The sequence below is a fragment of the Ornithorhynchus anatinus genome, chromosome 11, assembly GCF_004115215.2.
Source record: "Ornithorhynchus anatinus isolate Pmale09 chromosome 11, mOrnAna1.pri.v4, whole genome shotgun sequence".
NCBI lineage: Eukaryota > Metazoa > Chordata > Mammalia > Monotremata > Ornithorhynchidae > Ornithorhynchus > Ornithorhynchus anatinus.
Genome location: NC_041738.1, coordinates 40,222,665 through 40,331,257, shown reverse-complemented (window position 1 = coordinate 40,331,257; position 108,593 = coordinate 40,222,665). Strand labels below are relative to the sequence as shown.

General features: G+C 45.7%; 4 protein-coding genes across 6 annotated transcripts; 2 read left to right on the top strand and 2 right to left on the bottom strand.

Annotated features, from left to right (window-relative positions):
* The first annotated feature begins 9,737 nt into the window (after nt 1-9,737).
* Nucleotides 9,738-64,176, top strand: SNTB2 (syntrophin beta 2). Its single transcript, XM_029076139.1, has 7 exons — nt 9,738-10,307; nt 39,272-39,485; nt 45,767-45,977; nt 51,214-51,356; nt 56,076-56,272; nt 62,076-62,260; nt 63,255-64,176. The coding sequence occupies exons 1-7, from the start codon at nt 9,770-9,772 to the stop codon at nt 63,345-63,347; spliced, it is 1,581 nt and encodes a 526-aa protein (XP_028931972.1). The 5' UTR covers nt 9,738-9,769; the 3' UTR covers nt 63,348-64,176.
* A 9,710-nt stretch (nt 64,177-73,886) lies between these two features.
* On the top strand, nt 73,887-91,554 carry VPS4A (vacuolar protein sorting 4 homolog A). 2 transcript variants are annotated; one of them, XM_029075152.2, is made up of 11 exons: nt 73,887-74,067; nt 81,078-81,189; nt 81,284-81,431; nt 83,455-83,516; nt 83,605-83,724; nt 84,400-84,433; nt 85,001-85,149; nt 85,897-85,978; nt 86,568-86,787; nt 87,953-88,093; nt 88,646-91,554. In XM_029075152.2, exons 1-11 carry the CDS (start codon nt 74,047-74,049, stop codon nt 88,745-88,747), a joined length of 1,191 nt encoding a protein of 396 aa, XP_028930985.1. In that variant the 5' UTR covers nt 73,887-74,046; the 3' UTR covers nt 88,748-91,554. The 2 variants fall into 2 exon arrangements, with proteins under 2 accessions (XP_028930985.1, XP_028930984.1); XM_029075151.2 differs by having other exon boundaries at nt 73,888-74,067; nt 84,277-84,433.
* A 1,805-nt stretch (nt 91,555-93,359) lies between these two features.
* PDF (peptide deformylase, mitochondrial) lies at nt 93,360-97,214 on the bottom strand. The gene is made up of 2 exons (XM_029076091.1): nt 96,623-97,214; nt 93,360-93,778 (listed from the first exon to the last, which is right to left on the bottom strand). Exons 1-2 carry the CDS (start codon nt 97,212-97,214, stop codon nt 93,621-93,623), a joined length of 750 nt encoding a protein of 249 aa, XP_028931924.1. The 3' UTR covers nt 93,360-93,620.
* Nucleotides 97,215-98,186: 972 nt separating this feature from the next.
* Nucleotides 98,187-106,328, bottom strand: COG8 (component of oligomeric golgi complex 8). 2 transcript variants are annotated; one of them, XM_029075887.2, is made up of 5 exons: nt 105,905-106,328; nt 103,592-103,799; nt 101,596-102,420; nt 100,549-100,717; nt 98,187-98,831 (listed from the first exon to the last, which is right to left on the bottom strand). In XM_029075887.2, the coding sequence occupies exons 1-5, from the start codon at nt 106,288-106,290 to the stop codon at nt 98,545-98,547; spliced, it is 1,875 nt and encodes a 624-aa protein (XP_028931720.1). In that variant the 5' UTR covers nt 106,291-106,328; the 3' UTR covers nt 98,187-98,544. The 2 variants fall into 2 exon arrangements, with proteins under 2 accessions (XP_028931720.1, XP_028931718.1); XM_029075885.2 differs by having other exon boundaries at nt 100,549-100,688.
* Between the last annotated feature and the right edge of the window lie 2,265 nt (nt 106,329-108,593).

Below are 108,593 nucleotides of genomic sequence, written 5' to 3'. Positions count from 1 at the left end.
AAGCAGAATTAGGGCAAATTCTTCCGACGGTGCGTTATCGGTCCGTGACCTGGTGTCAGAAGAAGGAGTTGTACAGTGTCGAGCACATGGTGAGTGTTACAACACAGCTTTCATTACCGCAGGGTTCTGCAAGAATACAACGCCTGTGTTAGGAGAGCATTGGATGTACTTAACTCCGTTCAAGCCGACCTTCAATCGATTTGCTTCATAAGAGAGAGAGAGAGATCAGCAGACTCTGGCATAGTCAGAAAATCTCTGGCTAGATTCATGCCAAGTCCGACCCAAGTAAAATCAAAGAATATTTCACCCAAAGCTGGGCGAGGGCCAAACAGACCTGGAAATGAGGTCAGCTGGACTGGATTTGGCTCAGGCCTCCCTTCTAGAACTGAGCGTTTAGGGTTGTAATATCATTATCCCAGAGGATACCCGTGTGCCTGGAAAAAATCACATGCATTGGCTCTTTCCATTTCTGTTTAGACTCATGCTAAGTTGCCCTTGTCTCCAAGGTGTGCCACCTTTCTACTTTCACAGTCCTCCCAACCTGAAGCTGAGGGGAAGGTGGGAGGAGCACTTTTGAGGAAGACTGCCCTGAAGCAGCAGCATTTGAACCAGGACCAAACGGACTGGTTCAAAGCAGGACCGGTGTGATCCAGCCCCGTTGGCTTAGGATTTGTAGGTCGGGCTTGGCCTGTGAAAGGCTCTTGGCGGAGTAGATTCTTTCTTGATCCCTCATTGTTTCAGTGAGAGGAGGAGGAGAAATATGTGCTTACTTTTGACAGGCCAATCTCTCTGTGTAAGGGGTGCTGGTTCCGAAAATTAATGTTTCATTTAAAAGCTCTGAAGACACTGTGGGTAAAACATCAGCAAATGTTACTAATCGATTTCCACCAACCCCCATGTCTCTTTTTTTTTCCTTAGCAGAAAGTTCGATGCTTTGTGCTAGATAATATGGGGAGAGGAAAGAGGAATCCTGGGGAGAAAGCAAGGGGAATGAGGAGTAAACCATTTATTACTGCTGCTCTTTCTTGCCTTAACTGCTTTGACTTTGCACTCTCAGAGCTGCAAACCGAAAAATTTACTCTCTTAGCTGGAGAGTGAGTAACCACAGTTACTCGAACTGAACAGATAGACTTCTCCGTCATCCCTTAGCTTGTGGTTGAATTCTATTGACACTTGGTTTCCCAGATTCTTTCAACTGTGGAAGTTGTTAATGACATCACGTGTGGAGCCGTAATTGAAAAAAAATTATTTCATGATTTTATCTTTGTGAAGTTTCCCCTTGGGTTCTTGTCTAGGGCAGGAAAGCCCTTAAATGCAGCAGACCGAGGTTTCTGCAGCACCTAGAATAGGTAATTCAGTGCGAGAGTAGAAAGGGAAAAGATAGGCTGTGAAGGTGTGAGGAGAGATGACAGATGCCAAAGAGGATCTGGACTTCAGGTCGATTAGATATGCTTGTCTCTTTTTATGATCTTGCCCTGGCAGAGGTTTGTGGGTTGGGATTTTTGGCAGTAACTTTCCAAGTCGGGTTTTTTAACAAACAGCTCTCTTTTCTTCAACCCCCCGGCAACTATGGTTACAGTCAGCGGGGAAGTATACCAACCTGTTGTGAATAGGAAAGGAGATCGAGCCTTTGATAATAAAGCTCAGGTATCTCACCACAATTCGAAATGCTGTCTTTTAGTTGCTTCGAATGGTAAAAGCCGAAATTCAGAACTGTTAATTTGCTTTTGCTGATTTTTGTCCCAGGAAAGTTGTGGAGACTAACACCCCTAAAGCATTTAATGTGTGCTTCCTGAAGCACCACTTCTCTCTCAGTTTAAGGGAACCCCTTTGCTAAATTAGAATCTGGTTGGTTGTTTAGCTCTGATCTTACCTCCATCCACACCCATCTGTATATACTGCTGGCTTGGGAGTTGTAAAATGAAGCAGTATAAAAATACTTTTCGTCCATTTGGGGTGACCAGTTGCCAGCCAATGGAGAGTTACTTGAAGCATTGAGTCAGAGGGAAAGAAGCAGTGGGCAGTGCAGTATTTTAAGATGTGCAAACTTAATTTAGAGTTGTTGGACTCTAAGTCTCCGTTTAACACTGGAGTCTTATTTTCAGGTGGTGGTAAATTGGTGGTTTCTCGTGGAAAGAAGCATTTCTCTGCCCCTCTCAAATACGAGACTTCTTTCAAAGGAGAGAACAGGGGCCCTTCATCTTTGCAATTCCTACAGATTCATTCTGAGAACAAAGAGGGTTATCAGAAAGGACTTAGGAGAGGAAACTAAGCAAACCAGTTTTAAACCAGCACCACAGATCAGTCTTTCTTTCTGTGTCTTGGGGAAGTTGAATCTGTATGAGGCATGTGGCTTAGAATTGAAAGTGGGTTCTTGATAAGGGGCAGGCAGTCTGCAGACTTCTATCACACCTGGTTACTAAAAACTGCATTTGAAGTTGAAGCTTTGTAAGTCAGAACCCATATTCTCAGATGAATGATCTTATGAATGGGTTTTGGTCCCCGGACCGAGGTTGGATACCCTAATGTGTTTCCCCAAATTACCCGGAATTGTGTATCGAATCAATTATAGAAGAGCAATATAGCAAGATTAAAGGTATCAATATTGAGTCAGGGATGTTCCATGTAAAGTGACTCTGGTGATGAAGAATAATAATAATAATGTTGGCATCTGTTAAGCGCTTACTCTGTGCCAAGCACTGTTCTACGTGCTGGGGAGGATACAAGGTGATCAGGTTGTCCCACGTGGGGCTCACAGTCTCAATCCCCATTTTACAGATGAGAAAACTGAGGCACAGAGAAGTTAAGTGACTTGTCCAAAGTCACACAGCTGACAAGCAGCGGATCCGGAATTTGAACCCATGATCTCTGCCTCCCCAGCCTGTGCTCTTTCCACTGAGCCACGCCCTCACCCCACCTCAGTCCCCAGCCTCTCCTACTTCTCTTTTCTTCTCCGCTCTCTCTAGGCTTTTTCTACATCAAGACTTTTCAAACTGTTTCTCCATTTCTCCACCATTCTCACACCTCCTGGGCCCCTGGGCCTACTGCCAAATGCAGGCTAGAGTTGTGAAAGTCGAAAGCAATCTGTGGTAAAACGGAAACGGAACGTAAAATCTATCAACACCGTAGGTGCCATCTGCCTTCACTTGAAAAGTTTTAAATTGGGAAGGCCCGTATTGCCTTCCAACCTGTGAATTTCCGGTTGGAAGACAGTAGAGGCATTCCCAATTGAAAACCAAAGTTATATGGCACTAGAGATGGACTTCTGAAACCGCAGGAAAATTCTGTGTGGGCATTGGGCCTTCTCTGGACAAATCTTTACTGCACATCTTTCCTCTTGAAATGGAAGTCCTTTCCTCTTGTGTTCCTCTATATTCTAGGGTAGGCACATCAGTTTTGCATGATCGGTCATCTACTGTCTTCACGGGGCAAGTTTTATGAAAGGACTCTTTCACTGGAAAAGTCCATTTTTGACCTATGTTTACTTGGAGCAAAGTTAATCTTCAGCAAAGAACTGGAGCAGAAAGTACCTTCCTGACAAAGGTAATAGTTTGAGAACCAGATGCATATCCTTCCTGGGAGTCCTCCCAAGAAGCATAATGTCAGTGCAGTCACCTGATGACCATGTCAGAGTTAGCTCTCAGCAGGGTGAGCCCCCTCTGCCAGCCTCGGGGTAGTCATCAGAGCTTGTGGGTGGGGCACAGGGCAGAGCCTCCTGCCCCCTTGGCGGAACTGATAATCACACAGGCCCCCCCCCAAGCCTGTTGGGAGGCATGAAGGAGTACACAAATCACACGGCCAAAAAATTGGCCCCAATGGGCTCTCCGTTGCTGTAAATAAATTGCAACAGAAACACGTTTCCCGCTTATTTGGTTGAAAAGTGCCCTTAAGAAACATTAGAGTTTGAGGTTTATTTTTGTTTAAAGGAAGATTGATTTTCGCCTCCTGGAGCTGGTGCAGGAAGGAAGCCAATTACAAATAAATCAACCCAGAGCAAGTTCCTTAACTCATCGTAGGTAACCGGGAGTAATTGTGAGTGTCGAGGTATGAATTACACCGAAAGGATGCTCAGTTTAAAGGGCCAAGGAGGTGTTACCGTTGTTGTGAGAGCTTAATTGGAGAAGTGGGAAGGGTAAAGGGAAGGGGAGGCGGTAGAGGAGTTGTAAGAGGAGTGCTAAAGAAAGCTGGTTGAAAGATTTCAGCAGAGTTTGGAGGGAGGGGAATTTTGGCAGAGAAGACAACAAAAAACATTCAGAGCCAAGGAAACTGAGATGATAAAAGAGCAATTGCAAAACTCTGGGGGAAGGGCGAGCCGGTGGGTCAGTTGGCCCTGCTGCAGCAGAACGAAGTAGAAAGGGCGTGGGGTCTTCCCTCCACTTGGCCTTGCCTTACGCCCACTGGGCTGTGGCTTGCTCTGCCCCCAACTCCGCAACTTGCCTGAGCCTGGATCAAGTCCCTGGAGGATGGTGGTGATCCCCCCAACTCTGATACCTTTCTGAACCTGGATCAAGACCCCAAAAGATGGTGGTGATCCCAGGGCAGCTCAGTGGGTCCCTGCCTGGCCCCTGCCTCCTCCCCCACCCCACGTGCCCCACTGACTGCTTCCTATTGCCTTGCAGGAGCCATCGGGCACCCAGAACCTTAGCGCAGGGCCGGTCACCAGATCCCTGTCTGCCCAGAGAGATTTTCTGAAGCCCGGAATCGAGGTGGGTTTATGGGGAGCATGCAGACTGTTTCGGTCAACCAAATCAAGCTCATTATTAATCTTTGTTGGACCTGATCTCTGTTCGTGGAAAAAGAGAGGGAGAGGGCGTATTTAAATTGTTATATAACTAAGTTCTGGGGATGCCTGGCGTGACAGTACAGTTGCTAGACACATTCCCTGCCCCCCAGGAGCATTCTCGCAGTCTAAGAATGCAGGGCAGACTAAGAGGAAAGAAAAATTTATGTTACAAGAAGACTTGGGAAGATTAATGTAAGGGTAGAAATTGACAGTGACCTCCAAATTCCACAGGAAACAGTGTGGCCCAGTGGAAAGAGCACCAGCCTGCGAGTCAGAGGACCCAGGTCCTCATCGCAGCTATGTCACTTGTCTGTTGTTGACCTTGGGCAAGTCTGTGCTTGTTACCTCATCTGTAAAAGGGATTGAGACTGTGAGCCCCATGTGGGACATGGACTGTGTCCAATCTGATTATCTTGTTTCTACCCCAGAGCTTAGTACAGTACCTGGCACATAGTAAGTGCTTTAAGAAATACCATAAAATATATATATAAGCCATTATCTGGGAAGGGGGAAAACTTTCTGCAGTTAAAACTGTTCCCTGAAGCAAACTTCTTGGCCAAGTGTTCCATCCTAAAAATGTCACATCCTGCAGAGCTGACTAACTCTCTGCTTTGTGTTGGAATGAATTGGTGGTGCGGGGCCTTTGGGAATGAGATGTATTAATCTGTTCTTTATAGACAATGGAGAGCGATTAAAAAATGATCGATTTGTAGTAAAGATAAAGGAGATTCTTCTGACCACCAATGGAAGGAAGGTTTTAATTCTCGAGGAAGGTTTTATTTCAGGTAGCTTCCCTCCCAGAACTAGCACCATGTAAAAGGGTCAGCATTTCTCATTCTGGCTAGTTGGTAGGTCGTGATCAGCTTCATTTCGGGTCTTATTTTCCAGGGTCTGAGATTACCCTAGTTTATATCAAAGGTCACACTCTCCTCTTTTGTCTTTCCTCTTTGGCCCTTCCTGTTTTTAATTCGTCACTGGAGGAGAAAGAACAGTAGAGAGGGTATTTCTTGGGGCGGGGGCGCGGGAGTCGGAAGTATCCCATTTATTTTGTCCCTCTTTTGCCTCAGACTTCCTCCATACCAGTGACCTTCAGACTTGCTAAGGGTTGCTATGGAGTCTTCCTTAGAGATTGTGCAAGACTCAAATCCTTGGAGCCCATCCCAAAAGCCAGAAACTCCCTCCCTTGACACATTTTTGGCTATTTAAAATCCCTTCCAGCCACACTGTAGCTTTATTCAAGATTGACTCGTTACTGAAATGAAACTTGTAGAATTTTGACCTTCTATCCTGTGAAGGTGTACGCATCATTCCCAAATAAGGTACTGACTCGGACATTTTGCTGTTGGGGAAGAAAACATCACCTTTCTTTTTTAGGGAAAGCGGAAAGAGCAATTTATACGCTATTAATATGGGAAACTGTAAAGTAACACTTTAGGCAAAAGGCAGATTTGTTCAGAGAAGACTAAGGTTGTAGGATGCCACTGACATTCTCGGTGTATTTCCAGTGGGGTAAAAAAAGAATAAAATATTGAAGCTAGTGTCTTTTTAGCCCTGAGAAAAACCGTAATAGCAAGTAAGTATTGTCATTTACTATTTCTGGAGTAATTAATAAATAATATCCTAGAATTTTTCAACAATCAGTAGCAACATTTATCGAGCAAGTTACTTGAGGAGCAAAAAACAGAGAGAGGTACAAAATACAATCCCTGTTTTTGAGGCACTTTAGAATCTAAGAGGAGGAAGATCTAATGGGGAAGGGTATAAAGGAGGAACATTTCATGTGGGGAAGGAAGATGCGGAGGGGGCTATGAATCAGAGACTGTCCCCTGGAGGAGATAACTTTTAAGGAGAGAGGGGATTTGGTTTGGCAAAAATAAGGGATGAATTTTACCCCTTCCTTCCTAGTTTGTTTAACTAGTCCATTTGACCCTGCACGTCCCCGAACCATTGCTTAAAATATTTTATAGTATTGTAGATATCCTCAATGCTAGGTGGGGCCATTGGATAACTTTAAAAATGAATCTTTATGTCCAGTTTAAGATTTTTGCTTAAAAATAAGTGGTGGTGTTTAGAATGGTCACACGGAGATGTCTGGCTTCCTAAGCACCCATTGGATAATGGTGTTTGGGGAATTCACAGCATTTTCTACCGTTAAGTGATGTGCTCGAGAATTTGGGCTCCAGGATTATTCAGTAGGCCAGCGTCAAAAATAGTGTTGGCCTCAAGAGTGATAGTGGGTAAAAAATACTAAGTGGAAATTTAAGATTCCTTATATCTCTGAAGGCTATACTAAGATGGCAGAGAGCCAAACGAGTAGGAAAGACCGCAGGTGCACCGGAGATATTTCCCAGAGACCAAGCCAGCCTTGTTGGAGATACTTTGAGGGAGGCCCAGGGAGAAAGGGGGTAGGGAGGAGGCTTGTTTGATCGGATCTTTGGTAGTTCTCAGGTTGGAAAAAATCGTAGCATCTACCAAAATAATTATTTTCTAATAACTTTTAAGTAGACACTTAAAAATTAAGACTGCACATATAAAATCAATCACTAAATGGTACTGAGTGCTCACTGTATGTAGGGCACTGTATTAGGCACTTGAGAGACTGCACTACAACAGAATTGGCAGGTGCGATGGGGCATGTCTCTGCCCCTCAGAAGCCCCCCCACCAAAACCCTTGGCTTAATTGGGCCGTGGTGGAATTTCCTCTTTCATATTTTTAATTTTCTTGCTCCTTGGAATTTATGGATTTTAAAACTACCCCGCCCACTTTCAGTAGCCCATGCGGCGGGTGGAGTTTACAGGTCTCGGCATGCACTTTATAAATCTGAAGCACACAAAGCTCCATTTTGATCCCCGCTCCCTTTCATAAAAAATTAAGGCCGCCTGAGGCGCCCTGAAAAGTTAGGACTCCTCCTCTTTTATAGCGAAGGAAAAGGCTGAAGAAACTCTTAACTATGGCGAAGAAGAAATGATCCCGCCTAGGCCCGCCTCGTGTTTGTGCGCTGGGGGTTGTCGTCAAAGAGCCGCGGATTTTTTTCATTAATTAGCAACGCAGAGCCAACCCCCGGGGGCCCAAACTCTTAACCCAGGTGACTTGAATGATCAAGAGAGCAATGATTGCCCAGACTTGCTGTGCCTGCCTGGGAGACCCCAGCCATCTTCTTGAGGTTCAAAAGGGGCAAATGAAAATCAAACAAAACTCTAGAAATGTCTCCTTCCTCTTGAAGAGCAACCTTAGGCGCTAAACTCAGCACACTCAGGTCCTTGTGAACCCGTCGTTGGGCAGGGGTGGTCTCCACCTGTTGCCCAATTGTCTATTCCAAGCGCTTAGTCCAGTGTTCCGCATATAGTAAGCGCTCAATAAATACTATCGAATGAATGGGCAGGGACGGTCTCTATCTGTTGCCCAATTGGCCGTTCCAAGCGCTTAGTCCAGTGCTCTGCACACAGTAAGCGCTCAATGAATACGATTGAATGAATGAATGGGTGAATAAATTACCCCCTTCGACTTCCCAGGCCCCGCCCCTCGCGGGGTAGGCGATGGGTGGAGCGTCTCATGAATAATTAATTAAAGTCAAGAGGGGAGGGGGCTTAAGGAGGCAACCGGCCCTTGCCCGGCGGCCGAAGAACGGGGTGTGTCGTGAATGATTAAGTAGGTGGAGGGGGGGCTTAGGGAGGTCCGGCGGTCGGAAAGTGGAGCGTCTCATGAATAATGAATTAGGCGAGGGGGCGGGGATTGGGGGGAACCGCTACTAGGCCGGAGGGCGGAGCGTGTCATGAATGAGCTCGTCCTTGGGCAGGGATGGTCTCTTATCTGTCGCCGAAGTGTACATTCCAAGAGCTTAGTACAGTGCTCTGCACATAGTAAGCGCTCAATAAATACTATTGAACGAATGAATGAATGAACTGCTCCTTGCCCAGTGGTCGGAGGGTGTCCTGAATAATGAATAGGGCGGAGGGGGCGGAACTGGGGGAGGCAACTACTCCTCGCCCAGTGGTCGGAGGGCGTCATGAATAATGAATGCCGAGGAGGGGCGGGGCTTAGGAGGCAACTGCTCCTTACCCAGTGGTTGGAGGGGGTCAGGAATAATGAATGCAGAGGGGCGTGGCTCAGTGGAAAGCGCCCGGGCTTGGGAGTCAGAGGTCATGGGTTCGAATCTCAGCTCTGCCACTTGTCAGCTGTGTGACTGTGGGCCAGTCACTTCACTTCTCTGTGCCTCAGTGACCTCATCTGTAAAATGGGGATTGACTGTGAGCCTCACGTGGAACAACCTGATGACCCTGTATCTACCCCAGCGCCCAGCGCTTAGAACAGTGCTCGGCACCTAGTAAGCGCTTAACAAATACCCAACAGTATGATTGTTATTAACAAATACAAAAAAAAAGGAGGGGGCGGGACTGAGGGAGGCAAGTGGTCCTCGCCCAGTGGTAGGAGGGGTGATGAATAATGAATGAGGCAGAGGGGGCGGAGCCGAGGGAGATAACTGGTCCTTGCCCAGTGGTGGGAGGGCGGGGCGTGTCATGAATAATGTATGAGGCGGAGGGGGCGGGGTTTAGGAAGGCTACAGCTCCTCGTCCAGTGGGGGGGAGGGGGTCATGAATAATGTACGTCGCGGAGGGGGCGGGGTTTAGGAAGGCAGCTGCTCCTCGCCCAGTAGCCGGAGGGGGTCGTGAATAATGTATATCGAGGAGGGGGCGGGGTTTAGGAAGGCAACAGCTCCTCATCCAATGGGGGGGAGGGGGTCGTGAATAATGTATATCTAGGAGGGGGCGGGGTTTAGGAAGGCAACAGCACCTCGTCCAGCGGGGGGAGGGGGTCGTGAATAATGTAGGCCGAGGAGGGGGCGGGGCTTAGGGAGGCAACAGTTCCTCGTCCAGTGGGGGGAGGGGGGTGATGAATAATGAATGAGGCGGAGGGGGCGGGTCTGAGGGGCAGGGAGAGGGGGAAGTGCGTCCCGTCCCGTCCCGGCCCGGCCCGTCCCGTCGGGAATGAGGGCGTCGGGCGGAGCGGCGATGGCGGTGTGGACGCGGGCGGGCAAAGCGGGGCTGGTGGAGCTGCTGCTGCGGGAGCGCTGGGTGCGGGTGGTGGCCGAGCTGAGCGGCGACAGGCTCAGCCTCACGGGCGACGCGGCGGCCTCCTGCTCCTCCTGCTCCTCCTGCCCCTCCTCCAACGGGCTCCCCAACGGCACCGGCCGCGGGGAGCCCGGGGAGCCCGGGGAGCCCGGGGAGCCCGACGAGGCCGGGGAGGCCGAGGCGGCGGGGCCCCCTCCGGGCTCGCCGCCCGTGCGGCGGGTGCGGGTGGTGAAGCAGGAGGCGGGCGGGCTGGGCATCAGCATCAAGGGCGGGCGGGAGAACGGGATGCCCATCCTCATCTCCAAGATCTTCCCGGGGCTGGCGGCCGAGCGCAGCCGGGCCCTGCGGCTGGGGGACGCCATCCTGGCCGTCAACGGCACCGACCTGCGCCAGGCCACCCACGACCAGGCCGTGCAGGCGCTCAAGAGGGCCGGCAAGGACGTGCTCCTCGACGGTGAGTCCGCCCGCTGCTCCCAACGCTGCCTGGAGGGAGGGAGGGAAGGAGGGAGGAAGGGAGGGAGCGAGGGAGGACGGGCCTGGAAAGACCCCGGCCCGGGGAGCCGGAGGTCGTGGGTTCCAATCCCGCTCCGCCGCTTGTCTGCTGGGGGGCCGGGAGCCAGTCCTTTCACTCCTCTGGGCCTCAGTTCCCGAGAAAATGCAGCCCGGGAGCCTCACGCGGGGCAGTCTGATTCCCCTGGTTCGCCCCCAGCGCTTAGAACAGTGTTTTGCACATAGCGCTTAACAAATACCAACATTATTATTGTCGCCCCCCCTTTTGAGAAGCAGCGTGGCTCAGTGGCAAGAGCCCGGGCTGGGGAGTCAGGTCAAGGGTTCCAATCCCGCTCCGCCGCTTGTCTGCTGGGAGGCCGGGAGCCAGTCCTTTCACTTCTCTGGGCCTCAGTTCCCTCCTCTGGAAAATGCAGACCGGGAGCCTCACGTGGAGCAATCTGATTCCCCTGGATCTCCCCCAGCGCTTAGAACAGTGCTCTGCACATAGTCAGCGCTTAACAAATACCAACATTATTATCCCGCCTCCAGGTGTGTGAGTCGCTTCTCTTCAGTGACCTCCTCTGTAAAATAGAGATGAAGACTGTGAGCCCCACGGGGGACAACCTCATTAATAATAATAATAACTATAATAATATTTCTTAAGCTCTTTCTAAGTGCAAAACACTGTTCTAAGCGCTGGGGGAGACACAAGGTGATCAGGGTGTCCCACGTGGGGCTCACAGTCTTCATCCCCATTTTACAGAGGAGGTCACTGAGGCCCAGAGAAGTGAAGTGACTTGCCCAGGGTCACCCAGCTGACAAGGGGCGGTGGCGGGATTAGAACCCATGACCCCTGACTCCCCAGCCCAGGCTCTTTCCGCTGAGCCACGCTGCTTCTCTCAACCCCAGCTCTGAGAACAGTGCTTTGCCCAGAGGAAGCGCTTAACAAATACCATCATGATTATTTTCCAGCGCTTAGGACAGTGCTTGGCACATAGTAAGCGCTTAACAAATACTACCCCCTTCCCCCCTGCTGGACCGGGTGACCCTGGCCGAGTCGCCTCACTTCTCCTCTGGGCCTCTCCCATTCTTTCAGTCTGACTGATTGAGCGCTCACTATGTGTGGGGCGCTGGACTGAGCGCTCGAAATGGGGGAGGCCCCGGGGGGGGGGGTCAACCCGATGACCTCGCATGCATCGCTTAGAACAGTGCTTGGCGCACAGGCTTGGCTTAACAACTACCAGAGTTATTAGTGAAGTCTCTTCTCCGGGCCTCAGTTCCCTCATCCGTAAATTGGGGATGGAGAGGGCGAGCCCCACCCGGGACAACCTGATGACCTCCTCTCTCCCCCAGCGCTTAGAACAGTGCTTGGCACACAGTAAGCGCTTAACAAATACCAATGGTATTATTATTATAATTAGTGAGAAGCAGCCCATGGCTTTAGTGGAAAGAGCCCGGGCTCGGGAGTCAGAGGTCGTGGGTTCTAATCCCGGCTCCGCCCCTCGCCTGCTGGGTGGCCTTGGGCAAGTCACTTCCCGGACCTCAGTGACCTCATCTGGAAAATGAGGATTAAAGGTTCGAGCCCCACGTGGGGCAGCCCTGATTAGCCCGTATAATAATAATAGTTATGGTATTTGTTAAGCACTTATTATGTGCCAAGCACTGTTCTAAGCGGTGGGGGGACGGGGGGGATACAAGGTAAAGAGGTTGTCCCCTGTGGGGCCCACAGCCTTCATCCCCATTTTATAATGTTTGTATTTGTTAAGCGCTTACTATGTGCAGAGCACTGTTCTAAGCGCTGGGGGAGATACAGGGTAATCAGGTTGTCCCACGTGAGGCTCACAGTTAATCCCCAGTTTACAGATGAGGTAACTGAGGCACAGAGAAGTGAAGTGACTTGCCCACAGTGACTTGCCCACAGTGCCCACAGTGGCAGAGCTGGGACCTCTGACTCCCAAGGCCGGGCTCTTCTCACTGAGCCACTCTGCTTCTTATTCTTAAACAAATGAGGTCACTGAGGCCCAGAGAAGTGAAGTGACTTGCCCAAAGTCACCCCCTACTGAGCGCTCACCTCCACCAGGAGGCCTTCCCACGCTGAGCCCCCCTTTCCCTCTGCTCCTCCTCCCCTCCCTGCTGCCCTGACTCCTTCCCTCTGTTCTACCCCCTCCCCTCCCCTCAGCACCTGTGTACATATGTACATATCTATTATTCTATTTATTTTGTTAATGATGTGTAGATATCTATAATTCCATTTATTTATATTGATCTTATTGATGCTTGTCTACTTGTTTTGTTGTGCGTCTCCCCTTTCCAGAGTGTGAGCCCGTTGTTGCGCAGGGATTGTCTCTATTTGTTGCCGAACGGTACCTTCCAAGCATTTAGTACAGCCCTTTGCACACAATAAGCACTCAATAAATATGATTGAATGAATGAATGAAAGTGGCGGAGACAGGATTAGAACCCGTAACTTTCTGACTCAGACCCATGCTCAATCCACGACGCCATGCTGCTTCTCCATCATCATTGTATTTATTGAACCCCTGTGCTGTGCAAAGCACTGCCCTAAGCGCTTGGGAAAGCACGCTATACGGGCCAGGGAGTCGGAAGGCCGTGGGTTCTAATCCCGTCTCCACCACGCGTCTGCTGAGTGACGTTGGGCGAGTCACTTCCCTTCTCTGGGCCTCAGTTCCCTCATCTGGAAAATGGGGATTGAGACTATGAGCCCCATCGGGGACGGGGACAGTGTCCAACCCAATTTTCTTGTTAATAATGATGGTGGTATTTGTTAAGCTCGTACTATGTGCCAAGCACTGTTTCTCCCCCAGCGCTTAGTCCAGTGCCTGGCACATAGTAAGTGCTTAACAAATACCATCATTATTATTATGAGAAGCAGCGTGGCTTAGTTTGAAAGAGCACCCAGGGGTCGTGGGTTCTAATCCCGGCTCCGCCACTTGTCAGCTCTGGGACTTCGGGCAAGTCACTTCACTTCTCTGGGCATCAGTGACCTCATCTGTAAAATGGGGATAAAGACTGTGAGCCCCATGTGGGACAACCTAAATACCTTGTATCTCCCCCACTGCTTAGAACAGTGCTTGGCACATAGAAAGCACTTAAATACCAACATTATTATTATCAATATGTCTGACCCCACCTACCCCAGACTGTGAGCTCGTTGTAAGCAGGGAATATCAATTTTTATTGTTGTATTGTCTTCTCCCAAGTGCTTAGTACAGTGTTCTGCATATAGTAAGTGCCCAAGAAATGCGATCGAATGAATGATTTGCAGGGAATGGATTGAATGATTGAGCATCAGACCTTCTTTCGCTTCTCACTTCCTCAATGCTCGCTTGGTCTCATCAGTTTCCTCCCCCAAACTTTCAGGATTTTTTTTCTTTTTTGGACTTTGTAAGTGTCAGTTTCCCGAGAGCTCTCACCTCTAACCTTTAGTTTCCCCCTCATTCCTGGGTCTTCGTTTCCCCTTCGGTTCCTCTTCAGCCTGTAGAGTCCCGGCCTACAGGGACCGTGTCCAACACGATTTGCTGGTATCCACCCCAGCGCTTAGTACAGTGCCTGGCACATAGTTAAGTGCTTTAACAAATACCATTATTGTTACTATTATTATTCAGTCAGCGGTGGAACTGTTGAGCGTTTGCTGTGGGCCGAGATCTTGTTGGGAAAAGCCGATCCTACTCGCTAGGAAGTTGAGCAAGAGAGATGAGTCTGGAAGGAGTATGGAGGGATCTGTCAGTTGTTGGAAAAGGGAGGTTTGGAATTGCAAAAACAGATGCCTCTTAGGCTTCCTCCTAGAGACAGCAGAGAAGGAGCATGGCGTAGTGGATAGAGCACGGCCCTGGAAGTCAGTAGGCCCTGGGTTCTAATTCCGGCTCCACCACTTCTCTGCTGGGTGACTTTGGGCAGGTAACTTCACATCTCTGGGCCTCAGTTCCCTCATCTGTAAAATGGGGATTGAGATGGTGAGGCCCATGTGGGACAGAGACTGGGTCCAACCTGATTTTCCTGAATCCAGCCCCCCCAGCGCTGAGTACAGTGCTTGGCACACAGTAAGCGCTTAACAGATACCTCAGTTATTATTATCTCCTTGCCTCTCCCCACCACATCACCCTGCCTCTCCCCACCGCTCGGTAAGAGGGTCTGAGGCCTCTGGGAGGCAGGAGAGCAAAGAGGTGACCGAGGGCCGCAGCATCCTTCAGACATCCAGTCGCCGTGGTGAACTTTGGAGATTGTATCGTCTTCCCTCCTCGCCCCTGTCCTCACTATGAAAATTGATACTGGCCCAAAAAAACACCGTAATGGAACAGACCACCGAAATGCTCGTTCATTAAAGGGAGTTTAACCCGTTACTGGTTCCCAGCGACGGCAAGAGGTCACAGCACTTCGCTGTAGCTAGAAACTGAAATAGCAAATGTGGGCTCTTAAGCGTTATTTTAAAACGGAGAGCGGAATTTTAAATATTTACTCTCGGTTAGGAGTTTACCCCCTTCGGTGGACTGTGGAAAAACTGCCGGACTCAGAACACTCACGTGACTACTCCATGGGAGACTTTAACCTTAGCAGAAGCTACTCATTCATTCATTCATTCAACGGTATTTGTAAATACTGTGTGCAGAGCACTGTGCTAAGTGCTTGGAGAGTCCAATACAGCAGTAAAGAGAGACGATCCCTGCCCATGACGGGCTTACAGGCTAGAGGGAATAATAATTACGGTATTTCTTAAGCACTTACTGTGTGCCAGGCACTGTGCTAAGTGCTGGGGTGGGTACAAGCCAGTTGGGTTGGAGACAGTCCCTGTCCCAGGTGGGGCTCACCGTCTCAATCTCCATTTTACAGATGAGGTAACTGAGGCCCAGAGAAGTGAAGTGACCTGCCCGAGGTCACGCAGCAGACGAGGTGGCGGAGCAGGAATTAGAACCCATGACCTTCTTAATTCCGGGCCCAGGCTCTATCCGCTACACCATGCTGCTTCTCAGCAGCGTGGCTCAGTGGAAAGAGCACGGGCTTTGGAGTCAGAGGTCATGTGTTCAAATCCCGGCTCGGCCACTCGTGAGCTGTGTGACTTTGGGCAAGTCACTTCACTTCTTGGTGCCTCAGTTACCTCATCTGTAAAATGGGGATTAAGACTGTGAGCCCCACGTGGAACAGCCTGATTCCCCTGTGACTACCCCAGCGCTTAGAACAGTGCTCGGCACATAGTAAGCGCTTAACAAATACCAACATTATTATTATTATATAGTAGAACTAAAAAGTAATAAGGCAATGGGCTCAAAACCTTATATTCACTGTTTTACTTGTATATACCAGGTATCTAGATCTGAGGGAGTTTAGCTCTAAAGCCTCACCTTGGACAAATAAGGTATCAAAAAGGAATGGTGAATGGTAAGAGTGCAGAGATGGTCAGAGGTCATTCATTCATTCAATGGTATTTGTAAATACTGTGTGCGGAGCACTGTACTGAGTGCTTGGAAAGTACAAGACTATAGAGATGGTCAGTAGGAGGGAGGGGAGAAAGTAGAATTTCAAGTAATTTCTTTCGAAACAGCTCTTATCCAGAAATAGCTGAACTATGATAGAGTATTTAATTGACTGATGACAGGGCTTCTTACCCAAATCTAGTTGGGGTTCTTGGGAAAAATGCCAAAAAGCATCAGTACATGCAAAAGAGTAGGTATGGTGGGTTTTTTTTTTTCCTGAACTCTGACTGAGAGTTAACTGATGAGATTATGGGTTTCATTAGGCAAGTAGTTCTCCAGAGTGGGGAAAACTTTTGGCAGGGCGACAAGAACGTTAAAGGGTAGGAATTCAGTGCTGCCTTACCTGATCACTTCTGAAGTTATTTATTTCAACCAAAAGGGAAAACAAGACTACAGTCTCCGTGCTGGAGTTTTGGTTTGTTCAATTAAGGGCTTTTGGTTTGTTTTTTTTTCATCAATCGATGAATGGCATTTAGTGGGAGCCTACTGTCTGCAGAACACTGAATTAAGTTTTGGGATAGTACAGTGCAACAGACAGAGCTGGAAGGCGAAATCCCTGCCCACAAGGCGCTTACAGTCTACAGCGGGAGACAGATATTAAAATTGGGGAAATAGTGTTATTATTCTTCTTCATATAGTAATAATATATAAAGCACTCACTCTGTGTCAAGCACCAGGGTAGGGAGAAGTTAATCAGGCCAGACACAGTCCTTATCCCACCTGGGACTCAAAGTTGGGAGGGAGAGCAGATATCGAGTCTCCATTTTACAGATGAGGAAACTGGCCGAGGTCACACGGCAGGCAGCTGGGAGAGCCAGGATTAGAACCCAGGTTCTCTGACTCCCAGGCCCATGCTCTCTCTTTTCACTAGGCCACACGGTAGAACATAGGTTCTTTGACTCCCAGGCCCAGGCTATTTTTATTGGGCCACGCTGATAATAGTATAGGCATTCCTCCCAAAAAATGTAGAGGCAAAACCCAACTAATTAGAAACCTATTGTGAATATCCTATTTATTAATGTCTACCCGCATCTCAGACATCTTTAGGGGTTACTCATTACTCTCTACGTCAGGCCGAAACTCCTCACTATTGGCTTTAAAGGTCTCTCCCTCTGGCTTATCCGCTCTCTTCTCTCGCTACATCCCAGCTCACTCTTCGTTCCTCTCAAGCTGAACTACTCAGTGTGCCCATTTCTCACCTCTTCTTCAACTTGTCCACATCGCTTCTCCTACCTGAAACTCCCTCTGTGATGCAGGATGTCCCTAGGTCATTAATGATAACACTCAGTTCTGGCAGTGTTGGGTCCAAACTGTGGATAGAACATGATGGCAGAATGAGAAAATGGTCTAATTTAGAAATGTTCTAATTAGAAAATGAGACACCTGTGTGACTGGACACAGAGGTGTTGGAAGAGTCATTTGTGCTCTTGCTGGTGGCATGGGACCCGTGGCGACTTCAACAGTGGAGTGATCCGGATTCTACAAGAACGGAACCCTTGCATTATAGGAGAACTAGGTTCCATATTGCTTTGAAAAAATAATTTGCTACTCTACTTCAAAATGATATCTAAATTGAATAAAAGCCTTCCAGGAAAAACTATTAATAGTAGAAAGTGGAGACAAGCCGAATAGACAGAAAATATGGCTCAGTCTGGAAGGATGAAGTCTGAGTGGGAACATGATGAAGTTTATAGAAACATGAAGGGTGCAGAAAGCTGAAAAAAAAGAATCGTTCACCGAATCACACCACTTTGAGATTTTGGGGACAGGCACCTACTGAAGCTTGAAGTTGACAGGTCTGAGAACTCCTTCTTTAGGTAGGGAATGTTAAGTGTATTGAATTTGCTACCAGTGTTAACTGTGAAAGCAGAAAATATGATGGATTTAAATGGGTTTGAATGAATTCACAATGAGCAGTTCGTAATGGATTGAGAAAGAAGTTAGTTTAGAGAAGCCGGCATGCCTAGTGTAAGGAACACAGGACTGGGAATCAAGAGACCTGGATTTTAATTCCGGTTCCACCATTTGCCTGTTGGAAAACATCGGGCAAATGACTTAACTTCTCTAGGCCTCAGTTTCCTCATCTGTAAATAGGGATTAAAAATCTGTTCTACCTTTCTTTAGCCCAAGAGCCCATGTGGGACTGTCTGATACTGTGTTTTCTTCAGCACTTAATACAGTTTTTAGCACAAAGGAAATGCTGAATCAATATTATTATTATTATTATTATTATTAAAAGTGAAGAGTTAAATCCATCATGAGTCAGTAGGGAATTGAGTTTTAGACTTCGACCCAATTTAACCCAATTTCTATTCTCAAACGTTCCTTTTTTTGGATTAACATTAAACCCAATAATCAATTTTGCTAAAATTCTCTAAGCATTTTCACTGCCAAAATGCATAAAAGTTGATTTACAAAGCTGTCTTAATTTAACCGGGATTAACAAAGAACAAGCATACCTGTGAGATGAATTGTCAGAATCTCTCCTATTGTCAATATAATTTACATGTTCTTTGGGAAGGGTCATTTGGAAGTTTCGTTCATTTAAAAATGCAGGCAGTTCTCTAATAATGGGAGGGTTGCAATCTTGATCTTCCTACAATCATATTCAGGACAATTTTGTGTTATGATATACCCTGACCAGAGTCGTGGGCAGACTCAGAACCATTTCTGCCAAATTTCATCTATTCAGATCTACCCAGATGGACGGATGTTTTTAGAAGAATGTTCTGTAGTTCTCCAACAGTGTTCTATCCAAAATGCATAGTGAAAACATGTGTTATGGAAGAAATGACTGTGTACATCATAAATACTTTTTTCCCAGGAGATGTTGAACGTTGGACCATTTATTTCTCTTCCAACAGAAAGAAATTACCCATTAATTTCTAGTCTCCCCACTTTTTATCCCCCGCTACTGCCCCTTTACTTCTATACTGCCTAAGGCCTGGAGTACTTTTGTGCTTCTCTTTACACTCTTTTACGTCCTCATAGCTGTAATTTAGTATTTGTCTCCCCTGCCAGCTAGATAGGCAACTCTTCGAGGACAGGGATCATGTCTATTAATTTGCATCGTCCTTTCCCAGGCACTTAAGTGACTGCACACAGGCACTCTGTAAATACTGTTGATTAATTCTTTCATTTGCAAACATCTGAAGCAAGTGGTATTACTAAAGAAACATATGCTCCGGAGGTGTGGTTTTGTGTGTGTGTGTGTTAAAAATAATAAAACCCCCAATTTTGGAAAATGAAACCAAATTTTTACTTGAAAACTCTAAGAAAGTCCTTGATAATTCCATCCCAGTTTTTATAAACATTCAAACTATCCATTGCCTAGTTATTAAAGGAAACATTTGTTGGAAAGTACATCCTAAACCATGAGGAGAGTTATAAGGAAAACAACTAGGTACAGGATTTCTCCAGTTGTGTTGCACGGCCTGTATGTAGCCTAATGGATAGAACACGGGCCTGGGAGTCAGAAGGACCTGGGTCCTAATCCTGGCTCCACCACTTGTCTGCTGAGAGACCCTGGGCAAGTCACTTAACTTCCCCATGCCTCAGTTCCCTCATCAGTAAAATGGGGATTAAGACTTGGAACCCCATGTGGGGCAGGGATTGAGTCCAACCCGATTATCTTGTATCTACCCCAGCGCTTAAGTGCAGTGCTTGGAACATAGTAAGCACTTAACAAATACCATGATTATTATTATTATTATTGTTATGTGTCAGACAGAATAATGAGCTGGACAGACACAGTAGGACATTTCCTAGTTTCTCTGTATTAATGCCAATTAAAAAGATAGAATTTCTGATTTGGAGACCGAGCACATTATGAACAGAAATTTAATTTTAAATGTAGGCTTAGTGGGTATACTATAGTTAGTGTCTCCTTTTAAAGCTAGAATACTTTTTTCTGTAGTGTGCTTTCCAAAAACTCACACTATTTTTTTTTTTTTTTTACTGCACAGATTTCATGTAGTTTGAAGGTGGCTTTCAAACAGTTGATATCTAAAAATGACAGCCCGCCCGATAAAGACTATAAAATACACATAGCCTAAAATAAACCATCTATATAGTCATGGAAAAGAATGCTATATTTAAATCTGCAGAAGACAACAACGCCTTACCTTGGAGTGGTGGGGGTATAGGATTGTACTACTCAACCTTCTGGCAACTGCGTGAAATGATTTATTCGGTCATGTTTATTAAGTGCTTACTGTGTATTAAGCGCTGTGTTGAAATGATGCAACATACAGCATGTCTACATGTTGTTTGGAGGTGGTACGTGGTACAGTGGCAGCACATTCCTGGTAATTCTGCTATGGTAGAGCCCTGCCCGGGCCTGGCCTGGTTTTCAGCCTCTGACTGAGTAGGTCTGGGGGCTCTGACTCAGACTAGACTGTGACTGGGCAACCCGGGCTTGACTAGGCTTGGGTTTGGTTAGGGTGACTCACTGCCTTCCTTTGTTAGGCCTCTTTCGATAAATTGCTGGAAATTCTGGGGCTTGCCCATGCGCAGTAGCTACCACGTGCCTGAAGAGAAATCGTGCATTTAATAAGTGATGCACATTAGACAGACTGTTGGGTTTAAATGAGGTTGCCACTATACACTTCTTCCATCCATTCCCTACCGCAGAAATTAGACTGGCGTGGCCGAAAGAGAGATTAGGGGGTGGAGTGAGTGCGGGCCCCAGCCATCAGATTTGGTTTGTGTCAAAGCCCCACAGTTTCGACCTATGCAGCATTCTCTCCTCAATTCCGGAGGGTGTGTACCACTTGCAGCTTTAATGGGGGAGAAATTTGAATTCAATTTTCACCTTTCAACAGACTTTGCCCAGCTAGAAAGTTTTTTTTCTCCTCTCTTTTTAGGGGTGACAAGGCTGAGTTTCCAGAGGTTTAATGCATTAAATTGGTAAAACTGTAAGCCAGAGGTAAAATAAAGTGTCATTAATCAAATGTGTAGAACAGGTGGCAGCAATAATCAGATTTAAAAATAAAATAAAGAGTAGTGTGAAAACCTTATCAGTCTAGATTTTTAAAGAGAAGTTTTAGGTCAGGCCCATTATCCGGAGCTCTTTCGGACAAGGGAAAAAACGGGAAAATCTAGAGACCCTTGGTGCAAAATACACTCTCTCCATTAACCCTTAGATTCAGTTGAGGAACTGTTCTCCGAGGTGCGTTGACTGATCTCATCTCTTGTGAGTAAACATAGAGAATTGTAAAATACGTGAGCAAGACACTGTCAGTGGGAGTGGTGAGGAAAGATGAAAGTTGTTAATCATAATTTAGAGCTCATTATTCCCACACATATAAAATAACTGCTGTGGATTTGGTAGAAAATAGAGCGTTCTGGAGATGCGGAAACAGGCTCTCTGACTCTGTGGTACTGCAGACCGTTTGTCCTTAGGTGCCTATATTTCTCTCAGTGTGCCCTCTCCCTGATTTCAAATTGCCCTGTTCCCAAGTGATTGGGTATGCCATAATGAGGGGGACGCTCAGACGATTTCCGGTTCCATCCCATCACCTGAAAAGCTTCAAGATAGGTCTTCCCTCCACTTGCGACTCAGAAGGCAACCACAAGTTCTCAGCTGTGGGGGCAGGGGCCCTGCCATCGCTGTGGCATGACAAATCCATTTTGGAACCGAAGATGATAGAAGTTTTGAGTGCATCTGAAACTGTGTGTTTCTGGCTGTGCAGGGAACTCCCTTTCATACAGTTAGTCAGTCAGTCAGTCATGCATCATCTTGAGGAGAACAACGAGAGCTGCGGTGGATGAGAGGCGAGAGAGTTGCTGCTTCTGGCCAGATAATGGTGGCAGCCTTGTGGTAGCTCTGACTCAACCGGCTCCATCTTTCTGAGAATAAGGATTGTAAATGAAGAAAACAGTGCTTTTGTGTATGGCTCTAGCCTTCTGCTTGCTGCCTTTATTTGAGAGATTTTGTTCCCTAGTTAGCCAGTGAGAACTAGGGCCAAAGGGATAGAAATACTTCTCTTACTGATAGTGCCTGGCACATAGTAAGCATTTAACAAATACTATAATAATAATTATTATTATTATAGGGCTAGTCCTTTGAAAGGGACTAAATTATACTCTTGTTTGTGCCTCTATAGGCCCAAGAGGTCAAAAGGTCCATTGTATCTTATTTAGTTGAGGATTTTTTGCTGGAGCAAAAATCAGTTCTTTGTGGTGACTTTCACTGCAAAATCAACTCTCTTTGAAATTCTCTGAAAATCCTAGGATCTGCACTGAATATGAATTGGGATTTATAAAATTACTGTTAATCAGAAGTAAAGGAAGGAAGAAGGCTTAATGATTAAAGCAAGTGAATCAGTTTTAATTCTTGGCTTTGTACTTGGGCATGCCACCTAATCTCAAAATGAGAAATACAGTGATAATTTTCATGTACTAAGCCCTCTGGATGTCGAGGAGAGTTCAGTTCAAGGATGTTTCAGGTGACATCTTAGTGTCAAAGGAGTCTAGCTTCTAATGAGACTCTATCATTATCAAGAGCATTTGCTGAGCACCTACTCATTTTACATAAGGGAAACCAAGGCTCCGTCAAGCTAGGTGTGTTCTTCAGAGGCTTGGTAACGTATTTGGTTATTCTGAGCACTCATTATAGTGAGTGTTTTTTGAGGAAGAGTCACCTCTTTCTATAACAAAAGTTTTACTTACACAAGTATAAAGCAATTTTGTTATAGTTCCTGTTAAAGTGTGCAGTGAACAGTGCTGTGGAACTTTTTGCACTATAAAATTTCTAGGCTGCCTCATAGAAGGCTTTAAAGAGATGGAAGGAGGATTTTTCTGATGAGTCCTGGTTTTGATTGATAGATAATGTTGGTATTTATTAAGTGCTTACTATGTGCAGAGCACTGTTCTAAGCGCTGGGGGAGATGCAGGGTAATCAGGTTGTCCCACATAAGGCTCACAGTTAATCTCCATTTTACAGATGAGGTCACTGAGGCACAGAGAAGTTAAGTGACTTGTTCACAGTCACACAGCTGACAAGTGGCAGAGGTGGGAGTCGAACCCATGACCTCTGACTCTGAAGCCCAGGCTCTTTCCACTGAGCCACGCTGCTTCCCAAGTGAACCTAATCCCTAGGTATTTGATTTTGACATAGGCCTATCAGACCTGAAAGGAGATCTGGGCCACATTTCCAGGGTGTATGCAGTGAGGGAGTGAGTGAGGGAGTGAAGGACTACACATTATGTGATTTTGATAGACTTCTTGTACATATAAGCAGTCTCCCAGATACCATGGTTACCTGCACGTCCTCAGCCTGCCCAAACCCTGCTGGACTTTGGAGGGGCCCTGCATAACCCATTGACTGTTTTGATTCTGGGTCCTTAGGGCCCCGTTTTGGACTCCACTTGGCTTTGCAGCTGAACCTGATGATAATGGCATAAATCTCCCTGGTCTTGATGTTGTAATAAATGTACCAAAAACGAATCTGAGCTCATAAACTCATTTCATCCACACCTTGGCTTTTGGTAATGATTTCAGCCATTGCTGAACTAAAATTAGTGGACATGAGTTCACAGCTGCTACTTATCCCTTTACTCCTTTTTTCCCCTCAGGGGCTAATTAAATAAGCACTTAATAATGTCATAAGCACCGCAAACCATGCTCCTCTCTGTTCTAACACGCTCACCACCTTGTAGCACTTGATCCTCCTGCTTCCACTTCCATGTCTTGGCCCAAGCTCCTCCTCGTGCATCGGGATATCCTCCAATTCACCACTGCACATTCCTCTTTTAAAGCATAGTTGTAGGTCCAACTCTCCAACAAACTCTCTCTGATTAATCCCATTCCCCAATTTACCGACCCAGTCCCTGTCCCTTTTCCCCTTCGATTCCTGCTTGGAATTTCTGTACCCTATATTTTCGTATACATATTTAGGTGGACTTCCTCCTTATTCTTCCTCCTCTGCTTATTCTCAACTTCTCGAGGGCCAGAACGGTAACCTGCATCTCTAGTACAATGCTATGTATCACAAAGAGAGGCAAGAAAAACTGGCCGTCGCATTCTAACCTCCTGGATTTGGATGCTGAGCGGTTGTCTTCTGAATTCCGGTGGATCCATAGGGTAATGAAGATTTATAGCTTACTGAGCTATTTCAAACTTGCTGAAGGATTGAGTTCGGGCAAATCACCTTAACTGCTCTGTGCCTCAGTTTCCCCTTTTGTAAAAGTGGAGTAAACTGCCTCCTCTCTCCTTAAGTGGTAAGCCCCACGTGGGAGAGAGACTGCATCTGATCTGCTTATATCGTATCTGCCCCAGCATTTAGTGCCCTCCTTGACACCTGGTGCTTAACAAATGCCCCAATAATAATAATTATTATGTGTCTTTGAAGAAGGAGTTGAGCGCTGATCTGCTTTGACAAGAGTTTTCTAATTGCTATAGTGCTTACCATTTAAATAGTTTGGAGGGCTTTACACAGACTGCTAGTCATCCAGCTGGGGAGTGGAAAAATTTCCATGCCGTTATAGCTGCCACGTTTAATATTTCATGCTCGCTTCATCCGTTTTACTCCTACCTCCTCCTGAAAGGTTTCCCTGTGATCATCTGTGCATTAAAGCTTACTGGAGATGTCAGAGAGGAGTGGAGCAGGGAATGAAGAGTGTACCTTGCAAAACTTTCATCTTCATTAGAGGGTATTTTGAACCAAGTCCTCTTGCTGTGTAATTCTCTAACAATTCAAATGGAGCAATAGCTTTTAGTTATTACCTTAACTCTAGCTCCCCAGTTTACAAACCAATGCATTGTGGCCTAGAGAAGCAGTGTGGCCCAGTGGATAGAGCATGGGCCTGGGAATCAGAAGGACCTGGCTTCTAATCCTCACTCTGCCACTTGTCTGCTGTGTGACCTTGGGCAAATCACTTATGTTCTTTGTGCTTCAGTTACCTCATCTGTAAAGTGGCTCTTACGACTGTGAGCCCCATTTGAGCAGGGGCTGTGTCCAACCTGATTGGCTTGCAGATGGTGTCTTTACCTTATGGTATTTGTTTGTTGAAGTGCTTACTATGTGCCAGTCACTCTACTAAGTACTGGGGGAGGTACAAATAAATTGGTTAACTTGGGTTGGAAGCAAATTCAGTAGTGTAGTCTAGTTTATGATTTGGTGATGGAAAGTGAATACATAAACCCAATATTGTTTGCTTAAAATATATTGGGACGCAGGCACACCAAAGAAGTCAGTGGTCATAGTAATCTTTAGAAACGGTGATTTATTTCAATGCCTTTCTTTGGTTGTGTTAATATAGTTTTCTTCTTCCTCTTCACCAATTCCCCATACAATGTGTGACAAACTGTCCAAACATTGTCAGTTTCTCCTCCCCCATGCTCTCCCAAGGAGGAAAAGGAGGATTTGAAGAGCAGATAGATGAATGTAATCTCAGGATAAGCATGCTTACCAAATGCAGGAAGCTAATATTAACTTCAGTTCGATTACGAATAGCAAGGGCAACCATTCTGTTATCCTAGAGTTATAGTGCCCTGTCATGTTACTTAAAATCTTCTTGAAATGTGTAGTTGAGGAGTTTGGATGTATTCTTTTATATTTGCCTCGGTTTTTTGTTGTATTTTAATACAGGAATCCACTGTGTTTACATAGACTATTTTGCTCATGATTCAGTGAATGGGGCCAAAGAAGACTGAAGACAAGAATCTAACGTTTTACAAAGGGAGTAAAAATGGGAATACTGCAAGTGGCAGAACAACTCTCAGCTGCGAATCTGTTTTCCTTTCAAACCAAAAAAATTAAAAATTGGACTAATATATAGGTAGTTTTTAATGTGTTTATAAAAAACTAAAGCTACTTAAATATTAGCCTTGCAGAAGTAAATATTTGCGTACATCACAGCCTTGTTTTAATTGTCTATCTCTCCCTTCATGTAAAGTAACTATTTTTCATCTAGCATGAAATAAGAATGCTAATTTCATTAAATTACTACTTGTATATTCTGATGAGGATATCAGCTGCAGAAAAAGGGATGGTAAATTTTTGGTACTTTTTAGTCCTCATACATCTTTTCCCTTCATATTTTGGATCGAACACTCTTAGGGAAATTAGGGGAGGTTCTTCAAACAACACATGTAGGGAAGGTCCTTCAAACAATACATGTCCATCCGGCCAGTACACGGTGTGATGTCTGAGGAAAGAGTTTTACCCACATTTGCCACATTAGTGCATACTATATGGGCTGGGGTGTCAGAGCACCTGGATTATAATCCCAGTTCTGCCAGTAAATTTCTCTGTACCCCAGTTTCCTCATCTGTAAACTGGGGATTCGGTCCACACTATTTAGACTGTGAGCCCCACTTGGGACGGGGACTGGGTCCGACCTGATTAACTTGTATCATCCCCAGTGCTTAGTCTGTTTACCTATTGATGCCTGTTTACTTGTTTTGATGCGTATCTCCCCCTTTCTAGACCGGGAGCCTGTTGTAGGCAGGGATTGTCTCTATTTGTTGCTGAATTGTACAAGCACTTAGTACAGTGCTCTGCACACATTAAGAGCTCAATAAATAAGACTGAATGAATGCTTAACAAATATAATAATAGCATGAGGTTCTTTAAGAACCTAATCCTTGCATTCTAGGGGAAGTAACTCTACATATGGAGGCTAGATCAGTGGATGAACTTTTATGGATATTTTCACTACTTGTTTAAGCAGTAACACATTGGACAGGATCTTTATAGAATTTGGGATGAGCTTCATCTCAGCCAGGGGTTGGATTCTCTCCAGACTCTCAGCTGGCCAGGGGCTAGTGTAACAGGAAACTTGAGGCTCTCCTCCCCCCATTTCCTCCTCTCAGCCTACCAAGTTAAGGTTTTAAAGAAAAATACCTTGTTAAGTTGACAAATATATTATTGTTATTTCCTAATTTTCTCATTGATAACCAGGACAGAGAGAATTTCAACAACTCAGTTTGTTAGAGACTAGACTGTCCTTCAAAATAAAAAAAAAACAACCAAAAAAAAAGCGTTCCTAAAGCATCACTACTTTGAAGCTTCACACTGTGCATTAAAATATCAGTTACTAGGAAAGTATGCCTGCTTCTTGTTGAAAATGATTGAACTTAGCCTTTACAACGAAATTGATTTCCTCCTTTAATGAAAAAGACAAGCTCAGTTTCTCAGGAAACTGGAAAACGTTGTTGAGGAAAGTTTTATTTTTTTCTTTTTTTAAGGTCATGTTGGTAATCACTGTAGTTTAAACTTTCATTTTTCAAAATGCCAAAGAACCCAGTAATTGTACTCTTATTATTGTTCTGAAGCAATTAAAATGCATGGGCATTAGGATCCTGAAAATAAAAATCTGAATCCTATGAATCATGGAGCAGAAAGGTGTTTCTGCTACGAGTGGCTAAATGGGTGAGGTGCCATGAACTCTGACTAGTGACTAGGGATCTAAGGGAAATCAGTCAAGAGTCAGAAGTTGGGGCAGTCAGGAGTCAGAAGTTGGGGCCTGGAGGTTGTAGAATTTCAGCTTGAAGTTGCTGAAATGGAGAGTATTCACAGGCAAGATAATTCATAGCTAATGCCTCTCCAAGGGAGAAGCTTTGGCTCATGGACTGTAATAAACCATGATACTTTGATTTTTCCCATTCCCATCTACCAGACAATCTCGGAACATTTAACAAGCATGATTTAATGCCGAATGAAATAGTTATCATTTTGCCCAGGAGAAAAAATTCAGTGATAATAGGTCATTTCTTAAGTCATTTACGTCAGGGTGTCAGTGTTAGAATTAGAAAAGATCAGGTCCGGTCAGTCAGTCGGTCTGTCGTATTTATTGAGCACCTACTGTGTGCAGAGCACTGTACTAAGCACTTGGGAGAGTACAGTATGGCAGACAAGTTCTCTGCCCACAGTGAGCTTACAATCTAGGTTGCCTACAACCAAATTTGTTCTTGAATAACCTCCTGGTCTTTCTGTTAAATTATTCAAATTGCCTCAAAAAGTGCCTTCATAAACACATAGTACAATGTTCTGCACAGAGTAAGCACTCTTTTACTGTTGATTGATTGCTTTGACCCCAAATAAAGCCATTCATATTGTAACTTACTCTTGCAGAGATTTTTACATCTGTATTCTAAAAAAGTTTTCTATCTTGCCTCCACCTACTACACCTTCCCTCTTTGCCATCCTTATTCCTCTTGTAGCCCCATTTACCACCCTGTAATTGATTACATCTTCCGTCTCCTTTTTTCCCTCACAGCTCCAAGATCTCTCTACTTGGCAGCCCTGCAGAGCTCTGGCACTCACACCGTCTGCCAACCCTGACCATTTATTTATCTTTTCTCCCTCCCCAGAAGTGTCCATGTCTCTCATCAAGGTTTATTTCCAGGCTTCTCTTGCTGTTTTCTGAGCCAAGCCATAATATCCTGGCCAGAAATACGTTGGGCTTTGGAGAGGATGCTGACATATAGTCATTTTGGCTCTATCAACAATAGTAGCTGATGACCAAGAAGGGTAATGCAGTATTCATACCTCACATTTTGAAAACCTGGACTGGCCCCCCTGGCAGTTGTCATGGTGGACTTGACAAAGGCAATCTGTCAAGTCAGTCTTATATTTATTGAGTGTTTACCTTGTGCAGAGCACTTTATGAAGTGCTTGGGAGAGTTCAGTACCAAAGGAGTTGGAATAATCGAGCCCTACCCACAAGGAGCGTACGTTAAAGTACTGATGGATATGGATAAGGGCTGGGAAGCTCAGGGAGGGGAGAATATCAGATTTTTTTTGTTTTGTTTTGTTTTTAAATTGGTATTAGTTAAGAGCTTACTGTGTGCCAGGAACCATACTAAGTGCTGGGGTAGATACACGCTAATCAGGTTAGACCCAATCCATGTCCCATGTGGGGCTCAGACTCTAGAGTTGTTGAGAAGGTAGAACTGATAGGATGTGGTGACAGACTGGGTTGAATGAGAGAAATGAATTGAAGCTACCCAGTCCTTTCTAGACTGTGAGCCCGTTGTTGGGTAGGATTGTCTGTATCTGTTGCTGAATTATACTTTCCAGTTGTACTCTGCACACAGTAAGTGCTCAGTAAATACAACTAAACGAATGAAATTAATGAAAGGATAATGTCAAGGTTACAGACTTGTGAGACAGGGAGAATGGCGGTGTTTTCTATGGTATGGTAATGGGAAAGTCTGGAGGAAAGACAGCGTTTAACTACCTGTAACCATATGTAGCTACTATGCTTGAAGATTGGCCTCAGAATTTTCCACATCATTTATTACGTTTTTCCTCAAGTTTTTTTTTTAAATGGTATTTGTTAAGCACTTACTAATATGCCAGGCACTGTACTAAATGCTAGGGGTAGATACAAGATAAGCAGGTCGGAGGCAGTTTTTCCTTTGACAGGTTATAGTCCTGTAAAATTTCACTTTATCACTATTACGGAATGAATATTTAAGTTTTTTAAACTTGAAAAAATGAAATTAGAGCGCAAGCTTCTTGAGGGCAAAGATCACATCTTTTGCTCCTTTTATTTTCCAAGCACCTAGTGCTCTGCCCAAAGTAATTTCTGTTGATGATGAAAGGTAAAAGGTAAAAGCAACTTGGGTTATCAGCATTCAGACCTTGGGCGGTAGTATTTACAATACTGATTTCATAGTCTGTAACATTGATTGAGGATGCAGGTGGGATGGGCAATAGAGGGCACTTGTTTGTGTTTAAAAGAAAGGAGATCTTCACTTGTGATCCCTGAAAGGAAGTCAGCCCTTTATTGACAGTTTTTCATGGCACCACATTTAACATCTCTAGCGTGGGAGGTTTGTGGTTATTTCCTAACCTCTCTTACCATGGAATGTGAACCAAATAGTTCTTGACATGAAATATGGAAAAAACGTGAATTAAGAATTTCCCTGCAGTGCATCTTGCAGGAAAACAAATTATATTTGTTTAATGAGGAGAAAAGCCGAAGTAAAAATAGTCCTCTTGTGCACATGGGGCTGTGAATGGGTATTACATGGTTAGATCCCCATGCTAGGACTATTTGGTTAGTTCCATTTCTGTTATTTATGCTCTTGATTCTTAGGGTTTACTTCAGCTAGACTCCTCAGTTGTGTGTTTTTAGAGAATGGAAGGCAGAATGAATGTGGACAGACATTTGTCTTCCCTCCCACTCCTGAACTTAGTGAAACATCTGCAGGCCTGCCATCTTGGTCAGAAAATCTCTAAAGACAACAAAAACTTGGCAGCTGCAAAAAGTATTTCTTCTGACTTAAAAAAATGTGTTTAAAAGATATGGAAACTTGGAAAGCCTTTTCGTACTCCAGTGATGACTCCAACTCTCAGTGTTCAGGATGGTGTGGCTGCCGGCCCCTTGAACTTAACTATTGTGCTGTGTTAATAGTGTTTTTCCTTCTATAGTTATATATCTTGATTTATTATTCATCTAAAATAAACCATTCAGTTCACCAAACTTTTCCAGAACACATCCCACAGACTGCCAAATTTGTAGATCTGTATGTTTGGTGTACCGTTGAACAGTTGAGTTTTGTGACTTTGTGGGTTTTTTTTGTTTTTTAATGGAGAGAAAAATCCCCTTTGGCCAGTGTTACTCCTAGAATTGATTATCTGGTAGCATATAAATTGGTTTAGTGAAAGGAAATAAGGTATTCCCCTAGCTTTATGCAAAATAATCTAATTTTAACAATTAGTTTCTTCATTTTTTCCCAGTACATTGGTAAATCACTTTTCAGATGCATTTAAGTACAGTCTTAAAAATTTTATTGGTGACAATAGATTTTATGTAGAATGACTAATTTTGAAATTTGGGGTGTTTATAAATAGGAGAATCTCGATGTCAGCTTCTTAAATTAAAGCACACATATAATTCTTACATAAAGTCTGTGGTTTTGTAAGCTGCCAACAGCCTTCAGCATGAAAATTGGCAAGGAAAAACCATCCGTTTTAATAGAGTGGGTTTAAAATTATGACTGCAGGTATTTTTACTGAAATGGTGTTCATCAATATTGAATAAAGACATATCCTAGTTGTGAAGTAATTGTAAAATAATCTGTAGTGACCTGGACCGTGGCATTGTGGGGACCCTGGCTTCAAATGTTTCTAATAATTTCATCCAAGAGATAGAGGGAAAATGGAAGGAGTGCATGGACAGGGAATTGGCTGAGTTATGATATCTATCACTGGGCCTGTGAGCTGATAGACTGCTTTTTGGAGATGGAGCAAATTTCATAGCTAAGTGCTCTTTTTGAGACCATCCAGGTCCTTACAGAAAAATGGTAAGGTAATAGAGTGACCATATTTTCTGGAGCTCATAGTGATACAGGGATGGCCCATGGTTTAAGCATTGAAAAGAGTTGAAGCAAGCAAGGAAATCGAGGAAGACAAAAAGAAACACAGGTATAGAGGCAGAGGCAATAACCTACCTACCTCCCTCTTCCCCTTTCCTCCCCCTCCTGTGTGTCCGTGCTCAACTATGCCCACAGGCAGTGCTGAACACACCTCAATGAAGAGGCTCTATTATGTGCCTGTTGGGTACAGAGTACCGAATTAAGCACTTGGAACAATCCAGTAGAATTATTAGACATGATCGGTGCCCTCAAGGAATTTGCAGCTTAGCAGTGAAGACAGACACTAAATAAATTACAGGTGGGAGGCAGCAATAGAGTATAAAGATATGTGCATAAGGTTTTAGGTGATGCTGAAGTGGAGCTGTCGGGAGGATGAGCCATTAAGCCTCCTGGAGATATGATTTGAGAAGCTTTTTGAAAATTCCCTTACAGAAATTTACTGTCTTCGGAATGGGACAGATTGAAGCAGATAAGATTTTAGACCAGAGATTCGGCAACTAATATAGTTCTTGCCACTATCACAGCTTGCTCCCTTAGCCTAATGGAAAGAGCATGGGCCCGGGAGTCAGAGGACCTGGAGTTTAATCCCAGCTCCATCAGTTGCTTGCTGTGTGACCTTGGGCAAGTCATTTAACTTCTCTGTGCCTCAGTTACCTCAGCTGTAAAATGGGGATTCAGTACCCATTCCCCCTCCTACTTAGACTGTCAGCCTCATGAGAGACAAGGTCTATGTCCAATCCGATTAATTTATATCTACTCCAGTGCTCAGAACACATAATATCCACTTAACAAAGCAACGTGGCTTAGTGAATAGAGCACAGGCCTGGGAGTCAGAAGGACCTGAGTTCTAAACCCAGCTCTGCCATATATCTGCTGTGTGACCTTGGGCAAGTCACTTCTCTACTCTGGGCCTTTGTTACCTCATCTGTAAAATGGGGATAAAGACTGTGAGTCCCACATGGGACGTGGACTGCGTCCAACCTGATTAGCTTGTGTCTACCCCAGCGCTTAGTACAATGACCAGCACATAGTAAGCGCTTAGGCAAATGCTATAAAAAATAATAATAATACTAATTATACCACAGCCACCTTACCTGTAACTTTTGAAAGTTAGCAGAGACAGAAACAGGGAGCACATTATGCCAGTGATGGCAGCTTTTCATTCATTCAGTCGTATTTATTGAGCGCTTACTGTGTGCAAAGCACTGTACTATACGCTTGGGAGAGTACAGTATACCAGCAAACGGACACATTCCTGCGTGGGCTGGTGGTATGCAGGTTGTTGTGATAAAGACTAAATGTAGTATGGGCTATCTGGTCACGTTAATAATAGACTGCCATCTATCCAACTCTAATAATATGCCCTTGCCATAACAACAGCAATTAAATTGGATCTGTTGGGGTGACAGTAAATCTCAACCAGTTGCTCAACAATAGAAAAACTAGCCTCCACTTGTTCATTCGTGGTAGAGGAAGGAAACCAAAAAAGACAGAGGCAGAAGAAGAGCTTCTTGAAACTCGGTAGTCTGTTGCGAGGCCCCAGTTTTTCTTCCTGCCATCCTCACCACCTGATCAGCAATCCTTCCCAATCTTGCATGTGTCCCCTGACTCTCCATTGTCATCCCATGCACCCCAATGCAACTCCATCTCAGCCTGCCATTTGGAGTAGGGACAGGAGAAAGCAAAATGGAGCCAGAACACCTATCTCTCCCTCACCTCTGTGGCCTCCAAAGCCCCCTTGTTACTGTTCTCCTACCTACATCAGACTCTTTCCTTATTTCCAGGGGGTTTTGAGCATTCATATTTTTGGCCAAAGAGGGTCACGATCCAAGAAGCATGACATATTGATTCTCTAAAGGTGGGATTAAGGCCATGCTACATGTTATGCCCAAAGATTTGGCAGTCAAATAGCTGAAAGGCAGCCCTACTTAGAATGAAGTCTGACTAATTAAAGGTAGGTTCTGCCCCTGCCCTGGAGTGCAAGTGGGGAAGCCCCTTAGTCTTTCTTATGGCTTTTTTTTTTGCATATACCCAGGGAATAATGCTTTCAACTAAATTCTGGATTCCTGGTGTCTAGATTTTTGTTCCTTTTAATTAATCTCCTGATAGAATTGGAATGTGATCTAAGCAGATACACCATATGTAATTAGTATGCTAATAGAAGTACGCTGGATTCTGCAGTAACCCATGTCTTCACTACATGTTTTGGCTAGAGGGTCATTAGGGAATTAAGGCACTTTCATCCATCAACATGAGCCTGCTTGAATACAACACGCCACAGGCTTGAGAAGACACAGTTTGTATGCACACACATGACATTGAAAGTTATGGGTACCATAGTGGAGCTTTCTTTTACCTGTAGCTTTTGCAAGATTACAACCTCCATGTTATAGGAGAATTAGGGATACCTCATATCACCGAGGCTTATTTCTTTTCCAATCCTTTCTTGTCCGTTGTTGCTGGAAGTTCTAGTTGTATTTTATTACTAGTTCTGATACATCTCAGAAATTTCAAGAGAAACATTAGTCCTTAGTAGCCAGGTCACTGAAAATTTATTTTATAATACTCAAGAATGTTTTCCCAACCTTTCAACTGCCTTAATGATAGTGCAAATTGAAATAAGATGAAAAACGAGGGTAAAAGTCAACAAACCCAATCTGTAACCATTTTTTAATGCTTTACAACATTAAAATCCTATCCAAGGAGTCACATTTGTGACCCATTTGATAATTGTAGGAGAGTTCCCTTTCCACAAATGCAGTGAAAAATGGTAGATCAGTCAAGTATAAAGGAACTAAACACATCCCCATGCGATGGGCTTGGAATTTATAAATAGAAAGAAGGTAGTGGCTTTTTGAGATACTGTTGCAGAAAGTTTTGTGGTTACACCAAATGATCAGACTACATAGTTCAGTTAGTGATGAGACTAGGGCAAGGTCTTTCTCACTGTCTTGTCTGTGGATGGACAGAGTTCAGATGAAGTATGAGGCATTTAATGGTGGTAGAAGTTAATAAGCATGTCTTCAGAGGTCGATGGGAAGGTGAGTGTGCAAGACAAATGTGGGGTTTGAAAGAAAGTAAAAGAATTGTGATTAATAATGTTATAACCCTCTCATTTTTGCCATATTTTGGTTGTGGGTGTGTGTAGACAGAATTCCCTCTAGGCTCTAAGCTTGTTGTGGGCAGGAAATGTCTACCAACTCTGTTTTTATTGTACTCTCCCAAGTGCTTAGTAGAGCCCTCTGCACTCAGTAAGCACTCAGTAAATATGGTTGATTGATTGATAGACATAATATAGATATGTGCACATATACTAGCACAGATACCAAATCTTTGCCTGAGTTAGGCTGGACTTTTCCTCCTCCTCTCTGTCACCGTCCCATTAAAGCTTGAAGGTGGTAACTTCAAAAGGAAACATTTCACACATTGTGTGAATAACACATGGAATTTACCACAGGAAGTTATGCAGGCAAAAAATAGCAGTAGGTCTTAGGTTTGGATAAATTCGTGAACAAGCAGCACTTCTCTTTTTATTCAGGGTCTCTAATGATCTTTATCTACTTTAATAATGGTTTTAAAATAATTACCTATTTGAAAATAACCTAGTTCTGTCTTTTGCAGCTTCTCCTTTTTGGTCTAGTTATTTTATTTTGAAAGATCTGCAACTGGAGGTCACAGCCCTGACAGTTACTCTTGGAAGGGTCATGGTCAACTGGTGATGACATCAGTTGGATCTGGGACAGTTCCAGGGAGGAATTTTTCAAGAGAGAAGGAAGAAAGGGTTAAAGCCAGCAGGCAGACAGATTTCTCTCTTGGCAGAGACAGAGACAGAGAGGCCTCTGTCTCGCTCTGCTGTGCATATGCTGAAACTGAAGGGTGTGTAGTGACCTTGGTGGTCACCCAGACTTTGCTTTAAGAACCTCCACTGGACAAAAAAATACATGCATGTTGTTAACTTTGAGGGTAACCCAGATGAAGCAGCAGATGAGGGTTAGTCTGTGGTGAGAGTGGATTTTATTTTTCAAGACTCTTCTGCCTAATTTCTCTTGTTTTATTTTCTCTCTCCCGGCTAAGTGAAACCAAATATGGTACTTTAAGCATTTTTGTTCTTTCTATAAGATAAATGTTTGAGTGTCTCTTACATGTAAAAATTGATGTTCTGTGTTGTCTGTCAGTGGGACCTCACAAAATTCTGGGGAAATCTATGCTACTACACTGAGGAGGGAGCTGAGGCATTTGACTCTCTTCTCCAAACTGCTTAAAAACTCTAAGAGGTGCAGGTCAGTAGCCAATCCCCCAGAATCATCTGTGCATTTTAGAGGTTAAAATCCATTAAGTTGCCCGTTGGTGGCAGCTGATTGAGGAATTTTATTGAAACTATTTCAGAGTGGAGAGTAAAGGAGGAGCAACCTAAGGGTCCTTGTTTTATCCAAGATGAGTCTGATCAAAGAAACTTTCCTTTGTAGATGTTCTCCGTTCAGAAAATATGGTCCAGGGAGCCTAGGGGGAGCCAAGCCCTTGGTTGTGCCCTAATCAAACCCTACAGGCCTGGCTGTAACAATCATATTGAGAAGCAGCATGGAGTAGTGGATAGAGGTCGGGCCTGGGAGTCAGAAGGTCGGGGGTTCTAATCCTGGCTCTGCCACTTGTCTACTGTATGACTTTAGGCAAGTCACTTAACTTCTCTGTGCCTCAATTCCCTCATCTGTAAAATGGGGACTAAGACTGTGAGCCCCATGTGAGACAGAGACTGTGTCCAACCTGATTACTTTATATCTACCCCAGCACTTAGAACAGTGCCTGGCACATAGTAAGTGCTTAATAAATACTTTGTTTTTATTACTACTATATGAAAATTTAAACTGAATATCAGCCAGGGAGGAATCTTCAAACCATATACCCCCTAGCCCATTAATTCCTATTGAATGAGTGGTTACTATGACATGATTTTTCCATAGCATGAGGTTTCTCAGGAACACAACCCCAGTATTATAGATCTCCCTATAGCAATATACTGCCTGACCAATTATTCAATGTTAACATGTATTTTCCTTTTCCTTTAATGGAGAAGGGAGTGAAAAGAGGGCCCACTCTTTGTGGAATCACCTTAACTTTGGGAGGCCTTCCCCAGTTAATTTCTCATCTCCCCTATTTACACTATCCCCCTACTGCCGGGTCAGCACTTTGGCACCCCTTGTGTACTCACAACCTCCTATAGTCAATCAGTCAAAGTTATTTGTGGAGTGTTTACTGTGTGCAGAGCAATGTACTAAACACTTGGGAGAGTACAATACAACAGAGTTGATAGGTTCCCTTCCCACAAGGAGCCTACCTTCTAAAGGGGGAGCATACAGCCTGTAGCACTTTTGGATTTAGCCTAAATAATGTTAATAATGTTGGTATTTGTTAAGCGCTTACTATGTGCAGAGCACTGTTCTAAGCGCTGGGGTAGATACGGGGTAATCTGGTCGTCCCGCGTGAGGCTCACAGTTAATCCCCGTTTTACAGATGAGGTAACTGAGGCCCAGAGAAGTTAAGTGACTTGCCCACGGTCACACAGCTGACAAGTGGCAGAGCCTACATACCCACTTACGTAAATACGCACTCATTTACACACACCCTTTCCCTTCTTTGGCCAATCTGTAATTTTTTGCCGGGGACTGTAACCCCCGTTAGATCAAAAGCTCCTTGAGGGCAGGGCATCCCCAGACATGGAATACAGATGCGTGCATACAGAAAGCAGCCAGGAAATCCTGTTGATTTGCTGACTGCCGGGAGCCAGACTTTTTCTCCTGGGCTGGCCCTGGTGGAATTAAAGAGGCTGGGGACCTGAACTCTTCGAGAAACAGTGTGGCCTAGTGGAAAGAACACAGACTCGTGAGTCAGAAGGACCTAGGTTCTAAACCCAACTCCCCCACTTGCCTGCTGTGTGACCTTGGGCAAGTCACTTAACTTATCTGTGCCTTAATTACCTCATCTGCAAAGCAGGGATTAAGACTGTGAGCCCCACATAGGACATGGACCATGTTCAACTTGATTCTCTTGTACTTACCCAAGTGCTTAGTACAGTGCCTGGCACATAGTAAGCATTTAACAAATACCATTTAAAAATTAATAAATAATCCTTCATTCCTGCAGTGTAACTATTTGCTGTGATGATTCCAGGAAGTCATAGATGTCGTCAGGTTGAGGCTTTGGGCTCTGGATTTTGCTCAAACTTTACAGCATTCCAAAGGTGGAGGGGAGGAAAATCTCCTCTGTCCCATTCCATATTCTCTAGTTTATCCTGGATCACCTTTAGCTGACTGTCTTAATGACCACACCTTCTCCCAAGCCAGTTGGGACTGTAGGGTCAGGCAAGAGGTGAGTTGACCTTCTCCATCAGTTGCCAAGGGCCTTTTCCTCCAGCAACTAAGGTGCTCCAATTTTGGACACACAGCTAACTGGGAAGCTAACAAAGTCATTGTATTCTTATGTCTTCAAATCCGTTTCCTAGTGAGGCCACTGAAGATGATTTTTTTTGGTTTTGTTTTCATTTTAATTATTTTTTAGTATCAGTTTTCCATTATCATTGTAGGAGTAAATTCAAAAGTGTACTGAATGGATTTACTCCTGAGAGAAATCAGATACTTTAACCTAATGGCATTTAGTGGTGGTTACAGAAGGAGTCATTAGAAATGTCTATTTCCCCTCCTCCATTTCCCGCAAGCTGTTTACTGTGCTGAAAAAAATGTTGAAAAAAATTATGTAAATGCCATTGGCAGTAACTGGAAACTCTAGGATGTTACTGCCAAAGTCCGCGTGATCTAATCCTCTCTTGAAAGCACAAGGCTTAGGCATGTATTGAAATTCCTGAGTCAGCAGCTCAAGGGACATAGCTGGCTTTACTCTGAACTGAACATTTTGCATGGTTATTACATTCTGGTTTATTTTCCCAAGATGAAAGATTCTCTTTAGGGACAGGGTGTAGTTAACATTTGGCATACTCTCTCCTCTCAGTTAGGTGTGATTTATCTAGACACACATTACCAATATCTCCATAAATTGCTGGCATCAGCATCTACAGTTTTCCTGGATAATTTAACTTTCAGCAGATCTTGTTTTTGAATTTGTTAAATTGGATAATAGCAACCCCTTATGATACTCACTTCACATTTTTAAGATTTTCCTAAATGCACTAATTTAAAGTACCGGGCTTTCAACAGCCTATTGAAAGTGTAATTTTGCAAATTGTGGGCACAAGCAAAAAGAAGGATGGAGGTTATTGGGTACTGAGAAGCAGCGTGGCCTAGTGAAAAGAGCATGGGCCTGGGAGTCAGAGGACCTGGGTTCCAATCTCTGCTCTATCAGTAGTCTGCTGTGTAACCCTGGGCAAGCCGCTTCACTTCTCTGTGCCTCAGTTACCTCATCTGTAAAATGGGGACTAAGACTGTGAGCTCCATATGGGACAGGGACTGGGTTCAACCTGATTAACTTGTATTTGCCCCAGCACTTAGGACTTTGGCTGGCACATAGTGAGCACTTAACACATACTGTTATAAAAAAAAATTGGTGATAAAAATTCAGTTTTCACAAATCCTCTAATACAGTATGGTATAGATGACAGAGTTTGGAATAGAAAATGATGCTGCATATATGGAGCTTAGCAGAAGGGTGAGATATGACACGTGATTGACTCAACTGAGATCAACTGTTTTTTACAGTTTTAATTCAATTGGAAACAAATTTCCTGCAACCTGCCTACTTCTTGAAGTCTAGTACGTCACAGGATTTCACTGGGAACATCTCTTCTTATAGGAGTACATTTTTTTTTGACATTCATTATTCCAGATAGACTAAACAATTAGGCATGGTCTTAAATCATGAAATAAATGCACCTAGCACAGCTCTCAAAAGGAGGCTTAATTATACTTCTCCCAGGGAGGAAAATGTGTATACATGACACACAACTTTGATCTATCTATACAGTGATTAGTATTTCACCCAGTTCATTGATTCATCTTTTCTGTTAGCTCTTTGATCCTTCAAGTAGAATTCTTTTCTGGCTATAAGTTTATTGAGGCAACACAAGCGGTAATCACTTCCTTTATTCTGCTTGTGTTCATAGTGAAGTTCATCAGGGAAGTGACACCGTACATCAAGAAACCATCATTAGTATCAGATCTGCCATGGGAAGGGACCTCCCCCCAGTCACCAAGCCTTAGTGGCAGTGAGGATTCCGGCTCTCCGAAACACCAAATCAGCATCAAGGATAAGAAAGTCATCCCTCTAAAAATGTGCTTTGCTGCCAGGAACCTAAGCATGCCAGATCTGGAAAACAGGTAAGCTGTCTCTTTTGAAAATAACACATTTTTGCCGTGGTTTATAAATGTCACTAAGATAATGTTCTGTATTTTGCAATATTTTATGCTTGCGTGATGGTAGGTGATGGTGAAAAAGATTAGACAGGTCATAGGTCTTTGCACTTGTACATTTACATTCTTTCAGAAGGTGAAAATAATTTCTACACCTGGTTACATTAATGCAGAAAGGTGAAAGGACTTGCCCAAGGGTATAGAACTTGAGTTCTATTTCCAAAAGGCCAAGAGTAGTGTAAATCTAGATCTCACATTAGCCATCAGTTTCTGCCCCACCCAAATCTACTTGCAACCTGATTAGAGTTGGTTGAGAGGCAGTAGGAAGGTCTGTGACCTCAAACAGCCTCTCTGACATAGCCTTACCATGAGGATTTTATAATTTAGCTGAGGTAAGATAAATTATGTAAATACAGTTTTATCTAGAAATATTTTTATTACGATTTATGAGTTCCTCTTGAAAATTACAAGTCTTTACAATATTTAACAGTAAGAAATAGCGGGAAAGTGACAGCTGGAGGGACCCAGGGGGAGGAACCAAAAGGAGGAACATGAAAGGGAAATAGAAAATAGAAAGCAACCATTTCAGCTGGCAACTATCAGTTAGCCAGTGTTCTCAGGTTAAGCCCTAGCTTTAGCAAATGTTCTCAGGTCAAGCCCTTGTGTTGCCAAATTATTTCAGGGCTGCTGTTGTTGCGGAGGGTCACAGGAAAGGAAACAGCATGGCCCAGTGGAAACAGCATGGTCCTGGGAGTCGGAGGACCTGGGTTCTGATGCCAGCTCTGCCAAATGCTTGCTGTGTGACCTTGGGCAAGTCACTTAGCTTCTCTTTGCCTCAGTCTCCTGTTCTCCCTCCTACTTAAACTATGAGCCCCATGTGGGACAGGGACTGTGTCCAACCGAATTCACTTGTATCTACCCCAGCACTTTAGAACAGTGCTTGACACATAATAAGCGCTTAACAAGTACCATAAAAAAGGAGCCAGGCGGATATATGAAGGGTAGTGGCAGAGATAAGAGAGGGCAAGTGGCTCTCTATATAAATCACTAGCACGCTAATCAATTTCTTCACTCAGGTTCTTGAACCTGAAGTCTCTGTGATTGGATCGTGGCTCAGCTGTCCTTACAATGGGAGACATCAGTCATAGCTGCCCTGCCCCTCTCTGCTGTGGCTCCTGCCTGGTCACAATTTGTGGTGAAGGAAGGTTTGCCTATAGTGCAGAGAAAGTATAATCCACAGTTCACATTCCTATCTAAACTTCTCCTCTAAAGCCTACTCACACCACTAAGTTAAGCATAATCAAGTACTGTGAATCTCTGGTGAGCGAATTGTTTAAGCTCATTTCAGTAGGTAATGACTGAAAATTTTACGCTTTGCAGGAAAGAGCTGTTGTTTGAGAGGAAGTACTCTTTATCAGAAAAGAGCCTTGGGAAAGGGCAGTGTGGCTTGGTAGGTAGAGCACTGGAGCTGGGATTAGAACCCAGGTCCTCTGACTCCTAGGCCTATGCTCTTTCCAACTAGGCTATGCTGATTCTCTACATGCCTTGAGACCTTAAATCTCTGACTAATCAATCAGTCGTATTTACTGAAAACTTACTGTGTACAGAGCACTGTTCTGAGTACTTGGGAGAGTACGATATAATGGTTAAGCATGTGTTGGGGGTAGAACAAGGTGTTCCATGTTTAAAAATGCAGCACTGTTTTCTTTGGGTGTGTACAGGATGTCTGAATAATCTTCACACTGGATTGTTTTCCGCGTCGAAGATCACTTTGGCTTTAAGCCACATGCAAACTGTTAAAGAAGAATAAACTTCCTAGATTAGGCTTGTGCTCAGTGTTTGGTCTTAACTGATCTTATAAACGACGTTCAAGCTTCTGCTAAACAGAAGAAAATACAGATTCTAAAATAGACTAGATTTAGAAGTTAATCTTCTCCTTTGTATCTAGACCATGACTTGCTTCATCCAATCAAATTGTAATTACTATTCACAGGAAATTCTCAGTGGTTTGGCCTGCAGCCAAGATCTTCACAATGTGGCCCCCTTCTTTCTCCCCTGTGGGTTTGAGCAGTTGTTGGCAGACTTCCAAGGTGTATATATTAGCAAGATTTTCATTTGAACTATTCTTAATGGAGAAGGAGGAGATGTTCAGCATGGCGTAATGGATAGGGCATGGGCCTGGGAATCAGTAGGTCATGGGTTCTAATCCCAACTCTGCCACATGTCTGCTGTGTGGCCTTGGGCAAGTCACTTCACTTCCCTGTGCCTCAGTTCCCTCATCTGTAAAATGGGGATTAAGACTGGGAGCTCCATGTGGGACAGAGACTGTGTCCAACCCTATTTGCTTGTATCTACCCCAGCGCTTAATATAGTGCCTGGCACATAGTAAGTACTTATCAAGTACCATAATTATTATTATGTTAAAATCCTTTCTCTGAATATATACTACTAGGGCTGCTTCCCAGCTACCCTTCCTCCATTTTTCTGGTTATCAGTAACCTGGATCTTTGACATTGGCATCCAGTTGTCTCAACTCTGTCCAAAAAGAGACATATTAGAGGCAAAGATTTTCCAGTCAATAAATAAATTTGTGAAGAGGAATCGATTCCTACCTTTAGAAGTCAGTAGGAGGAGTGGAGAAAATTTACTTCCATAGGCCTTTTAGCATTTACTTGAAGAATGTTCAGCCAGCCGCAAACTGCAAGGGAAACAGATAGGAATAAACTTTTCTCTGAAAAGTTATCATCCAGAGGTAGTGCCAGTATATCTGCATCACGATCAGCCCTGCCTTTTCCACCTTAGTCCTCATTTGGTAGCAACTAAATGCCAAAGTCTGTTGCAGAAATAGAATATGTCAGTAGATTCATTTTGCATATGTAAAACACGCATACATTACACTGTATTCTCTGTTCTCATGCAGCTTTCAGCATGCGGTGAGAAGGAACTTGCCTTTAGGTTGCACTCATCAGTGGGCACTACAGTTACCTAGTGATTTAAAATCATATTAAAAGGTCAGAAACTAATCCCTGCAGCTACCTGTGGAACAGATGATTCATTCTACACCAGGTTCAGGGGCCCTCCCCATCGATTCATCTTTTGGGAATCGGCAAAAGTTGCATTTTACAAGGAGAGTTCTAAGGTTATCCCAGGAAAGCAATAGCAGAAATAATTGGGAAAGAAGGGGTGGTAGCAGGAGAAAGAGGAAAGGAAAAATAAAGGAGGGGGAGGGCCCAAGGAAGGAGGAATGAAGGAGAGGAATCAATTCAGATGTGACAGTCTTATGTTCTCCTGAAAGATTTCATCATCATAATAATAATATTGATGGTATTTGTTAAGCGCTTACTATATGCCAAGCACTGTTCTAAGCGCTGGGGTAGATACAAGGTAATCAGGTTGTCCCACATGGGGCTCCCAATCTTCATCCCCATTTTTCAGATGAGGTGACTGAGGCACAGAGAAGTTAAGTGGCTTCCCAAGGTCACACAGCAGACAAGTGGTAGAGCCGGGATTAGAACCCATGTTCTGTGACTCCCAAGTCCGTGCTTTTTCCACTAAGCCACACTGCTTCTATCTCACTGGTGGTGCTGCAGGAAAGAAGAGAGCCTTATTTTGGCAGATTCTACCCAAAGGCTAATTAAGGTTTACTATCCTGAGCTGTCTCCTTCTGCTATAGTTTATGTCCAATTTCCCCTGTACCGTTGTGGTCTGCCCCTGGCTTATTCCCGGTAGTTCATTTCTCCACATTCCATCTGGTTGCACACTCAAAAATGTTGAAGCACAGCATCAGGAGCAGGAGGCCCCAACATCCATATTTTCTGCTTTCTGCCTAAATGAACAGCAAGCCTGTTTAACCACAGGATTAGGGAATGGGGCTACCAGACATTTCTCTGGCAAAAAAGATTCATATAATCCAGAGCAACCCGGGAACCCTGAAATCAGTCTTAACTTGATACAAAATTATTGTCACATTGCCCTGGCAAGGGGGTTATCATTCCATTTGAATGAAGGGAACATTGGGCATATTTGACCAATTTATGCCATCTTTTAAGCATAGACCTAAAATAAACTGTTCATGGGGGTGTGAAAGAAGAATTGTATTTTAGAGGAACAGATCAAATCAGAGGCATACTCCCCTGCTAGAGCACACCCCCACACCCTTTCAGAGACACACCCTCACACACAGAAAGTGACAACATTACCAACAGCTGCAACCTTGGCATGGAATAACCGATAAGTGAAAGAATAGTGGAACTAGCTGCCACTGTCACAACCATCAACACTGGTAGTTGGGAATTAACAACATGGACCCTATTAGAACTAGAAGAGACAGAAAATCTGGGCAGTGAGCTATGACAGGGAGCCCACTGTGGGCAGGGAATGTGTCTGTTATATCGTGCTCTCCCAAGTGCCCAGTACAGTGCTCTGCACAGAGAAAGCGCTCAGTAAATACGATTGAATGAAACAGTAGTCACAGGAAAAGATAAGTAGAACTCTAGCTGAGCTCGGAACAGAAAGGTATGGCTGGTTGACTGGAATTTCCAGCACAGATTCCGAAAGAGCCGAGACGCCCCATGCAGTTATTTCATTTACCTTCTCCAGTAGTATTTGCCCCACCTCATGCTGAGGACATTTATGACAGACATTTGGGTCAGGAAGTGTGCGGGCCTTTATAACTCTGGGTGTGTCTGTGTCTGAGTGAGAACGTGTGTGTGCGTTCAATAAATACAATCGACTGATTGACCGACTACTTGAGCATGAGGTTTTTGCAGGCGGCAGGGCTAGGATTGGTGACCGTCTGCCTCTCCTGCCCAGAATTTAGCACCTCCTGCTCTTGCCGAAGTCGGAGCTGGTGCTGGAATTGCCTTCTCCCCCCTTCCCTGCAATCCCACCCTTCCAGGAGGCAGGACTACAGACAGGGGTGAAAGTTAAAAGTCCTTTTACTGGGACGACAAGTGGGCATTGCAGAGGTGGTGGCGAGTGGCATTAAGCAGGCTTTGCACGGGAAGGATAGACTCCTTTTTTCTTCAGTGGTCTCTGTTCATCCGTGTTCACACTGCAATTTGGGCTGTGTGCCACAGCTTTGGGACCAAGTTCATCCTTCTCACACACAACCTCAGTCAATTAACTGTATTTTTTGAACGATTACTATGAGTTGAGCACTGTGCTAAGTTCCTGGGAGAGTAAAGTATAACAGAGTTGGTAGATACGTTCCCTGCCCACAGTGAGTGTACAGTCTAGAGGAGAAGCAGCGTGGTTTAGTGGAAAGAACACGGGCTCGGGAATAAGAGGTCATGGGTTCTAGTCCTGGTTCCTCCACTTATCAACTGTGTGACTTTGGGCAAGTCACTTAACTTCTCTGTCCCTCAGTTACCTCATCTGTAAAATGGGGATTAAGACTGTGAGGCCTACATGGGACAACCTGATTACCTTGTATCTACCCCAGCACTTAGAACAGTGCTTGGCACATAGTAAGTGCTTAACAAATACTATCATTATTATTATTAGAGGGGGAGACAAACATCATTATAAATAAATACCTCACCAGTAAGGGCTAGGTTGGCATATTTTTTTTTTTTTACCAGTGCCCCATTGTGGAGGGTTCCCATTTTCTTTCAGCACGGACTGCAGCAGAAAGGAAAGGGCATTATCCAGGGGCAAGGGATACACTTGAAACTGACTGATCCATTCAGAGCACTTGAAGATGGTGAAACTTTCAATTTATATATAGAGGAGTAAAATTGCAACATGATGGACATATCCAATTTGGAACTGTGAAAGTTATCAAAATGTGAAATTAGCCAAAAAGATGATGAGCCTTCAGTCAAACGAGAAGTACTAGCATGTGCTCCTGTGCTTAGCTTCCCAGACCTCAGAGACTATGTGAGAAAATGTGAATTACAGGTTTTTATAAGGTGATCAATGACAATTCAAAGATATGTACTTTCTTTGATACCTGAGTGGAGGATGTACCTTATGATGGCAATCCCCATTGTCCAGCGTAGGCATTGAGAAGCTCAGTAACACATGATAAACGTTCTACTTAGGCCAAATGGATTAGTATAGCGATTTCCTGAGACAGACTCGGAAGTTTGTTTTACCAGGTGTGTTTTGGGTGGGAGAAATGGCCCCCAGAGGATATGGAGAAAGTGTCCTCGTGAAAAAATTTGAAATTTTGTCTGGTCGTTGATTTTAGCCATTGTTTATGGTTCCTGATCCAGTTCTACCCTTTTTTCTATCTCCTCCTGCAGACTGATAGAGCTTCATTCACCTGATGGCCGAAATACTTTGATCTTGCGCTGCAAGGATACAGCCACCGCACACTCCTGGTTCATTGCTATCCACACGAACATAATGGCTCTCCTCCCACAGGTGTTGGCTGAGCTCAATGGTATGCTTGGGGCCAGTAGTGTCACGGCAGGCAGCAAGGAGGTCAAACACATTGCTTGGCTGGCAGAACAGGTATGCCGAAACAGAGGAAATGTACTCAGCACTTATGTATGTACATTTACTCGTGTTTATTCAATTACTGATTTTTATAACTCAGGAAAATACTCTTACGTTCATTTCGGCTATTAGAATGTACGCTCCTTGTGACCAGGAATGGTTCACTTGCACCTAGTGAGCCCTCAATCAATTACTTGTATTTATGGAGCGCTTACTGTGTGTGGAGCACTATGCTGAGTGTTTGAGAGTACTAAATATAGCTGTTGCTGCTACTACGTCTGCATATTTAAGTCACTTTTTTTTTGTCTCTTGCTGTTAGGATTTAAAGTTTCATTTCTTATTAAAACATTGTAGTAGTGATATTATAGTCAACTTTCAGTTATTCAGCGGCTGACTTTACAGTTTGTGGGTGGGCCTGGGAAATAAAGGAGCTGGAATTCAAATCCATTACTTTTGCTCGGAAATAAGAGTTCATGTCAAAACTGTGGTCAGAGAGAAAATTGAAGCTTTTGGCTAAAACAAGGTTTGGAGATTATCTATGGATTTAAAGTGTCCACACTAACTTTCTCCCCAATACTGTGGGTTTTTTTTATTTTTAGATATTTGTTACACTATGTCAAGCACTGTTTTTTTAGGATTGAGGTAGGCATATGGTATCAGGTTGGGTCCAATCCATGTCCCATATGGGGCTCACAATCTAAGTAGGAGGGGGAACAGGTATTCAATCTCCACTTTACAGTTGAGGAAATTGAGGCACCAAGAAGTTAGTGACTTGCCCAAGGTTACCCAGCAGGCTGGTGGTAGAGCTGGGATTAGAATTCAGGTCCTCTGACTCCCTGGCCTGTGCTCTTTCCACTAGGCCATGCTGAGAGTTGGCTGTATATTTGGCACTAGGGGAAGAGAAAAGAAACTAAGTCACTGCCATTTAATTTTTTTCAACCATCTATATCCATGTGGTTGGTTTTTTTTTTTAATATTAAGAAAAAGTTTTAAGAAAGACTTCTGAGTTTGAGCGTGGCTGTGAAACTCAATACAGGTAAGATTCTTCAGTATTGCTAGTCCTGAAAATAGGTAATAAGGAGCCCTGAACAACTCTTTGGTGGTGGCAGAAGCAGGATGACTACTATAAATCCTCTCTCCATTTGTCTTTTTCTAGAACTTCCTAGAAGTTATTTTGTTGTTGAAATCTTTGAATATCTGCTCTTTGAGTTCCTAACTTCCATATTACTGAAGGTCCCTGTGTTTCTAGAGGGAAAGAAGTTGTATGTGTAACTGTATTTTATATTGTGAAAGCTGTCCTCTGTCTACCAGGCACTGCATATTTGCAGCCTGTGGATATTTGAAGAGAGGGAAAGAGAAAGAGGAGGTGGGAAATGAAAGGACCCGTGGATCCTATTTCCATTCTTAGGCTGGGTGTTTTCATTCCTCTGCAACCCCACTGGCTGAAAGTCTGGAAGGAATCATAAAATCATAGAACTGAAAGGGGTCTCGGGATTGTATAATTCAGACTTTTACTTCCAGACAGATAATATCATCCGATACCATCTGGTACAGTTTATTGCCTGGCATTTTTCTTAAAACTCTCTAGCTTTAGAATCTCTTCAACCTCCTATGGTAGTGTATTTCAGTGTTTTCAAACCCTGACTGTCACAAACTCGATCCAACAGAAAATTGCCCTATATCAATATAAACCCATTTACCTCTCATTTGATTCGCGGTAAACATAGGGAAAAACTAGTCAGCAGCTTCCCTGTAATATGAATTCTTTGAGTCAAATTAAATCATTCCTTAACCTCTTCCGTCGGTTAACAACTTCAGTCCATTGAAATATTTCTCATAGGGTTCCTTTTTCTCTTCCATTAATCATTTTTGTCACTTGCCTTTGAACCCACTTCAGGTTCTCTACATCATTTTTTAAAGGCAGTAACCAAAACGGGACAGTTTTCTAATAAGGGACTGACCAGGGAAGAATGTACTAAAAGATGTACTTCCCTATTCTGCATGATTTGCTCCCATTTAAACATCCTGGAATTTTTTTTTTTATCCAGTGGCACCTCATTTCAGCTTCCGATCATCTCTGTTCAGCCGTCTTTTTTCTGTTGTTGTTATGCTTAGCCAGCCTTTCTCTATAATGAATTTCTGGACTTTTGTCCTTAAGTTTTTTGCCGTACATTTAGGGGGGAAGATTGAGGATACAGCATATAGAAAGAGGAGGTAACAAGGAGAGGAGGACTTGGGAAAAACTAAAATTGGTAAATTTCAAGGAAAGAGATTGAGGGAAGGGAGCTGCTGACAGTGGAATAGAATAAATCAATACAATTGATTGCCTGCTAGGTACACAGCACTGTAATAAGTTTTTGGGAGGATGAAATAGAGTTAGAAGTCATCATTCCTGTACTTAAGAAATTTACAGTCCTGTTGGAGGAGACACTTAAAATAAATTACAGGTAGGAGGAAGAAGAAAATGGAAAAATGGCTATATGAATGTGGAAATGGTTAAGTAGTAGAGTATGAGAGGCATATGTACGGAGGTGTCTCCGAGTGGCTGTGAATATATAAGTGGGAAGAGCTGAGGTGGTAGTTGTGAGGATGTAACTGGGAAGAAGAAGCAGAATTAACTGGGGAAGATCTCCTGAAGGAGATGTGATTTCAGAGGAGTTTTGAAGATGGGGAGAGATGTGATCTGGCAGATTTGAAGAGTGGGGAAATTCCAGGCAGAAATGGCATGAGCAAAGGGTCAGCCAGAGGAGAGATGAGAACAAGACCCATTGAGTAGAATAGCTTGAGGGGAACTAAGAAGGCAAACTACTGTAGTGGGAGAAGAGAATGGATACAGAACGGGGAGAGAGCTGATGGTCAGACGTATTTCCTTGTTGTAGAGAGGAATGGGTAATAAGATTTTTGAGAAGTAAAGAGACAGGTACAGAGTGACATTTTTAAAAGGTTGCTCTGAGCAGTACAGTGAAATATGGACTGGAGAGGGAAAAGATTGAAGGCAAGGAAACTAGTAAGGAAACTGTTAGAGTAGAATAGTTTGGCCATGACTAGTGCCTGGACCAGTGTACTAGCCATTTAGATAGGCAATTGAAGGAGTGGATCCAGGAAATGTAGGTTTTTTCTCCACAGCAGGATTTAACAGCAAATTGAATATAAGAATTTAAAAAGAGGAGCCAAAGATGATAGCAAGGTTGTGGGTTTGTAGGACAGGGAAGATTGTAGCAATGTCAGCTGGGTTGAGAAAGATAGGTGGAGGAGTAAATTTGGAAGGGAAGAGGAAGGCTGTATTTCAGACAATCAGTGGTATTTATTGAGTCCTTAGTGGGTGCAGAGCATTCATCAGTCGTTCAGTCGTATTTATTGAGCGCTTACTGGAGCACTGTACTAAATACTTGGGAAAGAACAGAAGAGTTGGTAGACACGACCCCCTAAGAAATATTGAACTTCAGTGCTGAGAAGACATCAACGTGGAGATGTCATGGAAGTGATATTGAAGTGAGAGGTTGGAGCTAGTGAGATAGATTTGGGAGTCACCCACACACAGCCGGTAGCTGAAGCCATGGGAGCAGATGAGTTCCCCTCAAAGGAATGAGAGTAAAAGGAAAGAGCAAGGAGCCCAGAACGGAGCCTTGTGGGACCCCCACAATTAACAGGTGTTATAGAAGAGGAACTAACAAAAGAGACTGAGAAAGCAGTGGCCTTCTTAGCCAGATCCAGAAAAGGACTGTGCATAGATAAAGTGAAGGTTAGATTAGTGTGGTCGGGAGAAGGGAGTGGTCCATAATGATATGAATAATTGTGGCATTTGTTAAGCATTTACTTTGTGACAGACTTAACTGCTGCGGTCGATTAGAAGACAATCAAATCAGACATAGTTTCTTCTCACATAGGGTTCACAGTCTAGGCAGGAGAAAAAATGTATTTAATCTCCATTTAAAGATGAGGAAACTGAAGCACAGACAAATCAAATGCCTTGCCCAAGGTCATACAGCAAGGAAGTGGTGGAGCTGGGATTTAGAACCGAAGTCTCCTGATTTCCAGTCCTGTGTTCTTTCTAGTAGGTCACACTGCTTCTAATGGACGTTGGTTCACAGTGTCAAAGGCAGCCAAGACGTTGTGGAGGATTAGCATACTGTAGAGTTTGTTACAGTTGCCTAGGAGGAGATTATTGATGATGCTGGAGAGATTGGTCTCAGTTAAGGGAGTGGAAACCAGATTGTAGCAAGTCAAGATGGGAGCTGGAAGAGAGAAATTGGAGATAGGTGAAAACAGTGAATGGGTTCCTGAAGTTTGGTCTGGAATGGTAGCCGGGAAATGAGACTATAGCTGGAGGGTATAGTAGAGAACGAGGGAAGATTTTTTTTTTTTTAATTTGGGGGGGACAACATTAGAATGTAGATCAAGGGGAAAGGGTGCACAAGTATATTAAATTATGGAGATGGACAGTAAAATGTTTCCTACATAACTAAACTTTTGTTTATGGCACTTCTTACCTTCATTTTGTTCACTGCAAATCACATCTTCAAAAATGTGAATTAGGAATGTATTTTTTGCTTTTCTTTAGGACCTTTGATCCCACATATCAAATTTTATATAGCTGTTCATGAGGCAATTACAGTCAGTTCTAACATGAGTTTTCATTGCACAATTTGTATATAATATGTTAGAAGTATTTGGAAATGTTCTTCCCACATCATGAGTTAGGTCCTGGTATAACACAATCATCAAGTTGGCACAGGTAGATTTGGTGAAGGAAGAAATGGTTGTGTGTGCAGCATTGGTCAAGCCACGATAGAGCTGTGCTGTTGTTTCGTAGCTTTATTGTACAGTTCTTTACATTTGTTGTGTGTTTTTGCAACTTTGTAGTATTCAATATGGTAAAACAACAGTGGCAAGTTTAAATAAGGGAGAAATGTCAGTCATGGTGAGACCTTGGAACTGTGTACACTGTAACCCATTAATTTCTATTAAATTAGTGGTTATTATAACAAAATTTTCCTATAACACAAGCTTCTTTAAGAACTTCACTGGTTCATAGCAGAAATGAATTATCAGTGCATAACCATTAAACTGTGAGCCTCTTGTGGGCAGACATCTCCCAACTCTGTTATATTGTATTCTCTGGATTGCTTAGCACAGTGCTCTTCACATAGTAAGCACTCAATAAATACTATTGATTGATTTATTGATAACCCTGTAGAATGTCCTAATTCTGTATTTCACAAATACCACCCTATCTTTCTTGGTTTTACAGGCAAAACTAGATGGAGGAAGGCAACATTGGAGACCCGTCCTCATGGCTGTGACAGAGAAAGACTTGCTGCTTTATGACTGCATGCCATGGACAAGGGATGCCTGGGCATCACCATGTCATAGCTATCCTCTCGTGGCTACAAGGTAAGGCATCAGTCCCAAAATGAAAAGGACATCCACTCTTCACGCTGTGAGAAATTTAGAAAAGTAAATACAGGGGTAATTTAAAGCTGTAGTCACAATATTAACCAGAAGTCCATCCAAATAATTTCCTACTTGTTCATTCCCCTTTGATTTATTCTCTAGTGTGCCGGCTTTGCTGTTTGGTGATTGACTCAAATTATGGTGGGCATTGTTCAGTCACTGTTAGAATTGAAAAAAGCTGTGGAGTGGAGAGCTATAAACAATGAAATTGCTAATTAAGAGCTTTCCCCCTCCTTGTTCGTTTTTCTAGTAGTTATAATAATAATAATAATTACGGTATTTGTTAAGCCCTTACTTTGTGCCAGGCACTGTTATAAGCACTGGAGTGAATACAAACAAATCGGATAGAACACAGTCCCTATCCCACATGGGGCGCACAGTCTCAATCCCCATTTTACTGATGAGATAACTGAGGCCCAGAGGAGCAAAGTAACTTGCCCAAGTTCACACAGACAAGTGGCGGAGTAGCGATTAGAACTCACGACTGTCTGACTCCCAGACCTGGGCTCTAGCTACTATGCCATGCTGATCCTCTAGTAGTAGAACTAGTACGTTAAAAAATTCTAACAACAATATGGGTCAACTAGTCATGTAGATTGAATTCACCTTCTTGCTTAGGGGAAACTACGACAGAGCAGGAGAAATCAAACTCTGGATGCCCTGGCTTCCCACTTCGTCATTTTGTAATTTAAGTAGTTAGATGAAGCAGCTTCAGTGACTTCAGACATGCCCTTCCTGCCTGTTTGACATTATAATTCCTGCATTGCCCCGATTTTGGTTTAGGAAGAGCTGGCAAATGTTTAGCTGAGGCGCAAGCATTTTACTTTAGTCTGCCTGGCTAGACCTGGCTAGATTGATCAATGAAAATGAAACAGATAGTTGGATCAATAGATTTAAGGAGGCTTTTAGTCATTTAAAAGAAAGGATCAGATCCCTTTTGTCCCTTCCTCCCCCACTTCCTAACCTAGGGCAAATTATTTAGCCCTCTCTCCTCACACCTTGAAAAAGGGATTGGATTTAATAATTTTTTTGAAAGGTACCATACTGATTTTTGATTTGCCAGAAACTTCAAGCCATAGATTTACATTGTATCCCACTCTTGATTACTCATACTAAGAAGGGACACAATACATGGCTTAGTTTTAGCCAATTATATAATTCTCCTTCAGAACTCTTTACGAGAGTAGCAAGATTGTTTTATTTTGAGGATGACTGGATTGAAACTAGTGGTGGTCACACAAATCCCCCAAATTTTGTGGTTACCCATTTTGTTTTATTAACTTTAACTTTTAACATTAAAAAAATTTTTTTTTTTTTTTTGGAGAAAATTCAAAAGGCAGCCTTGACTTTTTCCTGGCATAAAATTTCATTCTGGGCTTGATTTTGAGTTTCACCTCCTTCTGTATTTCAGGTTTTTAAAGGAAAATAAAACCACGAACTCTTCAATAAAGGGAGAGTGTTTTTTTCTTGGTTACCTAGTCTCTATTTCTGAAATTGAAGCCAGATGCTCAGGTTTTATAGGACCTGTAGATTGCACATTCTGTTCTCAGGATGTGGATTTTGCAGCTCTTCCTCCAGACTTGGAGTGAATATGGGAAAGGAAGAAGACGTAGCAATTTTCCAAAGTGGAAACTGAGGTGTCATGCTTTCATTACTTATGGACTAAAGGCTAAGCGAGGGCTTTCCTGTGAGCTCATCTGTCCCCCGAAAGTCACTACTTTTGGCAGTGTGTTTTGACCAACTGCTGTTCCATAAAACTTGCAGCTGGCTTGAATTAGACTCCCTAGGCCAAACATTCCATAATCAAAGCTGTAGGAAAAAATGATGCTGGATTTTATATTTTTCATGTCTGCCTTGGAATTAGCAATTTAGCTGAATATGGGTGGATGCACCAATCATTCATTTTTCTTACCACCATATCCCACTTGGCTCATACATAAAGGGGGATCATATTGATTATAGTTTAAAGCATCCAGAGTTTGCAGTTATTTAGGTGGTATGTTAATTCTCAGGGGTAGCATCAAAAGTTCTTCCCTAGTGAAGTAGAATGCCCTAATAGAAAGAGCATGGCATAGAGAGTCAGAGAACCTGAGTTCTAATTCTTGCTCTGCCACTAGTCTGCTGTGTGAGCTTGGTCAAATCCTCTTAACTTCTCTGGGCCTCAGTTTCCTATCTGTAAAATGGGGATTAAATATGTGTTCTCCCTCCTCCTTAGATTCTGAGTCCCATGTGAAGCCGAGACTGTGTCTGATGATATTGCATTGTAACCACCTCAGTGCTTAGCACACAGTCCTTGTCTTAGAAAACACTTAGCAGATGCCATTGATAGTGAACAAACTTCCCTTGAATGTCCCAGTTAGTAGATTGTACTTCACTTTCAGAAAAGCCCCTCACTTTCATTATCCAGTTCAGCATAGGAGCTGTTTTGGTAAATGACATTTCTGAAGCACACTTTGATTTCTGTTCCTAACTCTACATGAAATAAACTTAATTTAAGAACGAAATTAAGATTATCCAGAATTGGCCTGTGCAAGTAAGACTAATGTCTCTGGAACCTCATTCCCACTTCAAAACTTGCCTCAAGTACCCTGACCACTATATTGCCCGATCAAGAGAGAGCATTTGGAGCTTTGTTTGCTCATAATCCTGTCCTATCATCACCCTTTGCTGCTTCCCAGAGAGCCTCATAGTAGAGTCCAGACAAGTTCATAGTGTGGTATGAGCAGGAAGCAGCAGAGAGCTCCCAGACTTGGTTGTCAGTTCGACCAATTTTTAGGTCAGTTGTAAGGCATGCATGAGAACATAGAGCATAGCTAAATCTTCCATCATGCGTGGGCTGAGAAGCACTTGGCTTTTAATTGATCCCAAAATATTTTTGACAGTGCCAAAATTTACAGTTTGTCAATCCCCATGGTTGATTGAAAATTGAGTTTGGAAGCACTGTCCTTTAAGAAAGTTTTGGGGGTTTTTTATTTTATTTTTTTTGAGAAATGGTATTTTTTTTTTTAATCTTTAAGAAAAGGTCTTTTAGAAGAAACATTGCTTCAGGCAGGCTTGGCCCTTGTCCGAACCAAGAATAACTCTCCAGCTGTTAAAGGGAATTGTACTGAGCTATAAGGACATCTGCCATGACATAGTTGCAACCCTCTTTTACCTGATTTAACCCTGGAGAGAAGGAAATAACTATTATAATCAGTAGGACTTAGTTCCGGGCCTTAGTTCCCTTTAGTCCACATCTTTCAAACTATTAAATTGTCCCTCTTCACTTTTCTAGATTTTACTATTTGCTCTCAAGATTTTTCCAAAAACTATAAAAATATACACTGATAAGCATTTTCATAGTAACATGACCGTCTATTTGCTCAGTGATTCTACTATAATTTAGTTTTGAAAGGGGGACAAGCTTAAAATATTTTCAGCCTACTCTGTTAGAATGGTTGCCTAATGATAATAACTGTGGTACTTGTTCAGCACTTATTATGTGCCATGCACTTTTCTAAGCACTGGGTAGATACAAGATGATCGTGTTGGACACGGTCTGTTCATGTTTCATTAGTTATTTTAAACTCCAAACTGTGTTATGGTCACAATCACCCTAGAGTTACTGTTAATGCCAAGGAAGTTTAATGGACATGTGATGTTTGCCACCTCAGACTCTGAGTGATCTCTACTTGGTACCTTTTGCATATAGGGCACTCATCAAATATTTAATAATGATTGGTTTTGAGAGGAGTTTGTGTTAGAGGATTAAGCCAAGGAACTGGGAGCCTCTTTAGCCCAGCATTTCACTGGTTTATGCCATAGTCCTCTGTCCTTGAGTCCTACTCTGGCTCGAATGCAGCAGAGAAGCTTCATCAGCCACTGCCATGACTTTGCAGATCTGGAATCCCTTTTTCTTGAGAGCCAGGGCCAAAATTCTCTCCTCCTTCTGAACAGCACCCACCCTTCCTTGACTCTCTGGACTGAAAAATTGGAGAGGATAACCAGTGGTGGTCACCAGGCATTATTAACAATAATAATAATAATAATGATATTTGCTATGTGCTTACTATGTGCCAAGCACTGTTCTAAGTGATGGGGTGGATACAAGGTAATCAGGTTACCCCAAATGGGGCTCACAGTCTTAATCCCCATTTTACAGATGAGGTAACTGAGGCACAGAGAAGTTAAGTGACTTGCCCCAAGTCACACAGCTGACAAGTGGTGGAGCTGGGATTGGAGCCCATGACTTCTAACTCCCAAGCCCGGTCTCTTTCCACTAAGCCACACTGCTTCTCATTACTGTCCTTGCCCTGGACCGCCTCTCATAAGAGCAGTAAGGGTGACATAGACAAACCCAACCTTAATACACAACTTCCAGCCTAATGTTCTGCCCATTAGAATAGTCAGTTGTCTCCATTTACCTTCCCTTAGAGAAACCTATTTTCACACAGGAGTAATAATATTCTGCACTCTTTCTTCCCTGAAGTATCTTCTTTTAAGCAATATGCCTATGCACCAAACCTCAGGGCTTTTGAGTCACCTTATCCTGAAATTTTTGGCACCAGCAATTTTGACGTAAAAAGATGAACTCCCTGTAACTGTGTAAAATTTATCATTTCCTTCCTTCTCATAGAAGCATTTATTCCATTTGATCTCTTGTTTCATTTGATTCTCTAGGTTGGTTCACTCTGGTTCCGGATGTAGGTCACCTTCTCTTGGATCGGACCTCACATTTGCTACAAGAACGGGCTCTCGACAGGGTATTGAAATGCATATGTTCAGGGTGGAGACCCATCGAGATCTGTCCTCCTGGACCAGGATACTTGTTCAGGGTTGCCATGCTGCTGCAGAATTGATAAAGGAGGTCTCTCTAGGTATATCTGATAACATTTTAATTTCAATTAGTGATTGTGTTACTTTTAAATGTTCCCACTGCAAGTTGAAAGTTAATAATTGCAGCCTTCTCAGCAACCATACTTGTAAGTTTTAAGCTCTTCTCTTCTTCTAATCAAGTCCGTGATGTACATGATTAAAAGATGAAGAAGTCATGAATCCATCATTTTCAGAACCTTGAACCCATTCTCGTACTAGTAAGTATGACAGTGATGATGATGGGCGAGTCTCAGTCCTGATACTTTGAGATCTTTATGGCCAAAATGACTGTAGTATAGTCCTAATCTTGTTTCATAATGCCATAATGCAACAGGCAGTCATTTGCAGTCTTTGTTCTCCTCATTTAAGCCAGTGATTTCTGACCTGGTGGAATGCCTGAGGTGATTGTTTGGTCAGAAATCTTCATCATTGATCCCATAGCTTTGGTAGGCATTCTTCTTCCTGCAGAATCACCACTAGAACCCAGGTCTCCCAATTCCCCCAAACCACGCTCTTTTTACTGGACCAACATCAGGGCTGATGGTAGAAATCTAGACCTACAGATAATGATCCTGTTCTGTTATCAATCAGTCAATCGTATTTATGGAGCACTAACTGTGTGCAGGGCACTGTACTAACCACTTGGGAGAGTACAATATAGCAGTATAACAGAGGTTGTAGATACATTTCCTGCCCACTACAAGCTTACAGTCTAGAGGCGGGAGAGACAAATATTAATATAAATGAATAAGTTATGGCTATGAACATAAATGCTGAAGGGAGGGGAGCAAATGTGGGTGACACAGAAGGGAGTGGGAGAAGGTGCGGTTAGGGTCTAATTTCATCATGACTGATTAAATTTATTTTAAAGGTTGAGTTGTGTATTTGCACTAGGACTCCCTGAAAAAAAATTAAATGCTCTTTATCAGAGAGCAGTTAAAATAGGAAAAGCTGTAACCTAGGTACATTCCAGTTTCTTAGGCCAGATCTCTACTAAGAGATCATTCTAATATTATCTTGGAGGTGAATTAGCTGATTCTTTAGTGGTAATCTTTGCATTCCTCGCAAATGCTAATGAATAATATACCTTGGCATTAAACATGAGTAATTTTCACTTTTGCTAATGAACTGATTGGTATTTTTCCATCTCAATCATCATCAAATACTCCTCAAAGCTATTTAAGTGACTTAAAAGGATCAGCAGTGAAGTAATTATTGGCTTACTATGCACATTCAATTAGGGAAGTTGAAAAGGAAAATGAAAACTTGTGTTAAAGTCCATTTTGTATCAGATTTGACCAAGTAGTGGACATTTTCTCCTGTCACCACTTAAATAACATACCAGAACCCTAGAAGTGTATAGAGAGGGCAGTGGAAAAACTTCATTGGCTTCCCTGTCTTTCCGTACATTTAGTCCTTTTCAAGATCCTTTGAAAGTCTTTTACAATATTTCTAGTTGTATTCTGTTAATCTACATTTGGCTATACCATGCTGAAGACTTTGCAGAACATAGAGGTTTTGTGCAATATCCCTTTCCTGCTTGAGGATCATGAAAATGGTGGCAGAAATGTATGAACTTAAAAAACCCCTGTATTCTGAGATATGCATACTACGAGTCCCAGAATTCTGGGGAACCTAAATTAAGCAGCTTCCATTTTAAATGAATGAGTCACTTGAATTCGGTGCAAGGTAAAGCTTCCATTTTAAATGAATGAGTCACTTGAATTCGGTGCAAGGTAAACTAATTGAGACACTTCCAATTCTGGAATGTGTTGTTTTTCTAAAATTTTCCAATGCAACCTACCAAAATCCAGAACCTCTTCTGTTAGAGTTATGTAGTAAGACTAGGCACATTTAACAATAAATCTGAGGTGCATTCCTGAAAACTGCAACTTAAAACATTAGGATATCTAATGAAAAATTAGAATTTGCTGATTCAAGTAGGGGTTCTCTTTCCAAACTTTTTTCACTGAACAATCAAAATACATTCACACACCCCTCTTTGTGTTGAAGAACAAAGGAATTTTCTACCCTTATGAAACTTGCTGATTCTGTAGTCTAATAAACTACAAAAGTTCTTTAGAATAAAAAGGTCAAGGATTTCAAAAAGCCTTCCTTGCATGCCCAGGTCAAACTCCTTGGTCTGACACAAAGGGTAATCCATTTGGGTTTGGATAGCCTTCCAATACTGCTTGCAAACCCTCTCTTTTCAATGTGGTGGATCTGAGGATGAGAAACTGCAGGCCTAGTGGAAAGAGCACGGGCCTGGGAGTCAGAGGATTTTGGGTTCTAATCCTGGCTCTGCCACTTGCCTGCTCTGTGACCTCAAGCTCACAAGTCACTTTCCTTCTCTGTGCCTCAGTTTCCTCAGCTGAAAAATGGGGGTTCCATACTTGTCCTTCCTCCAATGTAGACTGTGAGCCTCATGGGGTCCAACCTGACCCTAGCACCTGGAGCAATGTTTAACACACAGTAAATGCTTAGCAAATCCATTTTTATATTATTATTGCACAAAGGTGGGTGTGGTCGAGTCACAAATGGCCCAGGCCTCCCTTCTGGGGAGTGTTGCCACTTGTGTGACAATCTCACATGGGTACTGTTCGGTTTTTTTGCTAACATTCCCAGGAGCCCACAGGACAACTCTGTAAGCAGAAGAGTGCCTCCAGATATGGGCCCACTTTGGTCAACGTTGCACCCAAACTGAAGTCATCTACCCCACAATGAAGTTACGCTCAGCCTGGGCTGGGCCGTAGTTGGAAACAGGGCAGAATGGGTCACCTATTCCCAGCCCAAGCAGGGTTGTAGCTTGTAACATTGCGTAGTGTGAAGCTCCATCTTGTGGTCATTTGTATCTGCAAGTAGGATGTCGAGAGATTTGAGAAAAAATCATTTTGTATGAAAGAGATGAGTTTCAGACCTGATAAAATGGGCTGTGAGAACAATTTGGAAAGTATCAATTAGCAAACATAGCGTTTGGTAAGAAATTCTAGACCAATTTGGCCTACAAGGAAGGGAGAGTCAGTCTCCTTGCTTAATATGTCTGTATCTGGGTCATGACTGATGAATGTAATATACACATAATTAATTTTAAATTTACCCTTTCAAAATCATGGATCTGTCATGTGGTTAATAATCAGCATCTAAAAGCAGAATGTTCCGTTCCACATATTATTGGAATTTAAAAGGTCCCGAATGGTTAATTAAAAGAGATGGGATTCCAAGTAGTTTTGAAATTGTTTCTTTTCCTCAGTAGTTACAGTGGAGGAGAGTGCAGTGGGAGAGACAAAAATTTTCACAACCTTAAGAAAAGACATTTCTATAAACTTTTAATTTGCTGAAATGGACCTGTGACTTTTTCTCAAACTGCTCACAGGTTAAAAATACACCCAGAAATGAAAGATGTGTCAGAGGATAGAATTTAAGTCTCATGAACTTATGTTCTTAGAATTTCCTGTGGTATTAGATAACTTAACACTCTAAATGCCCATCAAACAGATGGCAACAGAGTTCTAAAAGTGAACACATTCTGTAGCCTGCAATCGTAGACTTCCGTTATATAAAGTGTTGTTTCCCATGAAGAGGGAATGGAAGAGATTCTATCAAGGGAGTCCATATCCTATAGCCAAGGGACAGCCAACTGTGGCACAAATATTCCAGGAGGCAGCTCTTTAATATTTGCCAAAATGCATAGTGGGTCAGGGATCATGCTGCTCAAACAGTTTTTCCTATCTTTTTCTCTCTCTCAAAAAATTACTTCCCCATGCTCGTCCCTAATTCCCACCCCAATTTCTATCCTCTAAATATAGCATTGCTACCTAGCTCCCCAGATTTTCTTTTCCTTTTTCTTTCCTCACTTGTATTGCCTAGGTTATTTTGGGTTGTAGCGTTTGGTACTTTTTTTACTTTTCCTAGTCCATTATCTGATGTCAGTTGAAACTTCTGGCCCAGTTTTTTTTTTCTTACAGTTCTGATAGCACTTGGCCATTTTATTAGCTATGTTCCCTTTTAATGTTTACAGCATTTAAAATAAATAGATAACTTATATTTACTGAGAGAAGCAGTGTGGCCTAGTGGAATGAGCATGGGCTTGGGAGTCAAAGGACCACAGTTCTAATTCCGCTCTGTCAACTGCTTGCTGTGTGACCTTGGGCAAGTTGCTTAACTTCACTGTGCTTCAGTTTCCTCAGTTGTAAAATGGCGATTAAATCCTACATTCTCCTACTTGGACAGTGAATCCCATGTGGGATAAGGGACTGTTTCCAACCTAATAAACTTGTATCTATGGCATAATGGTTAGAGCACAGGTCTGGGAGTCAGAAAGACATGAGTTCTAATCCCTTCTCCACCACTTGTCTGCTGGGTGACCTTGGGCAAGTGACTTCACTTCTCCATGCCTCAGTTATCTGTAAAATGGGGATTGAGACTGTGAGCCCTACATGGGATAGGGACTGTGTCCAACCCGATTTGCTTGTATTCACCCCAGTGCTTAGTAAAGTGCCTGGCATGTAGTGAATGCTTAACAAATACCATCATTATTGTTATTATTATCTACCCCAGCATTTAGAACAATATTTGACACATATTAAGCACTTAAATACTATAAAAGTTACTGAGTTAATAATCTTTGAGTATTGATGGGAGCCTCCCAGATTCCAAAATTATTGGCCTTACATAAAAGCTATTTCCAACATAAGTTTGGAGACTTTCAGACAATTTTCAGTTTTTCTTTGACTACCCAACCATATTAAAATACTCAGAATGTAAATTTGCAAATAATATTGCATGAGTCAGAATCTGTAAAACTCAATATATTGCTTATGTTTATTTCATGGGCTCCCAACACTGAGTTACCCATAAGTATTCATGGTATATGCACCATCCTCAGTTTAAGATATTTTGAGTTTCACAAATGCCACTTGAGAGTCTATAAATTTATAACGTTTCAACTTTTCAGCACATCACTTTTGACTTTACAACACTAGCCCCTTTTATGACACTAGCTCTGACTCAATATAAATATATTAATGTGGCTATATTACTAATCTACAATTGAATACACAATTTGGGGGAATTTTGGTAAAAACAGGGCAATCTAGTCTTGGTTCAGGATCCAATTTCCAGGTATTACATGGTTCCTGTGAGAAAAATTGGTTTCTACTTTAATATCTACGTAAGCAGTTTTCAGGAACCAATTATGTCATGAATCAGAGAACTGCCTGTGAGATTTGATTTAGAGAGAGGATGAGAATTGAAATATTTTGTATCATCTGATGTGTAATTTGTCCTTGATTACGATCTTTGGAGAGAAGGAAAGATGGGATGACATTTGCCAACTGCAGCCCTCATCTTTAGTGAAACATGTTAGGTTTATCTCCGTATGCCAAAAGGAACTTCGTAGTTACTTTACTACTGCACTTTTCTTTCCTGTCTGAAATTATTATGGTTTTTGTTAAGTACTTACTATTTGTCAAGCACTGTTCTAAACACTGGGATAGATACAAGTTAATCAGGCTGGGCACAGTCCCTGTCCCACCTGGGGCTTGCAGTCTAAGAGAGATGAGAAGTATTAAATCCCCATTTTTCATATGAAAAAACTGAAGCATAGAGAAGTTAATTGACTTGCCCAAGGTCACACAGCAGCCAAATGGCAGAGCTAAGATTAGAACCCAGGTCCTTTGACTCCTTGGCCCGTCCTTATTTCACTAGGTCATTGTGTTCCTGAGATGATTGATTTGAGTCACCAAACTGAGGGGTCAGTTGTCAGAGCCCATTCTCATGGTAATTTTGTGTTTTGTTTCCCTTCAGGCTGCACATTGAACAATCAGGAGGTGAAGCTCACAGTCCATTATGAGACTGGTTTCACTATCTCCAGAGAAGGTGGTGGCACTATCAGTGTGCTTTTCCGCTACCCCTTTGAAAAACTGAAAATGTCAGCGGATGATGGTATCAGGAATCTCTACTTGGACTTTGGTGGCCCCGAGGGAGAGCTGGTAAGATGAAGCATTGGCCTGGAAGACTCAAGTTTTATTTTTCTTTCGTTTTCATTTTTTCTTCCCTGTCTGCACTTCTCATTTCCCTTTATTGAAGAGATTTTTGGGAAACTCTTCCGTGTTTTCTAAGGATTTAAGTTTTAGCCTCTTGAAATTTTTTCCATCTTTTTTTTTCTTTTTCTGAAGCCCCATGATCTGCCATTTGTCAGCTGTGTGACTGTGAGCAAGTCACTTAACTTCTCGGTGCCTCAGCTATCTCATCTATAAAATGGGGATTAAGATTGTGAGCTTCACATGGGACAACCAGATTACCCTGTATCTACCCCAGCGTACTAAGCGCTTGAGAGAATAAAATGCATCACTAAACAGACAATCCCTGACCACAACAAATTCTCGAGCTGGAATCCCCAGCTACCGTGACTTATTCTAAAATATTTGGTGTGTCCACATTCCTCTTTGTAGATATAGGACGAAAGTGAACATTTCCTGTTTCTTCCAGAGATAGAAGGGGGAAGTGGTCAACCAGGAGCACTATGAGACTGGTTTCACTATCTCCAGAGAGGTGATTTAAAGAGTCTCTAATCGGAAAATAATGAATAGCTGAGAGGGTCTTATAACAGCACCTAATTGTAAATCTTTTACATCCAGCCATTTCTTTCTGGTAAATAAATCTTACCACCGAGTTTGGGATGAGCTCTAGGAATTGTTTGTGCCCTTTGTTTAAAATGTTTTTTTTAAACCTCATGGTGATGTTCCATATGAATCAGAATAACTGTGATAGAAGAACTCTTACAATTCCATGATTATGCGGTATTTGGAAATATAGTTTGTTTTGCAGCCTTAGGGTCATAGAGTGGAGCTGTCTGTCACAGGTTTGGCAAACTGTTTATGGAGGAGTAAAGGGTAGAGGGAGGGAGGAGCTCTGATCTAACCCCATATATGATCTAATTTCCTTTCTATGATAGAAATAGTGGTTTGTGTGCTTTCTCAACAGACAATGGACCTGCACTCCTGTCCTAAGCCCATCGTTTTTGTGTTGCACACTTTCCTGTCTGCCAAAGTTACTCGCATGGGACTGCTTGTTTAAGAAGCAGAACACAGTAAGAGCCCTAAACATCACACCTAGCATCTCCAGTTCAAAAATGACAAGCACAGAAGAAATCCTTCGCTATCTCCTGAAGCATCAGTGCCTTGATGAGGACCTACAGCTCTCTGCTGAACTATAACTGTATTCAAGGAAAAGCCTACAAAATGCAAAAGCCAGGAATTCCAGCTTGGAATTTGGGAGGCATGAAGAAACTACTTTGTGCAGAAATGAGCTGCTGCCAGGTGTTCAGTTATTTGAATATACTTTGATTTCCCCCCTGGGGGGGTTGGTTTATAGTTTTACTCTCTGAACACTGCCCCCTATACAAGAGACTTCTCCCTTTCCTCTTCCTGAAAACCAAGGATGGCATATATTAGTTTCACACTGCATTGACCACTTGACATTGTCCTACAGCAATTGATGTAATTGGGTTCACCCCCTGGGCTCATAAGCAACATCGTTTAAAAATGTTTCAGGTAGCTCACAAGCTTTTTTGGAGCCTTTCACCTACTTTTTTTCACATTATATGAAACCACGGGAGCTCACCATCAAGACTTCCACTTTGGCTGGCTCTTACTCGATCCCATTGCTCCCACCATAGCAGATGCGTTTGCCCCCTTTTTACTATTGGATTGACTTGAGGCTTCGGTATCTACAAAGGTTTTAATGAGGCATGCCCTGTGTTTTAGATCAGCTGCCAGTTGAAAAAAGCTTGGAGAATTTAGTGTTACATGAAGAGACACTCATTTTAAGGGTTGATTTTTTTTTCTGGTTTAATTCCAGTTGGGGGGCATAAGGTTAGTTATTTATGGTTTGAAGCAGACTTAAACTCCATATTTTATCCTAAACCATTTTTTATTGCTTACCAAATGTGCCTTTGGTTAGGGTGAAAGAAGTTTTATTCATTGCACCAAGTGGATCCTACTACTGCCAATGCAAAAGATCCCTAGGTGTTTTTGTCACAATAGGTTTTTCATCTGGCTTGCCCCAATTAGACAAGTTGTTCAGTCTCAGCACAAGCAGTGTGAGCCCGTGCTCCCCCCTCAGCCCCCAAAAACACACACACAAAGAACCACACACAGACTCTCCAACTCCTGTTCTGGCTTCAGAGTGAAATGGAGGAGTGAGTAATGATCAGCTCTTTCTTTCCAGCAGTTTGAAAACTTATCTTTCTGTCAGTGATGTAGCTCAGAGTGTGGCCATGCCAATGAGCCTCCAAAAAACTCCCCCTAGCATTCTTCAAAGATTGCTAGGTGTTTAGGGGGGATAGTTTTGTGTCACTTTAAGGAATACTTCTACTTTGTTTTTTCAGAAGATGGTTATAAGCCTAGTACTTTACATAAAATGGTCGTAATCCAAAGTAACAATATTTGTTATTCTAGACCTTGGATATAAATTGTGGGTAGTGTTAAAGGGCTAATAACTAAATTAGATGTCTTTTCTCTGATAGGGAATTTTATCAGATTCGGCAAATGTAAGATAGACCTCTGAAGGCGAAGAAAAGGGGTCTCATTTTGGTAGGTTAGTGCTTTTGTGAGGCCCATCTTAGTTGCTGAGGGTGGTAATTGGGGAAGGCCACTTTAAAGGGTCTCATATTGAACAGGAAATGTTAGCCTTTTGCATTTTCACAGCAGGACAACAGAACTGTATATGTGGGATCATTTGGTGCCTGGCACTTTGTGTAGGCTCTTAGTCCAAGAGGATCTATATCAGGCTCCTGGGAAGGGCAAGTTTAACTGGCATCAGCTATCTTATCCATTGCCTACTTGAAAATCCTTCAAGAAAGGTGAAAATTCAAAGAAAGAACCTAAATAATTAGGAGTTCTGGGAGCTGGAATTCCTTTCTTTTCTAAATGGAATCTCTATATTTTGTTAAACTGATTTCAGTGTGGTTTAGTAGATAGAGCCCAGACCTGGGTGTCAGAAGGATGTGAGTTCTAATCCCAGCTCTGCCACTTGTCTGCTGTGTGACCTTGGGCAAGTCACTTCACTTCTCTGGGCCAGAGTTACCTCATCTGTAAAATGGGGATGAAGATTGTGAGCCCTATGTGGGACAGGGACTGTGTCCAAGCTGATTGGCTTGTAACTACCCCCATGCTTAGTACAGTGCCTGGCACATAGTAAGCACTTAACAAATGCCACAATTATGATGATGATGATGAAGTTTAGAAAACTTAATACTTAGTAAACTGATAAGATCTTCATTACTTCAGATTTTTCAGGTCAGAAAGCCATTCATCATATCTGAGTTGCTATACTCTTGTTTATACATATGTATCTTTCTATACTCAGGTTTAGGAAGAAGAAAAAGGTTTGAAGTACATATTTCAGGAAGCAGACTTTCAGCATTTAATATCACCATCTCTAGGAGTTTAGTTCTTTTTCAAATTGAGCTGTAGCAGCTTTTCATAGTAAACACCTATTGTGACCCCTCTTTTCCAGATGCAAAATAGAAGTTTTGTTTCACAACTTTAAATTTCAGCAGCCAAAACTAGATTTTTCTTTTCTTCTTTTGAGATTTCTTTGTAAAGCATATGTAAAGGCTAACCTATCTAGTACTAGGATTACTCTAGAGATTTATGAGGTTGAATGGAAGTTTTGGGGAAACTATTGTTATTTTGGTATTTGTTAAGTTTTTACTATGTGTCAGGCACTCTACTAAATGCTAAAGAAGCTAATCAGGTGGGACAGTCCATGTCCCACATGAGGCTCATAGTCTTAATTCCCATTTAAGAGATGAGGTAACTGACCCTCAGAGAAGTTAAGAGACTGGCCCAAGATCACACAGAGCTGGAACTAAAGCCCAGGTCCTTCTGACTCTCAGGTCTGTGCTCTAACCACAAGACCACCCTGCTTCTGGAACTGACCGGTCCATAAATCTTCTGACCTCTAATGCAGGCATTTTTATATGTGTCTGATGTGGGGAAAAAAATGCTTTTCTAGTGCAGTTTCTGGCATCCTCAGATAATAGAGATTTCCATGCTTGGGGTGGCCTTGATAAACATAAGTATCTTTTTAATTGAGTTTGCAAAACATTATGAGGTAGTTGAATAATGTGAAAATCATGATTTTTTTTTGTTGCTTTGTCAGAGCAAGTTAACCTTTAATTTCTGTATTTTCCATTAAGGAAACTACACGTGAACTGGGTTTTCCTCAAGGAGGCTTGTAGGAAAAATCACAACCCAGAGCTTTTTATTCATATAGCGTAACTTTCCATGTAATTTAAGATATGGATTGTCTTAGTCATTTTTGTTAACAGAGTCCCATGAGTTTTGGGGCCCCTACCTGGGAAGGGTGAATTCTCACTCTATTCTCTGGTCTCTAAGGATAACGTCAGGGGCAAGCTACAAGCTACTGTCCAGGTCACTTAAGGCAATTTTGGCACCAAAGACACAGAGATGGGGGTCATCCCAGAGATGTCGGGGGCACAGAGTTCTGCCACTGCCATTCATCAGCTCCCTGGAAATGGTCCTTGGGCTGAGATGCGTGAAGTCTGAGCATGCTGAGTCTGAGAGAGAATTTCAAGTCCTCGAGCACTTGAAACATCCTAGTGCTCTCAAGCAGCCCTGCTCTTGCTGATGCCAGCTCTTCCAGAATGGTGTTATCAAAATCTTTTTACCTGGTGGTCTCTTAATTTACTTAAAGGTAGAACCATTTTAATCCTCTCCCTACTCGTGTAGCCTGACAAGAGCGGGGTTTGGTAAAGTTAGTATCTAGCATTATATATAGAGGTATTTTCTTTAATGTATAGGCATTCAATATTTATTTGAATAACTGTAAACTATATCTACCATAATTCTGTTTCAAAAAAATGTTGGATATGTTCCCATATTCAGAATGTTACTTTTAGTACCCAGCTCTTTAAAAGCCATATTTTAGCACTTCTTTAGCAAAGATGTTTGTTAGTCAAAGCTTGTTCATAAAATGCTACATGAATCAGCACTCAAGAACTTTATTGAAATTTTACCACTGGAAGGTTAGAACTTTTTAATTCTTCCTATCCTTCAGCAGGAAAAAAATCCTTTAACAACCAAACCAATTAGGCTTCATTTCTCTAAATATCCTTTTAATAAAAATCATCGGTGGTTTAAAGGCACTTAGCTGCCAAACCAAAATTTATCATTAATTATTTTTTGACTATATTTAATTTTGTGGGGGATGTGGACAAGATCATGTATCTGCCGCTCATAGAAAAAGGTTTTGTTATAAATGGTTTTGACTGATAAGATATGATACTGCTGAGGGAAAATAATGCTTTTTTTTCCTTCATCAGAAATATCTTCCGGGTCCTGTTGTATAATTTATATGCATGCTACTCGTATCTTCCCATTTCCTAAGGTGGGATAACCCTATCCTTGTTTTCTTTGAACTGCAAACTACCTAATAAGCTGCTATGCATTTTCTCTCAAATACCCTGCCTTGTTAAAGGGTGAAGCTTTCTTGAGGCTTTCAGGGAAGACCTGTAAACTTATGCACTTTCTCGGCTTTTTGAAACTGTACTCTGATATCCTTAAGATGAATTATGTTTGCATTTTAAATATTGGTTTATAGTTAAAAGCTATTGATTTTTAGATGTTGTTTGAACTATTGACTGTCCAAAAATCCAACACATATTTTGGGCTCGTTACCGTCATTGGAAAGGAACTCTACTCAGTTCTACGTAAGCCATAATTTTCTGTCAGGAAGGAAAACCAAAGGTGGCTTTTTGGTCCCGTACAATTAAAAAGAATACTAAAAGGTTAAATTGATTTTGATCTAAACACTTTGCCTGGTGAGACTCTAATATCTGTATAAAGGTGAACTAAAGCAACAGGTGAACTCTGCGTACATTTGGATGTGTTCTTGAATTAAATGTTGGTTGTTTTTGTACTTATTATTCTGCGGATTGAGGGAATCTACAGACCTCTTTTGTTTTTCCCTTCTATTTTAGTTGCTGGGATTTCTTTCTAGTCGTGTAGCATTAGATATAGCAAAAATATATTTTGCTAGAACTCACAATGATCCCAAATAGCACAATTTATAAAAAAAAGAGGTAGCTTAGAACAACAAAGAATAGCTATGCTTTTGGTTTCGGGCTTTGACATGCCCCTCCCCCTCCCTGAATCTTCCCCAGATGCAAACATTCTCATTAGATTTAGTATCTAGATTTATTTCGTTGTGTTGGAATAGCTGCTTTTGAGGCCTTTCACACAAACCTGCATTATGCTTTGGTCGTCAGTCTTGAAATTGCTCAGTTAGATGTAGTGGGTTTGGGTCCATATTGCCCCATAATCTCATGCTAGACTTTCTTAGAGATGAGCCCTTTAGCAGTTACTATAGCAATAAATAAATAGGGTACCTCCTTCCAGCCTTTCCTTCATTTGACCCCAGGCCATAACAAAAAACAAAAATTCTATTTCTAATGATGGTATTCATTAAACCCTTGCTATGTACCACGCAATGTGCTAAGGATTAAGGTAGATGAAGAAAAATTAGATCAAACACAGTTCTGTCCCACACAGAACATGGTCTAACAGATGAGGAAACTTAGGTACAGAAGTTTAAGTGACTTGCCCAAGGTCATACAGCAGGCAAGTGGTTTAGCATTACTGTTGATTGAAGGGGCTTTAGCTTTAAAGAATATCAGTGTGGTAAATATTTATCACAAATGATTAATATTTATCAATGAGGAGGATTTTATTGAAGTTGATTAACTTCTCCTTAATTGTTAGATTTTAAAAAATCTGTTGCCACCCACCTTACTGTCCCCTCAAATAAAAAAAGCTTGAATCAATCAATCAGTGGTATTTATTGAATCTTTACTGTATGCAGACCACTGTACTAAGTACTTGGAAGATACACTAAAATAGGAAGACACAATTCCTGCTCACAAGGAGCTTGGAAACACTTTTCCAGTTCCATGAGTTACTATTCTACCTAGGATGAAAGGAAAATATGTGCCTTTTATGAACTGAATTCAAATGTTCCATGTTAACATTAGAAATGAACCATATGAACTATACAGCCTTTTAAATGGACTAAGACATGAATAATACTGTACTTTTGTTCAGAAGTAAGTGATCTACCAGATTTTAATCTGATAGACTCACACCTTACCTTGTCACTCACCTGCATGCCTTGGGCATGTCTAGTCATGACTATTAGTTAAGAACATGCCTCGTTTTTAGAAATAGATGTTTAACCACATTGTATTCCTTTTTTTAAAAATCTATTACTATGTGGAAAAACTCGAAATAAGTGGTGCATGCCTGATTACTATGAAGACATTCCTTCCATGTATGGCTCGAAGATGATACTATTCTAATACTCCTAGCCAAAATTTGCAGGACAAAACCCCACCAGATATTAGAACCAAAGAGATTGTAAGAAGATGGGGAAAAAAGCTCATCGTTAATCGGTTATATTTATCGGGTGCTCACTGTGTGCAGAGCACTGCACTAAACACTTGGGAGAGTACAATTATAAGTTGTAGAATTTTATTTCCTTAATAAGGTGACCCCAAAACAAGGTCTTTTGTCTTCCATGAAATTGTAATGGCTATAAAGGGGAAGAGAAAAAAGATGCTGGCCTCTTTGAATACCACAAAACTCCATGCAGTGAGGCTCTATACTCATTTCCCCAACTGTTCAGTGCTCTGCACGCAGTTCGCTCATTAAATACGATTGAATGAATGAATGAACAACCCTTTAGAACAGGGTTGGTGGATGAATTTCTGGAGCTTTTAACATCACCTGCTTAGAGATCCTTCCCGACAATCCAGTATTACTCCATTGCTGGCTGATTTATCCAAATTGAAATATGAAGATGATACATAAGGAAATGGAGAAAGGCATAGGTTCTGAAAATGAGATGTACTAAAGAAAACAGGTTGAGTCGGTTCATCCTATACATTACTTTAACCAAAGCCCCTTCTTCAGCCTGCATAATTAAAGAGGCTGGTCCTCTTCTGCTTTCACAGTATGATTCAAAGGAAATTCTCAAATGGGCTCAGGAAATACAGCAACTGTACTTGATTTATGTTGGGAAATTTAGCATAATAATTCAACTTTCATTTTCAAGCGCAAAACTTGGTGAAAATCTTGGTATATGAATTTCTATTAATAGCTCCTTTCCAGGAGACCCCCCCCCCCAAAATGGGCTTTGATATATTCTCATGCCCAGAGGTTTCTGGATGGGGCGTTTTAAGGATTTACCGTTTGTGTTTGGAACTAGTACATCAAAGCACTTGTTTATAGGAGCAGCATGGGTTCTAATCCCGGCTCGGCCACTTGCCTGCAGTGTGACCTTGGGCAAATCACTTCACTTTTCTGTGCTTCAGTCACCTCATCTGTAAAATGGGGGTGAAGACTGTGAGCCCTATGTGGGATGGGGACTGTGTCCAAACCGATCTGCTTGTATCCACTCCAGAGCTTAGTACAGTGCCGTGGTAAGTGCTTAACAAATACCATAATTGTTTATGTTAGTTTGCGTTCCATAATTTGCAGAGAACACTAAGCTTCATCCCTTTTTGTAATGAATAGCAATTGTGTATTTTCCTTGAATTTACCTTTATTGCCAATTTTCACCATTGGAAAAACAAAACCAAAACATGAATTTTTATCTTGTTCGTACAATCATCTTTTTGGGTGTTTTCGTCTCCTTGTAGCAAATGAGCCTGTGTGGTGGAATAAACCAGCGAGGAGTTCTTGCTCACTGCAGGGCACTTGTGTTATGTTTACAGTGTACAAGCATTAAAAGGCCTTAGTACCACAAGTAGAATTTCCTTTTGAAACAATAAGCCCCAGGATGTTGGAAAACCATTTGTGACAAACCACTACCTAAAAAGGCCCATTTCCCACTATATGTGCAAAGTTGATTACAAACTCTTAAATATGTATCCTATATGCAGTTCTTTATAGCTGAATATTTTATTTTCTAAGTACCAAGGCCTAGAAGTCTTTTACATTACTGATACGAAGAATTTAAAATACATGAATCATTTTTTCTTTCTTGATACAGTTCTGTATTTAAACAAAACTTTTTTTCTTTTGAGTTTTTTTTTAATTTTTATCACAAATCTGGTATTTCTAAGCTACCAAATGAAAATATCCAAGATGAAAAGCAGGGCAATATTTGTATTCTTTATACTCAATCCTGAGGAAAGCTTTATGTGTACTCTATAAATATAGATGCATAACCAACTTCCTCTTGAGCTGCATGTTAACTGTATAGTATTGTACATTACAATGAAAACGTGTGACTTTAAGGGAAATAAATATATTCCTTTGTAATCTTTATACTGTAAATAATAAAAAAATTGCTTTTAGACTTGCATTTTTGTAGTCTTACCTAGATTTCAAGGCATAAATCAATTTATAATAGCATTGACTAGCAACGTGTCCTCTGAGTAAGAAACTAGCATCGGCTTCCTCGTTGGTAACGCCGAGTTAAAATGATCAGATTTCAAGGTGACCTGAGGCCAGTCGAAGAGGCTGGGGGCAAAGAGAGATGGGGAAGGGTAGAGACGGGGTCAGAGAGAGGGGAAAAAGCTGCTGTTAGCATCTTCTGCCATTCTCCAAAATTGCCATCACTGGCCTCGCCCAAGTGGAAAGAACGCCATTAATGGCAGAAAATGGGAAGGGTAGGGAAGAGGATGCACAACCTGTTCCTCTTCTATGGCGGCAGCAGCAGTGCCAGCCTCTGCCACCCAGTAGCTGACCTGGACCACTGTGGACCCATTCCTTATCGGCCTGTGGGAAAGAGTCACTGGAGTTGGAGAGTAAAATGGCGAGAGGCACTCGGGGGAGACCTGAAGGTAAGAGGGACAGCGAAGCTGAGGAGACTCAAAAGAGGCAATCCGGTCCTGGAAAAGAGCTGCTGAGGAGGAGAGGTGGGTGGACAGAGGGTCAGGCAAAGACCGGGGGCGGGGAAAAAGGATGGAGAAATGAAGGATGGAAGGCGTGACCGCACAATGCTAGCATTCTTGCCACGGCTGTGCAGATTTCCTGGGTACTGCTGGCTGTGAGGACAGGGCCCAGGGATTTAATGCTGACTGTGTGCAGAGGACTGTACTAAGCACTTGGGAGAGTGGGAGCAGCCCGTCATCCAGGCCATGGCAACAAGGACCCTGGTACCTAGATTAATTGTGGAGAAGCCACCGTCAACCAGAACACAGCCGCAGGATCTGTGCAACCTGAACGGTGGGGAGAGAAAGGACTTGGACATTGGGCTGGGTACTCTGGAGAATGATAAGTACTCACCCTTTTCTTCTGTATTGGACGCTCCCAAGTGCTGAGTACAGTCTTCTGCACATAGTAGGTGCTCAATAAATACCATTGATTGATTGATTGATCCTCTTCCCTCTCTCTTCCCTCTCTTCCCTCTCTAACCATGTGTCCTTTTGGCCTCCTCCCATCCCACCTAAAGGGAGCTGGTTTCGGGTCACTTTACCTTAATCCTCTTTTGGGAAATTTACCGAACTGTCCATTCCAAGCGCTTAGTCCAGTGCTGTGAGCCCGTCATTGGGCAGGGATGGTATCTCTCTGTTGCCGAATTGTCCATTCCAAGCGTTTAGTCCAGTGCTCTGCACGTAGAGAAGCAGCGTGGCTCAGTGGAAAGAGCCCGGGCTGGGGAGTCAAAGGTCATGGGTTCGAATCCTGGCTCCGCCGCTTGTCAGCTGTGTGACTGTGGGCAAGTCACTTCACTTCTCTGTGCCTCAGTTCCCTTATCTGGAAAATGGGGATGAAGACTGTGAGCCTCATGTGGGACAACCTGATACCCCTCTATCTCCCCCAGCGCTTAGAACAGTGCTCTGCACATAGTAAGCGCTTAACAAATACCAACATTATTATTATTAGTCAGCGCTCAAGAAATACAATTGAATGAATGCCCTGCAACCCAGAAAGCGCTTGATAAATATGATCGAATGAATAATTCCATTATAGTGTTTAATAATAATGTTGGTATTTGTTAAGTGCTAGGTGCAGGGCACTGTTCTAAGCGCTGAGGTAGATACAGAGTAATCAGGTTCATTCATTCAGTAGTATTTATTGAGCACTTACTATGTACAGAGCACTGTACTAAGCGCTTACAAATCGGTTACAGATACAGTCCCTGCCCTTTGACGGGCTTAAAGGGGAGCAGCGTGGCTCAGTGGAAAGAGCCTGGGCTTCGGAGTCAGAGGTCATGGGTTCGACTCCCGGCTCTGCCACTTGGCAGCTGTGGGGCTGTGGGCAAGTCACTTCACTTCTCTGGTTCCCTCATCTGGAAAAGGGGGATTAAAGTGTGTGAGCCCCATGTGGGCCAACCTGATGAGCCTGTATCTCCCCCAGCGCTTAGAACAGTGGTCGGCACTTAGTAAGCGCTTAACAAATACCAACATTATACCGACACAGAGGGAGGGCTGAGGGAGGAGGACTGGCCGGGGCCGGGCCGAGGCCCATCTCCATGGCGACGGGGCGGGGCGGCAGTGGCGCCCTCCGGCCGCTGGGGGCAGCAGCGGCGCTCCGGCCGTCTGGGGGCCCGTCCGCTCTAGCCGGCGCCGTGGTGGTTGCTGTCGGCGCAGGCGGCGCAGGCCCCTCAGGCCCCTCAGGCCCCGCGGTTTCCCTCAGGACCGGCCTCCGCCGCCATCCTTCCCGGCCTCCGCCGCCGCCATCCCTCCCGGCCTCCGCCCTCCCCTCTCTCCGCCCCCGAGGAAGTCGGGCGGAAACCGGGAGATGAAATGACAACTTTAACCCTGCAGGTAAATCTCTGTGGCGCCGGGCTCCCCCGAGGCCTCCCCGGAGGAGGGGTCGGGGGCGGTGGGCCTCCCGGTGCCGCCCGCAGCGCGTTGGGGGAGGCTCCTCGGCGCTTCTGCCTCCTCCTCCCTGGGCCCGCTGCCCCACCGACGGCCTCCACGCCCCGGGGCTCCGCCCTCCCCCTCATGGTTTTCTCCCCCCGGTGCTCCTCCCCCCCACTGCTTCACACTCGGTGCTCCCTCCCCCCGGGGCTCCTCCCCCGTGCTCCCTCCCTTTAGTGCTCCCTCCCCCGGTGCTCCTCTCCTCCACTGTTCCCCACTCAATGCCCCCTCCCCCCGGTGCTCCTCCTCCCCTGCTTCCTCCCTCTAGTGCTCCCTCCCCCCGATGCTCCTTCCTTGCAGTGCTCCCTCTCCTCCACTGCTCCCCACTCAATGCTCCCTCCCCCCAGTGCTCCTCCCCCCATGCTCCTTCCCTCTAGTGCTCCCTCTCCAGTGCTCCCTCCCCTCCAGTGCTCCCTCCTCAATGTTCCCTCCCCTCCTAGTGCTCCCTCCCTCCCCGTGTTGCTCCCCCCTATGCACCCCCCGGATGCTCCCTCCCCTTCGGTGTTCCTCTTCGGTGCTCCCGCCCCCAGGTGCTCCTTCCCTCTAATGCTCCTCCCTCAGTGCTCCCTCCCTCCCCCTGTGCTCCTCTCCTCCAGTGCTTCCCCCCACCCCCGTGTTCCTCCCCTTTAATAATAATAATAATGTTGGTATTTGTTAAGCACTTACTATGTGCGGAGCACTGTTCTAAGCGCTGGGGGAGATACAGGGGAATCAGGTGGTCCCACGTGAGGCTCACAGTCTTCATCCCCATTTTGCAGATGAGGTCACTGAGGCACCGAGAAGTGAAGTGACTTGCCCACAGTCACACAGCTGACAAGTGGCGGAGCCGGGATTCGAACCCATGACCTCGGATTCCTTAGACCGAGCTCTTTCCACTGAGCCACACTGCTGAGTGTTCCCTCCCTTCCAGTGCTCCCCCCTTGGTGCTCCTCCTCAATGCTCTTCCCCTCCAGTGCTCCCCCCCCCCCCCATGCTTGGTCCTCGCTTGCACCCCACCGGAACTCATTCAGTCGTATTTATTGAGCGCTTACTGTGTGCAGAGCACTGGACTCTCTGCCACTCAACCCCCTCCCCACAGCACTGGTGTATATTTGTATATGTTATTTATTACTCTGGTTATTTTATTAATGATGAGTAGATATCTATGATTCCGTTTATCTTGATGGTATTGATGCCCGTCTACTAGTTGTGTTTTGCTGCCCGTCTCCCCCCGACGTTTCGACTGTGAGCCCGTTGTGGGGCAGGGATGGTCTCTGTTGCCGAATTGTATATTCCAAGCGCTCAGGACAGTGCTCTGCACACAGGTGCTCAGTAAATACAACTGAATGAATAAATGATGCCTGTCTCCTTCCTTCTAGACTGTGAGCCTGTTGTGGGCAGGGATGGTCTCTATCTGTTGCTGAATTGTACTTTCCAAGCGCTTAGTACAGTGCTCTGCACACAGTAAGCAGTCAGTAAATACGATTGAATGGATGGATGGATGGACCAAGCGCTTGGAATGTATAATTCGGCAACAGATAGAGACCATCCCGGCCCAACAACAGGCCCCGCTGCCTGACGCTTTCTCCGCACCGCTGTATCTTCCCCAGCCCGGACTGAGCTGAGCCTCCCTCTTTCCTCCTCCTCCTCCTCTTCGTCCTCTGCTCCTGGGCCAGGCTCCAGGGCCCCCGTGACCCCCCCAGCAGATGCTGGGCTGCCGGGCACCCGAGGACCAGCTCCCCGCCTCCAAACCCGCCTTCATTCAGTCCTGTTTATTTAGCGCTCCCTCTTTGCAGAACACTGTGCTAAGCGCTTGGGAAAGTCCACCACAGCAGTAGAGAGAGACAATCCCTGCTCACAATCAGCTCACCCTCTGCCCACCCGTTTTTGGCAACTCACGTTGTCCTGCTCGGCTTCCTAGACAAAATGGACTGAATAATAATAATTTTGGTACTTGTTAAGCACTGACTGTGTGCCAAGCACTGTTCTAACCGCTGGGGAAGATACAAGGTAATCAGGTTGTCCCTCTTGGGTCTCTCAGTCTTCATCCCCATTTTACAGATGAGGAAACTGAGGCATGGAGAAGTGAAGTGACTTGCCCAAGGTCACAGCAGAGAAGTGGCGGAGCCGGGATGAGAACCCGCGTCCTCCGGCTCCCCAGCCTGCGCTCTTTCGGCTAAAGCACGCTGCTTTTCTCCAGTCAATCTGACCACCACGCCTAGCACAGATCCATTTCTCCCCATCCTCAGCTCTTACTACATCTGACTATCCGGTGATCTATTCTGCTGTTTCATCAATCAGTCGGTGGCATTTATTGAGCACTTAGTATATGCAGACCACCGTTCTTAGCGCTTGAGAGAATACGATCCAACAGACTCAGCAGCCATGTCCCCTGCCCATAATAAGCATCCTGGCATAGTCTCTCTGCAACCAAATCTGATTGTTGTTTTTCCTTCCGTTCCCATTACCTGTAAATATTTTGTACGTCTAATGTCTCCATTAGAGTGTTAATCCCTCATGGGTGGGGACTGTCTTTTCTGTCTGTGGTACTTTCTCAAGCACCACAGGGCCTGCTGCCCAGAAGGAAACACGGAGACCTTCTGTTCCAGGCATCTACAGACCTCATCTCCCTCCAGTCAATCAATCAGTGGTATTTATCGAGTATTTAATGTGTGCAGAGCACTGTACTGTTTAGGAAAATATAACACATCAGAATGAGCAGGCATGATGCCTGCCTGTAACGAGCTTATAGTCTAGAGGGGGAGATAGCGACATTAACATGAATAAATACGGAATTGATAATATCTAATTTAAAGGTAGGTACGTAAGTGCTGTGGGGTTGTGGGTGAGGCAGATATCAAATGTCCAACCTGGTAGCACTTATGTAAAATATCTTCAAACCGTGTTGTTTCTCCCTTCTTGTAATTTATTTTAGCGTTTTGTTAGAGAAGCAGCAGGTTGCAGTGGGTAGAGCATGGACTGGGGAGTCAGAAGGTCATGGGTTCTAATCCCCACTCTGTCATATGTCTGCTGTGTGATCTTGGGCAAGTCACTTCTCTTCCTCTGTGCCTCAGTTACCTCACCTATAAAGCACCTGGGAAGCACCGTGGCTCAGTGGAAAGAGCCTGGGCTTCGGAGTCAGAGGTCATGAGTTCGACTGCCGGCTCTGCCACTCGTCATCTGTGTGACTGTGGGCAAGTCGCTTCACTTCTCTGTGCCTCAGTTACCTCATCTGTAAAATGGGGATTAACTGTGAGCCTCATGTGGGACAACCTGATTCCCCTGAATCTCCCCCAGCGCTTAGAACAGTGCTCTGCACATAGTAAGCGCTTAACAAATACCAACATTATTATTATTAAATGGGGATAGGAGTGTGCCCCACGTGGGACAGGGACTGTGCCCAACCCAATTTGGTCGTATCCACCCCAGCGCTTAGAGCTTGGTATATAGTAAGCACTTAACAGATATCATTATTAATGAGTATTAATTCCCCACTAGACTGTAAGGTCCTTGAGGGCAGGGATCGTGTGTATTAACTTCATGGGGTTGCCCCGAGCACACAGTACAGTGTTCCGCCAAAGAACTCCGAAAAGACTCTTGCTTGATTAGTTCAGTCCAGATTGGCCCAGCAGTTATGAGTGTACAACCAGGGCGAGGGCACAGCAGGCCTAGCTGCCCACGGGGCAGTAATCCATGGTGATTACAGAACGTTTACTCTGTATTAAGGGGTTGAGAGACACAGACACTGCCAACAAGGAGCTTCCACTGTTTTAAAACCACACACTGCACCCGTATCCTAACCAGCCATCTCGCAAGACATGTCACTAGCTTCTGAGGGGACTGGGCATGCGAGTTGGGGGGACTCAGTGCAAGTCTCTTTCTCCCTCTCTCTTCTCCCGTTCAGGTGCTGTCACTACAGGAGCCCAAAGCAAATAGCCAGGTGAAACTTGATCAGTGACAACGGTTAGATCCTACCAAGAGCTTCGTGTCACACTCTCAGTGGCTACTCTCTTATCCCTTTCCTTTTCCTACCTTCTAGCAAGCCAGAAGGGTCGTAGTTGTCGTCGAATTGGTGGGCTGTAAAGCTGGTGGTCTTTATGTCCCCTACTCCAATCCTCCTTAGAGGCAGAGAGCGAGGATTTCTCTACTGAGGTTTAAAGGAAATATGTATCTAAAGCAGGTATCTTTCCACATGAGTTGCTGGCACCGACTCATTGTTTGACATTAATAAGCATTTACTAAAGGCTGAAGATCGTACAGAACGTGTAAAAGATACGGTCCCTCTTGTCAAGGCACTTGCTCCTAACAGGACAAAGGAAACAGAAAAAATCAAATACATAGCACACATCTTTGGGTCTTGATGCCTTTAAGTTGATTCTGTGAAAAAAGATCCAGTTCTTTAAGGTTTTTGTCAGCAGCGTACTGAGCGCTAAGCCAGAGGTGGGCATAAATAAGAATAATAATGTGTTTGTTAAGCGCTTACTACGTCGGGCACTCTACTGAACGCTGGGGTGGATGCAAGCAAATCGAGTTGGACATAGTCCCTGTACCACTTGGGGCTCACGGTCTCAATCCCCATTTCACAGATGAGGTCATTGAGGCCCAGAGAAGTGAAGTGACTTGCCCAAGCTCACACAGCAGACAAGCAGAGGAGCTGGGATTAGAACCCATAGCCTTCCGACTCCCAGGCCCACGCTCTAGCCACTATGCCATGCTGCTTCTCGTTCACAATGGAAACTCTCCATCTCTTGAAGCTATTCAATAAATAATTAAATGTTCAATTACGTACATACAGGTGATGATAGAATAAATCTGCAAGTGCTAGAGGTGGCAATTGGGTTGATGTGTCTCAGGGTGTTGCAAATTCATCAGGGATGGGTTTTGGGAAGAATTAGAATTTAGAAGGGCTTTGAACATGGGGAGGGAGACCTGTAGTCTGTTGGATTGGGAAGTGAGAAGGAGTTCCAGGCCAGGGGAACCATGTGACTAGTAATAGCTGGGATGGCATTTGAGAGTCCCCCGTCTATGGAGTGGTCCACTGTACTAAACTCTTAGGAAAGTGCTCTCTTTAGACGACACAGTTGATGCCCTCAAGGATTTTGCAACCTAGTAGGCACAAAATAAATTATAGATGGGCGGAAGGGGAGCAGAAGAGTGATGTGTGACGCCTTGGTAGGAGACTCCTTTAGGAGGAATGAAGAGAACGTATGGGGAAGAAGCAGATGGAGAGGCAGATATGCAAATTGATGAAGTCTTGCAGCTGATTATGAGGGGGTTTTCCGGGATGCAGAGGGAACTGGGAAGCTCCGGACATGAATTAAGAAAGGGCCACTTCTGGTTTGGGTTCAGACCTTTTCTTGAAAGAGTCAAGTCCATGACTATTTTCTTTCGTAGCAGTAGTAGGAAGAAAGATACAAATGTCTCCAGAGTGACTCATCCACCACTTTTTAAACCTAGTCTTACAGGTTGGGGTGGATTTTGGATTTTAGATTGGGCTGTCCTAAGCGCCTAGTAGTATAGTGCTTTGCACCTAGTAAGTGCTCAATAAATATCACTGATGATGGTGATTTCTGATTGCTGGAGTTTAGGATGTGGTTTTAGGCTGTGAAATCTCCTCTGAATTTGGCTACTGTTTATCAGTCTAAATGGATGGAGACACCCATCTGGAACCTCAGGACCTGGAACCTGCACAGAGGAGTCGATTCATTCAATAGTATTTATTGAGCGCTTACTTTGTGCAGAGCACTGTACTAAGTGCTTGGAATGTACAAATCGGCAACAGATAGAGACAGTCCCTGCCCTTTGACGGGCTTACAGTCTAATCGGGGAAGACGGGCAGACCAGAACAATGGCAATAAATAGAGTCAAGGGGAAGAACATCTCATGAAAACAATGGCAAATAAATAGAATCAGGGTGATATACATCTCATTAAACAAAATAAATAGGGTGATGAAGATATATACAGTTGAGTGGACAAGTACAATGCTGAGGGGGAGGAGGAGAGGGAAAGGGGGGAGAAGAGGGTTTAGCTGCGGAGAGGTGAAGTGGGGGGGTAGAGGGAGCAGAGGGAAAAAAGTGGGGGAGCTTAGTCTGGGAAGACCTCTTGGAGGAGGTGAGCTTTAAGTAGGGGATTTGAAGAGGGGAAGAGAATTAGATTGTCAGAGGTGAGGAGGGAGGGCGTTCCAGGACCACGGGAGGACGTGGCCCAGAGGTCAACGGTGGGATGGGCGAGACCGAGGGACGGTGAGGAGGTGGGTGGCAGAGGAGCGGAGCGTGCGGGGAGGGCGGTAGAAAGAGAGAAGGGAGGAGAGGTGGGAAGGGGCAAGGTGATGGAGAGCCTCAAAGCCTAGAGTGAGGAGTTTCTGTTTGGAGCGGAGGTCGATAGGCAACCACTGGAGGTTTTTAAGAAGGGGAGTGACATGCCCAGAGCATTTCTGCAGGAAGATGAACCGGGCAGCGGAGTGAAGAATAGACTGGAGCGGGGCGAGAGAGGAGGAAGGGACATCAGAGAGAAGGCCGACACAGTAGTCTAGCCGGGATATAACTAGAGCCCGTAGCAGTAAGGTAGCCATTTGGGTGGAGAGGAAAGGGCGGATCGATCAGAGTGGTAGTGGCTTGGACAGCATCACTCTCACTGTCACCCCTGCTAGTCAGATTCCGGCTGGGGGACAGAGTGAGATGTGTAAACCGGGGTTGGGGGGGCGGAAGGGCAGTCCCTTGCAAAGTGCCCATGAGACCTTTGGCCTCATTTGCAGGCAGAATCGGGACTAGGTCTTCTGATTGCCAAAAGCGGTGCCCTCTCGTGACATCCACCTAATGCCAAAGGACTGAGGTAGAGGATGGCTTAGAAGGCCTTTATTTCAACATGTCAGCACCGCTAGGCTGTTTTCTTGATCTGTTTGGAAACACTGTGCCATTTATTTTCCTTTTCCAGAAAGCCATTGATTTGGTGACCAAAGCTACTGAAGAGGATAAAGCCAAGAACTATGAAGAGGCACTAAGACTCTACCAGCATGCAGTGGAGTACTTCCTACATGCCATCAAATGTGAGTCTCCCTGGGCCCCTGAGCTGCCAACTGCACCTGGCATGCAGGGGTGGGGACAAAAAAGGACCCAGTTGCTTTCTTTACTCTTTCGCAGATGAGGCGCACAGTGACAAAGCAAAGGAGAGCATCCGAGGAAAGTGCATGCAGTACCTCGACCGGGCGGAGAAGCTGAAGGACTATTTACGAAGTAAAGACAAACAAAGCAAGAAGCCGGTCAAAGAGTCCCAGAATGACAACAAAGGGTGAGAGAGAGAGTGTGTGTGTGTGTGTGTGTGCATGAGTGCACTTGTGCAGAGAAAATTGACCAAAGGCACCAGAGCCCCTATGCCAAGTTTCCTGTCTCTTGATATAAATTGGACAGCTGTAGTATTTGTGTGACTGCTGAGTACAATGCTCTGTTACTGAGTGCTTCTAGGGAGGTACAGTAGAAGCAAAGACACAAATCACTGCTCACAAGGAGCTCACACGCCAATTAATTAATGTTGGTACTTGTTAAGCGCTTACTATGTGCAGAGCACTGTTCTAAGCGCTGGGGTAAACACAGGGGAATCAGGTCGTCCCACGTGGGGCTCACAGTCTTAATCCCCATTTTACAGATGAGGGAACTGAGGCACAGAGAAGTTAAGTGACTTGCCCACAGTCACACAGCTGACAAGGGGCAGAGCTGGGATTCGAACTCATGAGCCCTGACTCCAAAGCCCGTGCTCTTTCCACTGCGCCACGCTGCTTCTCATGCTTTGCTGCCAATGTGGGAGGGGCCGTTGTAGTGTATCTTTCCTCAGAGGAGGAGCTCAGAGGATTGCAGATTTCACTTCTGGTAATCAGCTGAAATTCACAGAATGGGAGGAGAGAACACAGAAGGGCCTGGAGATGGGTGGGAAGGTGTCCTCGAGAGGGGTATCCACCCTATGAGGGATGAGGCTGATAGGAGCCGTGGTCCGCACAGCTTTTAGAGCTGGACTCTGCGCCTCATTCACCCAGGTCTCTGACAAGACTTGAAATTTTCTAATCAGAGTGGAAAAGACCCAAAATTGTGTCTCTCTGACCTACTGACTCTCTGAAGCCTGTTCACCCTAATTCTCCCCCACTTAAAATCCCACCTCCACCTTTCACCACCACACTCAAAATAATAATAATGATGATAGTGGTATTTGTTAAGTGCTTACCAAATGCCAAGCACTGTGATAATTATGGTATTGAAGCGCTTACTATGTGCCAGGTACAATATTAAGCGCTGGGGTGGATACGAGCAAATCAGGTTGGGGACAGTCCCTGTCCCATATAGTTGCTACTTGTAGTCCTTGTTGGAGGCTGCTTGCTATAGAGAAGCAGCGTGGCTCAGTGGAAAGAGCACGGGCTTGGGAGTCAGAGGTCATGAGTTCGAATGCCGGCTCTGCCACTTGTCAGCTGTGTGACTGTGGGCAAGTCACTTCACTTCTCTGGGCCTCAGTTACCTCATCTGTAAAATGGGGATTAACTGTGAGCCTCACGTGGGAGAACCTGATTACCCTGTGTCTACCCCAGCGCTTAGAACAGTGCTCAGCACATAGTAAGCGCTTAACAAACACCAACATTATGGAGAGACATTTGGGAGAGGCTGTGTCCCAGAGGATAGGTGAGGGTATTGTACCAAAAAGCATCCAGACCTAGGAAATTGTCAAAGGTAAAAGGTATTGACTGTCCCACAATATTTTTTTTCTCTTTCTGGATGAAGTGAGGGAATATTTTGAGGGTGTAAAAGGAAATATTCAGAGAGAGTTGAGATTTTTTTTTTCCTTATGATGACTGCAAATAAGTGAGGAATTCCTTGGGTGCAGGGAGATTTAACCTGGGAGTGGGTGTTTTGTATTTATTGCTATAGAGATGTATTATATATTTGCCTATTTATTTCCTTATTCATCTTTCCATTCCCTTGCTATTTCTCAGTTGTATCTTCATTCTTCCTCCCACTCCCAGGACTTTCCATTACCGTTGAGAGTGGAACATCAGTCCCTCCTCTTCCCAGTTTAAAAACAGCTGCAATATAGCAAGTGACTCCTTCCCAAATTTCTGTGCTTCTTGTGCAATTCCTGGGGAACCCCCAGGCCTGTTGGTAGAGCTGGGAGAAGTGTCATAGCCAGCCAGGGATTTGTCTGTCCTCAAAAGGCAGCATTCCTTCCCCTTGCAGCAGCAACTGGTCTTTGCTTCGTGACTTTTCTTGCAAAAAAATCCCCTTTCACCAACGTGAAAACGCACCTCGTCACTTTTGCTTTCTCATTTCCACAGAAGCGACAGTGACAGCGAAGGGGAGAATCCCGAGAAAAAGAAACTCCAAGAGCAGTTAATGGGTAATAAGCTTAAGGCCATTACTTTCCTTTCATTCAGGTGATTCCTGGGGCCCGTCCCCATGTAGAAAGTTCTACCTCTCTTTTGCAGGTGCCATTGTGATGGAGAAGCCCAACATCCGGTGGAGTGATGTGGCCGGCCTGGAGGGAGCCAAGGAAGCCCTCAAAGAGGCGGTCATCTTGCCTATTAAGTTCCCACACTTGTTCACAGGTGAGTGTCACAGGTTTAGCTCCTACAGCTAAAATATCGGGTCATCTCAGAAAGCCAAGCTGGGGGGGAATCACTACTTTTGAAAGGAGCCAAAGACGCATAAAGACTCTAATGCCCCACTTCCCCCTGGCCAATGCTTAAAAATGCCAGTGATTTAGTTAGTGTTCTTTGTGTCCAATCAGTTAAGATGTGCCATGTGAGTCCACTCAAACCTTCATGGTACTGTAGCTTCTCCCATCTTTGGTGGAGAAACTTGAACTGGCTTACGATCTGTTCTTAGGGCTTTTTCCACAGATTAAGATAGTGCCAGAGAGGCCTTTGCCAACAGTGAGTTAAGGATGAGCAGGAGCTCGTGTGAAGAAAGAGGAGGGCGTTCAGGATCTCTGATTATACCCTTGTACCTATAACTCGGTTCTCTTTAGTCTTTGGGGTCTAGAATCCTTTACTGTCCTCAAAGTTTTCATTGTCTGTAGAGCGACTTGTGATTCTGTTTTCTATGTCCATCTTCCGGAGCGGAGAGATGGCTCACTCACTGCACTCTTTCTGTTGTAGGCAAGCGTACCCCTTGGCGAGGGATCCTGCTCTTTGGGCCCCCAGGCACGGGGAAGTCTTACTTGGCAAAGGCTGTGGCAACAGAAGCCAACAACTCCACCTTCTTTTCTGTATCCTCCTCAGATCTCATGTCCAAGTGGCTGGGAGAGAGTGAGAAGTAAGTCAGCAGTCAGGCTCCACTCTGTTGATGGCAGTGAGAGTGCTGTGCTCCAGCTCTGTGCTGTTGACTTTCAACAAGCTAAAAAGGGACAGTGCTGGGCCCAAGCCTCTCATTGTAAGTGCTTAAAGTGGGGTCACGACGATAAACCGTATAATGTCCTACCGGCATGGGGATGGGGAATTATCCCTGGGTGCTCCTGAGAGCAGTGTAGGAAATCCGTGACAACGGGAGCAAAAGACCCAGGTTGCCCAGGAGAACCCAAGTGTTTCATTCATTCAGTCGTATTTATTGAGCCCTTACTTTGTGCAGAGCACTGTACTAAGCACTTGGAATGTACAATTCAGCAACAGATAGAGACTATCCCTGCCCAACAACAGGCTCACAGTCTAAAAGACAAATCTAAAAGATTTCGGCTTTATAGTAGAAGAGCCGAAATCCACCACAGGGATATTTAAATTGGTGGGAATATAGTGGCGGGAATAATTCCTGGGGCCCCAGGTAGACTCTGGAACAAGCTACGCACATGCTGGTCAGTGTTACTGACCTTCCAGTTTCTCATCGCAGGCTAGTAAAGAATCTGTTTGAGCTGGCCAGGCAGCACAAACCCTCTATCATTTTCATCGACGAAGTGGATTCCCTATGTGGGTCCCGGAATGAAAACGAGAGCGAAGCAGCCCGGAGGATCAAAACCGAATTCTTGGTGCAGATGCAAGGTGCGTGTGTTTGTTTCCTTTGTCCCTTCCTTGTCCATGGAGAGTCTTGAAGTCGGACAGGTTCACAAGTAATGACTTCACTGACTGGCTTACAGTAAAAATCTGAAATCCGTTACTGTCAGTTGTTCCTAGTTTAGAGCTGAGAGCATTTAACTCTTTTTGTTGGTAACAACTTTTTTTTACAGGAAATAACTGATGGTAATGGACTTTGGGTTTTTGCTGTAACATCTACAGTGATCCTCAGGGTAGAGAGATAAGAGGTTCTCACAACACTATCCTTGCAAAGTCTGGGAGTTTCTACCAACCTCCTGAACTGGCTTTTTGGTGATCAGTCGCTATCACAGAACGCAAGTTGTTTTTCGGTATTTCTTCTCCATTATGGGATCAGGTACTTTGAGCTCAGAGCCCAGAACTCAGTCTGATTTCCCCTGGAATTTTACCCACTGTTTGCCTAGAACCTGCTTCAATTGATGAGAAGACAAAACTCCCCTTGGTGATGGTGTTAATCACAGTCAGCTTCTTTGTTTCCTGCTTTTGGATATGTACCCTTTAAGCACTTGATAGTCACCTCCACCCTCAGCCCCACAGCACTTAATGTCTGTCTCACCCTCTAGATGTAAGCTTGTGGGCAGGGAATGTATCTACCAACTCTTTGGTTTGGACTCTCCCAAGCACTCAGTACAGTGCTGTGCACACTTTAAGCGCTCAGTAAATAGCATTGATTGATTGATTGACTGCTCTCTCTAGGGGTGGGGAATAACAACGATGGGACCCTAGTGCTAGGTGCCACAAACATCCCGTGGGTTTTGGATTCAGCTATTAGAAGGAGGTGAGTGTGGTTTGTTTCACAGGAATGCTTCTCCCAATACATACCGGCTTCTAAATTCACTCTTCACTCCATCATCAGCCCAGCTTTATCCAGTTATGTCTTCTGATCTTAGCTGACCATAGCCTGGCTCATTATATCCACCAGTGTGCACTATTCTCCAAATCTGAACCTCAGTAGAATCCCCAAACTCCACACACTGCCTCTTCTCTGAATAGTTCTTGGGGAAAAAAATCCAGTTGTTTGGGGACTCTCCCTTATTTTTCCTACCTCCTTCTAACTGTCAGCACTATTTTGGGGGCAGACGGGATGAAGAAGGTGTCACTGGGCGAGAGAGTGACAAACCTTCTCTCCCAAGTGCTTAGTATTGTGCCCTGCACCACAGTAAACACTCAACAGATACCACTGATTCTCTCACTGCATTCTTTTTGTCAAGAAGGGCCCCTTCAGACCTTCCTTCGTACCTGTCAGATTCAATCTAGCTCCCACTGTACTCTCCCAAGCACTCCGTGCAGTCTTCTGCACAAATTAGGTGCTCAGTAAATCCCCAGATCTATTGACAGGTTGACTGATCTCTAACTTGATCCTTTAGGTTTGAGAAGCGAATTTACATCCCGCTACCTGAGGAGGCAGCCCGGACGCAGATGTTCCGGCTGCACCTGGGGAACACCCCCCACAGCCTCTCGGAGGCAAACATCCACGAGCTGGCCCGCAGGACCGAAGGTTACTCAGGTGCAGACATCAGCATCATTGTTCGGGATTCCCTTATGCAGCCTGTTCGCAAAGTGCAATCAGCCACGCACTTCAAAAAGGTGAAGTAGCTGCCTAGCCATGTGGGCTCCTGTAGCCAGACACATTCTGTGCAAGCCTAAGCCGCCCCGGTCCCTTTTCTCTCCTTGGTGCGAATGACTCCGAGTAACTCCTCTCTTGGGCCAGGACTCAGAAAAGGAAATTGCCGTTTGCCATTGGCAGCTGCATATTTCAGCAGAGCCCTTAGGCAAGGAAACGGGACTGAGGGCTCTCCACGAGGGCCGTTTAACTCCGCTGGTACCCGAGACTTCCGGGTAGCGGAAAGCTTAAGGAAAGGATCCCTCTCCAGCTCTGAGTCAGAGCTCAGGCAGGACATATTTTTAGTCAGTAGATTGGAGTACTCGGGGGACAAAACTGCAGCTTCAAGTCAGTGACCTTGCCGTTAGGTATGGGGCCACTGAGTTGAGGCACTGCGGGAGAGACTTCCGTAAATCATCAGCTCAGCCTCACCTCTGTGCTAATGCAGCCCAACCCCCGAATCCAAATCTGGCATTAGAGAGTGCCCAGCCTTACTCCCCGGGGGATGCAGCTGGACATTCAGTATAAGCATTCTCGTTCATCAGCTGCTGCGACTTATCGTTCTGGCAGTCCAGTGATAACCGTCTTTGTGCAGAAATCAGCAAGAGATTTGTAGCTTGGCAGTAGAGGTGCTTCTGTATGTAGGAGAAACATTCGAATGGGCACAGCAGCCTCGTGCAGCCTCCAGAATGGACCAAGTGCCAACCACCCAACTTTAGTCCATCCAGATCCCGCCTTTATTCCCCCCATCTGAGGATCAGTCAGATTCCAGTACCCAACACCTGCCTCTGTTACATAGTACGCTTAAGAGGAGGTTAGTGGACTTAGGGAGAAGAGGAGTAGAGAGGATCTTGAAATGGAAGGTGGAGGGTACCAAAATTAAGGATCGGTGACCAAAAGGTGTACAGCCTGTCTCGGGAACTGCAAAAGAAATGAAATGTGTGTGATACGTGCCCAACTCCGTTGACTTTCCGTTTCTGGGTGTATTTAGTTGGCTTGGAAACCTGGCCTTCCACGGGAGTAATCTTTTACTAGAGGGTCCTTCTTCGGCGCTGCCAGTCCTAAAGCTCTCCTTGGGGCGTGCTGATGTAGCCTGGACTCTAAGGAATTTTCCGGTCTGAGCTATTGGTGTTTCGTGTTTGGTTCCAGGTCAGAGGTCCTTCTCGTACCAATCCTGGCATCATTATAGATGACCTTCTGACACCATGTTCACCAGGCGACCCAGAAGCCATCGAGATGACTTGGATGGACGTGCCCAGTGACAAACTGCTGGAGCCTGTGGTGTGCATGGTAAATACCTGACGCGGGCCCACTCGGGCAGCTGAGCAAAGGGGAGCTCATCACAGCACCCATGAATTGGAGGAAATCCTGGATCTTAGGGTGAGAGTAAAATTCCAGGATTTCACCACTTCACTGCAGTGAACATCTTGCACAAAGAACCCCATTAGTCTAAATGGGAAGGGACCTCCGACCAAGGGAGGAAAAAGCAACCTCCATTATACTTAATAGAATTTAGTAGTAGCAAAAGAAAAAAAAAAAGCAAGGGAAGAGAAGTCGACTCTGTGCTTGGGTTTGACTTTCGACTGACAGTACTCAAGCCCTCTACCTCACTCCATTCCTTTTCTACCTGCAGACCCCATTACTAATCAAGTGAATTACCCGTGTGGCGGGAGGGGGACTGGGGACTCCTAGTGAGCTGCAAGACCTGTGAGGTGAAAGGCTAGAATCCCTGTATTGAATTCATTCAGATGCCTGGAACAATTCTCAGTAGCAGGAGGGGCGGTGGGGGAAACACCACCTCCAGCCTAAACCGTCAGTTCCAGGTGTCACTTGTGTTTGCAGACAGATATGCTGCGGTCCCTGGTCACCACCCGTCCCACTGTAAATGATGAAGACCTGCTGAAAGTGAAAAAATTCTCAGAGGACTTTGGACAAGAAGGTTAAAATCTTCTCTTTTGGGATGAAGGTGAGGGCAGGAGGTCGATCAGGGCATGTCCACAGCACCCTCATGCTGGCCGGCAGACGGGGCCCAACAGGGCTAATTCTAAAATCACTACCAAATCCACCTTACCGTCTGGCAACCAGCTGTGGGTGCAAGGAAGAAGTGCTTCCTCTATAGCCTCAGAGACACTGTGGAGCCCAGCTGGCACAGGGGGAAGCCAGGTCCTACCTGCTTCCTCCCCCCATGCTATCTAGCTCCTTTTCCTGCTCTGCTTTGTCCTTTTTTTTTAAAAAAAAAACAAAACTACCCCCCCCCCCCAAATTAATGCTGCTTGGATTTTTGTCTTGTTTATAAATAAATAAAATCACCCAAAAACCTCAAGGAGTGGAAACAGCCTTGTTCCTGAAGCAGTAAGCTCGGCCAGTCGCTGGGTTCCTCTGAGCTGTCTGCTAGGCTGCACCCTTCTTGCTTCACCCTGGTTGCGTCTTCCTCTTCAGGAAAAGTTCAGCTGTGTCCTTGTGGCTCCCAATTCTAGGACTTCTAAAATTATGAACTTCTTGCTGGCACAGCTGCGAGGTTAGTTACAAGGTGCTGGGAGTGGGTGTTTCTCCTGAGGAAGGTGGGGAGACTTCAAGTGAAATAGCTCATCTTCCCCCTGTGCCTTGTGGGAACACCCAAATTATGACCTGCAAATTGGTGTCTCATGGGACCCTTTCCTGGAAAGGCATCTAATTAATGTTCCCCCTTCTCACCCACTTGACTGTTGACCTTTCTCTAGCTCTTCCCCCAAGCCATAATTTGATATGCCTAGCTCCTGTGAAACTCATCATCTTCCAGTAAAAATGTTCTTGAGTGAAGAATGGGTGAGCTAACAAACCGTGGCACCTAGCTTCTGCAATAATAGTCCCACTTATTCTCCAGAAATCTACAGCTGTTCTCAGGTTTGTGTTTTGTGGTTCTTAACCCTGGGTTCTAAGATCAGAGGCGTTTGGTTTGCGGCACTTGTTTAGTAGGATTTGAACAGGAATTAGTAGTTTCTTTTTACACTGTCTGGGTTAACTCACAAGCTAAAGAGCTGGCAATCGTGGAAAGGCCTCGTGTGCTCTGATGTCCAGACTGAAGAAATAGAATAACAGAGATAACGTGAATAATCCAAAGAAAAGAAGGCATATTACAGCCTTAGTTCCCTGCAGTGTGGTGTTGCTTTATTCTCCATGCTTGATAAAAGTATCGATTGATGAAAAAGGGGAGTGGGGACAATCCCAGGCCCAGTGGTTAACTCAGGATTTATTATATATATTTTCTTTTTAATAAGAACTGTCCTTGACTCTGAAATCAGCAGGGAACCCATTCAGCTAAGAGAATTCTCTTCACAGTAAAACGGGGTACCCGGTATTGGTGACTGGTTATTTTGTTCCCTTAATCGCTGGCTTTTATTTCTGTAATGCTGGAACCAAGTTTGAATAATAGGACATTAGTCTTTAAACTCAAACACTGTTCAGCTAACCACAACAGTAACTCTCCTTTTCCTGAGGCCTTTTCTCTCCCCGCTTTGGCCCTCTTTCCTAGGTCCAGAAGCCTCCCCTGCCTTCTAGTGCCCATTTCTGCTGCCATTCTTAGTACCCTCGCTACTTAGTACCCTTATCGTCAGCTTGCCATTGAAAAGAATTATGAATTTCTGAAATGCTGATCTCGATCCACATTTATTTATTTCTCAGGGAAGGAGATAGACATTCTGACTCCTGTCTAATTAGACTAATTGAAGGTGGCAGATATGTTTTGCAGTCCCCTCCTGGGCTACCTTTTGATGGTTTTAACTTAATTCTGAGACCTTCATTCCAAACTCAGTACCTCGGCATCTCTAAATTACTCTGCCCTGAGAAAGTAAACTAATCAGATCTTCCAGTTAACTTCTCCAAAATTCTTTCTTACAATTTGTACTCCAGGGAGGCAACTGTACGAAATGAGGCAAAAAGAGGCAATGTTCTTTTGCTTTTACATTGCTGGGTGGTTCTAGTCATTTTTCTAAGAATGCGACTCTGGATTGCTGAAATTACTTGGGGATCGAGAAATTTCTCTGGGTGGCATCACAGACAGCAGAGTAAACAAAGTGTGCTGGGTGCCGATCACTCTACTAAATGCCGGAAGGGAATACATAAGTGGGAATTATAGATTCTCTGTGTCCAACCTGATTAACTGGTATCTACCCCAGTGCTCAGAACAGTGCTGGGCGCATAGTAAGCGCTTACAAATACTCTTGTTATTAGAAGTGGTCCCTGGAACTCAGTGGGGAGGGCTCACAATCTAAGAGTTTAAGTGGGGTGAAGGGACTGGCGAGGCAGATATATTAGGAATGGGGAAGACCACTGAAATAGCACTTTAGGAGCAAGGCGCAGCCTCCCAATCCCTCCTAAGGGGACCGGCAGAACAATAATAATAATTGTGGTTTTTGTAAAGTGCTTACTTTGGGCCGAGCAGTGTACTAAACGCTGGAAATGCCAAGCACTGTACTAGGCACTGCTTCGTCGGAGGCAGAACAGCCGGTATCTCTAGCTGTCTCAGTATTCCAACCTTAAATAAGACATGTTTAGGATCCCACATTTGGAAAATGGACAAAAACCTACTTACCTCATCGGGGTTAGGAAGATTCGTCGATCCTGGTAAAAATGCAAGCAGCTAAGTATTATACCACTACTGTTCAGATAACAGGTAATGAAACCACCGAGTTTAATTTTAAGTTTTTGGATGTCTTTGGAATAAACTCCCTCTGAATGTTTTCCATCAACAATAAATATTTATTGAGCACAAACAAGTGACCTCGAATTTTAACTGGTGCTTCCCCTCTGCTCCTTCTCTTATAGCTGAGACCACTCACCTGAATGTGGTCAAATTATTTCTCCCTATTAGGCTGACCAATTCTAGCTTCACTTCGCTGGCCTACTCCGGAACCACAGTATTCAGAATTGGGAGGCAGTAGACGGGGCATTTCCGAGGCTTAGGTAACAAAGCTTCAGATGCTCTCCTTCTGTCTTCCACCCCTACACGCTCAGACTTTCTGCTTCTACACAGTATTCCCAACATGTCCTAACAGTCTTGCTTCGTTTTCCCATTTCACACTAATTTGTCTCTCCGATCATTTTTGTCCAGGCTCAAGTTAGAAACTAGTCAGTGTGCAAACGAAGTTGCCCAGTGGTCTCAGGAGGAAGTGCCTTTTGAAAAAAGCGCTCTCTCTCCTTGATTTATTCTGTTGACGTGCACCCGAAATCAAAAAAAGGTGAGATACTGCAGTAGATTTTAAGCTTTTATTGATCCTAAATATGACAGAGGCTCATCTCTACCGTTTCAAGTCCCTCGGGCGCCCGGCACCTGGTGACTAGCTGACCCACTTACTATGTGGTAGAGCTTTTGATGAAAGGAAGAGCTGTTTTTTCAGCCTCCCAAAACCATTAGGGAGAAGCCAGAAAACTGAAAAATTTTCTGAGCCTGATACCACTTTCTGGGGGGGAGGGGTATTTAATAAAGATTGTCATTGAGTGCATCTTACCGAGCTGGAGCCTGGGTGCTTTTGTTTGTTCCCTTCATGAGCCCTTAATTGGGAGTTAGCACTCCCTCATGGCCAAATTGATCCTGCCTTTGGGAGCGGGGTCATTTTTCCCTTCCATAACAAGATTCCATGCCCCTTCACCTACCCAAGCACTCTGCCACAAGAAAGGTGGGCACCTAAGAATGGCCGGTGTAGGGGGGAAAAGTATCTCAGGATGCACCTTCTCCCTACCGTGCCACCTTTTCACCCAGCCACTGGCCAGCTCTCGAATCTGCCTGACAAATTATCGTCAGGACCGATTCAATAGCTTAGCTTTCTGCTGAAAGCCAAGAAGGTCCGATTTGGAATGAAAAACAATCAATAAATTCAGTGGCTGTAGTTTTAGAGAATGAAAAACTGACGCAGCGTGGTCTAGTGGAAGGAGCACGGGCCCGAGTCAGAAGACCTGAGTTCTAATTCCCCTTCCACCGCTTACCTGCCGGGTGACCTGTGGCAAGTCACAACTTCTCCATCCGTCAGTTGCCTCACCTGCAAAAGGAGGTTCAATACCCATTCTCCCTCCTCAGAATGTGAACCCCACACGGGACCTGATTATTTTGTATCTACCACAGTGCTTGGCACTTGGTAGGTGCTCGACGAACGCCACAATGATTATTAGCCTCTTGGATGTAGCAGCACCTTCCATCCCTGCACTGGCAATAAAAATAAAGGGGGGGCTTTTCTAACCCAAACCCGAGGGCAGGGAGGCAGCCAGCCTGACTCTGCCCTGGGTCTTGGGGGTCCTAAAGCCTCAGACAAAAAGGATGGCAGCTTTCCGTGCTGCCGCAGGCTCAAAAAGACAAAAATCGGGAACTCCGCATCAAGGTGCCAGCCTGCAAACAGTAGGACCCTTATTTGCTCTAGAGAACCAGGTCTGCAAAATGCTCTATTTTACTATTTTACAGCAAGTCTAGACACTATTAAAACACAATGCTAAACTACACAAACCATTTTCTACAGTAGTTCTGAGGAGCTGTTTTCCTGCCTCGGTCTTTTTCACATAGCAAGTCTGCCAGGAAAGCAAATCGGTGTCCACTGAGAATCCTGAGGCATTTATTTCTCTCTCACCTTGGAGGGCCCAAGACCCTAATTTTAATACAGATACTTTCTTCATCAGAACCCACAAGCTCGTGCCAACACAGGATGGGTGGCTGTGTTTTCTTTGATTGCTTATTTAGCTTTCAGCTAAAAAATGGGCCAGCTGAAAGCTTACCCCAAATCCTGAGAAGCTCAACCTGAAGCTGGAGATCCAGGGAATTGTTTGAGGAAGGAGCGATCAGGAGAGGGGGGATTCAGTCATTCACTTCCATCCACCGTACGTTTGTGAAAGTCCTGCTGTCCATTTTATCAATGTAGAGGGAGCCCTGCAAGTGGTCCATCTCATGCTGGATGATGCGGGCTGGCCAGCCACTTGCCTGCCACACCACAGGCTCTCCATTCTCATCCAGCCCTGCAGAGAAATCAGAACAAGGGCAAATCAAAATGCTCGGCGTTGCCGTCTTCATACTACTTTGCACTGAGAATTATTCACGATTTCCAACCAGACACCACTTTCCCGGCTCTCATCCCGGTGATTTGCACATTGGGCATTGTCAAGGGCTTATTTTAGAAGACAGCTCACGCCTCTCTCACGTGGCGTATAATGTGCTATTAAACCGAGGGTGAATAGGTTCTTAGTTCTGACAGCTCACAGTTGTCTTCTTACAGAGAAAGGATTTGGGAAATATTACCTGTAGCTTAACTATGGTTATAAAGTGGTTGTTTCCCCTCACTTCTGATAAAAATCTTAGGTTTGAAGGAGGGCAGAGGTGTTGCCATAATATAACAAAACTGATTAATCGTGATATTTGTGAAGCACTTATCATGTGCCAAGCACTCTTCTAAAAGCAGGGAAAGATACAAGATAACAACGCTTAAATGTCTCTCCTTTTGGGTTAGTTCCCAATTAGTTGACAAGGTCCCCATCGATGTGAAAATCAAGAGTTACTCTCCCAGCTTTTACATATTTAGGAAGTTTCTCATCTGGGGAAATTCACCGCTCTAAAGAGAGCACAATGGCCGGGTACATCTGTCCTCCGGGCCCGACCGGCATCCCCGTACTTAATTCCACCACCTCCAAACCTGCCGATCTCTTCTCGGCGAGCTTGTGGAAGTGCTGCCCGGGGCAGGGGTATTATTCCAGCCTAGACCAAGGGGTAAAAGACGGTCCTCTTTGACTTCCATCTCCTGCCGCACTGGGACCTAATGGTTTCCTCGAGGCCCATCCAAAAGGCTGGGCTCAGGTGGGTGGGGGTGGGGTTACTCTTCCTGGGTGGAGGTTCATTCATTCATTCAACCGTGTGTGTGTAAAGGACTGTGCTAAGCGCTTGGGAGATTGGCCCACATCCTACCTCTGGCCTGGAATGCCCGCCCTCCCTCCCCAAATCTGCCAATCACAATTTCCCCCCTTCAAAGCCCTACTGAAGGCTTGCCCACCTCCAGGAGGCCTTCCCAGACGCAGCCCCCCCCTTTGCTCTACCCCCCCTCCCTGCCCCACAGTACTTGTGTACACATGTATGCATCTGTAATTCTATTTACTTAATGCCTATTTACTTATTTTGATGTGTATATATCTGTAATTCTATTTATCTTGATGCTATTGATGCGTCTTTACTCGTTTTGAGGTCTGTCTCCCCCCTTCTGGACTGTGAGCCTGTTGTGGGCAGGGACTGTCTGTTGCCGAATTGCAACTGATAGAGACCAACCCTGCCCAAAAGCGGGCTCAGAGTCTAGAAGGGGGGTGACAGATGACAAAGGAAAACAAGTAGTCAGGCATCAGTACCATCGAGATAATAATGTTGGTATTTGTTAAGCGCTTACTATGTGCAGAGCACTAAGCGCTGGGGGAGATGCAGACTGTAAGCTTGTCACTGGGCAGGGATTGTCTCTATCTGTTGCCGAATTGTCCATTCCCAGTGCTTAGTTCAGTGCTCTGCACATAGTAAGCGCTCAATAAATACTATTAAATGAATGAATGAATACAGGGTAATTAGGTTGTCCCACGCAGTCTTCATCCCCATTTGGCAGATGAGGTAACTGAGGCCCAGAGAAGTGAAGTGATTTGCCCAAAGTCACAGAGCTGACAGGTGGCAGAGCCGGGATTCGAACCCATGACCTCTGACTCCCAGGCCCGGGCTCTTATCACCGAGCCACGCTACTTCTATAGAATCTTAGATACGTACACATCATTAACAAAATAGTCATGAATAAAATCTACAAATCTGCACCAGTGCTGCGGGGAGGGGAAGGGGGAAGAGCCGAGGGAGGAAGGAGGGGGAATGGGGAGGGCTCAGTGTGTCCATTCCAAGCGCTCAGTACAGTGCTCTGAAGCAGCGTGGCTCAGTGGAAAAGAGCCCAGGCTTGGGAGTCAGAGGTCATGGGTTCGAATCCCAGCTCAGCCACATGGCAGCTGTGTGATGGTGGGCAAGTCACTTGACTTCTCTGTCCCTCAGTTCCCTCATCTCAGGTGGGACAACCTGATTACCCTGTATCTCCCCCAGTGCTTAGAACAGCGCTCTGCACATAGTAAGCGCTTAACAAATACCAACATTATAGTAAGCGCTTACTAAAGAAATACTATGGAATGAAGGCCTCCTGGAGGAGGTGAGCTCTCAGGAGGGCTTGGAAGGGGGGATGAGGAGGGAGGGCGTTCCAGGTCGGCGGTACGACCGGGGTGGGGGGGAGGAGGTAGGGGGGAGGAGGAGGAGGAGATAGGGAGGAGGAAGAGGTAGGGAGGAGGAGGAAGGAGGGAGGAGGAGGAGGGAGAGAGGAGGAGGAGGGAGGGAGGAGGAGGTGAGGAGGAGGAGATAGGAGGAGGAGGTAGGGAGGAGGGGGAGGGAGGAGGAGGAGGGAGGGAGGAGGGAGGAGGAGGAGGAGGAGGAGGAGGGAGGGAGGGGGAGGGAGGAGGAGGAGGGAGGGAGGGAGGAGGAGGGGGAGGGAGGAGGAGGAGGGAGGGAGGAGGAAGAGGGAGGGAGGAGGGAGGAGGAGGGAGGGAGGAGGAGGGAGGAGGAGGGAGGAGGAGGGAGGAGGGAGGGAGGAGGAGGAGGAGGGAGGAGGAGGGAGGGAGGAGGAGGAGGGAGGGAGAAGGAGGTGAGGAGGAGGTAGAGAGGAGGAGGAGGTAGGGAGGAGGAGGATGTAGGAAGGAGGTAGAAAGAAGGAAGAGGAGATAGGGAGGAGGTGAGGAGGAGGAGGAGGTAGGGAGGAGGTAGGAAGGAGGAGGAGAGAAGGGAGGTGAGGCGCGAAGGGTGGGCCGCACCTTCGATCCGCACGGCCCGGAAGCGGGGGACGTGGGCGGAGAAGCCGGCGATGCTCTCGCAGCCCTCGGGCTGGGAGTCGAGGCGGGCGTCCAGCACGCGCAGGCTGGGGTTGACGAAGACCTTGAGCGGGAAGGGGGCGAGGCGGCGGGCCTCCCGCAGCCGCGGCCCGCAGGCCCGGTAGGCCGAGTCGGGGAACTCCATGACCAGGACCTGCAGCGGCAGCCCCAGCTGCGGCGCGCTCAGCCCCACCGCCCCGCGGCTCCGCATCACCCGCACCAGCCGCCCCACCAGGGCCCGCACCTCGGGCCCGCCCAGGCGCGCCGCCTCCACGGGCGCCGCCACGGCCCGCAGCACCGGGTCGCCCACCTGGCACACCCGGACGAACGGCGGCCGCGGCGCCCCCACCGCCAGCCGCCGCAGCCAGCGCCAGGTGGACCGCGGGACGCCCGGGAGCTCCGGGGCCGCCGGGCCGGAGCCGGAGCCGGAGCCGGAGCCGCAGCGCCGGACCCCGACGCCCCGGCCCCAGCCGCCCCCAAGCCCCGGCCCCGGCAGGACCGGCGGGACCGGCAGGACCAGCCGGACCAGCGCCATCTTCTCCAGCTTCGGCGGCCCGTCCCCCGCCGCAAAGGGCTCTGGGAGCTGGAGTCCGTCGCCGCAAAGGGCGCTGGGACCTGGAGTCCGTCGCCGCAAAGGGCGCTGGGACCTGGAGTCCGTCGCCGCAAAGGGCTCTGGGAGCTGGAGTCCGTCGCCGCAAAGGGCGCTGGGACCTGGAGTCCGTCGCCGCAAAGGGCGCTGGAACTTGTAGTCCACTGCCCCCCCTCCCCCTCGGCCGCAAGGGGCGCTGGGACCTGTAGTCCGGCACCCCCTCCGCCAAGGGCGCTGGGAGCAGTAGTCCGGCTCCCCCTCGACCTCATTCATTCAATAATAATCATACTGTTGGTATTTGTTAAGCGCTTACTCTGTGCAGACCGCTGTTCTAAGCGCTGGGGTACATACAGGGTCATCAGGTCGTCCCACGTGAGGCTCACAGTTAATCCCCATTTTACAGACGAGGGAACTGAGGCACGGAGAAGTGAAGTGACTCGCCCACAGTCACACAGCTGACAAGTGGCAGAGCCGGGAGTCGTACTCATGACCTCTGACTCCGAAGCCCAGGCTCTTTCCACTGAGCCACCCTGCTTCCCCCGTATCTACCCCAGTGCTTAGAACAGTGCTCGGCACATAGTAAGCGCTTAACAAATACCCACATTATTACTATTATTACTATGTGCCAAGCCCGGTTCTAAATACCGGGGTAGATACAAGGTCATTTGTATCAAGGTCAGGCTCACGGTCTTCATCCCCATTTTACAGATGGGGGAACTGAGGCACAGAGGACGTAAGTGACTTGCTCAAAGTCACACAGAGGACACGTGGCGGAGCCGGGATTAGAACTCACGACCTCTGACTCCCAAGCCAGAGCTCTTGCCACTGAGCCAGGCTGCTTATCGCTGTGCAGCAGGGGGGGGCGGGGCAGGAAACAGCTTATTTTCAATCCTTAACAAGAACTAAATTACTCAGGGATTGGCATAAAACTAATCAGATTTATTCCTTAGTACGGCTGTGTTCAAAGAATTCTAACTCTCCATATATACCTACCACCCAACTACTTTGAATTTTTGACTCACCCACTGTCACTCCCACAGGGCATAATTCAAGGGAGCCAGTCTCCAGAGAAAAGATTTTTTACATCATTTAAGGCAATATTCTTTCTCGCTTGCAGGGCTGAATTCAAGTCCACGAGGTCTGGACAGACATCAAACCCCGGAAAACTCCCCCGCCTGACCAAACCGCCGCACCCTGCACCAAAATCCTGGCTGCGGTTCCTAAAAGGTCCCGTTTTAAGTGCCGTGGAGCGGCCTCCGACTCCAGCTCCTTGAACTTAGCCGGGCCCTGCTGAAGGGTCGGCCTGCAAAGGCTCTTCCTCCTCCTCTTCTCGAGCAGTCTTGTCTTCCACACTCTCGAGGGAAGGTCGGCCGGCGGATTCCAGGGTCTGCTCCCGTTCCGGGAGTTCTGAACTTGCTACTGGGAGCTCCCGGAGAAGTTCCTTTTCGTCCGGAGGGAAGACAGTTTCCTTCTTTGGCAGGACAGAGGCCAGCAGCTCCTGGACCACACTGACATTCACGTGTCCGAGATTCCCATACTTGGAGAGCTGCGTGGGTGGGATGCCTGATTCAGTAGGGGAGAAAAGTGGGAGAAAGAGAGGAGAAACAGCGTTATCCACAGAGTGCTTCACAAACCAGTGTCACTCAGAGAAACCTTTCGGGGAAAGTGACCGACACCTCTGTTTGAGCGTAAGCTTCTCGGGACCAGGAGATGCGTGTTTTGCTTCTGTTTGCCCCCGAGCCCTTAGTACGGTGCTCTGCACTTAGGTGCTCAATCTCAAATCAGTGATCGGCGAAAAGCGTTACGGAGCACCTGCGCACACAGCACCGTACTACACACACGACAGAAATGAGTTTACAGAATCGGCACCCTCGAGGAGTTCTACTATCTAGGTGGGGAGACGGACAGATAAATCACAAAGAGGAAGCAACGGAGTTCGTGAGCCATCTATGTAAGTGCTGCGGTCGTGAGTCGGGAGCCCTTAAAAGGGTTTAGGTGGGATGGAGGGGCTGCAGAGGCAGTGGGAGGGATATCAGGGAGAGACAGCGGTGTGTGGGAAAAGGGAGGGAGTTCTAGGCAGTGAGAAAGGCCACGAGCAAGGGGCCACTGTAAGAGCTGAGAACAAAAGTTACAGTGAGGAAGGAGGTCAACCTGATGGAAACAAAAGCGTGAGAGCTGGGGTGAAAGAGGAGAAGAGACAAGAGCGTAAGTACAAGGAAGAGAGCTGCCTGGGAGTTTTAAAGCCACTGGTCAAGAGTTTCTGCTTGATGCAGGGAGGACAGGATGACAAGCCGATACTTTGGAGTAATGGAGAGATGTGCGCAGAAAACACTACAGAAAAATCACCTGGACAGTAGAGTATGGGGCTGGGAAGGGGAGAGACTGACTCTGCTCCTCCCCCTTCCCCGCTTCACCTCCCCTCAGCTGAGCCCCCTTTCCCTCTGCTCCTCCCCTTCTCCTCAGCACTGTACTCATTTGTGTATATTTTTTATTACCCTATGTGTTTTATTAGACGTGTACATCCCCTTGATTCTATTTATCACGATGGTGTTGTCTTGTTTTTATCTGTCTCCCCCGATTAGACTGTGAGCCCGTCACTGGGCAGGGATAGTCTCTGTTACCGAATTGTACCTTCCAAGCGTTTAGTACAGTGCTCTGCACATAGTAAGCGCTCAGTAAATATTACTGAATGAATGAATGAGTCAGGGAGGTCAGCCAGGAGGGTGATGTAGCAATCAAACCGAGATCCGGCATGTGTCCGGACCAGTGTGGTGGTCGTTTGGAAAGAGGGGATGGGACACCTGGAAATGTGAAGGAAGAACCAGCTGAATTTGGTGCCCACGGGGGCTGAGAGAGAAAAGAAAAGGATGATGCCAAGGCCTGAGCTGATGACATCTGATGGACTGACGACTGATCCCCAAAGACCCTCTGTAATGAAGGACTGGCCCCTTTCAGTGAGAAACAGGAGAAGAGGCAGAGAGAGGAGCTGAGCTCCAGCTAAGAAACCACACCAGGAGAGTTACAACACCAAGGAAAACAAGGAGTTACCATCCCCAGCAGATCCTTTCGCGGGCGACTAGACGACACGGGGAGATGACAACAAAAACTGCATCAGAGAAGGGGCCGATAGAGGGATCTTGCTACTCCTTAGCAAGGGCCTCCACTCCTTCCCCAGAGTGAGGAATTTTCCCCAGAGCGAGGAATCAAATACTTGAAGAAAAAGAGAGGAGGGACAGTGACAAAAAAAAGAGCTTTGAAGGCTCCTCCTTGCCAGCCCTACCTAAAGTCTGGGCAATCTGAGCCGGGGGGAAGAGGACCTGAAGACATCGATTGAGGTAGGGGACCAAGTCTTCCAGGAAGATGGTGCAGAACTGGACGAACAGCTCCTGCTCCCGGCTGCTGAAGGCCGCCTCCTCCGCCCTGTGGAAGGCCAGGATGATTTTTGTCACCTGAAACGGCGGTGGAGACAGCGTCAGTCACACCCCTGCACCCACGACGAGCAGGGTGGCCCAGTGGACGGAGCCCGGGCCTGGGGGTCGGAAGGGCCTGGGTTCTAATCCCGGCTCCGCCCCTCGTCAGCCGGTGACCCGGGGCAAGCCCCTTCGCTTCTCTGGGCCTCGGTCACCTCATCTGTAAAGACTTGGGGAGCCCCACGTGGGACATGGTCTGTGTCCAACCTGATCTACCTGGTGACGACGACGATGGTATTTGTTAAGCACCTACTGTGTGCCGAGCACCGTTCTAAGCGCTGGGGTATTCATTCATTCATTCAATCTTATTTATCGAGCACTTACTATGTGCAGAGCACTGTACTAAGCGCTTGGAATGGACAATTCGGCAACAGATGAGAGATGATCTCTGCCCAATAATGGACACGCGGTCTAAATGGGTAGATACGAGGATATTAGGTTGTCCCACTTGGGCTCCCAGGCAATTCCCCTTTTACAGATGAGGTTAACTGAGGGCCCAGAGAAGTGAAGCGACTTGCCCAAAGTCACCCAGCTGTTAAGCGACGGAGCTGGGATTGGAACCCAGCACCTCTGACTCCCAACCCCGGGCTCTTTCCACTGAGCCACGCTGCTTCTCTTGTGTCTACCCCCGAGCTCGGTACAGTGCCTGGTACACAGGAAGCGTTTAGCACACACCATTAAAAATAATAATAATAATGATAACCCGTGCGGCCATGCCCAACGCCATACCGTGGCCTGAGCGCAGCGAGCGCTCGGTAACGACCGCTGACCGACTGACTGATTGCGACCTGCCCCCCGCCCTTCCAAGAGCATTTCGGGGGTTCCCCGAAGGGGCCCCCAACCTCCCGGCCCCTCACCTTTACGAGGGCGTCCTCCAGAGACACCGTCACATCCTGAGCCAGAGCCACGGGGCAACAGAGGCGCAGATCGTTGAACGAAAGCAGGATGTTGTTGAGGAAGCAGGCGAGAGGTGGGAAATCCAGGAGCACCATGGGAGGCTGCAGGGTCCCGGGCTGCGTCCCGGGCGGCCCCGGGGGGACGCCGCCGCCCGGGACGGATGGGGCGGAGATGAGGGTGTAGGAGTTCATCTCGTCCCGGAACTTCTCCACCGCCTCGTCGACCGCTTTCCCGAAGGCGCCCAGGGCAACCCGCTGGAAGACGGGGGCCAGCTGGCCTCGGAAGTCGGCCCCCACCCGGCTGAAAGACAGGCCGAAGTACATGCACTGGCCCAGCAGGGAGTCCAAGCGGCCTCCCACCCCTCGGCGGAGGTCGTCCTCCAGCGCCCGCAGGAACTGCGAGACCTTCTGCAGCACCCAGCCGTGGAATATGGCCCTCTCGTTCACGGGCCGCTGGCCGGCGGCCGGAGGCGCCAGCGGGTCCTCGTCCGAGAAGATGGCCCGGTACTGCGTGATGACGTCGAAGAGGTGGACGCGGCAGGCCTCGATGGTCTTGGTGATGTGGAAGTAGGGGTCGTCGCCGGGGACGGCCGTCAGGATCGCCCGGAGCCAGGCGTCGCGCGCCTGCAGGAACTTGATGCGCAGCTCGGCTTCGGTGAAGACGTCCATGCGCCTCAGGTAGCCGATGACCCTCAGGCAGGCGGGGAGCTGGATGCTGGTGCGGAGCTGCTGGATCAGCTGGCTCAGCATCAGTTGCGTCGACTGTCGGACTTCGTTCACGATGCCCTGCGAGCCACGGCGGGAGTGGGGGGGTGGGGGGGGTCCATCAACGGCAGGCTCGGCGGCCGCGGCTCTTTACCGACCACCCCTCCGCTCCTCTGACCCCGGCCTCCTCCCGTCGCCTCCGTCTTCTCTTTCGCCACCGACCCCTTACCCCTGTCCTCCCTCTGGCTTGAAACTGCCCCCCTCCCGGCCCCCCACCACCTTCTCTCTATCCGACCGACCGCTCCTCTCCCCCTTATCAAAGTCCTATTAAAAGCACATCTCCACGAGGACCTCCAAGACGGAGTCCTCACTACCCGCTCATCCCAGCACAGCGGACCGTGCTACGGGCCTGGGAGTCGGTAGTTCAGGGGTTCTACTCCCAGCTCCGCCGCTCGTCTGCTGTGTGACCTTAGGCAAGTCGCTTCACTTCTCCAGGCCTCGGTTCCCTCATCTGTAAAATGGGGACTGAGACCGTGAACTCCCCCCCCCCCCCCGGGTGGGACAGGGACTGTGTCCAACCGGATCTGCTTCTATCTACCCCAGGGCTTGGTACAGTGTTTGGCACAGAGTAAGCTGCGTGGCTCAGTGGCAAGAGCCCGGGCTTGGGAGTCAGAGGTCATGGGTTCTAATCCCGACTACGCCACTTGTCAGCTGTGTGACTTTGGGCAAGTCACTTCACTTCTCTGGGCCTCAGTTACCTCATCTGGAAAATGAGGATGAAGACTGGGAGCCCCACTTGGGACAACCTGATCACCTTGTATCCCCCCCAGTGCTTAGAACAGTGCTTGGCACGTAGTAAGTGCTTAACAAATACCATCATTATTATTATTAAGCGCTCCACAATTATCATCCCTCTTTTTTTGGTGTCCTAGGCACTTGGGGTCACACCCCCCCCAAGTCCTTTGATATTCTCCCCTGCCCAACCCCCGCCCGGCATTTACGTATATATTCATCTCTCATTTATTTTAACGTCCGTCTCCCCCTCTAGTCTAGGATCCTCGAGGGCAGGGATCGTCTATAACTCACTCCTTGGTCTTTTACTCTTCCCAAGCACTTAGGACAGTGGCCCGTACACAGTTAAGCTCTCGGTAAATGCCGCCGATTAACCATTCTGCTACAGCAACAGAGTAAAATGGCACTGGCTGGTGGCACGGGGTGGTGACGCAGACTGGGTCATTTCTAGGAAAGATACCTGGATAACGGGAATAGCAGAGTACTTCCTCTCCAACCGGCGCACGTAAGCTGCGAGCTCCAGGGCCTCCTCGTAGTAGCCATTGCGGACACAGGTGTCCATGAGCTGAGGGATCTCCAGGATCTCCAGGATCTCCGTGTGCCGGTTCAACGTCAGGTTATTCATACGGCGGCTGGAACCGATCTCCTCTGCATCCTTCACGAAGTTCCTGACGGAGAACGGGAAAGGAGCCCCGACTTTCACGACCGTCTAAACCCACGGGGGATCCCAAAGGACCTCACAGACCTTTTGCAAAAAGCCCCCAATTCCCCATTCACAGTCCGCCTGTTCTTCCGAGCCCTTACTCTGTGCAGAGCACTGGACGGAGCGCTTGGGAGAGCACCACACAACAGAGTCGGGGGACACGTTCCCTGCCTACGATGAGCTTAGGGTCTAGAGTAAGTCTGGCAGTTTGGTTTAGGGTTAAAAGGCAGCACCCCTCACCCCAACCGCCTCCGTTTACACCCCGTTCCTTGGGCCCTTCATCTGGAACTTTTGCTGACTGGGCCGCTCGGACTCCCTCTAAATGCAACCTTTTTCCCTCAGAAGAGACTTCCACCCTTCCCCAGCTCCTCTACCTTTCCCCTCAGCGAGAACACCTTCCCCTATCAGCTCCTTGTAGCTCCTGTCTACCAACTCCGTCTCACTGTGATCGAGCCATCAGTGGTATTTTATCGATCGCTTATTGCGTTCAGAGCACTGTACTAAGCACTTGGGGGAGGACGGTAGAACACGACAGTCGGGAGACACGGCCCCGGCCCACAACGGGCTTAGAGTCTAGAGGGGGAGAGGGACATTAATATACGTAAATCGTGGCTCCGTACATACGTGCTGAGAGACGGTGACTCAAGGGAGCAGATACAAGGGCGACGTAAAAGGGAGTGGGGAGAGGTGGAAGTACGGGCGTAGTCGGGGAAGGCCTCCTGGAGGAGATGTGCCTTCAATATGGCTTTGAAGGGGGGGAAGAGTCATTGTCTGTCACATATGAGGGTGTTGCAAGCCAGAAGCGAGAGAGACGAGATGGAGGAGGTACGGCGGGGAGGTTGGCATCAGAGGAGCCAAGTGGGTGGGCTGGAGTAAAAGCGCAGCGAGGTGAGGTGGGAGGCGGCAAGCGGCCTGACTGCTTTAAAGCCGACGGTGAGGAATTTCCGTTCGAGGCTGCTGGGGACGGGCCACCGCCGGGGGTCCTTGGACTCTCCCAAACGCTTGGTACAGTGCTCTGCGCACAGCGAGCGCTCGCTCAACACCACTGACGATGGGAAACATCCTGATATTTACCACTGATAAATCACCAATAGGCTGATGGAATACGATCGGATGAATGAAAACCGAGCGACTGAATGACGGGCTCGGGCTTCGGAGTCAGAGGACGTGGGTTCTAATCCCGGCACCGCCGCTCGTCCGCAGTGTGACTCTGGGCAAGCCACTTCGCTTCTCTAGGCCTCAGTTCCCTCATCTGTAAAAGGGGGATGGAGAGGGTGAGCCAAGGGAGACAACCTGATGACCTCCTATCCCAGTGCTTACAACAGTGTTCGGCACACAGTAAGTGCCTAACAACTACCAGAAATTATTATGATGTGGCTCAGTGGAAAGAGAGCAGGCTTGGGAGTCAGACGTCGTGGGTTCTAAACCCGGCTTTGCCACCCGTCTGCTGCGGGACTATGGGCAGGTCACTTCTCTGGGCCTCGGTTCCCTCATCTGGAAAAGGGGGATGGCGAGGGTGAGCCTCACGGGGGACAACCCGATGCCTCCCATCTCCCCCAGTGCCTAACAACTACCAGACTTATTATTATCATGATTATTATGTGGCTCAGTGGCGAGAGCCCGGGCTGGGGAGACCGAGGTCGTGGGTTCGAATGCCCGCTCTGCCCCTTGTCAGCGTTGTGACTGTGGGCAGGTCACTTCACTTCTCCGGGCCTGTGACCTCGTCTGGAAAACGGGGATGCAGCCTGGGAGTCCCACGGGGGACCACCTCATCGCCTTGTACCCCCCCCCAGCGCTCAGCACAGTGCTCTGCACCTAGTAATCGCTTCCCAAACACCAACATTATTATTACTTCCCCTCTCTGGGCCTCAGTGACCTCGTCTGGAAAACGGGGATGAAGCCTGGGAGCCCGACGGGGGCCCGCCCCATCGCCTTGTATCCCCAGCGCTCAGCACAGTGCTCTGCACCTAGGGAGCGCTTCGCGAACCCCAGCCTCCTCCTCCTTCTTCTCCTTCTTCTTCTTCTTCTCCTTCTTTTCCCCCCCGGGGTTCCCGGGTGCGGCCGGCGGACCTGCAGGCGCGCTGGAAGGCGGGCAGCCGCAGCAGGATCCGTCCGAGCGAGGCCTCGACGTGGGCGAAGAGGCGGTGGATGCGGTTCGTGCAGTCGGCGCCGCGGATGAAGGTCTTGTAGTTGGTGCAGGCCAAGGCCCGCGTCCGGCGGCCCAGCTGCTCCCGCTCCTCGGCCAGACGCTCGGGCTCGCGGCCCAGACGCTCCAGCCCCCAGCCGCTCAGCTCCCGCAGGTAGCCCGCCACCGACGCCCGCTCCCACGCGCCGCCCTCCCACAGCCGCTCCCGGAACAGGCAGGCCAGCAGGCCCTCGTCCTCCACCTCCCCCAGCGCCGCCGCCGCCGCCGTCGTCGTCCTCGTCCTGGGGGCGGAGGCGCTGAGGGCCGCCATGGCCGCCCGGACTCCCGCCCGGCGGCCGGCAGGGCGAGCGAGCGAGCGAGCGGGCGGGCGGGCCGCCAGGGGGCGCCAACGCCCCGCTCTATGGTCGCCGGGCGGAGGGGCTTCCGGTCCACGCGACAGCGGCCGCTCCGCCCTCTCCGTCTCCATGATCCCCCGCCCGGCCCGCGGGGTGGGCGGAGGAGGCCGCCGGCCAATCATTCATTCATCCATTCATTCACTCATCCATCTATTCATTCACTCATCCACCCATTCACTCACCCATTTATTCATTCACTCATCCACCCATCCATTCACTCACTCATTCATCCATTCACTCATCCATGTATTCATTCACTCATCCACCCAGTCACTCATCCATCCATTCATTCATCCACTCATCCATTTATTCATTCACTCATCCACCCATTCATTCACTCACTCATTCATCCATTCACTCATCCATTTATTCATTCACTCATCCACCCATTCATTTATCCATTCATTCATCCATCCATTTATTCATTCACTCAACCACCCATTCATTCACTCATCCACCCATCCACTCATAATAATGTTGGTATTTGTTAAGTGCTTACTAAGGGCAGGGCACTCTTCTAAGCGCTGGGGGAGATACAGGGTCATCAGGTTGTCCCACATGAGGCTCACAGTTCATCCCCATTTTCCAGATGAGGTAACTGAGGCACAGAGAAGTGAAGTGACTTGCCCACAGTCACACAGCTGACAAGTGGCAGAGCTGGGAGTCGAACTCATGAGCCCTGACTCCAAAGCCCGTGCTCTTTCCACTGCGCCACGCTACATAGGGGAATCAGGTTGTCCCACGTGGGGCTCACAGTCTTTATCCCCATTTTCCAGATGAGGGAACTGAGGCACGGAGAAGTTAAGTGACTCACCCACAGTCACACAGCCTGACAAGTGGCAGAGCCGGGATTCGAACCCATGACCTCTGACTCCAAACCCCGGGCTCTTTCCACTGAGCCACGCTGATTATAATGATGTTATTTTGTTCATTCATTCAATAGTATTTATTGAGCACTTGCTATGGGCAGAGCACTGTGCTAAGCGCTTGAAATGTACAATTCAGCAACAGATAGAGACAATCGCTGTCCAATGACGGACTCACAGTCTAAACGGGGGAGACAGCAAAGCGAAACAGAACAAAAACAAGACATCATCATCAAGATAAATTGAATCATGGAGATATACACCTCATGAACAAAATAAATAGGGTCATAAATAATGTAAACAAATTAACACATAGTAGGGGCTTAACTATATGGGATCCACATGAAAACCCACGCCAACTTGTCTTTTTGAAATTGTCAGACCAGTCCAGCAGAGTGAAAGCAAGGCCCGGTGGAAAGAGTGTGGGCCCGGGAGTTGGGGGACTTGGGTTCTCATTGCTGTTCTGCAGCCTTGGGCACATCACAGGTTCTCTGTGCCTCAGTTTCCTCACTAAGCTCATTGTGGGCAGGGAATGTATCCATTTATTGTTATTCTGTACTCTCCAAAGGCTTAATACAATGTTTTACATATAATAAGTGCTCAATAAAAACGATTGACTGAATTAGTAAATTGTTAGTAGAATTGTTAAGCGCTTATTATATGCCACACACTGGTCTAACGGCTGTGGGGGGGATACAAGGTGATCAGGTTGTGCCATGTGGGGCTCACAGTCTTCATCCCCATTTTCCAGATGAGGTCACTGAGGCCTAGAGAACTGAAGTGTGCCCAAAGTCACACAGCTGACGGCTGGCAGAGCCGGGATTAGAACCCAAGACCTCGGACTCCCAAGCCCACGCTCTTTCCACTGAGCCACATGATAATGATAGTAACTCTGGTAGTTGTTAAGCACTTACTATGTGCCAAGCACCGTTCTAAACGCTGGGACAGATACAGATACAAGGAAATCTGGTTGCCCCACATGAGGAAAGCAGCGTGGCTTAGGGGAAAGAGCCCGGGCTTGGGAGTCCGAGGTCTTGGGTTCTAATCCCGCCTTTGCCACTCAACTGTGTGACTTTGGGTAAGTCATTTCACTTCCCTGTGCCTCGGTTCCCTGATCTGTAAAATGGGGATGAAGACCGTGAGCCCCACGGGGGACAACCTGATGACCTCCTATCTCCCCCAGCGCTTAGAATGGTGCTTGGCACATAGCAAGCGCTTCACAGACACCATCATTAATTAACTATGGGGCTCCCAGGCTTCATGCCCATTTTCTAGAGGAGGTCACTGAGGCCCAGAGAAGTGAAGCAACTTACAGTAAAAATAAACTGGAGTATTTGTTAAGTGCTTACTAG

Coding starts and splice junctions, on each gene's coding strand:
- VPS4A (XM_029075151.2), top strand. CDS start 74,047: ATGACAACTTTAACCCTGCAG. Junction 81,190..81,283: donor CTTCCTACATGCCATCAAAT/GTGAGTCTCCCT, acceptor ACTCTTTCGCAG/ATGAGGCGCACAGTGACAAA. Junction 88,094..88,645: donor TGGAGCCTGTGGTGTGCATG/GTAAATACCTGA, acceptor TTGTGTTTGCAG/ACAGATATGCTGCGGTCCCT.
- SNTB2 (XM_029076139.1), top strand. CDS start 9,770: ATGAGGGCGTCGGGCGGAGCGGCGATGGCGGTGTGGACGCGGGCGGGC. Junction 45,978..51,213: donor TTGCTTGGCTGGCAGAACAG/GTATGCCGAAAC, acceptor TTGGTTTTACAG/GCAAAACTAGATGGAGGAAG. Junction 51,357..56,075: donor TATCCTCTCGTGGCTACAAG/GTAAGGCATCAG, acceptor TTGATTCTCTAG/GTTGGTTCACTCTGGTTCCG.
- COG8 (XM_029075885.2), bottom strand. CDS start 106,290: ATGGCGGCCCTCAGCGCCTCCGCCCCCAGGACGAGGACGACGACGGCG. Junction 102,421..103,591: donor CTGCTATTCCCGTTATCCAG/GTATCTTTCCTA, acceptor CGTGGCTCGCAG/GGCATCGTGAACGAAGTCCG. Junction 98,832..100,548: donor TCAGATTGCCCAGACTTTAG/GTAGGGCTGGCA, acceptor CTACTGAATCAG/GCATCCCACCCACGCAGCTC.
- PDF (XM_029076091.1), bottom strand. CDS start 97,214: ATGGCGCTGGTCCGGCTGGTCCTGCCGGTCCCGCCGGTCCTGCCGGGG. Junction 93,779..96,622: donor CCGGGCCGTGCGGATCGAAG/GTGCGGCCCACC, acceptor ATTTCTCTGCAG/GGCTGGATGAGAATGGAGAG.